We start from the raw sequence: 110,803 nt of genomic DNA, 5'->3' as shown, positions 1-110,803 counted from the left end.
ATTTCCATTAACCGACTTATATCATCTTTACTATATTATGTTGGTCAAAAACTGTAGTCTCTCGCCAAGTTAAATCATCTAAATTAACATGTATAATGAACCAAACAAAAACTTGTTGTAATTAAATTCTTTATTTTGAAAAAATCACACACGTACCCCAAATATCACAATATACAAAATCAAAGTCATTAATCCAGCCAATAAATTAATTTATAAACAGACTAGATTACATATATAGCCACATAAATCTACAACAGAATGAAATCATGATGCAAAAAGACGTTATATCGCCAATCTCCATAAATTAATGATTCATAGCATTGCAAATTACAATACTAGAAATTTAATATATAGTCAGTCTCCATGAATTCATGATTCGTAACAATGTGAATGGTGGTTAGTAATTACATAGCAGAAAAGAGTCTAATTATAAAATCAACAAAACCTCAATATACACGAATATAAGTAATGATTAATCGATAAACTATCTAGCCTTTAGAAATAAGCTATAATTCCGCCAAATATACACGAATCGAAGATAGAGTTTCAAGATAAAACATGTTATTATAACATCCATCATGAATACGTTTTATTATCAAACAAAGAAATTAGTTTTATACCAATTTAATTTTATAAATTGTTGGTGGAAAAGAAAACATACCTTTTTCTATATAATATTATTGTAACTACCGCAAGGATCGATGATAGAAAAATTACCATACGAAACGTAAAAAGGCGTAAGGATCCGATCAGGCGGCAAACCATCCCCTCTTTTTATATTTGCTTAACTATAGATCTACCTTATCGATTTATAAAAATATTAAAGTATATGTGTAGGCAACGAACAATTATGCACCGCCTAAATTAAAATCTTTAAAGATTTATTCTCCTAAATTAAAATATATACATCAGGACATTCAAAAGATCTCATAAATTGAAAGACAAAGGGACAATATGACAATCCATTTTTTTGAGTAAAATCTATTTGCTCAACACTTATTTTCTTAGGTTTTAATAAAAAAAAAATTCTGCCAATCGTATAATGCATCAAAATAAATTTATCAGTATTACTAAACATATTTCCATAATTTTTCTTGTGATTTTAGTTATACATGATAGATACAAGTTAGCCTTTAAATCATATAAACACTTTTATATAATTTAACTGATTTGAGTATGAATCCATATCAAATAATTAGGATCAATAAGAAAAGATTACCTTCTGAGCAATGAATTTTGACTGTGTCGAGTGATACGTATTTTTGCTCAATTCTTGCCCCTACACCCATAAGACAAATCCATATTTTACCGATAATAATAAAGTCTCGTGCTGATAACATGTTATAAAACAAAGACCTAATAACAAAGTATAACAACAACAAAATGAACAATGGAGAGAATAGATGATCATTTCATTGATATGATACTTCAACATACATGATGATGAACATAAATATATGGGGAGTTTTAGAATGTGGATAGCCACATTAATTAATTCATAACACTTCTCTTTTTCCTTAATTTTTCATGTAACTAAAAAATGTAATAAAATAACTCTTCCTTCCCTTCTATTTTCTTTTCAACCCCTCTCATTTCTTTTCTACACATATTTCTAAACTTAACAATTCAGTGTAATGGCTAGCTTCAAAAAATGCTTAGAAGAAATCATTTGAAAATTGTGAAAGACAAAATCATTCTATAAGCATTAGCTATGGTCGCATGACATGCATCGCAAGTTGAGAGAACATTAATGACGGGCAAAAACAACTGAAAGAAAAGGTGAAAATCCGATGTACAAAAATCGGTAGCAAATGGTAGCTAATTATTAATTAACCTAGCTATCGCTTTAATTGGCTACCTGCCGTCTAGTACTGATGGTGACCTGGTTCACACTCATGGATTCATCTTGTTTGCTAGATGACCCTTCTTCCAAATGAGAGTCCCCAGGATATTTCGGTTGTGGCATGGTCGCTTTAGTGTTACTATCCAACATCAACGTCACTTTCGACATATTTGGTCGATCTTGCTTACGTTTTTGAACACATAACAATCCTATCTGTATGCATCTCAATACTTCATCCTTGGAAAATTCATCCCCTATGGACACATCGAGTAATTCTAAAGGGTTGCCTTCGTTCCATAATCTCCAGGTCTGGAAAATATTGTTTAATTTTCAGTACATAAAACAATAGTCTAAAAAAAAAATACGAGTAGCAAACAGGTACTGGTAGTACTTACATGTCCGAGGAGGTTAAGTTGGTGACTTGCGTAGTAGAAGCGTCTATTCTTTTGACCAGTCACCATCTCCAGAACCAAAACCCCAAAACTAAAAACGTCTGATTTTATTGAGAAAAAGGCCATCCATTGCATATTCTGGTGCCATATAACCACTGCAGAGAAATTAATTAATGTTTAGGAAAAAAACCAATTCATGTTGAGGCCGGTACAAATTAAGGTATATATGATACTTACTGTGTTCCGACCACTCTCCTTGTATCTGCTTCGGTTTGATCTCCCAACATTATCCGAGCCATACCAAAATCAGATATCTTCGGGTTCAATTCTTTGTCAAGCAAAATATTACTTGCTTTAAGATCTCTATGAATGATTCTATACCTCGAATCTTGATGAAGATAAAGAAGCCCCCGAGCAATCCCACATATAATATTGAATCGCTTTTGCCAATTAAGTTGTGCGCTTTTTTGTTTATCTATATATATAGTACAGTAAAATTTAGAGAAATTATGTTAAATGCCAACTATGAAACCAATTTGCAAATTCATATATATATAGGAAAAATCCCCAAAACCAACAACTGAACAAACTCACCAAAAGGAATCGCATTCAGACTTTTGTTTTCCATGTACTCATAAACCAACAACTTTTCTTCGTCCTCAATGCAATAACCAAGTAACTGAACGAGGTTTCTATGCTGAAGTTTTGCGATCAACATGACCTCATTTCTAAGCTCTTCCATTCCTTGGCCGGAAGTTTTTGAGAGCTTTTTTACAGCTGCAACTTTGCCTTCCATTAACATACCCTGATTGATATTTGTAAAATTAACAATGTCACTTGTGCTTTCTTGACCCCTATATCTAATAGGAGTATCATGTTTTATATGTCTGTAGCATATGATGATATCTAATTACCTTATAAACGCATCCAAACCCTCCTTGCCCGAGTTTATTTGCATTGGAGAAGTAGTTTGTTGCTTTAGCTAATGTCGTAAAATCAAATTCTTGATCAGTTGTTTCACCAGCATAATCCCTTTTGCTTAGTCCTATATTTCCTTCTTTCATCATCAAGAAATCTTGGCTTCTTTCATGTGGACCTAATAATTTAGATTATAAAGGCATAGTACTTCATAAACATAGCAGTAAGAAGTAATATGGGAGTGATAAATCTACACCATTATTTGCACATCTACAATAATACATGTTTTATACAGTTGTACACCATGTAGTATAATATGTAAATTTGTTGTAGATGGTCAAAATCTGTTGTAGATACATGACTCCCCTAAGTAATAACCACCATCTAATTTATCACCAATAATTGGTTTTACTCGTTTACTTTGTCGATACTACTTATAATTGAGTCAAAGTTAATTACCTCTTTTATCTATCGTGGAGCTCTTCAAACGTTGCGTTTTCTTCCGCTTGCAGTAATAATAGACTAGTAGTAATATTATTAGAGCTGCACAACTACAAAATGTAATGGCCACAATTCTAGCAACATTGTTGCTTGAACCACTTGTAGAAGAACCTGATGTGTCTGCAATGCAAACACATATGGTCAAACTTAAGATAAAAAGAATTCATAATAAGACATTTAAAAATTCATTGATAGATGTAACATTGGTATTCTACGAAAATTTTATAAGATTGAGGTAATTAGCAAAACAGGTTACCAGAATCAGATTTTGCAGGTCTAATATAAAGATCTTGTCCATATCCTTCTCTCATATCCAAAAGATCCACGGCCCAAATCACACAACCCGACCCAGTACCCGTAACATCCATATTAGCATAAGCAGTACACGAACAATTCCTTTTGCACATCTCACGACACTCAATCCAAAACCCGTAATCCAACTTGGAGGTCCGGACACATCCGTCCTTCCCATCTCGTTGATCCCACGCCTTTTGGTCTTTTGGTCGGAATCCTTTCAAGCATTTACAAAGAGGATTGGCGTTTGCATCACAAACGCCAAAAGCACCACATTCTGCATAAGTGTCACATCTGTCATGTGGAGAGTTCCAGAAGACGCTCCACGTGCGAGATATGTCAACCCACAGTAAACAGCTAAGCGTGCCCGAAGGAGCCATAACCATTCGTGAAATCATCGACGGATCATTCAACTCAAACTGATAAGTAATCCCGTCCGAATTATTCTGAAACTGAATAGCACTCATGGTTTTCATCTCGGGTGCTCCATTAAACTTGATTCCATTCCACGGCCCAGTTCTATAGATTATATCCCTTGCCTCTTTATACAAAAAGATCTGCGGGAAACCATGAACTTCCATCTTGAGTGTATACGCACCCCTACCCGGATCAGTATCCGATTTCCATGATTGCAAATCTGGCTCACACCCTCTTCATGCGTCCAACCAAGCTTCATTCCTGGCAATTGCGTATCCGTGAGATGATGAAAGCCTTGCCATATATAACTCTCGGGGTCATCATTATCCTCGGGTCGTAAAACGAAATTACCATTGTCAAGAAGTTGTGCCACGGTGTTTGGACCCGAAACAGATTGGTTGGATGACCAAACACCGGTTACTCCTGTTTCATTATTAGATAGTAGTACTATGTTGCCGTTCTCCTATAGTTAATATTGTACCATTTGATGAGGTAATGGGGTTGTCTCTGTTAGCTATCCAAACGTATACTCTTGGCTCGACATTCTTGTACGAAATAGCTACGTATAAGTTACCTTTATCGGCTGGATTGATGAAGCCCAGCTCAAAAACGTCACCCTTAGACACCAGAGTTTGGTTTATGGTCAGTGGATTAGAAGATGTAACGGTATCATTAACGGCTAACGAGAATGATGGGAAGATCAATACAGAGAGTATAAAAAGGATGATGTACTTCATCTTCAAGAGAGCTAGCTAGCTAGACTTCCATTGCGGTTGGAGAATTTTGTTTTAGATTGTTTTTATTTAATTGGTTTGTCTTATTTTTGGTTTCCATTGATTTACTCATGATCGAATATAATATAATTTCTTGGTAAAAGAATTAAGGAATGATGAAGATTGTAAATCACCTCATAATTCTTTGGTCTTTTGTGGGCAGGTCTTTGATTTTGTTTCTATAGTTAAATACCCAACATAATATGGTAAGATCCAATAGTTTAGCATATTTTAATAGTTTCACATTCGGAAACAACCATGTTCAAAGCGATTTTATGTTTAATCATCTTGAAATCTTTTGGTGATCGGGAAAAATTTGAAATCGGACACGAGTACTTTAATGAGATTGCATCCATTTAAGCAGAAATACTTCTCATATATATTTATTTGAATAAAAAAGCCTCAATCCATATAACATTCGAGAACCATGAAATGATATTATTCAATATTTTCTTTTTCTATATTATGTTCTTGTTTTTGAAGTGTATTAATAGAGGAACTTTTCCTATTAAAATTGGATTTATATTCGTGTCAAATACACGTATTGCCAATGAAGATCAGCTCAACTCAGCTGGTCAGAAGCACTCTCGATTATACCCAAAGTCTTGACTTCGATCTTTAGAGATGACAAACCTTAGGGTTTTTTTTTCTGAATACTTGTAACGGCTCATGGTCAACATCGAGCTCGTTGTCGAGGATACGTGCAAGGTTTTACCATCCTACGGTGAGGTTTCCCAATGTCGCATACCAACCAAATGTTCGGAAAAAATATACACGAAATAAAATGAATTCTAAAATTATGTAATAAAAACCTTGTAAAGTAATATATAAAGATATATGAATAAAGAAATTGGTAAATAATTAAAAAACACAAGTAAAAAAAATGTAATATTTGAATATTGAAATAATACATTTTTTTCATATTTTTTGTAACTAAACATTGTATGATCATATTTATATTTAATAATAAAATACACGAATATTGATTTCGAAAATAATAATAAATTCAATAGTTCATGACATTAATTCCTTTTTTTGGCATTTGCCATCTTGTTATTGTCCAATCTAATAAATGGTAAATCCCAAAACATAATAGCAAAATAAGTATCCATTATGAAAAATCATAGCCCATTAACACTAATACGTACTTCCCCACTTAAACAGTAAATTACCAATTGGTGGTGTATTAATATCAAAATCACACAAAGTATATATACAAGATTATCTGTTTATAAAGACTACAATTTGAAAAATGCTTAGAAGCACACAATTGAATAATTCAATTAATGTGTATGACAAAAATCATGTATAAACATTCACTCTGGTTGTTGAAATTTCCCTTTGTTGAGTGAACAATGATGGACAAAAATAACTCCAAGGAAAGATAAGAATATGATGTACAATCGGTGTTAGATGATAGCGAACCTATGGCTTTGGCTACCTGCCGTCTAGTATAGTGAGGGTGGCCTCGTTCACCGTCAAGGATTCATCTTGTTTGCTGGATGACCCTACTTCCGAATGTCTCCTTCCAAGAGAGAAGCCAGGATACTTCGGTTGTGGCATGGCTTCAGTGTTGCTGCTCAACATTAACATCACTTTTGACATATTTGGTCTGTCTTCTGCATGTTCTTGAACACATAACAATCCTATTTCTATGCATCTCAATACTTCACCCGTCGAAAATTCAGCCCCTATGGATGCATCGAGTAATTCTAAAGGATTGCCTTCGTTCCATAATCTCCATGTCTGGAAAATAATGTTTTCAGTACATAGAACAATAGTGCAAAAGCCTAAAGCAACGCTCACTGGTAGTACTTACATGTCCGAGGAGGTTAAGTTGGTTACTTGCGTAGTAAAAGCCTCTATTCTTTTGACCAGTCACTATCTCCAAAACCAAAACCCCGAAACTGAAAACGTCTGATTTTATTGAGAAATGACCATCCATTGCATATTCTGGTGCCATATAACCACTGCAGAGAAATTGATGTTTAGAAAAAAACCGTACCACATATAAAAATCATGTTGAGGTACAAAGGTATGGTACTTACTGTGTTCCGACCACTTTCTTTGTTTCTGCTTCGGTTTGATCTCCCCCAAAAATTCGGGCCATACCAAAATCAGATATTTTTGGGTTCATATCTTTATCAAGCAAAATATTACTTGCTTTAAGATCTCTATGAATGATTCTAAACCTCGAATCTTCATGAAGATAAAGAAGCCCTCGAGCAATCCCACATATAATACTGAATCGTTTTCTCCAATTAAGTTGTGCACTTTTTTGTTTATCTATAATAAATTTCAAGAATTATGTTGAATGCTAACAATGAAACCAATTTGCTAATTCATAAGAAAAATACCCAAAACCCTGAAGAAACTCACCAAAAAGAAACGCGTTGAGACTTTTGTTTTCCATGTACTCATAAACCAACAACTTTTCTTCCACCTCGATACAACAACCAAGTAATCGAACGAGGTTTCTATGTTGAAGTTTTGCGATTAATATGACCTCGTTTCTTAGTTCTTCAATTCCTTGGCCGGAAGTTCTTGAGAGCCTCTTTACAGCTACAACTTTGCCTTCCGTTAAAATACCCTGATATTATTAAAATTAATAATGTGACTTGTATTTTCTAGACCCCTATGTCTAATATCATCATTTAAATGTTTGTAGAGTACGATATATTACCTTATAAACGCATCCAAATCCTCCTTGCCCGAGTTTATTTGTATCGGAGAAGTAGTTTGTTGCTTTAGCTAATGTCGTAAAATCAAATGAAGGTAATTCGAGTTCTTGAGTTGTTTCACCGGCATAATCTTTTTTGCTTAGTGCTATATTTCCTTCATACATCAAGAAATCTTGGCTTCTTTCATGTGGACCTAGTGTAGATCATAAAGACATACATCATGAACATATCGGTAATAGCCACCATCTGATTTAACATCAACAATTCAAATTACCAGCTATCGTTCTAATCTAAAGTTTTTATCAAAATTTTGAGATTATTAATCGTGGTAAAAATAGTTTTGAGCTATGAGTATATGACAAATACGAATGGTTTTACTCTGTTACTTTAACAATATTTATTAATTAAGAACTAAAGTAATTAAGTCATAATTACCTCTTTTATCTATCTGGGAGCCCTTCAAGCGTTGCATTTTCTTTCTCTTGAAGTAAAAGAGTATTAGTAATATTATTAGAGCTGCACAACTACCGACTGTAATGGCCACGATTTTAGCAACATTGTTGCTTGAACCACTTTTAGAAGAACCTGGTGGCGGGTCTGCAATGCAAAGCATATATTGATTAATGCAAAAGTACCAAACATGTAGGCTAAAATCAGGAATCCGTTCAACTATCAAATAATCTAACGTCTCAAAGAAAAATATCGATCAATGTTTAAGGTTCCAATGTACGCATACTGTTACTGTACTTATTAGTCCATGTCTCACGAAATGATGCCAATTTCGTATAAGAAAAGGTACATGTCGCTAGTCCAAACATGAATGACAATAAACTCATGGTACATAAACTTAACTACTCAAAAATTTAATACTGATCATGAATTGTATGAGTCTAATTAAGTTGACTTTCATAATTAAGTTCTAGTTGCCTATAGTTAAGTCCACAACAACTATCCAACAACCTGAATTTAAGCAAGCATTTTTGGTTAAAAAATGCTCCCACATACGTAGAACGTACAAGCAAGTAGTCGTTATATCTCTACTACATTATAAAGCATTTCCTCCTTCCAAAATTTCAATTTTACACAAGTTATTCTTAAACCAACTCAACACAGCAAAATGTCTTATATATATGGCAACCTAAAGCAGTCACAAATAGATTCTTGGATAAGAAGTGCATAACATGGTTGAAAACCTATAAAAATTCTTTCCTGACTCTGCCTTTAATCATGACAAGTAGCTTCATTTTAATCTTTTTATTGAGAAATGGTTGTTTCTATTAAGTTAAGTCTTGACGATAAATAAGGGAATAACATTTTTCAAACTCTATTTAACCACATGGTTATTCAATTATTGTACTCGTACACAAAGAAAGAATTTTTGAAAGGCGGGTTCATGGATGATGGGGCCCAATGTACACGGGCATTGTTTGAAACTTTAAATGGTTAAGGTACATGGGCCCAACATATATGAAAATGAGTAGTCATTAGTCTTCAAAACATTTTAACATCAAATCATTAGAAATTTAGAATCATTATAGTTTACAAGAAAGATATACTTTATGAAACTTGTGTGGCATGTTTAATATGAAGATAGCAGAAAGATGTGCTTAGTATTTGGATGTGCTTCCAATGTGAATATGATGACTTATCATAAAGTTCATCTAATTATTGTGCGAAATACTTATTCTAATTGTTGATTCTTCTCTTATTGTGATTTCTGTATATCACGATTCACGATTCAGATTAGGTGGAAATCCATCAAGTCAGATGACAATTATAACAATTCTATTCATAGTTCTAGTTTAAGTAATTACGTCTCAATTTAAATGTTTTATTTTGATTTTGAAGTCTTTTTTTCACAATTTTGACCATAAATTGTTTCGAGTGTGTTATACTATAATTGATGTAAAATATATTAATGATTGAGCTTTAAATGTATTTTTCATTGATATAACTTTCATTAGGTATTACATTATACAAACAAAAATAATTATGATCAAATTAGTTAAAGAAGAAAAACTCAATTAATCAAATGTGGACATTTAAATTGAGACGAATGGAATATTAGATTGTTATTATTGTTTACCTACGACCCACGTTACGAGCCGGCTAATTTATGACAACCACCCGATCTCTAAGTAGCCCGGCTAATCGAATGGAATATGATTTTCAAAGGGAAAATGTGATACATACATAAAATGGATGCATCCTATCGTATATTTTTGTTTATAATTAGGCAATATGTGATATATTATGGAAAAAATAATATATTTTTCATATGTATATTATAAGGCAATTAGATGATTGGTTCCCATGGCCATGAGCTACAGTAGACGCTACAGTAACTTATCTCTCACCACCGACATTCATGCTTTGTTGTTATAGAATGTGGAATATGTCCAAAAAATGGTTATTTATTACTAAAAACGGTCAAGATTATTTGTGATATAACTTGATTATAAGTTAATAATACACTTTTGAAAAGTATTTGGAAAAAGTAACAAAAGTTGAAACGTTATGGACCAGATATGTAACTTTTATTTCCATGGCTTATCTTGTTATAGAAATAAAAAAGAATCACGCAACCATTCACGGAGAAAACAGATGAGTTGCTTAAACGCTTTTACATGTAAAATTGGGGGGTCCAAATTTTATCAACACCTAAATATGGTTTACAATCTAGTTGTAACATGCGCACAGTTGATTTTACGGCGGAAATGGTAATAGCGGCGCAGAGTGGTGTTGTCAGCGACGGCGACGACAGGTAGTAGGGGCAGTAATGGTGATAAATGTAAATGCCATTGATGTTAAAAGAGCTAGTGTAGTTATTTTAAAGATCGAAAAGTATATATTGTAAATTATTGCATTAATGTTATTATAGTTATATTAAGTAATATTTTTGGAAGTTTAAAATTATAATTTGAAATTTGAAAAGGATTCCTCTTTTTTATATATATACATATATAGATAAGAATTTTATATATGTCGTTTATAAACATCAAATCAAAATATTATATATGCCCCAAACATGTATTTAATATCAAACATATACAGGATTTGGGTATTGTAAAACAAATATTAAAGTAAAACAAATAAAATAAGGTTTTGACCCTTAGATCATGTTTAAATTGATGCACGAAGATTCATGAAGCAATTGATGTCCGATAATTTTCATGATGCACGATGATTTTCAGTGAAGGGATACCTATTGTTTTATTTGTTTACTTTAATACTTGTTTTATTTTACCTAAAACCAACATATATAATATTTTATAAACCACTGCCTTAAACCCAGTAGCCAGAGGTATCTTCTAAATCCACTATGTGGGCCCCAGAGGTGAGTTTACCCAAAGTCTCAGGTTCGAGTATTGGGGTTCTCATCTCAAAAGAATTTTTCATGATGAAGGGGTTGGAGGTCCAGAAAATCTCTGGTTAAAATTACCTCTAACACGTCAAAATCGAAACTCAATATATATATATATATATAATATTTTAATGTTTAAAGATCCCATGTATGAAAAACTTTTTCATGATGTTTTCATTTGGGTTAAATTTTACCTTGTGATATTTGCAACTCAATAAGCCTAGATATATTTGATAGAAATTTGATGTCACAATCACTCGTAAGAGTTTGGTCAGCGTTCAAACGATGACTCTTTTGAAAGTAATATAGCTTTCAAGAATGGCTTCTTTTTTTAAAAAAAAAAAAAACATAATGAGTATTGTTAATGTATGATAATCGTGAAAGTATAAAATATATATTCTAGAATTCTAAAGTAGAATTTTGCAATCCCTCCTAAGAATGGAAATATAATACAATAAAGAACAGTGTAAACGTAACATCAACGAACAAAAGGTTTGTTTCCTTCTGAAACGTTCATATTTCCTTCTTTTTAAAAAAACAATAAAAAAAATAATAATTAAAATTCCATTATTATTCTCCAAAGTCCAAATTCGTATTTTTAATTTTCCCTAGCCACATGATCTTAGCAGTATCAATGAGCTTATTTGTCTTTTTAGGACTTTTTACTTTGCTGGATTAACTGTTAGTTTGGTTAATTTTTAACCAGATTTGTGTGGTTTAGTCGTTTAGACTCGTCAATTCAAAAGATGAATCTAATTTATATTGGACTTAAAAAGTACAAATGATTTTAAAGTTACAAAAGAAATCCATTAGATATTATCTGAGTATCTAATCTAATTAGGTACAATATTTACTTTTCCATCAACCTTGTTATCTCTTCTATAATATCCGACAAATATAATTACCTTAATACGTTTTCAATTTAATTAATTAATTTAATGATTTTTGTTTTTAACTGATAATTAATACATGAAAATTCTACATTTAAGCTTAAATATATTTCATATCAAAAGCCCCTACCTCTTGAATTTTATGTAAAAACGATATAACTTATAACCTTATAAATAAAACAAATACTTCAATCAGATGAGCCAGTATCATTGGTCAATCCAACGACCCTTCTTAATATTAGCTTTAATGGTTTAATAAAGAGACAATCAAATTATTAATGGCCATTTTGCTATACATATGCTTTAGGCTTTTTCTTTTTCTTTTTTTTTTTTGTTGTTTTTTAACATGTTATTTTCAAATAAAATGAACCCTCTGACCGTGAAATAGTGAAATCCTAACTCAATAATGAATAGTCGACTTTCTAAACCGGTCAACCGGATGCGAAAGACCGGCCTAGATATGTTTAGCTAAGCATATAAAACGCACATTAATGAGAATACAAGTTGCTAATGTGTATTAATTAGTACATTGCCACTGATATATACTTAAAGGCTATGTTTGACACAAGCTTTTCAAAAACGTTTTAGGAGTTTTAGCTTTCCATTTTAAACTAAAAACTCTTAAATTTTAAAAAGCTTTGTTTCATAGGAAAAGCTTTAAGCTTTTAAGCTCGGTGCAAAGCTCTTTTATGAAACGTGGTTGATACTAACGTTTGAACAAAAGCTCCAAACTTTTCATATAATAGTTATATAAATTTAACATGTTCTCACTCAACCAGTTTATAGTTTAATATACCAAAAATTTGTATAGATTGTACATAAACTGATAATGGTTATGGAATGTCGCTGTCATTTATATATATGTCAAAGTTCAGGTATGAAAAATTTTTTACTCTCTTTTATATATGCAAGTTAAGTTGAGTATTTTATCTATATATACATACGGAAAAAAAAAATTTTAATATATTTTTTATATTTATTTTATATTTTATTACAGCTACAGCTAGCGTGTCAAACACCACTAAAAATAATAGCTCATGCTAACAGCTTTGATGAAAAGCTACAACTTACAACTAACAACTACAGTTACTTTTGTCAAACATACCCAAAAGAATGAGATTAGCAAAACATACCAGAATCAGATTTTGCAGCTCTAACGTAAAGATCTTGTCCACTTCCTTCAGATTCAGCGTACTCTCTCATATCCAAAAGATCCACAGCCCAAATCACACAACCCGACCCAGTACCCGAAATATTCATATTAGCATAAGCAGTACACGAACAGTTCCTCTTACAAATCTCACGACAATCATTCAAACCCATTGTCTTATCAACAAACACTCTGCTACTCTCGGGCAATTTCATGTTGTTCAAAGCCAAAAATCCATCCGACCCGCAATCCAGCTTGGAGGTCCGGACACACCCGGCCTTCCCGTCTCGTTGATCCCAAGCTTCTTGGTCTTTTGGTTGGAATCCCTTCATACATTTACAAACCGAATTGGCGTTTGTATCACAAACGCCAAAAGTCCCACATTCTCTATAATCGTCACATCTGTCACGCGGAGCGTACCAGAATTCGCTCCATGTGCGCGATGTTTCAAGCCACGTTAAACGTTTAAGCTTACCCGAAGACTCCATAACCAATCTTGAAAAAGCCGACCTATCCTTCAACTCAAACTGGTATGTAATCTCATCCGAATTATTCTGAAACTCGAACTCAATCGCACTCACGGTTTTCATCTCCGGTACTCCACTAAACCTTTTTCCATTCCACGGTCCACTTCTATACATTACTTCCGTTCCCTCTTTATACAAAAAAATCTCTGGGAAACCATCAATATTCATCTTGAATGTATACGCGCCACTACCCGGGTCATTATCCGATTTCCATGATTGCAAAAACCGGTTCACACCCGCGTCACGGGTCCAACCAAGTTTCATCCCCGGCAAAAGCGTATCCGTGGGATAATGAAAGCTTTGCCAAATATAACTCTCGGGGTCATCATTATTCTCGGGTCGTAAAACGAAATTACCATCGTCAAGAAGTTGTGCCACGGTGTTTGGACCCGAAACAGATTGGTTGGATGACCAAACACCGGTTACTCCTGTTTCATTATTAGATAGTAGTACTATGTTGCCGTTTTCTCCTATAGTTAATATTGTACCATTTGATGAGGTAATGGGGTTGTCTCTGTTAGCTACCCAAACGTATACTCTTGGCTCGACATTCTTGTACCAAATAGCTACGTATAAGTTACCTTTATCGGCTGGATTGATGAAGCCCAGCTCAAAAACGTCACCCTTAGACACCAGAGTTTGGTTTATGGTCAGTGGATTAGAAGATGTAACGGTATCAATGGCTAAAGAGAAAGATGGGAAGATCAATACAGAGAGTATAAAGATGATGATGATATTGAGGTTTTTCATGCTTGAGAGAGCTAGAATTAATTGAATTGGGGTTTTGAGATTTTTGTTTGTTTTATTTGGCCATTTGATTTTGATTTCCATTGATAATTAGATATGGTATAATTTCTTGGTAAAAGAAGGAATAATGAAGATTGTAGTTGACCTCATATTTCTTCGGTCTTTGGTGGGTAGGTCTTGATTTTGCTTCTATTATCATTATTATATACCCAACAGAATAGTAGAGTTTGAAATCTTGGTATGATCCAATGGTTTTAATATGAGAAAAACGACTTTGTAACATATTTTATTAGCATTTACATTCGGGAAACAACCATGTTCAAAATGGTTTTGTGTTTAACATCTTGAAAGCTTTAGGTGGCCAAAGATTTGAAGTCGGTCACAAGAATTTGGGTTAGAATGTATACAACTAAAGAACATTTTATCCAACCTATTGATATTTTGAGTTATCTATAATCTCTTATAAAGCATATTGGATTAAAAAATTAAACATTTTTTCATTATTTCCAAAATACCTTTAATTAATTTTTAACACTTTTCACATTTTTCTTTTTTCCTAATACACATTCTAATGCATGATGTACCATACATCATAGTCACATTACATCAATAACTTCTACTATTTACCGGCGCCGCGGCCACCATCGCCGCTCACCACCACCCGTTCCCGCCGCCGCCATTTCATCACCGTCGCAACGCACGAGTACCTTTTTCTCGTTTGCTTAAAATAATAATGAATACTCCGTGTTACATTAGGTCTCAAATTTAGAAATGAAATATATAAATATTTACTCTCAATAGAAAATAACTATTGAATTTTATCAATTGTAAAAACCTTCTAGGCGTATTAACATTCAAATGACTTTCTATGTTGAATGATTCTTATATACTTGAAATCCAGATTTAAGAAAATTAGAAAGTTGGGTTTTTTTTTATACCTTGATTTTGATTTCTACATTTAAGAGTACATACAAAATTTATTTTCATATAGATTAAACGAATCATGAAACAAATGAGTAAATAATTACAACTATTCATTCTCAAAACTTAAGCTTCGTTTTTCTCCCATTATACGAGTGCAAGCTAGTAAAGGAAAATACACCTATGTTATCATATTTAAAAACCAAAACTTAACAAACCTCAACATTAGATATACGAAATGTTATATCTCAGATTCTCAGAGCATCAGGTATGGGTATTCTATACAGATTCATACAGAACGTCACTTCACTGTCACATCAGCTTTCATCATTTCATTAGTTTTTAACTGTTATAGATGCAGAACCACGCAGAACGCAAAACATTATTTTTTAAAATTTTAATTTACTTCATAAATCAAACAAAATAATTTTTAACTAATTTTATATATTAATAAAACAATATTATTAATATAAAATACATTTTTAATTGAAAGAATACAACAAATCATCCATTCATATTCCGATATATTTGATTGGACTCTTTAATTCTTTGTTATTTATAATTTTTAATTTTATAAATAAACATAAAGCCCCTTTTATGTCAAATAATCAATATACACCTCACTGCCAGTACTCTACTCTTATTACCACTCATCATCTACCTCTCCACATTCAAAGCATAAATTGCTTGATCATCAATAACTTAACAACCAGCTGGCTGCACCACCCTTCTCTTGCAAAAGGGTCATCTTTTTCATCAAAAAAGTCATCAATTTCTATTTAATGTTCCACCCATCATCGTCACCTTTGATTATCAGTCGTTCGAACTCAGCTCTATGATCTTGCAGATCATCGATGATCTTGAAGAAATGGTACCCGTGAGTTATTAAGTTTTTTTTTTATCATTGATCATGATGTTACTGGAAGAACTTTTGAATAGAGTTGGATGTTTAGAAGATATTGTTTCTTATTTTTTTTTAATGAAAAACCCCAAAAGAAACTAGATGCCGACGTCCGGCAAACTGATGCCTCACCACGAATCAAGAACGTCGAACGTATAGAGGGGTATGGGAGATAGGTCGGCACCGAATGCCAACTCGTGTGCCACCTCATGTCCGGGGTCGGCAAAGACTTACCATACCCTATGCTCTCAGGGCCGATGAAAGATGAATTTACTAATTGGGCATTTTCTATGTTTATTCAACAAAAACCCTTGGAAAATAGTTAGAAGGATCAATTAGGAAACTCTATCATTACTCAAGTATTTGAACGATTTTTTATACATGATGTTTTCAGATCCAATTTGTGGAAATAATTGATAGTATGATTGATGTATGAAAATAATCTATGATATAACTAAAAGAGGGAGTTGGGTACACTTGACACCTCTAATTCCTCTCCTTTAGCCTAATACTTTCTCCTTATTAATCCTATATTTTTTTAATAAAAAATGGCCGACGTTTAATAAAAAAAATCTTTATTATTATTATCATTATCTATATATATATCACCTAGAAAAAACCCTCACATATTTTCAACAATAAGAAAAAACATAAGTTGGCTTTTTTTTCAACAACAAAAAATAAGACCACATTTATATACTCTACACTTTTTGTTTTCTCTTTTTATTTAACTAAGAGTTAAATGCAAGAATGGTCCCCGTGGTTTGTCACTTTTTGCAACGACAGTCCCTCTCTTGATTTTTTAGCAACCGTGGTCCATGGAGATATGTTTCAGTTGCAATGGTGGTCCCTCACTAACAGAACCGTTAGTTAGTATCGTTAAGTTTCCCATGTGAGTAGCACATGAGAGGTATTAATGTCATTCCTCCTACATAAACAGATGGGTGTTCAAAAGTATCCGAAACTGAACCATGATCCGAAAATTCAATCATATTTACTACGAAAAGTTGGATACCGAAACTGAACCATGATCCGAAAATTCGATCCTATTTTCTATGAAAAGTTAGATACAATAAATTTTGGATTCAAATTCGGATAGTGATTTTTAAAAAGTTTCAGATATTTTGGATATATAAAAAATCTAGAATTTTGTTTTGGTTAGATTTCAATATCATTTTTTTTAAATTCGAAAATATTCAAAAATATTAAAAGATATCGAAAAATCCTAGTTTCAATATCCGAAAATATCCAAAACGTTAGTCTCAATATCTAATAATATTACAATTTCTATGATATTTATTTTTTTCTAAAATTCAGATACTTGAGATATTTTTTTTCTTGGATACTTATTTTTTTCCTAAAATTCGGCTATCCGAATTACGGATATTCAAAATTTCGGATAGTGGATTTGAATATCCGAATACATATCCAAAGGTTTTGGATATCCGAAATATCTAAAACTTTCAAGATATGATAGGCATAATATCTAAAACACATATCCAAAGTCAAATATCCGAGTTTTGGATAATCGAATATCCGAAGTTTTCAAAAACCTTTACCTAAATCTAAATCCAAACCCGAACCGAAAATTGAATATTCGACATTTCAAATAATATCTAATTAGATTTTTAAATAACGTGTTTGGATACAAATACTTTTGAATACCCCTATGTTTGTGTAGGTGGAAGGACATTAATACCCCACATGTGCTACTCACATGGAAAACTTAACGACACTAATTAACGATTCTGTTAGTGAGGGATCGCCATTGCAATTGAAACATATCTTCAGGGACCACGGTTGCTAAAAAATCAAGAGAGGGACTATCGTTGCAAAAAGTGACAAACCACAGGGACCATTCTTGTATTTAACTCTTTAACTAAAGTTGGGGAAAAAAAGGGTGATCTGAAATGAATATTTATATGAAATTAATTTTCATATGTCTCTGCTTTAGCATATTGATTAAGTTGTGATATTGGTCATACATTTTTTGGATCTCTTTTTATTTAATTAAAGTTGACAAAAAAAGGTAAACTAGAATCAATATTTATATGAAGTTAATTTTCATATGTTTTCTCTTTAGCTTTCATATTGATTAAGTTGTAATATTGGTCATACACTTTTGTTTCTCTTTTTATTTAACTAAAGTTAGGTAAAAAAAAAAAGGTATTCTGAAATCATTATTTATATGAAGTTAACTTTCATATGTTTCTTTAACTTTCGTATTCATTAAGTTGTAATATTGGTCATACACTTTTTGTTTCACAATTATTATAAAATTTATATATCTTCAGACTAACCGTCAATAAACGGACCTGAACACTAGTTATAATGTATATTATAACTCGAGTTATATCGGCCGGAGTAACAATAGAACATAAACTTTAAAATAGGTTCAGAACAATGACATGACAATAATTACCATAAAAGAAAGGAAAACATGGTTACCATGAATTGTAAATCTACTAATAAAAAAACTTTTGATAGTTTTTTTAATTTTTTTTTAACAGTGAGTTAGTAATTAGTGTTCGAGACACCACAAGAACATCTAATTGGACCGTATGCGGAGCTTGAACCACGCATGCCCGGAATAGAACCCAAAACTTTTGAAAAATCACCCATAGTAATCCACTCCTACAAATGTAAAAAGGAGATTCAAACCCACATCGAAAGATGAAAAACCCAAAACTTTAGTACCATAAAAAGATAGAATCTGTGATAGTGTAAGTGCGAAATAAACAAAATCTTTGTGGAGAAAAAATAAATAAATAAAAGTTTTGGTGATGAAGTTGATATATCTAAAACTATAAAAATTAACTAGGTAGTGAGGTAATAACAAAAACCAAATATAATTGGTGGTCCAAATAATAGAGCTGAAAACTAAATTAATATGTTGGTAAAAAAACAAATATTTCTATATCTATACTTCCCTTATAAAACAAACTATTCATTCCCCACTTTTTAGCTTTTAGCTCTTGAAATATCTAAATTACTCCTCGCCTATATTCATTAACTTAAATATTTTTACCTAATATACCCCTAAAACCCTTAATGAAATTATTTATAACAGATTTCTCCCAACTCATAAAATAACTATATTACACATCGCTACTCCACCGTTGTCACAGCCAACGCCGCCACCCTTCTTCGTCGCCATTACTATTCACCCTTCTAGTACTATTAACCTAAACCTTTTAATTAAGATTTAATATATATTTTATCAATGAATATGATAAATTTAGTCATAGCATTTTATTGGATCCAAGATGAATAATGTATACACTTTAACAAATTTAACAAATATATAATTGCTCTGATCCCCAATATATAGTGATAGAACAAAAATTACTAAGCCCCCTACTCAAAACTTCAAGAACAGCTACTGCAAATGTAACAACATAAATTACGTCAACCAATTAAAATTTTTATTTAATATGGGATTCAGGGTGTATTTTTCTTTATCTTGATAACCAATCATACCAATATAAATAAGAATGATTAGATTAGATATTTAAACCATACTTAATATAACCATCCCGTCTAATACTGCTACTCGCATCTATGCGATTTTAACAGTATAAATATCATTAATTGTATTAGTAATGAACCTTTGGTGCCGTCAAAGTCATTCTTTCCATATTGTGGATGACAATGAAGCAGAGAAACTAAAAGCTATTTCAGTGTTATTCTCGGGGTTATTGAAGAAGAGATGCATGCTATCATTATGCTCAAGTTCTTGAAAATTAAATCAGAAAAGTCAACTATTAGACTCGGATACTGTAAGAAAGATAACAGCTTCATGTCAAGGGTACACAACAGAAGATGTCCAAGATGCTTAAACAAATTAGTTGCCTACATATATACTATATTTAGTGTAATGCACCATATGGTATTTTAGCAACACTCTCAAGATTTTGACCTATGCGGTAAATATAAGAGATCAATAAAATTTAATGTTATTAAGATCGACTGAGATACTGACTATGAGCACAAAATTCAGAAGTTCACTCATAATAAACTACCAGCTGACTAATTCTAGTTATTTCAGTCTTGTAAAATGATTTGTGAGTCAAACAATGACTAACCAGTTCCTACTTAGACTTTTCAATAAACCTGTCCCTAATGAAGCCTCACACAGATTTACTTTCATCATGTGACTTCGTGTGGTTCTAAAGTGGCTCTATATATTAAATTGCACTAGTAGCCCTTGGCACAGCCAAAATCACACTTTTTATATTGTGGTAGACATTAAAGAGATAACCTATAGATATCAGGCATTATTCTCCAGTGTTTTTTTTATACATGACATGCTAACAATATTCGTGAGAATATTAAGTCTAGTCAGAGAGATCAAGTGTGAATTTACAAATAGGAAAAAAGCATACAATATTATTAGTTATTCAATCCAAGAACAGAGAAGAAATTCATAGAATGTTACTCCAAATCATAAGGATATAACCTGCAGAAGGATGATGGATATGGCAACTAGAAGAGCTACTGATGTAAACCGCTTCTGCATGACATGCTTGTATACCCTGCTTATTTTTTTACATCACTGCTGGGCGACAGATATATTGACTAAAGATAGTCCCCTCTCCTTAGGACAGACTCTTGTATCTGCCAATCAAGTTTTCGAGCTAGGCTTTTTCAGTCCAGGTAATTCCACTAACCGATATATTGGTATATGGTTCAAAACTGTTTTTGCAAGGGAAGTTATATGGGTTGCAAACAGAGAAAATCCACTTTCAGTTTCTGACACTAACTCTAGTCTAGTTATTGGAAACGATGGGAACATGAGGATTTTAGATGGAGAGAACACCACTCTCTGGTCAACTAACATAAATGTCCAGTCCAATGGAACATATGCAATACTTACAAACACAGGAGATTTTTCTCTTAATGATACCACCTCTGGATCAATTTTGTGGGCGAGTTTTGATTCTCCAGGTAACAGCTTATTACCAGGTATGAAACTTGGGACAAAAGGGAAAACACAAGGGAAACATTTATTGACATCATGGAAAAGTAACGACGACCCAACACCAGGAAATTTTGTAGGGGCACTTTCAGCAGAGCAGCCACCACAAGTTTTCATTTGGGATGGTTCAAAGCCTTACTGGAGAGGTGGGCCGTGGGATGGAGGAAAATTTATAGGTATACCGCAGCAGGAGGCTGGATACTCCAATCTTATTAGTCTCATACCACAGACCTCACAAGAAGGAGCCTATCTCACCCTTGATGTTTATAGCTTATCCAATATCCAGTGGCTTTATTTAAAACCTGATGGAGTGTTGCAGCTGATTTACTGGGATGATGATGATAACATGTGGGAATCTAGTTGGGAAGTACCAGAGAATCCTTGTGATGTTTATGGATTTTGTGGCGCTTTTGCAATTTGTACAAACAAAAAGTCTCCTATTTGTGAATGCTTAAGAGGGTTTGTACCACTGTCGAATGATGAATGGAGCAAAAGCAATTGGACTGGAGGTTGTGTGAGGCGAAGTGAACTTTTGTGTGAGAGGAATAGAAGCAGTTTAGCTTCTGGAAACACGAAACCTGATAAGTTCCGCGCGCTAAAAGGGATCAAGCTCCCGGATCATCATCACTTTTTTCCGTACATGGATGCCAACCAATGCCAGCAATGGTGTTTGGGTAACTGCTCTTGTAAAGGATATTCCTATGTAGAAGGCATTTACTGTATGGTTTGGACTCAAGACCTTATTGATATCCAGCAGTTCTCAACTGGGGGAAAAAATCTTTACTTACGTCTTGCTTATGTGGATTCAGGTAAGTGCAAATTCACATTGAGGTATATACTCACTTATTTAAGTTTCTTAATTATTAAATTTAGCTATATGGCTCATAAAAATTCTATAGGTGAAGAAACAAAAAGAGCAACACTCATCATCACTCTTACAACCATAGGGGGTGTACTCCTCTTAGGTGGTTTCATATTCGGATTATGTAGATGGACAACTTATAAGAAAAGTAAGAAGGTATATCTTAGATATCTCCATTATCCTAAGATGAATAAGTTATCCATATGTGTCTATAACTGTCTCTGTAGGAAGGAGAACCATGTTAAATCACCTCAATTCGCACGATAAAATTGTTTCAAGGGACACACTTCAAAAAGAAGTTCACACACAGGAGTCTTATGAATTGCCTATATATGAGTTCAAAGAAATAACAGCTTCCACTGACAACTTCAGCTTCAGAAACAAACTTGGCGAAGGAGGATTTGGGGCAGTTTATAAGGTAATAACAAACTTCTATTGACAAACAAGTTTTTGTCATGTATGTTCCAACTTCCAAGCAACCGAATTAGAGCGTTGAAACATTAAATTAATATATAGGGAATTCTAGATGATGGACAACAAGTAGCAGTGAAGAGGCTGTCAGGTGACTCTGGGCAAGGAATTGAAGAGTTTAAGAATGAAATCATGTTGATCTCTAAGCTCCAACACAAGAACCTTGTTAGACTTTTAGGTTGCTGCATTGAAGGGAAAGAGAGATTATTGATTTACGAGTACATGACAAACAAAAGCTTGGACACTATTCTCTTTGGTCAGTCTGTTTTTCTTACTTCATGTCTTCATCAGTCACACATCAAATTCAGATATGTGTGTATTTGTGGTTGTGTGTGTGTGTTATACAGTTATACTATTTCTCGGCAGCAGATAATTTAGTGTCTTTTTACTGACCTCGCTCACAACCTAGTTTCTTCTTCTCCAGATCCGAAGAAACGCACACAACTTGATTGGGCAACTCGTTTCAACATTATTCTGGGAATTGGTCGTGGACTGATTTATCTTCACCGTGATTCTTGTTTAAGGATTATACACAGGGACTTGAAGTGTAGCAATGTTCTGCTTGACGAGAGAATGAATCCCAAGATTTCAGACTTTGGATTGGCACGAACTTTCCAAATGACCCAAGAGCTGGCAAATACTCATCGGATCGTGGGAACATAGTAGAAATTTTTCTTTCCTCTCTAATGTCTGACAACTTTTATTCCATCAATATGATGGCAAACTGTTACGTGTCTTGATCAAAAGCTAACTATATCTCCCTTTTTTTAAATCCAGTGGCTATATGTCTCCTGAATATGCCATGGGAGGAGTAATGTCAGAGAAATCAGATGTGTTTAGTTATGGAGTAGTGCTATTAGAGATCATAAGTGGCAAAAGAAATTCCCAACTTATAGACCGTGAACAAGTCTATCCCCTTGCTCATGTAAGTATAACCATACCACATAACTTTATCAATTTCATGAAAAAAGCTTTTGATGGTTTCTTACAAAGTAAGACATATATATCAGGCATGGAAGTCATGGAAGGAAGGCAGAGAAATCGAACTGATGGATCAAACATTAACAAATACATCATGCCTGTCAGAGTGTCTGCGATGTATACATGTGGGACTTCTTTGTGTTCAGGACTTGGCTAAAGATAGGCCAACGATGACGGAAGCCCTTTATATGTTAAGCAGTGAAATTGATCTACCAGAGCCAAATGAACCATTATTTACTTTACAAAGGCTATCCGGAACCAGCATCGGGCAAACACACGAAAACATGTTTTCTATAAATGGAGTCACTATCTCGATGACCGAAGGTCGGTAACGAATATAGGAGGGTACTTTGGAATTTTATTCGTTATGCTTATTTTTTTCTCGGTTCAATACTTCAACCCAAAAGTGGCCTAATAACTTCATGTAGTAATTGAATTTAAGGATTAGTGTTTGGAAATGCATTCAACTAAGTCTCGAGTTTATAATTTGTATGCATACACCTTAAAAACACTTATATATTGTGAGCATACAACTTTTCAAATAATGCTATTGTATCTATTTGATTGTAGCTTTAACAGCCATGTGGCAACTTCAATGTCAGCAAGAGTATATATATACACGATAGCAGATAACAAAATATCTGAAAAGCTATATACATACAATAGAATTCCGGTTATAATTTGTATGCACCCAAACTAAAGGAAAGGAATAGCAGAAGGCAATAAAATACAAACCCTAATAGCAGTGATTATCTGTAAGCAATTAATTAACGCAATCACATAATAATTAGAGTAAAGATTAGTATATGAGATATCGGATCGATAAATAACTATGAAAATTTACCTTAGTGAACAAAAAGATCGCTCCGTTGATGGCGTCCCCGTGCAAATTAGGGAAATAATAGTGGATAGAAGGAAGGAAGGCTTTTATTATTAGGATCTATTTCAAATTTTTGCAGAGCATTCAGAATGTGCAACTTTTTAAAAACTCGAATTTGTCATTAAATAACTTTAAAATAACAAATTTGCCACTTTTCTTTTATAGATTTATTATTAATATACTTTAGATTTTACATATTGTCAATAAAAATTAACGATTGTTTTTGATCGAGTGAAATGAAGTTAAACCTATAATATAGACCATAGTTGTTAGACTCTTACGAGCCAAGTCTCTTTACACCAGAAACGAGACGACTCGCTGGATGACTCGTTTTTCTCTTACTTTTACGAGTCGCGGTAGGATTTTTTAAGTAATTAGTCTTAGTTTTTAGTTTGTTAGACTCATATCGAAGGGTTGTTAGACTCATATTGAAGGATTTTTTAAGTAATTAGCCTTAGCTTTTAGTTTGTGCCGATTAATTTTAAGGATAAACGGGTGTAGGTCTTTTTCTTATTTATTTATTTTTTGCTATCAATCCTCACTAGCATAGTTCAAATAAATTCAAGATGTAAACTTGAGTTGGTCAAACTCGAGTTGACTAGGTCGAAACACAGACTTGAGTTAGTCTGAGTCTGACACTCAACGCGGTCCTGTTCATGTTTAACTGTTTAAGCCTATATGTTGATTTGTTAGGTTTAGGTTTCAATAAAAGGTTTTGTTGCAATTATAGTCGTCGGTATGATATCTTAAGTAGAGATTACCTCATACTCTCAACATGTATACTCATTTGGTATTGTAATCAGAATGATTAATTAATGAGTATTGATTCTTCTATTCTGTTCGTGTTTCTGTACTTCTTTGATTCATAAATGGTTGCAACTATTCTCGAAAAACAGCTAAAAATTGTTACAAGTTAACAGTCATACCTCTTCAACAATCAGGAAGTAAGAATTAATGGCCAGGACAAATGGTAATATAATTCTTGACCCTGGCAAGGGATACTGCCCCTCGATCTCTGTTATATTAACGGATATCAAGCTATTTTTAACGAACATGCACTTTGCAGTCACTGACTCATACTTGAGCTCAACTCTAAAACCCCTTAGTCTCGATCATATATAAACCACTATTACACATAATGGCAGATGACACTAAAATTACTTAAGATAATCGAGTTATCATTACACACGCGTATGAGCTTTTTCCTAATACTTTATAAGAAATTTTGTAACAAAATCTCAACATATATATTAATTTTGAATATAGTTAATTCCAAAGTGCCATCTGTCGTGGCTGGCTGGCTATCGCCCTTCAGCCATGGATGTAGTGACTGCATTTATAGAACATATACTATTGGCATCCTGTCGAATGCTGGTACCGGGCAGCCTTTGTAAAGTAAACAACGGTTCTTTTGGTTCTGGAAGATCAATTTCACCGCTAAGCATAGAAACCGCTTCTGTTATTGTTGGCCTATCTTTAGCCAGGTCCTGAACACAAAGAAGTCCCACGTGTATGCATCGCAGACCCTCTGATAGACATGACGACTCTCTCAATGCTTGATCCATAAATTCTTCTCCTCTTCCTTCCTTCCAAGATTTCCATGCCTGAAAATATATGATTTTGTTTTACATGAAAACATAAAAGTTACTTATTTGGTATGGTTTTATAAGTTAAACATTATACTTACATGTGCAAGAGGATAAGTCTGTTCCCGATTGATCAATTCATTGTTCCTCTTGCCACTTATGATCTCTAATAGCATTACTCCATAACTAAAAACATCTGATTTCTCCGAAATAACTCCTCCCATTGCATATTCAGGTGACATATAGCCGCTGCATTTTATCATAAAAACAAGAATCGCAATCCATTTTCAATATACTATAATCAACATATATATTTGTAGTATCTTAAGTGAGTTTAAAACATTGCATATAAAGAGTCACGGTGTTACAGAGGAAAAAGGATTTCTCACTATGTTCCAATAATGCGGTGAGTATTTGCCAGTTCATGTGTCATTTGAAATGTCCGTGCCAATCCAAAATCTGATATCTTGGGATTCATTTTCTCATCCAGTAGAATATTACTGCACTTCAAATCTCTGTGTATGACCCTTAAACAAGAATCACGATGGAGATAAATAAGCCCACGACCAATCCCTTGAATAATGTTGTACCGTTTTGCCCAATCAAGCTGTGTTCGTTTTATAGGATCTAAGCATAATAAATTTGTGAGCAAGCTAAATAATCAAAAGCTTGAAAATTGTTTAAACAAAAAAACCAAGTTAATTTAAACTAACCAAAGAGAAATGTGTCCAAGCTTTTGTTAGTCATGTACTCGTAAATCAGTAATCTCTCTTTTCCTTTAACGCAGCAACCTAAAAGTTTAACAAGATTCCTGTGTTGGAGATTGGAGATCAATACTATTTCATTCTTGAACTCTCCAATTCCTTGCCCCGAGTCAACTGACAGCCTCTTGACTGCTATTTCCTGTCCATCATCTAGCGTTCCCTGTTTTTTAGTTGTATAATGTGTTGAGTGGTTGGTTCTCGATCTGTATGGATCGTCTGAAAAATGTATAACATAAACTAGTTTGTGAATACAAGTATATTAGTATTACCTTATAAACGGGCCCAAATCCGCCTTCACCAAGTTTGTTTCTGAAGCAGAAGTTGTTAGTGGCAGCTACTATCTGTTTGAACTCATATATCGTCAATTCCAAAGAATCCTGGTTAAGAACTTCTTGTAATATATCCATCGAAATAGTTTCATCCTCTGAGTGTAGGTGATTTAACATGGTTTTCCTTCCTGCATAGTGAGTTTCAATCGACACACATGGATAACACATTCATGTTTAAAATAGTTGCAATATATAGAGTTAATGAAAAATGAGTTAGTTGACACGGAACACCCTTTATAGCCTAATATATAGACAATAAGACAACTAACTGTGTGAGCAATCTTCTTTTTTGCTCACATTAACAAGAATGATCAAATGATATGTTCTTACCTTTTTTGTATGTCATACACCTGTATAAACAAAACACAAAGGCAACTATAACTCCTAAAAGTTCACGCCCTACGATTGCGAGATTGATGGCAAGTGCTACTCCATTCGATTCTTTGCCTATAAAATTGTGTTAGTCTCATGTAGCCATGTAGGCAAATAAAATCCTGCAGAAACATAAAGAACTGCCATTTACCTGATTCGGTATAAGAAAGGCGTAAGAAAAGATCCTCCCCATTAAACGAGAACTGCTCGATATCCATGAGATCTTCTGTCCAAGCCATACAGTAAATGCCGATCACAAAGGCATATGCCTTGCAAGAACAGTTACCCAAGCACCAGCGCTGGCATGCATCAGTATCCATGTTTGGAAAATAATGATAATGATCTGGGAGCTTGACAGATTTTAGAACCTGAAATTGATCAGGCTTAGTCTTTCTAGAAGCTATGCTACTTTCATTCATCTCGCACAAAAGCCCACTTCGCCTCACACAACCCCTTGTCCAATTGCTTTTTCTCCATTCATCATCCGCCTTTGGCACAAATCCTCTTAAGCACTCACAAATAGGAGACTTGTCGTTTCTACAAATTGCAAAAGCACCACAGACACCGTAAACATCACAAGGATAATGTGGTGCTTCCCATCCAAAATCCCACATGTTATCATCATCATTCCAGTATTTCATTTGTAACACGCCACGAGGTTGTAAATAAAGCCATCGGAAATCAGATGAGTCTAAAAGGTTTATCGTGAGATATGCTCCTCGTGAGTTATCTGGGATGAGACTTATTAATTCTGAGTAACCCGGATCCTGCTCTGGTATACCTATGAACTTCCCTCCGTCCCATGGCCCACCTCTCCAGTGTGGCTTTGAACCAACCCAGATAAAAACTTGTGGTGGCTGCTCTGCTGAAAGTCCAACTACATAATTTCCAGACGCTGGATCATCATCATTTTTCCAAGATGTCAATAATTGGTTCCCTCGTGTTTTCCCATTTGTCCCAAGCTTCATGCCTGGTAATAGACTATTACTGGGATGGTCAAAACTTTCCCACAATATTGATCCCGAGACGGTATCATTAAGCCAAAAGTCTCCTGTGTCTGTAAGCTTTGCAATTGTTTCATTGAACTGGAGCCTTACGTTTGTTGACCAGACAGTGTTACGCTCACCATCTAAGATTCTCAAATTCCCATCATTGGCAATTTTTAGGCTACACTTTTCGTCAGAAACCGAGAATGGATTTTCTCTGTTTGCGACCCATATAACTTTCCTTGAAATGATATTTTTGTACCATATGCCAAGATATCTCTTTGTGGAATTACCTGGACTAAAGAAGCCTAACTCAAATAACTGATTAGCAGAGACAAGAGTATTTCCTAAGTAGATTGGACTATCTTTAGTCAATGTATCAGATGCCCTGCCCCTGCTGTCTTGTAACGAAATTATCAGGATAAACAAGCATGCCATATATAAGTGGCCTACTGCAGTAACTCTTCTGGCCATTATCAGGATACCTTTTTAGCTGAAGTATATAGGATTCCGAATCTAATAGATTACGAATACCAAGTCTCTTTCAGTTTGGGATACTATTCACATATTCATATTTCAAATTATGACCAAATCGTTTCTCGGTAGTATAGTAAAAGAAGACTGTTCCTTCAGTACTACCTCAATACTGAGATATTCGCTTTGACGTTTTTATCTAATTCCCACTAGTTACAACTAATGATATAAAATCTTCTTTAAAGAACTCAAATCTAACCTCCTGATAGCTATAGTTTTCCTACCTTGATGGCAACCACGATATAAACAAAATGATATTGGATGAACCAGAGAGTTGGAAAAGTTCCAGGGTCAAAATTACAAAGTCAACATTATCAAAGTTACTCATCAGGGAATTCATCAGGGAATTGTAGATTGGTAATAACATCAGGTTTCGGTTATGCTTTCATTGACTCTAAAATGCAGTCAATCAAGGCTTTGATCAAATGCTCATTTCTTACAGGACTTGAATAGACTTTGGTAGGGCTTGTTGTTTATCTCTAAACTTATAAATGTATTTAATAGACATAACAGAACTTCGATAATGATTCAATATGGGCATAAACAGAGGGACACCAATGAAGATTGGCTCTTAAAAGGAGGTAACTGTCTTGTATTAAAGTTTTGACATTTTCATTTTCGTTACCTAAAACTACATAGCAAGTTAAATACATGTGGATAAACTGTCTAGTAGCTCTTGTTGACAAAGACTTACACCTATTAAGTAAAAGTTAGCATTGCACTGAAGTTGATTATTTGAAATGGAAGTCTATTGAACTAATTTGGGTCCACTTGTAGCTTTAGTGGTAAAGTTAATTTATGTGAAAAATGGCAATAATAAATATGCAATATCTCTGAGGCAATGGGTTTCTGTTAACCATTTTAAGGACTTGAACCACTTGAGTTCCTTATCAGCGTAACCGACTATCAGTTGCTTAGGTGTCAGTAAAGGTCATATACTCGAACTCTTAACATGATAAATTTGGCTTGTTATATATAGATATTGGGTTCTTAGCCTCCATCAAACTACTGGTGGTTGACGAAGGCTCAAAACTTTTTAAGATCAGGGTTAGTTGCTCTGTCTAGGAACTTATGTGAACCTGAACTATAATAAGCTGAATTTTGGTTTTGCTGGAAACCGTGGGAGTAAAGTTTTGAAGATGTTAACTTCTTTTATATAATAATGAACTTAGTTCTCTTTAACTGAACTTTTTAAGACCTTAAGAAATTCTACTTGATTAATAATCGTGAATAGAGTAGGTGAATTGTCGCTTTTCTCTACGTGCAACTATACAAGCAAAAAAGATGTGACACGAATATATAGATATTAACTCTTGTTCTAGATCCTTTTAAGAAGGTCATTTTATCAAACTAAAACTATTGATAATACCTTGAATACAAATCCATATAATGTTTCATTGTTCTTTATCTCCCTACAGCCATGGATATAGTGACTTCATTTACAGAACACATGTTATTGGGTCCCTGTCCAATGCTGGTACCCGATAGCCTTTGCAAAGTAAATAATGGTTCTTTGGGCTCTGGAAGATCAGTTTCACTGCTTAACATAGAAACTGCTTCTGCCATCGTAGGCCTATCCTTCGCCAGATCCTGAACACAAAGAAGTCCGACATGTATGCATCTTAAACCTTCTGATATACAAGTTGACTCTGTCAGCGCGTGGTCCATCAATTCTATTCCCCTGCCTTTACTCCATAACTTCCATGCCTGGTATAGATGTTGTATGTAGTGTCAAACCATAAAAAGCTTATATGGAAAATTCTATATGAGATGATGTTATCTGATACCATTTTATGAGTGGAAATTTTTACTTACATGTGCAAGAGGATAGACTTGTTCCTGATGTATAAATGCAGTGTTCCTTTTGCCACTCATAATCTCTAATAGCATTACTCCATAACTAAATACATCTGATTTCTCTGAAATTACTCCTCCCATGGCATATTCAGGAGACATATAGCCGCTGCATTGCATAAAAAAAAATTAAAAAAGCGTATAGTTAGCTTTTGATCAAGAAACATAACAGTTTGCCATCATATCGATGAAATAACAGTTGTCAGACACTAGAGAGGACAAATTTCTCACTATGTTCCTACAATCCGGCGAGTATTTGCCAGCTCTTGGGTCATTTGGAAAATTCGTGCCAATCCAAAGTCTGATATCTTGGGATTCATTTTATCATCAAGCAGAACATTGCTACACTTCAAGTCCCTGTGTATAATCCTTAAACAAGAATCACGATGGAGATAAATAAGTCCACGACCAATTCCCTGAATAATGTTGAAACGAGTTGCCCAATCAAGTTGTGTGCGTTTCTTTGGATCTGGAGACGAAGAAACTAAGTTTTGAGCAAGTTCGGTGAAATGAACCTAAAGGATGTGGCCTAGGACTATAAACATACATATACACATATAAGGATATGAAGTTTGACAAATGAAACACACAATAGCCAAGTTAAACTGACCGAAGAGAAAAGTGTCCAAGCTTTTGTTGGTCATATACTCGTAAATTAATAATCTCTCTTTCCCTTCAATGCAGCAACCTAAAAGTTTTACAAGGTTCCTGTGTTGGAGCTTGGAGATCAACAATATTTCATTCTTAAACTCTCCAATTCCTTGCCCAGAGTCACCTGACAGCCTCTTCACTGCTACCTGTTGCCCATCATCTAGCATTCCCTATTATAAATCAATGTAAACACTTACTGCTGGCCCTGATTCAATCACTTGAAAAATATATAACATAAAATTAAGTTTGTGAATACAAGTATGTTAGTACCTTGTAAACGGGTCCAAATCCTCCTTCACCAAGTTTGTTTCTGAAGCTAAAGTTATCAGTGGCAGCTATTATTTGTTTAAATTCATATGTAGGCAATTCAAAAGACTCTTGGCTAAGGACATCCTCTTGTAATGTGTCCCTCAAACCAATTTCATCCTTTGAATGATATTTATATATGTTGATTTTCCTTCCTGCAGGTAGATTGGTTATCCATGTTATAGATAATAAAGATATCTACTATAGACTTATTCAGAACAATTTCTTTTTTGTTTCATACCTTTCTTGTATGTTTTCCATCTGTATAAACAAAACATGAAACCACCTAAGAAAAGTACACCACCAATGGTCGTGAGAGTGATAAAGACCGTCGCTCCTCGTGTTTCTTTTCCTATAAAACTATGTTAGACTCATATCCACAAATAAAACTATGTAGGAACACGAAGAAATGGTAACAGACCTCCACAAGAGAATGCACAATTTACCTATTTCTGCAAAAGCGAGACGCAAGAAAAGATTCTGATCCCCGGATAGGAACTGTTTGATATCCACTAGGTCTTCTGTCCAAGCCATACAGTGAATGCCGGTCACAAAAGTATATGCCTTACAAGAACAGTTATCCAAGCACCAGCGCTTGCATGCATCACTATCCATGCTTTGAAAATAGTGATAATGATCTGGGAGCTTGACCCCTCTTAGAATCTGGAACTCGTCAGGCTTATTGTTTCCATTAGCTAAACTACTTTCATTCTTCTCACACAAAAGTTCACTTCGCCGCATACAACCCCTAGTCCAGTTACTTTTGCTCCACTCGTCACTGGACTGTGGCACAAACCCTTTCAAGCACTCACAAATTGGAGACTTATTCGTACAAATTGCAAAAGCACCACAAACTCCATAAAAATCACAAGAATTTGTCGGTTTTGCCCAATGAAAGTCCCACATTTTAGTATCATCCTCCCAGTAATACAGCCGTAACACACCCTCAGGATTTAAATAAAACCATTGACGATCAAGTACGCTTCGAAGGTTAAGAACGAGATAGGCTCCTGATTGTGAGTTATCAGGCATGAGACTCATGAGATTCGAATACCCAGACTCTTGCTCAGGTATACCTATAAATCTCCCTCCATCCCAGGGCCCACCTCTCCAGTACGGCTTTGAACCATTCCATATAAATGCTTGCGGTGGCTGCTCTGCTGAAAGCCCGACTACAAAGTTTCCAGTGGCTGGATCATCATTACTTTTCCATGAAGTCAATATATTATTGCGTTGTGTTCTTCCAATTGTCCCAAGCCTCATGCCTGGTAATAGACTGTTACCAGGATTGTCATAACTTTCCCACAAGCTCGATCCCGAGAGGGTATCATTAAGAGAGAAATCTCCCATATCCGTAAGCTGTGCAATTGTTTCGTTAACCCGTACCATTAGATTTGTCCACCAGACAGTGTTCCTCTCACCATCTAGGATTCTCATGTTCCCATCGCTTCCGATAGTTAGGCTACAATTTGTGTCGGAAACTGTGAGTGGATTCTCTCTGTTTGCAACCCATAAAATATCTCTAGTAGTAACATTTTTGTACCATAAACCAATATATCGGTTAGTGGAGTTACCTGGACTGAAGAATCCGAGCTCAAAAACTTGATTGGTAGAGACAAGAGTTCGTCCCAAGGAGATAGGACTATCTTTAGTCAATATATCTGTCGACAAACAGATTTGTGATGAAATAATCAGGATATATGAGCATGTCATACAGAAGCGGTTTACTGCAGTAGCTCTTCCTAGAGCAATTAACTTAGGTTTCTTTGGATCCTGGTACATAGTACTATTTCTAGAATTTGGACCTCTACCCTTCCCTTGTTTTATGGTAATCAAGTTGTTCTTTTGTAGTATAGGTAAGAAAATCAACTTGGTTTCTGTGGTACTCCTTTCACAATGTGATATATACACAGACTTTACAGATCAAAATCGGTCTACTTGCATATAGTGATACTTTCATTGTGGTGCACACAATTATACATCAGTCAAAGCCACATAAAGTCAATGTGGTGGAAGTAAACAATAGACATATGTGGATCTCATTAGGGAATTGGGATTTGATCATTTCATTTGGTTTCACACAATGTTTTCATTTTTCATTGACCAAAAGATGAGGAAACTTCCTTGGAGTTTTGATTAAAAACAGCTAATCAACGGGTTGACTAATACTTTATAGGGCTCAAACAAATCGAATCAAATGGCTTATAGTTTATCATCATTCTTTCAGTGGTTATAGAAAGCAGTAACTAGTTTTACAGTGCTGAAGATTGATGCTTATTATTCTGGTAAAAACTTTTAGTTGAAGCTTAAAATGACCGTTTTCTTGATCCAAAATATGTCAAGTAGAAAAAATACAAGAAATAGCAAAATGTGCTGGGCAAACAAGTTGGGTAATGGGTCTGGGTAAAGTGACCATATAGTCTTGGAACTTTTGAATACTAATATAACGAATTAGTTTACTATTAACTCCATCTCTATTAACTGTGTTATTCATTGCTGTAATATCATTTCTAAGTTGGCATGTTCACCAACCACTGGCGACCCCACCGACCAACCCTCTAGTATCCCCATATTTGAGCATCAGCCCATTTCTCAGACCACCACTTCCCTCAGTGAAATACATGCTCAAACATATGATCCAGGGGGTTTACAGTGATCAGAAATGGGTCAAGGTTGTATTCTTGTGGACATTACAGTTAAAGAACAACTGTTGGGCCATCTCTCAGACACCACTTCCCTCAGTGAAATACATGCTCTAACATACCCAAGAAGTTACTATTATCAGAAATGGCAAATGGTATTGTGGAAATTTCAACAACTGTTGGACCATCTCTCAGACCACCATTTCCCAAAGGTGATAGACATGCACAAATATATGTGACCTGGGGGGGTTTCAAAGATCAGAGATGCCACAAGGTTGTATGCTTACTGTTGGCAAAGCTTACGTATACTTGTGACAAAAGGTTGATCACCGGCAACCCAGATCGGCCAACAATCAGCTATATATATATCTAACTTATTTTAGGGACCATTAGGGACTGTAACCTACACATGTATAAGTCGTGGTGGCGGTGGTCGCCGTCGCCGGAGGATCATGGTGGTGGTCGGAGATGATGGTGGTTGTATAACTTACACATGTGTAAATACAATGTAAGTTGTACTTACACATGTGTAAGTCGTGGTGGCGGTGGTCTCCATCGCCGGAGGATCATGGTGGTGGTCGGAGATGATGGTGTGGTGGTGGTGATGGTGGTGGTCGGAAATGAAATGATGAAAAATGAATGATTGAGAAGTGTCCCTAATGGTCCCTAAAATAAAGAGTCCCTAATTTAACTTTTCCCTATATATATATATATATTTCAGAGATGCAATCATACAACCAACACACCTCGTCCAAGTTGTATGTAATCTCCCCCCAACCACCGATAATAAGCTACATCAAACAATGATATGTTATACACTATTTCTTATATATTAGTATATAAACAAATATTTATATTATCTTATGAGATATAGCCATTACTAATTTTCCAAAAATGCATCCTCATTCGTATCCAATGCCCATAGTATATTACAAGATGGCATAAAGATAAAAAATAAAAATAAAAAGCATCTCATTCAAAAGCATGCTGATTTTAACACATAAATAACAAGGTTTCCATCCAGATTTAAAGAAACTAAACCATAAAACTGAAAAGCAACAGCGCAGCAACTTGTTTACAAGTCGAAACCAACCTCTCCATCCTCCTCAGATTTCCAAACAGATGTAAAAAACAAAGAAAACACCCAACAATAAGACACTTCCTTCGGTTTCAAAAGGCTTACATGTTCATAATCTTTCCTTTCCGCATCCTAAGCATATCCAAAGCATTCACATTTCCACTTGTTTAAGATGGCCTTTCCATATCTGCATCGGCTTCCACCACATATAGTTATTAGTAATTCCATACAAATTGTGATACTAAATTTCACCTATATTCGGTCCCAAAGAACAATAAAGAGTGTATGCAAAAGGCCCTGAGAGCTGGATACATTCTTATGACCAAAAAAATTGATTACTAGTTAAATAGCTGGATACACCAATGAAGATTGGCTCTTAAAAGGAGGTAATTGTCTTATATTAAAGTTTTGACATTATCATTTTCGTTACCTAAAACTACATAGCAAGTTAAATACATGTGGATAAACTGTCTAGTAGCTCTTGTTGACAAAGACTTACACCTATTAAGTAAAACTTAGTATTGCACTGAAGATGTGACACGACTATATAGATATTAACTCTTGTTCTAGATCCTTTTAAGAAGGTCATTTTATCAAACTAAAACTATTGAATAATACCTTGAATACAAATCCATATAATGTTTCATTGTTCTTTATCTCCCTACAGCCATGGATATAGTGACTTCATTTACAGAACACATGTTATTGGGTCCCTGTCCAATGCTGGTACCCGATAGCCTTTGCAAAGTAAATAATGGTTCTTTGGGCTCTGGAAGATCAGTTTCACTGCTTAACATAGAAACTGCTTCTGCCATCGTAGGCCTATCCTTCGCCAGATCCTGAACACAAAGAAGTCCGACATGTATGCATCTTAAACCTTCTGATATACAAGTTGACTCTGTCAGCACGTGGTCCATCAATTCTATTCCCCTGCCTTCACTCCATGACTTCCATGCCTGGTATATATGTTGTATGTAGTGTCAAACCATAAAAAGCATATTTGGAAAATTCTATATGAGATGATGTTATTTGGTACCATATTATGAGTGAAAATTTTTACTTACATGTGCAAGAAGATAGACTTGTTCCTGGTGTATAAATGCAGTGTTCCTTTTGCCACTCATAATCTCTAATAGCATTACTCCATAACTATATACATCTGATTTCTCTGACATTACTCCTCCCATGGCATATTCAGGAGACATATAGCCGCTGCATTGCATAAAAAAAATTTAAAAAGCGTATAGTTAGCTTTTGATCAAGAAACATAACAGTTTGCCATCATATCGATGAAATAAAAGTTGTCAGACACTAGCCAGGACAAATTTCTCACTAGGTTCCTACAATTCGGCGAGTATTTGCCAGCTCTTGGGTCATTTGGAAAATTCGTGCCAATCCAAAGTCTGATATCTTGGGATTCATTTTATCATCAAGCAGAACATTGCTACACTTCAAGTCCCTGTGTATAATCCTTAAACAAGAATCACGGTGGAGATAAATAAGTCCACGACCAATGCCCTGAATAATGTTGAAACGAGTTGCCCAATCAAGTTGTGTGCGTTTCTTTGGATCTGGAGACGAAGAAACTAAGTTTTGAGCAAGTTCGGTGAAATGAACCTAAAGGATGTGGCCTAGGACTATAAACATACATATACACATATAAGGATATGAAGTTTGACAAATGAAACACACAATAGCCAAGTTAAACTGACCGAAGAGAAAAGTGTCCAAGCTTTTGTTGGTCATATACTCGTAAATTAATAATCTCTCTTTCCCTTCAATGCAGCAACCTAAAAGTTTTACAAGGTTCCTGTGTTGGAGCTTGGAGATCAACAATATTTCATTCTTAAACTCTCCAATTCCTTGCCCAGAGTCACCTGACAGCCTCTTCACTGCTACCTGTTGCCCATCATCTAGCATTCCCTATTATAAATCAATGTAAACACTTACTGCTGGCCCTGATTCAATCACTTGAAAAATATATAACATAAAATTAAGTTTGTGAATACAAGTATGTTAGTACCTTGTAAACGGGTCCAAATCCTCCTTCACCAAGTTTGTTTCTGAAGCTAAAGTTTTCAGTGGCAGCTATTATTTGTTTAAACTCATATGTAGGCAATTCAAAAGACTCTTGGCTAAGGGCATCCTCTTGTAATGTGTCCCTCAAACCAATAGGATCCTCTAAATGAAATCTATATATGTTGATTTTCCTTCCTGCCAGTAGATTGGTTATCCATGTTAAGATAATAAAGATGTCTACTATAGACTAATTAAGAACAATTTCTTTTTTGTTTCATACCTTTCTTGTATGTTTTCCATCTGTATAAACAAAACACGAAACCACCTAAGAAAAGTACACCACCAATGGTCGTGAGAGTGATAAAAACTGTTGCTCCTCGCGTTTCTTTTCCTATAAAACTATGTTAGGCTCATATCCACGAATAAAACTATGTAGGAACACGAAGAAATGGTAATAAACCTACACAAGAGAATGCACAATTTACCTATTTCTGCAAAAGCTAGACGCAAGAAAAGATTCTGATCCCCAGATAGGAACTGTTCGATATCCACTAGGTCTTCTGTCCAAGCCAAACAGTGAATGCCGGTCACAAAGGTATATGCCTTACAAGAACAGTTACGCAAGCACCAGCGCTTGCATGCATCACTATCCATGCTTGGAAAATAGTGATAATGATCTGGGAGCTTGACCCCTCTTAGAATCTGGAACTCGTCAGGCTTATTGTTTCCATTAGCTAAACTACTTTCATTCTTCTCACACAAAAGTTCACTTCGCCGCATACAACCCCTAGTCCAGTTACTTTTGCTCCACTCGTCACTGGACTGTGGCACAAACCCTTTCAAGCACTCACAAATTGGAGACTTATTCGTACAAATTGCAAAAGCACCACAAACTCCATAAAAATCACAAGAATTTGTCGGTTTTGCCCAATGAAAGTCCCACATTTTAGTATCATCCTCCCAGTAATACAGCCGTAACACACCCTCAGGATTTAAATAAAACCATTGACGATCAAGTACGCTTCGAAGGTTAAGAACGAGATAGGCTCCTGATTGTGAGTTATCAGGCATGAGACTCATGAGATTCGAATACCCAGACTCTTGCTCAGGTATACCTATAAATCTCCCTCCATCCCAGGGCCCACCTCTCCAGTACGGCTTTGAACCATTCCATATAAATGCTTGCGGTGGCTGCTCTGCTGAAAGCCCGACTACAAAGTTTCCAGTGGCTGGATCATCATTACTTTTCCATGAAGTCAATATATTATTGCGTTGTGTTCTTCCAATTGTCCCAAGCCTCATGCCTGGTAATAGACTGTTACCAGGATTGTCATAACTTTCCCACAAGCTCGATCCCGAGAGGGTATCATTAAGAGAGAAATCTCCCATATCCGTAAGCTGTGCAATTGTTTCGTTAACCCGTACCGTTAGATTTGTCGACCAGACAGTGTTCCTCTCACCATCTAGGATTCTCATGTTCCCATCGCTTCCGATAGTTAGGCTACAATTTGTGTCGGAAACTATGAGTGGATTCTCTCTGTTTGCAACCCATATAATATCTCTAGTAGTAACATTTTTGTACCATAAACCAATATATCGGTTAGTGGAGTTACCTGGACTGAAGAATCCGAGCTCAAAAACTTGATTGGTAGAGACAAGAGTACGTCCCAAGGAGATAGGACTATCTTTAGTCAATTTATCTGTTGACAAACAGATTTGTGATGAAATAATCAGGATATATGAGCATGTCATACAGAAGCGGTTTACTGCAGTAGCTCTTCCTAGAGCAATTAACTTAGGTTTCTTTGGATCCTGGTACATAGTACTATTTCTAGAATTTGGACCTCTACCCTTCCCTTGTTTTATGGTAATCAAGTTGTTCTTTTGTAGTATAGGTAAGAAAATCAACTTGGTTTCTGTGGTACTCCTTTCACAATGTGATATATACACAGACTTTACAGATCAAAATCGGTCTACTTGCATATAGTGATACTTTCATTGTGGTGCACACAATTATACATCAGTCAAAGCCACATAAAGTCAATGTGGTGGAAGTAAACAATAGACATATGTGGATCTCATTAGGGAATTGGGATTTGATCATTTCATTTGGTTTCACACAATGTTTTCATTTTTCATTGACCAAAAGATGAGGAAACTTCCTTGGAGTTTTGATTAAAAACAGCTAATCAACGGGTTGACTAATACTTATAGGGCTCAAACAAATCGAATCAAATGGCTTATAGTTTATCATCATTCTTTCAGTGGTTATAGAAAGCAGTAACTAGTTTACAGTGCTGAAGATTGATGCTTATTATTCTGGTAAAAACTTTTAGTTGAAGCTTAAAATGACCGTTTTCTTGATCCAAAATATGTCAAGTAGAAAAAATACAAGAAATAGCAAAATGTGCTGGGCAAACAAGTTGGGTAATGGGTCTGGGTAAAGTGACCATATAGTCTTGGAACTTTTGAATACTAATATAACGAATTAGTTTACTATTAACTCCATCTCTATTAACTGTGTTATTCATTGGTGTGAGATCATTTCTAAGTTGGCATGTTCGCCAACCACTGGCGACACCCACTGACCAACCCTCTAGTATCCCCATATTTGAGCATCAGCCCATTTCTCAGACCACCACTTCCCTCAGTGAAATACATGCACAAACATATGACCCAGGGGGTTTACAGTGATCAGAAATGGGTCAAGGTTGTATTCTTGTGGACATTACAGTTAAAGAACAACTGTTGGACCATCTCTCAGGCCACCACTTCCCTCAGTGAAATACATGCTCTAACATATGACCCAAGGGGGGTACTATGATCAGAAATGGCACATGGTTTTATGGAAATTTCAACAACTGTTGGACCATCTGTCAGACCACCATTTCCCTCATTGATAGACATGCACAAATATATGTGACCTGGGGGGTTTCAATGATCAGAGATGCCACAAGGTTGTATGCTTACCGTCGGCAAAGCTTAAGTATACTTGTGACAAAAGGTTGATCACCGGCAACCCAGATCGGCTAACAATCAGCTATATATATCTAACTTATTTGGTAAAATATATATATATATATATATTTCAGAGATGCAATCATGCAACCAGCACACCTCGTCCAAGTTGTATGTAATCTCCCCCCAACCACCGATAAAAAGCTACATCAAACAATGATATGTTATACACTATCTCTTATATATTAGTATATACAATATTTATATTATCTTTTGATATAGCCATTATTAATTTTCCAAAAAAATGCATCCCCGTTCGTATCCAATGCCCATATCATATTACAAGATGGCATAAAGATAAAAAAATATATATATAAAAGCATCTCATTCAAATGCATGCTGATTTTAACACAAATAACAAGGTTTTCATTCAGATTTAAAGAAACTAAACCATAAAATAGGAGAGCAACAGCTGCAGCAACTTGTTTACAAGTCGAAACCAACCTCTCCATCCTCCTCAGACTTCCAAACAGATGTAAAATACAAAGAAAACACCCAACAATAAGACACTTCCTTCGGTTTCAAAAGGCTTACATGTTCATAATCTCGGCCCGTTCAATCATCCTTTCCATATCCTAAGCATATCCAAAGCATTCACATTTCCACTTGTTTAAGATGGCCTTTCCATATCTGCATCGGCTTCCACCACATATAGTTATTAGTAATTCCATACAAATTGTGATACTAAATTTCACCTATATTCGGTCCCAAAGAACAATAAAGAGTGTATGCAAAAGGCCCTGAGAGCTGGATACATTCTTATGACCAAAAAAATTGATTACTAGTTAAATAGCAGAGCAAAGGTTGCTTTTTTCTAGCATGTTGACTTCTTAATTTTAAGAACATAGCGAGTAAGCTCCTAATTAGAGGTTTCTATACATGTAACATGTCCAATCTGTCGAAAGAGGTGGCAGTTTTGACCCATTAATCTATGCAATTTGGGTTAGGCATTTTCATTAACAGGTCAAATGGGCTACATAACTAAAATAAACAATTGTTTTAACTTATCCTTGTTCAGCTCAAATACGTCCATTATGCTTGATTTAGCTATCCAATTTCAATCCACATTTGGTCATACAAAACTTAAAACTATAACTTTCATATACTGTATTTACAGTCAAAATGGCCAAAATTGTTAAAAAACTTAGTTCCATATTAGCATATAATACAGCATCTAAACAACTGACACAAGTGCAAAGCCCTTCATAATAAAGAAAATCAGTCAGTGATAATACAGCAACTAAACAATTGACAAATAGTCCAGATACCTAAAATCATCTAAACATATGGAAAAAAACCAAATGCACATACTAGAATCTTAAAACCAGCAGAGTTATATTCAATGAGAAGTGATTCGTACACCACAAAAAGTACATCTTTTAATTAGCAAGGCACACTGCACAAATGATTTAAAGCGATAAATGTGGTACATGAAGTAAATTGTGGTGTACGAATCACTTCCATCAAACCCAAACCCTAACCTGTTTATTTATCCGAAGCATCATGAAACTCGGGTTCCTCTTCAGGAACCGGAAACAACAGCTCGTCACCAACGCCATTCTTATCGCAAACTTTAAAAGGCGATCCAACGACAACTCCATCCGCATTGTCATCATGATCATCAGGGAACCTAACAACAACAACAGGACAAACACAATGATGCACACAATAATCACTCACACTCCCTAACCCTTTCCCCCTAATCCTTCTCTTCTTTCTATTTCCAAACCCTAAACTTCCCATAATTACAGCACTTAACCCTAATCTTTCAACTTCTAAACACAATCTCTCCTTCATATCATGATCTTTTACAATATGTATCCTAAAATTCAATTTATTCTCGATCAAAGGCCTCGCCAATTCCTTAGCTTTATTGTTGGTAACTATATCGAATTCGTCTTCTTGTTTTCGCTTCGATTCTTCCGTTTCTTCCTCTGGCTCCACGGCGCCCCAATCGGCGCCGTAGAGTACGGAGGTTGGGCGGACGTGAAGGAGGATCACGACGTCGTTTGGTCGGAGGTAGTTTTGCACCGCCCACTTTACGGCGTATGCGCTTTCGTCGCTTAGATCGACGGCGATCGCGACTTTCCGTTGACTTCCGGCGGTTAGATTGTTGCCAGATTTAGGAAACCGTGGGGAAGACGGTGGGATGATAATCGCCGGGGATGTAGGTTTTTCAGGTGACGTCATTGCTGGTGGTGTGGAGCGTAAATAAAATAGATTTGTTGGGGGGTTTTAGAAGGTTGAAGAAGAAAAGATGATGATAATTGAGGGTGTTATGCTGACTAGTATATTCCTTTTATCGTCAACTTTACTACTTACGATAAAAATAAGTTTATATTTAGAAATCTTATCTTTATTTGTATCTACTAGTATCGAGTTTTTAATGGAGGGGATTATTACAAATTTTTTACTATTTTATTTGTATGCTTCGGGTATATTATATTAAACTACATAGTTCAAGTCGGGAATAGTAATGACGTTAAAAAATCTGAGTTTTCGTCTATCGTCGTGAGTCATGGGCTTAAAAAGTAAAACAAGTAGTGGACATTTAGACTTGCTAAAATATCAAATAAACTAAAACTATTAAATTTAACGAGAAAATAAAGGGACTCAACATTTTAAATTGAGTGGCAAATACTAATTGTTACAATATCAATTAATTATCTCCAAAGGTTAGTCAATTATTCAATGTTCATGTTCGAATTTAAACTCGAATTACTCCGTATTAAACACAACTAAGCAATGACAAAGTTGCATGATGAATAAAGACGGTCGCGTTGACTCCACAATATCTATGAAATCTTAGTACTCTTTTTATGTTGAAGTGTACTCTACCCAACAAAACATACATTTGAAATCTCATAAACTCACTCCAGCTCAATATAAAGTTATTTGTCTATTTTATGCACTTGTTATTAAGTTTTTGTAATCTATTTGGCTATCCAAGTCGACTTAAAATCTTGAATTCGTCACTGCAACTAATAATAGGTGTGGAGGCATCCACTACCGTCAATCCGGGGCATTATATTAATGCTAATTCTTTAATTTATCAGTCGAATGCAACACCAATATTCTTTCTTTTATCATGGAATTATGATTAATCTTTGTTCTGTTCCAATAAAGAGAGTACTAAGAGATGAAGAAATTTTCCATTCGCTTTGCATAATCCAACATGTCGGCCCATGTCCAGAAAGGAGGTGTGGGTTTGCTAGACGATGCCGAACACCAAGTCACCCATGGGCCACGACCCATGTCAAGCCCTTCCCGAACACCAAACTACATTTTAAAATATTGGCAACGTAAAAGCCACATGATAAGCTTAAATCAACTTTTTCTTTAAATGAAATATACTAATAAAACTGTATGGCCAAAAAGAAAACTATGTAAAGTGTTACATTTATGTTTGAAGTTCTAACTTTTAATCATTGTTGTGAAGAAACAAGGTGTAGCCACTTGTTTGGGCCAAAGATTAGAGTGGGTATCTTCACTTTTAATATCAACCACAACTCATGATAAACCTATTTCTTGTAAAATAATAAGGCACTAGTTAATGTATATTTGTTATTTTGTTATGCTATCTTAAAATGATTATCTACAACTACTACTGTTTGTGGTTATCTTATTAAATGTTAATGAGAATTGTTTATAGTTACTTTTAATTGCATGCTTAATCTCTTTATAAGTTAACAGATATAATACAAGTCATGACAAATGCATAATTAGAAACGTATATTGTATAAATAAAAAGTATCATAATCAATGCAATCTGTTATAATTTACAATATTCTTGGTAGATGGTATATGAGGGAGGTTGAGATGTAGACAGTCTTACTCTTATCAAAGATAGAGAGGCTGCTTCTATATTCTATCATAAATAGAAAAGACCCTCCAGTCTTGTTGGGCATGAGGATCGAACCCTTGACCTCTGTTTTTAAAGGCAAAGACTCCAATCACTGATCCAACCCATGTAATGTGTTGAATGATAAGAATAACAATAAAATAATATAACTTTCTTAACAGAAGATGCCCTTCCACCTCAACTTGGGTTGGCTTTGAGCCCATTCATATCATCATCAATAATTCAATACCGTCCACAAAATCTTGCCTTTGTTTTTGAAATGGCAACTAAATCTACAGGTTTTGAGTTATTATTTTTAATATGAAAGATTTTCCAATTATAAGGTTGAAACTTTTATTTCATTACATATACAACATTAGTTTACATCCGTAAAGTTGTCAATATTATTTAACTTGTACTAGCACGTTACCCGCGCAATGCGGCGGTGGTCGTGACAATGCCGTTGTAGTGGGGGGCCGAGTGTTGGTGGTGGAGACAGCGTCGAGTGGTGTGGATAATTGATGTAAATGGGTAACGAAAATATATTAAAGAATAAAGGATTGGTAGTGTAAATTAATCATTAATATTATGGGGTAGTGTACGTTGAAATATTTGTTGAAATATTTTAAGGGATGTTAAATGAAAATATTATATATTTTCAACACTTCCATAAATAAAAGGGGCTATTTCTTTTATAATATATTATAGATACCGTATATGATTTATGAAAGGTATTCTTAACTCATGTTCTCAAAACACATGTTAACAAGGACTAAATGAAGTTAAAGTTTTCTAAAGTGTAAAATTGATGGTTTTGCATGGGTTGTCATTAACGCATATAAATTAGTTGTATTATTATCGTGAAATTTAGTAATGAGTTTTTATATGAGAATTACAAGTGTTTACCGTCTTAAAAAATCTTAAAATTAATCATTTTAAAAAGAAAAGAGTTAGACATCAATCATGCATATCTAATATACAGTATCTTTCTTTATTTTTGAAACTTTCGAGTTAACTAAATGTTCTAAAATATGTAGCGGACACACGTTAAGAAAAAGAAAAAGTTGAAAAACCCATCTATTTCTATGACTAGAGAATTCAATTATCTTTAATGGGTAATTCATGAAAAGGGTCAAAATCAAGAAAAGGGGTATCTTATTGTTTTTGTTGGTCAACAATAAAAACACTCTTGCCATTGACAAGATTGGACCCAAGAAGCCTTTAAAAGTACAGAAAAGTTGAACCAAAATTTGGAAGGCAAAATTAAGTTGAGAAAAGCAGAGGATAACCACCATTCTATTTCTTATGTGTCACCAGCTGTAGCCAATCATTTTCATGCAAACCCCAAATCATCTTTCAACAACTTGACCCATTATTATTCATTTTCATTCCAAAAAACAAAAACACAAACAAAGAATCCATTATCTACTCAATCTCTCTCTTCTCTTATCTCTGTCTCTCTCAAAACTATATATAAATGTGTTAAGGGTTTTTGAGATTTTTATACATACACCCAAAGTCTTGAACATTATTTGTATAATATATAAAATAGAGAGAGAGAGAGAGAGAGAGAGGGGGAGAGATTGATGGGGGATTCAGGGATGGTGGTGATGGTTGATGAGAAGGAAGAAAAAGAGAGATTGATTGAGGTGTTGGATTTTGATATGTTATGTTCAAGGGTGGCCATGAAAACAAACCAAGGGAAATGGAATAATAATTTGCAACCACAAGAAGATAGTTACTATTATGAAGAAGCAGAAGAAGAAATGGAAATGGAAATGGAGTTAGGATTAGGAGGTGGTGTTTTTAGGATGTGGGAAGGTGATCTTCTTGAATGTTTTGATGACAAACGTTTGCTTCTTCAATCATCATTGTAAGTACTGTATCTTTTTTGTTTTATGTTGTTCTTAATCTAATGATAGATATAACATGGGTAGATAAGTAATTTACCTAGACTCTTAAAATCCACATTGAGTTTAGATTGGGCTTTGTAATAGTTTGGTTGAATTTTGTGAATTTTAGATTCTTTAATGTTAGTTAATCAGTTTATTTATAAAAATCCATATTGAGACGGAATTGTTGTATCTATAAATTTATAAGTTATTCTTTCAAAAGCCCAAATGCAAAACAGAAGAATAAAATAATGTACTTGCTGTTACCTTAATAACTAAACTCTTTACACTTTCCAACTTTTACCTCTTTGTGGCCGGTTGTCCTCATGGGAGCAGTCTCTCTACGTTTGGGTAGAGGTAAGACTGTCTACAGCTCAGGGATTGGGTCTTGTTGTTGTACTTGATGTTAGCTTAACGTGTTCCAAAAAGAAAGAACATCCTATATTTAGTTGCTTCAAAGATGATACTTAAGATTAATATTCATGATCATTGAGTAAAAGTACTTACGAATGTTTGATTTGCAGCTGCCCATGGTATAGATTCGGTGAGAATATGAAACTGGCTGGTTTCGGTTCTTGTTTCTTTCAGGTATAATATGTTTCATTTCTACTATAAGTAAGCTTGTGTTTCGTTACAAACATACGTGCACCTATGTAATCTAGCGTCAAGTTTCTAACATGTTTATGCAACATTGGGGATCCTACAGGGATTTGTTTACATAATATTAGCTACGATTGCTCTTTGCAACTTTGTTGCATTTGCTGTCACGAAGAAGCATTGTTTCTTGTATCTCGGGGTTGCTTTTGCACTCTTCCTTGGATCATATGTGGGATTTCACCGCACCAAAATGAGAAACAAGTTCAATATCAAGGTAAATACCTGGTGTCCTTGTTTCCTTATCATTTACTTAATTAGCAAATTCATATAGTGTGTTCGTACTGGTTCTTGTGCATATATCTTTATACAATGTGGCGCGCTTTGACTTTTGAGGTCAATCAGGCTACTTTTTTACTCCATCCCTGATATGAATTACTCATTAAATTTTCGAAGTATGACATAGATAAGTGAAGAATTTTACTTTTTGAATAACTAATAATGACATAAACCGTTGTTGGTGTTACATATATGGAGAATTATGTAGGATTTTACAATAGAAACATACCATGATAGCTTCTGAAGTCAAAGTGTATACAGAGTGTATCAAATTTGGGAAGTGATAAAGCTACAACAAGTTTTAGCCATCTACAACAACATCTGCTTTATACAGTTGTACACTGTGCAGTAAAACTTGCACATTTGTTGTAAATGGCAAATAATTGTTGTAGATTTATCACTTCCCATCAAATTTTGCAACGTTGATTCATACAGTTGTTTTCTTTCTCCAGGGAAGCAGTAGTTCTTTGGATGATTGTGTATCCCATCTCATATGCCCTTGTTGCACCTTAGCTCAGGTTAATTTTCTACTCATCGCCATTCCATGGATCCCATTTATCTGCGTAGTTTAATGGGACCTACTATCAATACTTTGGTCTTAACAGACTTATGAAATGAACATCTTATATTAAATACCTTTTCTTCCATATTCTTGATATCTTGAACAGGAATCAAGAACACTAGAAATGAACAATGTTCATGACGGTACTTGGCATGGTCGAGGTGACACAATGTGCATAGGAACATACGTTGAGGGTGTCAAGGCCTTCGAGCTAATTCCACCAACGAGCATTTCAATAGAGTCTCCAAAACCTTAAATCCAGCCCCTCACACAAATTACTGCCGCAAATCTTGATACTGGGCAGGGATCTTTTCCTGACAAGCTCAAAATTTTGGATAGCAACAATTAGAGGCCATTGTTGTTGTATCGATCAAGAACGTCACCATTGCCCGCCCCCTGTTAAAGAAAACGAGTGAAAAAAATGTATGTGATGAGTTTGTATAGTTTGAAAGCCTGAAAGGTCATGCAAAAGTGCAAAACTGTGAAAAAGTAATCTTTGCAAGTTAGTTTGACCAAATGTTTCGACATGGAGTGTGATACTTGATACGTTTGGTTGTGTATCACTCATAACGGTAATACGATACATTCCACTTTTATATAAAAACGTATTACGTACATAATATTCTATAAGGCCTGATGATAAGCAAATGTTTCAAGGGGGTGATGTATTGTTCGTTCTGCAACAAACTGATTCGCCGTTCAACCTAGCCAACTTGTTCAGTTAAGATTTATCCTAATTTGTTCCCTCTATGACATGACATAATGTTACCAAAGGCCCTTTGGCCAAGCGATATTGGGAGTGACCTATCAACCAAAAAGGTTGTGGGTTCAAGTTTCACTTGAGACAATTGGTATGAACAATATAGGTGGTTGTCGGTTTGTTATGCTTCGTATTTATTAAAAATAATAATAATAATAATAATAATAATAATAATAATAATAATAATAATAATAATAATAATAATAATAATAATAATAATAATAATAATAAGATTTTTTGAAGACTAAAGAAGAGATAAAGAATGGATATATCACTTGAGCAGCTTCAAGTTGATTTCTTAATTTGACAAACCCCTGTATTAAGAAAGTATTATGTTGTTGCATCAGATGACACCAATCTCTTTAACATGCGACTAAATATCCTTTTATCGAGTGATATTTAGCACAAAAATACAACCACCAGGTCTTCGATTGCAGCGCTACAACAAAAACAACATGAGCGAGTGCCTATAGCATCATTTTTGAATACCTACAATCCTCCATGTCATGCAAACAAGCCTCAAGAACATCTCAGACTCCCAGCTGTTACAGAATCCTGTCACCGTTTGCACCATTCTTTATATAATGAAGTCGCCCAATCGAATGAATCTCATTGATTTTGCCATTTTGGCGCAGCTCTAAGTTACCTTAAGTCTTTCGTGCCATTCCTGGTCTTGAATTTTTACATTTCTCCCTTATAGAACTACGATAGTTATGAGCTCTAATTATATCAGCAGTAATCATCATTGGTAACAGGTGGGTGCAAGTGGCTTATATACTTGCTACAGCAGGTGATTCATAATCAAAGCTTGTAATCTTGGATGGCCAATTGTGGCTTGATTTAGAGTTCAAAACTTGATTGAGAAGGAGTTCTGGCATAACATTGGCACTGCAACAAAGAGTTATGTAAAGAAACTTAAATTGGAGCAGGAACTAAAAAAATCATATTAGATGAGCAACATTTATCCAGGCAGAGAGCTTCCCTTGTAATTCAGGCATAACAGATAGGTCTCTTTGTAGATAAATCCATCAGTACATACCAAAGATGAATTACAAACATGATCCCAATTTTAAAATAAAAAATAAAAACATCTCAACGTTGCACTAAACTTCAAGGCATAGTATTTTTTACAATTTTCTACCTCTTCAACATCAGTATGTTTAATCTTCATAATTGAAGTGTACTAATTAAGTCGATCAGTCCCCATTTGGACCATTTTTTCGTGCATCTATTTTCTTGGAAAGTTAATGCATCATTTGACTTTATTGGTCAAATAGGCTACTTTTAAACTTCGAGTTGGATATGATCTACCAATATCTATTGAATCGCGACTTACATGTAGTTAAACATCACAACAAGAAACACTAAGTAGCCGACATTTATGCTAAATTTTTAACCATAGCCTTGGGATACTACGTGTACAACGGCCTATGTTTGACCTAAAAAGTCAAAGTGTATACACTGAAATGGTTAAATCTTGCAACTTCGTTTCATATATTTTCTTCCTTTCCTCAAGGTAAGATGTAGCAGTAGCAACCGAATATGATTTTGTATTGCCACTAATAATTTATCATTGAATGATGGTAATAAATTATAAATAGATAACACTAAGTCGGCATTAAAACTCAATTTTTATAAAAACACATAAATATTTAGAAGAAAAAGTCATCCCTATCTATTTTCTAATTAGATCGTTTTAAAAATGATTAATCATTAGACGAAACAAGTTCCATCTTCATTTAACATGTCACTTAATATACTAGCATTAACAATATCTTCTTCTTTTTTCTTTTTTTTTATCGATATTAAACTTGTAACTTATATCACATGTAATCTATAACTATAACATGTAAATTACAAACTTTGGAATTAGTTTTTCATGAAAAAAAAAGTTGTCATCATGTGAATGTGACTTGAAATTTCAATAGATTTGAAAAAAAAAGAAAAAAAAAATTGATGACAAACGATGAGTAGTTAACATTACTAATTACTCTGGAATTTTTTAATCATCATCCATCACCATCTCAAGGACAATCTCGTAAGTTCCTCCTACACAATAATTGTGCAAGTCTTGAATGACAAACGATAAGTATTTGATGTATGATTGCTATCTTGTAATGATATAATGCTAAGAGCAATAAGTTTTCTTTTTCATATATACTATCATTATATATATATTGCCATGTCATATATTATAAACCTATTTAATATATCATACGTTAACTTAACATAGCTTTATAAATTTTAAATTTAATTGAAGTATGAGTATTTTTCATGCGATTTCAATATAATTAAACTTCAATTCATCTTACTATATTTGTCATAAACTTTCCTATAAACCTCTTGTCACATATCTCTTATTAAGTGTGAATCACTTCTAAGTCAACTTTTATATTATCTGTTTTCGTTTTAACTGACTAATTTTGATTATACTATCTGAACCTCAATGAAATGTGGATACATGACAATCCCTATACTATAAACTTATATATTATATATATGTGACTTTTTCGTTAATTGAACATATATATGTGTTACAAACTCTCCAAGAAACATCTATCAACCACCACTTATACATTTCATATGGACAGAACAGAACTTCTGGACTTAATTCTACATATAATTTTTGTATACCGAATAATATAAATAAACACATCTTGCGGTATCTCTTCTATACAATTATAAATGTTTGATCCTTAAATTATACGACACCTTCGTTTCCTGCCAAGCTCATATACTTATCTCTTCTTGTTAAATTTGTACACTCAAACCCTAGAGCTTCAGCGATCTGTTTTTGTACCCGATTGGCCATCTCAATCCCCGATTGCTGATCACGTATATTTGCAGTTGACAACTTTTTAAGAATCTTGACGTGATAAATCCCAACCGGGTTCAAGACAAAGAACAAAGGGTCCAAAAACTTGAAACCACTTGCGGTTGTCCCATAAAACATATTCGTCTTAGCATCAATAGCAACAGGGACAATTTCGTTGCCAATTTCCGCAAACAAGGGGCTAAATCTGAGAACATAGGGCTCCCTACAAGTAGTCCCTTCAGGACAAACTACAAGAGCACCTTGCCGAAGCAACATTTTCATCATTTTCGAGTCCTTTTCTTTGTTTCTACTCAAATGACAAGTATTAATTGGGGACAAGAGCTCTGATAACCAACTCACACTATACGTAACGGCAGTTACTGGTTTCATGATCGCCATCGAAATATAGATTGGATCGAGTAATGTTCTATGATTACACACGTATAACGTGCCTTTGCCCTGGCTGTTGATTGGATCATCTTTTCCTTTCATGTCAACGATATCGTCTTTAGCCAATGAATATGATGAATTAGTAGTAGTATATAGTCTACCTCCCATTCCTGTAAAAGAAAAGACGGGTATGGAGATGGTGTAAGGAAAGGTGATTGCGATTAGGATCCTTAAAAGGCCAAGCCAGAACCCAAATGGAACCCACATGACCATTGCGAATGTTCTCTGAAACGTTGGCACAAACGCGATCCTTCCGTCATGAAAAACCAATGGCTTTGGGTACTTGTCTCTAGGAAGGGCTCTCCATCTTTTTTTCTCGGACTCGCTTACCAAATATATTTCCTGGCAAATTAAGCTAGCTATCTTAGACAAATGATCAAAGCAGAAATTATTTCAGACGATTAAAATTATACGAGTAGGATTTTAGGAGCACTAATTCATTCGTATAATACAACAGAATTTGCTAACAAATTATTTTCGGTTCGATGGACACATAGACTTCAATTTAATGAATGAGATTATAATCTCGATCCGTACATGGATGTACATATCGAACCACCCATCATATATAAACCAGTGGTCTACGTACGTACCACGGATCGCACGGGTGGATGATCAATTGAGAAAACGAATTCAATATCACATTCTTTTTTTGGAAACGAATTAAAGATCACATTCTACTTCTATATGGTTTGTGCGCTATGCATGCATACGTCATGCCTTTGGACCATTTTTTAGGGGGGAGGCCTGGGCCCTGGGAACAAACCCAATCCACGGCTTGGGCCCGTCTTTTAGTGTCACATAATTTTAATGAGTAATAAAAAAAAGTTATATACGAGTAGTTCTGTTTGGTTAAAAAGTTAATTTAGTAAAATGTTGATTGGTTAATAACTTAGGTAGCCAAAAGGTATAATGTGTCACAAATACGTGTATGTATTTCTAATATTATGATTTTGTTATGTTTATAAATAACATATACATGTAAAACAAATGAACTCCAATTAAGCTCATTTGGCCAGTAGTACGAAACATATATATGTATTATGTAATATTACATGAAACCAACATTAAATTAATTTGATCATTCATAGAGTTATCAATATTTGTGGTACATATAAGCATATTAGGTTACAGGATTGTACGTATCCATGTAAAGAACACTTTAAAACCAAAAAAAAAAAACAAAACAAAACTTTGAAGTTTTGAGATTGACCAGCATAAATTGATAATTAAACATAGATTAGACATTAGTATCACAATTAAGTGTTTAATAACATTTTAATGCATTAACACTTATTAATTAAATATTGTGTTCGTTGATGTATTTATGAATTTACTTTTTATGCTTTAAAAAATATGAAGATTTGAATCAATGATGAATCCATGCACCTATATATCAATCTACATGTATTTGACGTGTAAATAAGCTCTTGTGTTATATATACATTATAGCAAAAGAAATGTTACAAACCTTGCAATGAGCGAAAATTTGTTGGTAGTCATATATCTTGCTAGAGCAACCAAAACCAATGAGATGGGAGTCTCTTTGCTCATTCAACATATCATTCATCAAGAGACTTGATCTAATTATCATCGTCACATCCTCCATTAGCCCAACATAATACCCACAAACTACCTTCAACTCCCTTCCTAGAACACAATCAACGCCCAAATAATCCTTCAAAAAAGGTTCCACCATAACCCTAGGAAACTCACTCAAACCCACCTTTTTTCCACAACTCATCACCACCTCAAATCCTTCGAACCCTAAATCCTCCATAAAGAATTTTGGCAAAACAGTCTTTCCAATTATAAAGCTATCTTTTTTCACCCCAAAAAAGCCTATGAATATCATGATCTTCAACCCGATTTCTTTGCTAACCAAACAAATCAAAGGGTAAGATAGGAACAATACTAAACCTCTCAACACGCCACCGCCTTCAAAAGCAACAAGCATGAAGTAAGGAAAGAGTGAAGTTGATCTTAGTAACCCTCCTTCTACCTCAAACACAAGAGTAGTGTTTAGTAAATCTTGTGATGTGTACTTATTCGCCATGGATTCATATTTCATATATTTTAAGCACTTGCTCTTACAATGGTACCCTTGAGGATAACCAAGTAATTTCAATAGAAATTTAGACAAGAAGAAGAGATGTTGTAGCATCTTTCTGTCCATACTTTTATGGTTATCGTTAGTAGTGCATGAATGATTGCATATTAGTATAATACATATATTTATATGACCAACACAAAGTTATGGGATATATGTACGTATATATATAAAGTTATGGTCAGTATTACGTATTAATATGTTAAAAAATCATGATACTTAATGAGGGTCAATATTGATGTTTATTAATTAATATAAGATTTTCTTAATCAATTTGTACATATGTTTAAAGGCAACATAGTCATTTTGATGTATTTAGAAAATTTTAAACTATAAGACCAAACTCCAAATGCTTTATGAGATAGTAGATAAAAGAGATAGATTTTATTATATATTATTATATTATTTATGATATTGATATTGATACTATAATATGAATTGAAAAGTAAATGTATAATTAATACTATAGATAATATATAGATATATCAATATCTAAGCGACTGGTCATGTATGTCCTTATAATTAAACCATTTGTTCATCTTAAGACAGAAATTTATTTAGCGAAGACATGACCATTTCTAGACCTTAGACCAAGTGGAGATTGTAAGAACCACATGAGTTCCTATCCAAAATCATAAATGATCCATATAGTATCACTACCCGAATTGAGACATACGGTATCTTTAACATGTCAAGAAAAAAAAAAGTATATATATAACTCGGGTATATATACAACTCAAAGATTGAAACAAAAATAGTAAGTAACACTCAATATCATTATTTACGATTTACATGTCAAATACTGTTTATAGCGGTGTACACAAAAGGGAGATAGAAATGTAAACAGTTTCCCCGCAACCTAAAAGAAAAATCTGCTTTCATGTTTCAAATAAAATACTATACCTTTGACATTTCAAATAAAGTTAGAAATAGAAAAAGACATAAATTGGGACTTGGTTATCGTGCCCATTGTACTTGCATAGATCTGGATATACGTATTTTTTCAGTTAAAAAGTAAAATAAAATAAAACACTATACAAAATATGGAAGTTATTGTATTTATCATTTAATTTATTGTTAATTGAGAAAAAAAATAGTGAGAACCCTGACCTTCATATTACAATTGGAGAACCATATTCAAAAGTCCCCTCCGGCCCTCCATACTAATGATGAACTTAATTTTGATAATTACGTCAATAAATTAATATCGATAAGCATTGACTTCGAAAAATATATTGAATATATTGGCCACACCATCTTGTTTTAATATAATCCTTTTGTAGCCAATGTGGACTTGTCTAAGTTTGATTGAAATTTCTATCCACAAAAATGAATTTTCATCATATATTCATACATGAAAGAGGAAATATACACATCATTGTTTAATCTTAATAAACGACTATGAACTAGAAGGATCCATACTCTATAATATGATATCAATATTGATATTGATCATTGAGATATACTGATATTACATCAAAAAAATAAAAGACAGCTGAAAGCTAGATAGCTAGAAATGATGCATGATACTTGTCACTTTAAGTACTTTATGTTGTTTTTAGGTGAATACACAAAAGAAATTGTTGATGAATGTCGTTTTCAAGATTTATAATTGTAGTATAATTACTCGTATTATATTCCATGGCAAATTCATATAACTCACTGATCGGCCATAAGATAAATTGATAAGTGTTAGAGCATAATTTTCTCAATCGACTTTCACCTAACAGAATGCTTAAAACATTAAACGTAACTAGACAAATGTCAGCAACTCAGCATGATATGGCGGTGTGGTACAACAGCAACGGGTGGTACTGATAACGATGGTGATAGCAATGGGGTATTGACGTAAAAGTGATTTATGTAAAAGGGAGTGATATAGTAATTTTAAAGGTTGGAGAATGTATGTTGTAAATAAATTTATTGTTATAGCCTTATAGGTATCTTAGACAGAGCCGGCCCTGGTACCAAGCGGGCTGGGCGACAGCCCTGAGCATCAAATCTATAGGGGCAACGGATCAATAATCCCGTCCTATTTTATTTATGAGTGAGATATCTTTAATGGTGAAAAAGTGAAAATTGGAATTGCGGCTGGAGGCTGAAGACAACTAAGCGAGGAGTACATCATAACTTTTTTTAGTTTTTCCCTTTTAAACATTTTAGTTACCAAAAACTTGAAAAATAACCCTTTTAATTTTTTCTATGTTGAACTAGTTTTAAACCTGGTTATTGACTGGGGATAACCAAATGTTTAAAAAAAACAAAAGGAATATACTTAAACCAAAAAATAAAACAAAAGAGAATACAAAAATTAAATGAAAAAATTATTAAAAAAAAAATTACATGTCAAAAAGGTATAAAAACTAAATATTTAAAAATAAAAACGAATATCTAATGCAACAAAAGAAAAGAAATAATATGAAATAAGATATATATATATATATAGCATTTGAATAAAAATATAACATTTTAAAAAGTTATAAAAGAACAAAATGTAAAGTGTAAAAAAAGGTATAAAAAACAAATGTTAAAAAAAAAAATTTTAAAAAACAAATTATATAAGGCTAGAGGGTAAAAATAATAAGGTTTCAAACCCGTGAGCTTTCACCCCACAAATGTAAATACAAACCACTCCACCAAGCATCACTTTTGTTCGTTGTTTGACAAATATAATATTTAACTTAAAACTGCATATAAGTGTTTGGGGTAAAAATTTTACTACCAAGATCTTGAACAGTATTTTGCATTCTGGTCCTTTCGAAAAGAACGCTTGATATTATATGGTGTTAAGGGATCCTTGATTCCAGTTAGTCAATTAATGTGGGCTCTGATATATTATAAGTACTTCATATCCTCAGGATCAATAATTTTACTAACGAATATGTTTCTAGTATAGTCGATATTATATGCAGGACTGAAGTCAAGAACGTGTTATATAAAGAAAACGTGTTTCAACGGATAGTCTATCACTTCATCCACAAGAATCGGGATTGATAACAGACTTACCATGTGAAGAATAAACCTCAACGGTCATCTAAGTTTATTCTTCAGCGAAAGGAGCAAGTCCAGGAAGATCCTAGATATTTCAAAAATATGGTTCAACGTCTAGCTCTATAAATAGAAGAAGTTATCGATCAGAAAAGGACATCACTAAGAATATATACATTACACACACCAGATCATTCAACAACCACAAATATAGAGTGACTTAGCGATTATTAGTTGTATTATTCATTCGTTCGTTCATTCATTCATTTCATTGTAATCATTCTCAAACAAAAGTAATAATAAAAGAACAGCTGGAGGTCGATTGCATCCTCCCGGGGATTTTTACCTAAGATCACTTAACTGGATCAAGGGTTTTTCCTCGTCAACAAAATTCTGGTGTCATTATTCTTTATAGCTTTACTTTAAGATTTTATTGTCAATTTATAATTATTTGCTCTTTCTTCAACAGTTTTTCTTAATTACTCAAAGTATTTCAATTTCGAAGATCTTCTTAAAACACTTTTTAGTCAAAACTCTTAGTTTTTGTTGTTATATTAAAGAAAACTTTCATTTTTATTGAAGATCCTTGAACACCAAACCCCACTTACAAATATTCGGTTCTTGAATTGTCTAAAATTCTTTATAAAATTATCTTAGGTAATTTTTGACCGAAACAATAAGGACAAAAAAAACCACTGTTCACGCGAATTTAATTTAAATAAGTTATAATATAAAGTTTTAATATATAATCCAAATTGAACTAATATAGTTATAAAATACTCCGTGTTTTATTATTATTATTTATTACATAAAATAGTTCTAATGCACTATAAAATTATATAAAAATTATATAGTATTTTAAGGATGTAATATATTGTTTTAGTTTTATATGAATGTTAAGATGGATTACCAATGATCAGTTTTTAACCAAGGTAGTTTAAAATCATAATTAATACTATTAGATATTTATATGGAATACACACGACTTTCCAAATCAACGTAAGTGATCAAATCAGAAATTAGTCAAAATGTTTTAGTTAAGAATTGGTAAATGTATGCCAAGACAGGTTATAGTTTTACCATTATAGTGTGTTGCTTTTCTAACAAAACTTGATTGAGGCATTTTTGAATTGTTTAACCCTGAGCATCAATAATCTCAAGACCGACACTGATTTTAGATGAAAATGTCTAAATTTGTGAACAAGAGAAAAGGTTAATTTGGGTTATCAATTACTGTACTTAATTGAAAAAAATAAAAGTAACAAATATATTTTTATAATGTAATAATTGTAGAGATAGAGATTAGTTCATTGGTTGATCTTGCATCAAGGTAGCTTAGCTAATTTCGAAGTGATTCCATCCGTTTAATCGACATTCCCTAATTTAGCTGACAATTAGTGCCCAAAACTTCTACATTTCATATACCCGTAATTATTTACCATATAATTAATATAGCTTTATACTCTTACATTTCATATACTTTGGTTTTTCTTGAGCAGACTGAAAGAGAGTGTAGATTGTGGGTTAAGAAACCACAAAATGATACCAAAACGGAAATCTAGCTAGCGACAATGCATGTTAAAGCCTAAAAGGATTAAAAAATAACTCATTCAATGAAAGAAGAGAACCAACTTGACGAGCAAATTCAGACATAGAAAGGAATATAATATGAAGACTCGGAAAAAGAAAAACAAATACAGATCGAGTTGGACAGTTAAAAAATGGCTTTGCCAGATTCATCCAAAGAGTGCTAATCCTTAACTCTCCATTTAGCAATTTCTTATTATTCAACAATTTTGTCAGTGTTATTGCTCCCGCCGATAGATCAACTTGTTTAAGTGTTCATGATGCCATTCGCAAATTCTTTCATTCTCAATTAATTAGCTTGCATCATGAACGCAAATATATCTAGCTTTTTGTGTCATATAGCTATTCTAGGGATTAAATCTGTAAATTGGAAAGCCAATTTCGTAAACAGAGGCGGTATCAGAAAACAAAATTCAAAGGAGATAAAATTAAAAAATCCATAAAAGAATAAATTTAAAGGGGAGAAATATGTTAAAAACCTATAAAAAAATTTTAAAAATTGAAGAAAAATTTAAAATAAATGACAAAATCTATAATTATACTTACATATGAACTTCTGATTGTTATTTTAGCCAAATACTGTATGATAATAGTATCATAACACCTATCCACCTCAATTGCATATCTGATTCACACCAATGCGAGACTTTAACAACAAACTATGGTCTATAAAGTCCAAAAGCTATCGTTCCACACAAAAGTTTAGAGAAACATATAAGACAGGGACGATTGATTATTATGTTATATTCTTATGTATTAAATTTAATCCTTGCAAAAGTTTTCTTTTGATTTCTTTTTTATAAAAAAAAAAAAAAGTCGACATAAGTCTTACAACAATTAAATTACTATTTTACATTTCACAATCATCATATATGAAGTTCATGATACAAAATTACAAACAACTTCATGGATATTGACCTATTCAATGTCAACATAGAAAAAAAATAAAAATAAACAAAATAATTAAACCAGAATTATATCAAACTTGGCCATTTGTATTGTAGCCAGCCCATTTAGAAGTACCCATTTATTTATTCAACTTCATTGGGGAGCACGGGCCAGTTTTCCATCGGATGCAGGTTGCTGCTTCATCTCTTCCCCACCCGGCAAAACCATACCCGGATAGCCCTGAACTCCAACATACCTTGGCCCATAATAAATAGGCTGGCCCGGCCCTCCACCTGTTCTACCCGCCATTTCATATGACTCCCCACCCGTAACGGGCCTCATTCCTGAGTACATTTGGCCCATATTTTGCACCTGGGGGTGGTGAATCATTTGACCCGGAGGTGCCATAAACTGTTGACCATATTGACCTCGAATAGGTCCGGGTTGAACCGCAACATTTTCTTGAGGCATCGAACCGGGGGGATGCATATAATAAACAGGCATTTCTTGCATTGGTACCGGTGAGGAAGTACGACGTACATAATAAACGGGCTGACCCGGATACTCCGTTTGCTTCAAAACTATTGGGTCATTAGGCTCGGAAAAATGCTCGGTGACCGTTTCTTTTGGTTCACTAACGACTGGTACCGGGTTATCAAGTTTAGTCCGAACAGGTCGAAGGTTGGGAGCCACCGAAGTCCCCAAGGCCGAAGAAGTCGAGCAATAAGGAGAAGAAATTCTTGGAGCCGGTGACCCAGGATCCGAAGCCGAGACACTATCATTAAGTCGGGTTTTGGGCTTCGGGTCATCCGGATGATCCAGCCCGAATAAATAATCGGGCACTTCAGAAACAATTGACGAGACTTCAGATCGACCACGCTCCAGGCTGGCGCCCCCGTTAAGCGCGTCAAGGAACCAGTGTTCGCGCTTAACGGAGCCGTCTAGGAGCGAGCTGATGCTGCTGGCTCGAGATAGAGAGGCGTCAGTTGGGAAAAGGAAGATACGGAGCCGAGCCGTTTTGTTATTGTGAGCCAGCCGGTCGTACTCATCCATCATGTTTTCCACGTCTTCATCACTAGTGACTGTGATTAAGGCGTCCAAGTCTTCGTTTGGTAATTGGTACTTTATACATATATCGGTTGTACCTATATATATATTCACCTCAAGTTGTTAATTAACATACTATGTATATAACAAGCTGCAGCATTATTGCAATTATTAATTTATATTCAACACACATCATCTTTCTTGCTTTTTATCCCGTCAACGTTAAAACTTAATTTCATTTTGAAAAGCAAGAAGAAGACATGTCCAATTCGGATTTTAAAAACGGGCCAAACCATGGCCAAGAACCAAATATCAAAACATGTAGGAGCTAGGAATTGAGCTATTTAATATTGGTTTAATCACGATTATGATTTCTTCAGTTTAATTAGTAATCTCGGACTAAGCTTTGCTCCAGGCTAAGTCTATATATATGTACGCTTGTTCCTTACTTGGACCATTTTATAATCATTCGAAAATAGTTAGACCAAACCTGCAGCAGCTGGTTCAATTCGATGTTAAAATCACATGCCGGCCTCTATCATCATAAAAATCATATTATTCAGTTTGTGACCTTGTGTCGAATTCGTGTGGTCCTCATCAAGTATACTAAAATTTTAACATGGTTGATTTTAGTGTTAGAGCTATTTTTCATTTCAAAAAATACGTGTATCTAACGATAACATACCGCTCTAAGATATAATGCAATTCTAGTGATCGATTGGAAAAGCTATGTGTTTGAGCATTAATGAAATCTAAAGTAGATGAAAAAAAATGTCCATTTAGCTTTTGATCCACCTAGCATTTATTGTGTTAGATATATAGCTTAACAAACCAATCATTAATAATTACAATAATTTTGTCAATATGTCCCTTTTTAAATTAGTGAGTATATATTATCTAATAATTTTGGCTCTCATAATAAACATCATCTATGATTGAATATATGAAAGATACATATAACTAAAAAATTTAAGCATGTACGTATTTACCAGAAAGCTTGGATAGTTTGTTGCTAAGGGATGCGAAGGTAGTGTTGTGGCGGAGCACGGTGACTATACGAGTGTCGCCACCAACATACCGGAGTTGGTTGTCATGTGGACGTGGTAATATTTTTCCACCAAAACTACACATGAACCGAACACGGGCTTGTGCCGTCGTGTCATCGTAAACACGGCTGTTATCTATCGACGGATGATGATCTGACCGTGGCGACGAGACCACCGAGTCTATGGTAGCAACAGAGACTTGCTCTGGCGTGAAATGGGACTGGGTGGTGGTCATTGCTGTGAGCAAACGCAGAGTTTGGTAATAGATTCCTTGGGTTATATATAAAGATAAAATGCAGGGGTGGTTTGGGCCGGTGTGGGACCATTGTCCCGGGCCTACATCACAAACTTTAAGCTAATTTCTAATACGCCAACTTATTTTAATTGGTATTATTGAGTTTTATACTTTTTATATATGTTTTGTGTGTACATATTTCTGAACTATCTTTGTTCTTATTCTATACGACAAATATACAATGCTTAAAATTGATGAAAATTTAAAATTTTTATTAATTATTCGTTGTAAAACAAATATGATTTGTGTCGTCTAATCTTTAATCTATCTATACTACTCTTTTATAAAAGACAAGACATAACATTTTAATATTCGAAACTTTAAAATCAAAATATTCACAACAATGTCTTAATTGCTAAATGGAATTTTTTCTAAATATATAACTATCAAACTATATACTTTTTTATGTATTCGTGTGTTTGACAATCTAAGTCGGTAGTTGGGGCCTGGTGGAGTCGATCGTTGCCCCTATTACTCATTCCCACATTCACCAATTGAAGTTTACACGGAGAACACCTCCCATAACTTTAGACATATAGTTCTACTTTTCTTTTTTTCTTTTTTTTTTTTTTCTATTTCCAACTTATTGTGTCCATTTATTCTGATGTGTATACTTAAGTTAGTTCTTTTTTCCTTATATATAAAGTTTTTTCTTCTTAATATTTTTGTTAATTTTTTTTTTCTGATTAGAGTTTTACATTTTAATCTAAAGTACAAAACAGTATTATGAAGCTATTTAAGTAAACCAATCTTTTTTATCATTGCTATTATAAATTATATAAGATTTATGTAATATATCAATCAATAGTGAAGCAAGTTTCCAATATATAATACCATCCCCCAGAAGCCAAAAGGCTTTATGATTAATACGTGGTGTTAATCAACATTAAAGCAAGTCTTTATAAAGTACACGCCAATTTATTTGCTACTATTGGGCCTTAAACGGCGTCTTTCGATAGTAACATAATCAAGAGTCTTTAAACACCATAAGCTCACATGACTTTTGGTATAAAGCATTTCCTATCAAGCACAACAAAAAGTTGACATAAAAAATACTAGAGGGTGCCCGCACGATGCGGCAGTTATGGTGGTAGTGACGAAGGTGTGACGACGACGGCTGTGTGGCAGCGATGTGCGGCGATGACGGTGGTGGTAAATGTAAATTAATTGATGTAAGATGGTTAATATGGTATTTTAAGAATTGGAGGATCTATACTTTAATTTATTTTATTAAGGATATTATAGGTAAATAGGTGAAAATGTTTAAATTAGTGAATAAAGAAGATGTGTAATATGGTCATTTCATAATCTTAATTACTTAAAAGGAGAGGGTGTAGTTTGTTTTTAAATTAGTGAATAAAGAAAATGGGTAATATGGTCATTTCAAAATTTTAATTACTTAAAAGGGAAGGTTTAGTTTGCTTTATAAAATGGTATAGATATAGATGGAAAACTACTCTTTAAAATTATTATTGAAATTTGAAATTCAAAAAGAAAAAAAAAACACACACACATACGCACACTCAAACAACCATAATGTATCGAGTATCACACTATATATGGCACCCCATGTAATGATCACACTGAACACGTACGATATAGTATTTACGGCGTTATAAGGTCACCTTGACATGAAAAAGACATCATTCGCGCTACCGTAATGTTACTTCATTCAGAGTAAACCATTTCCCTGAAGCAAATGAAGCTAAATTATTTATTTTATTATTAATTGGTTAATCAAATACTTGACCATGGTACGTATATACCAAACCATGTAATCATATACCTTGTCAAAACATATAGTAAGGCCCACGTTCGTTTACTCATAATATTGTACGACGCATCTGATTTCAAGAGCATGCGACTTGTTTGTCGTAATATTCACCTATACTATTGTTGTTATTGTTTTATAAGTACAAATCAAATATTACAACGAAGTTATGTTACTGATTTGAAAGGATAGTCTCTAAAGTTTATAGTAATTGTGATATTCAGAGTATCATGTACGATATACCATTACAACTGCATGTTTGTTTTTCTTTTCAACAATGAGGAAAAAGGTTAAATGAACCACATGCTCTTTTCAATGTGAGCCAGTTTGCTCATACTATAAAGTTCATTTTAGCCCTGGATTCCTATTCAAGGTAAAAGAGTAACAACAGCTTTTATTTTTCAAATTAACAAATAAATATAAGGAATATATATATACAGAGAAAAGTGAGTATGGTCTGTTATGCACCAAACTTAACTTCTCACATACCAATATTTTAATATTTTAAATAAATGTTTGTCACTATGATTTTTATGGTTTAAAAAAAGATATTTGAGAGGTTTTCACCCAATTTATGTGCCTAACAGCCTCATATTGTATATAAGAGAAAATAACATGAGTACCCAATTTTTAGAAAAACTATACCAATTTAGTCAACTTTTTTTGGGTTTTCACAAAATACCACCAAAATCGCAATAAAAAGTGAAAATCGTAATGAGATTTTGACTTTTTTTTCTTCAACTTTTGACTTAAACCGTGAATTCCCTTTCTCTGATTTCAATTTATCACTCCGCATCGTCCCCTTTTCTGATCAAGACTTTGATTTAGACAAGGAAGATTTATTGAGATTTTGTTTTTGCATTTTGTTTTTTGAATCTCAAAAAAAAGTCGAAATCTCAAAAAAAGAAAGTCATAAAACGTAATGCGGAAGTCAAAATTTTAGAAAAAAGTATTTTCAAAATCTTTATGAGATTTTCAAAATCTTAATGTGATTTTAAAATTTTCATTACGATTATCACTTTTTATTGCGATTTTATTGGGTATTTTGTAAAAATTTAAAAAAATTTGGCTAAATTAATATATTTTTATAAAAAATTGGGTACTTATGTTATTTTCTCAATATATAAATATAGATTCATTTATATATAGACAAAAAAAAGTTCATCTATATTGGTTGTTGGAAGTTAGTGGAAGCCGAGCCGTTGGAAGATGTCGTCAACGCCTTTGACAACCACAAGTTGGCACCGTCCAAACACTCTTTACGGACCCACCTGAGGCCCACTAAAACTTTGTGAACGTAGATCAACGGCTTAATATTGTTATGTTATATAAAAAAAATGAAATGGTATACTCTTTTTGATTATTTTTTTTATAACGGCAATATGTTAAATTAAAAGGTCACTAGCCAAACGCTAGATGCCCAGAGAGTACAAGATCAAAGCAAGATAAAGTTACACCGGAAAAACTCTGAAGAAACTAAAAAGAAGAGGACATTGAAGCCAATTCAACCAAGAGATTCGTTTCCTTTTGTACCTACTTGAATACCACAAATATGACTGAGCAATAATAGAATCCTTAAGAAATTCCTTTCGATGAATTCTATTATAAAAAACCTGCTCGTTACGGTAGCTCCAAATCATCCAAAAACAACAAAAGAATATAGCTTCAATTAATTCTTTTTTATCCCAAACAAATCGCATATTCTCCTGTTGGTTTCTCCAAATAGGATCGCCACAAAATCCACTTCATTTCTTGATGAATCACTATTTCCATAATAGGAAAATAAATCAAGGATAATAAAAATGGTAAGCGAAATTCTTTAAGAGTTTGTGGTTTATGTTGTTTTGGAGGATATAACAAGTTTTGTTTTTTTTTTTTACTAAGTGAATTTTATCTCGGACGCGTATGATGTGTGTTAATCGCACGACGAAAGGGTCCCGCACTAAGCGAATCATAAATAGCATTTCTCACCATACTACCTCCTTTATTAGATATTTCATACTGTAAGAATAATAGTTTATTTTTTTCTTATAAGTTTATTTGACATCCTATTAAATTATATCAGATAAATTCAGAAAATAAGAATGAAAAAAAAGACTTATTGAATTATATTTATCATGTTCTTAAGATATTATGTTATTTTTAAGAAAATCTAACTTTAAAAAAAAAATCATTTCTACCAATGAAAAGATTAGATTTTTGATTTCTTTTTTCTCGAGACATTTATCCTTATATAGATTTTTAAGACTTGTCGATCGTAATTTGAAATCTATGATATATTGATCGTCTAGTGTATGAGAAAAAATTGAAATAGGTGTTTTTTTTTTCTTTCTCAGAGACAATTATCTTTATCTTTATATAAATTATCTTTATATGTTCCTGATCATAGTTGTCAAATTCGTACGAGTCATAAATCGACTCGTACGAGTCGAGTCAAAACAAAGAGGAAACGATGCGACTAGATGGCATGACTCAATTTACTCCATACTCGTAACATGACTCGTGTTTTATGGTGCGAGTCGGTCCGAGTCATGAGTCGAGTCACGAGTCACAAAATAATTTTTTTTTATTTTTTAAATTTGTTTTAAACATAACTCTTTTAAATGCTTTTAAATTTGATTTGATTTTAATTGTATTTTTTTTTTTAGCTGAATTCATTAATACATTACAATATGTCTACAATAAATTCTTGCACATAATTATAAAAATACTATATTTTCAAATATCTTGATTTTTATAATTTGAGTCATGTTTCGAGTCACGAGTCGAAAAATCAGATTTCGTGCCGAATCGAGATTTACGAGTACACAACTATGTTTTTGATAACTATAACTATTTTGACCGCCTTTATGATGTTTATATGGAAACTATGCTCGGTTTTAGCGAATTCTTGAGATCTTTAAGGGCAAGGGTGTAGTCGGCAAAAAGCATCGGCTAAATCGGCAAATTGGCAAACCCTATAGCACATGCTTCGGCTTCTTTTGGCAAGTTTAATCGGCAAGTTTGGCAAGCAACATCAGCTAGTTTTGGCCGATGCAAGTGAATGTTGGGTTTATGGGTTTTGCGTGCATCGAGGTAAACACACACACATATATATAGATACACCCACCTGTATATTTTTCCTGCAACACTTTCGATCTTTTGGCATTTTTCCCGACCACTTTCCTTTATTAACGTCGATAATGGTGTACGGGTCTTGATCACTGTCATCATCATATTCGGAAGTAGCTAAACTCCGGCGTGTCACCATCTTCCTTGTTTTCCTGTTTTCCGGCAAGTTTCCCGGAGAGTTTCTTTTTTTTTCCGTTTTCCCAAAAGTTTTCCGGCAATGATGATGGTGATGATGAAGAAGAACTGTGTGTGTGTATATATATATAAAACGATTGGAATAGATATAGAAGAGATAAATAGATAGATAGATATAGGTATGTGTATAGATAGATAGATATAGATAGATCGAAATAGAAGGGTTGGTCAACAAAAAGGCCGTTGATGAGATTGTGGGAAGAAGAGGGAGGTAGGTGGAGAGATATATTTATAATTAAAAATAATAAAATATATCCTTGTTTTTTTTTTTTTTACGATCGGCTCCCTTTTACATACTATACTCATGTTTTTGCTAAATAAAAAAAGCAAGAATTGGCATATTTTGGCTATGCCACATTGCGTTTTTTTAATGGGTGGAAAAGTTGCCGATTTGCTATAAGATTGATACCATACTCTTGCCCCTTATAACCAATGAATATCCATTCAATTCAGTTTAATTTAAGACATGAATTTTAAAGTTATTATATTCGTTTTCAGACAAATAGAATATGTCAGTGTACATATAGGAATTGCAGGTATATGTAAATACATTAATAGTAATATTACTAACTATACTTTAAATTCGTCACTTGATGTGAAAGTATTATTATTATTATTATTATTATTATTATTATTATTATTATTATTATTAGTTGAAGCTGAATGATTATGTGATACAACTTTATTACATTTTTAATTATAGGGCGGCACTAGTTTAGCAGATAACATCATTGTCAAAGATTAGTTTAATTTAAATGGGTAATAAAACCAATCAGTTTTCAATTCATATTTTATTTATTATAATATTAATATTTTATTTTATAACACATTGCTTGTTATATTTTGTTAAAAATAGAAAACTGCATGATCGTAATACATATTCTGTCCACAAAAGAAATACAAATTTTGAAATTTTCTATAGATCGAAGAAGACAAAATAATTGAATTTAGAGTATTAGTAAAAACTTTTGAAAGATGTATTGAGATATGAAGATGATATTATTTTTGCTCCTATGTTAATACAGACTTTTTCGAGTTATCTAGTCTATCACATATATATAACATGTTACATGTGACAATAAATACCTATATATAGTAAGAATATGAATATGAATATATGATTGATATACAAAAATCAATTTAAGTCGACATGGTATATTTTTAAATTGTATTTCGAAAGAGGTATCAAACAAAACAATAAGTGAATAAGGTATTACTCAAAAAGAAAAATTGACTAGTGGGGTCAATAATGTCATTTCAGGCTTTCCTACCCGGTAAGCAAAGGCACTGTTTCAAACATAAGATGACGTGGTTGGTACAAAGGGCACACAATAATTCGAGAGGACCACTCGACTAAATTCCTAAAGGTAACATTATTTTGATTGATTATCAGTATGATACGATGTCAATTGACAATTAATACTGTTTTGTGAATTTGAAGACATGTTATCAAAATAGTTATTACGGCTGCTTAGATAACAAAATTATAAACCGAGATGAGTATGGAGATAGGGCATTTCGAAAATATGTCTAGGTTTGAGGCTTTGAGCTAAGGTTGATATAGTTTTCAAAAAGCATACTGGTGAGGCCAAATGTATCAGTTATGCCTCCTCTTAGCGTGTTGCTAGACGGGATTGATTTACCAACCACGTGATGCCTTTTGAGAAACAACTCTTATGTGACTGGTTAATAATGATTTAACATATTGGGCCGATCGGGGTTGCTTCTAAGAGCATACGAAATGATGTTTGGTTTGCAAAGTCGTCGAGTACTACTCTAAATGTAGAGCCAAATGTTTGTTATGTTCAACAGGATATGTCATTACAATATACTTGATCGATCAAATCTTTTTAATAAAAATCACTCTAATTATCAACTATCATTCTCCGTATTCACTACTACACGACGATACATGACAGGAACATCTCTTCGATCCTTAACTTTCTAGTCACTAAGCACGAATATATATTCACTAGCTTTTACAAACTAGCTCATTAATTAGCTCCGATTTCGTAAGTGCGTTTCAGATGACATGAAAGTTTTTGGGTTTTAGAATGAAGCGGGCTTCATTTATTATATCTATTGGGTTTAAATAGAGACATGAATGGGCTTTAATTAGAGACAACAATGGGCTTTTAGTAAACACACTGCTAGTAAATACACTAATACTAATACTCCGTACTGTATTTTCAACTTCTATCTACCAATAAACTAAAACATGATTGAGATATTCTTAAAACGACATGTGCCATAATTCTTCATTGACACGTGTCTTTTTAATTTATTTGTTTTATTGAATTAGCTTTTTAATTATATATATATACATATATTCAATTTCTTTTTTATACTTATATTTAAATTTTAACTTTTGACTTATTCATACTAGATGGAGTGGTATCTGTCACCAATTAAACAGAAGGCACACAGGGGAAGAATTAAATGGCAAGCGATCGACTCTTAGTAGTGCCCTAATCATATGGAAATTAACTAAGGGAATTCCACGACATCAAAAATCTTACGAGAAATCCTGATGCTTATTCAATGTAGTGTCGGTTATATAATTCCCTCAAACACTTTTTTTTCTTAAAAATCATACTTGATGGTATTACAATATATGTTTTATGAAAAGTTATTATATATAAAAATAAATTTGTATCTACCGTGCATCGTGCACGGGTATTAAAAACTAGTACCCCCTTCTAAAGGGAACTAAGTTTAAGTAATTAAGAACCTAATAGGTCTAAAATGCCCCTCAACTTAATATATCTTTATATACTCTCGTCTACAGTTGGACTAAATTACCCTTACGAACACTTTACACCCTCAATTCTATCTCGCAAATCTATCTCTATCACACACACAAAAAAAACCTAGCTTTCTCAGGCGATCGTTTTCCCCTAAGCCGCAGCAACGCGCGGGCACAAGGCTAGTAATCTAAAAGCAAATTAGCCACACTCTTTTAAGTAATCAAGATTTTGAAATGACCATATTATCCTTATTATTTATTCACTAATTTAAACATTTTCATCTATTTACCTATAATACCTTTATGAAAATAAATTAGAACATAAATCATCTAACCCTTAAAGAACCATAGTAAGCCCTCTTACATCAATTAATTTACATTCATCACCACGCCACCACCACCGTCACCGTTGCATATCACGATCACCACATCCGCCGTTGCTACACCTTCGTTGCTACCACTATCACCGTCGCATCGTACGGGCATCCATATAGTTCATTAAAATACCAACACCACAACTTCCTTAAGAAGTGTAATGGTGATTAATTGGTAAGTTTCAAAACATGTCTATATATCTGATTAATTATTGTTCTGTTATGTGCCAACCGGATGAGGATTCTCTCAAGTTTCTCCAACTTGACTAGTCAAGTTGGGAGGATCTTAACCCTTGGATGAAAATCAAGAGCCAAGATTCAATGATACTTATTTAATCTTAGCCCTTGATTTTCAATCAATGGTCAAGATCCTCCCAACTTAACTAGTCAAGTTAGGAAAACTTGAGGAAATCTTATTCCGTGCCAACAGTAGATTTGAAGGCCTTCTAGATTAGTCACATTTATAAAAACAAATAAATAATGTCTAAATATCTGGTTAATTCTTGTTATGTCAAGTGTTTTTAATTAATGTTTAAGTGAAGTTGAAAACTGGGGTCTTGATTTGTTTTTCAGGGTCTAGAGGTGAATGTGGTAGGAAATTTGTTTGTGTTGTTTCTTTCATGTGCTATATTTTAAGGTGCTGCTTTTGGTTGAATTTAGATGATAAGCAATGGAAGCTTTTGATCGTATATTCTCCTACTCGTAAATTAGTTATGAAAAACACATATACAAGCTGTTAAAAAAAAACATATATACAACATTTTGAATGTAAATTCAAAAATTCTTTAAGTTTCAGCCTACGTAAAAGATTGTCAATAACTCCGATAAGACCATCTCTAATGGGTTCCACAAAATACTCAAACATACGGATCAAAATATGTCAGCAAACTATTCCAACATAATAATTTAATACGCTGAACTCATTTTGCCTTCAATCAAACATACTGAAACTCAGTTTGCCCATATCATATAATCCTTTATATTAATTTAAAAACACAATATATTAACAACAACAATAGGTAAAGAAATTTCTTTACCTTTAGTTTAGCGGTTAAAAGATTAGAATAAAATAAAAGATTGATCCCATTTTATTGGTTTGTTCTCAAAATGTATGCATCTAATTTAAGGATGTCATTTTGATAGCATTTTGTATCTTCGATGTTGGCATGTTGAATACTTCAGTTTGCACACGGTTTTTACTATTGAGTTTGGCCTATGTTTGGAGGTGAAGAAAAAGTTGTAGATGTTGCTTATATGCTAGGAGGTCCAAAATTAATTTTAAAAGAACCACTAATATATATATATATATATATATATAAATAAAATATTCATTTGAAAACTAAAATTTTTGTGAAAACTAGAAAACTGTCAAAACACATTGTGATTTAAATTTAATACAATGTGTTTTAATTGTGTTTTTATAAAACACAATGTGTTTTTATTGTATAATCTAAAATACGTCGTGTTAAGTTTTAAATCACGGTGTGTTTTTGATAGCGTTGTAAATCAGAAAATTGTTCAAACACAATGTGATATGAACTTAACATAATGTGTTTTCGAAAAACATATTAAAAACACATTGTGTTAAATTCAGAACACAATATGTTTTGACAGTTTTCTAGTTTTCATGAAAAATTTAGTTTTCAAATGATCAAAACCCATATATATATAAAAATACCTCTAAGAAAAACATATATATTAAACTAAGAATTTTAACTTTTGGCAGGGCACATCTCTTTGTACTCGTAAAGATTCCACCCTTGATCATTTCTCATCTTCAAATATAAAAATTTAAGCTTTTTACGCACTTCTATTATTTCTTGCTTTTGTAATTATTAAAATCTCATAAGTCAAAATATAACTCATGTCTCGTATATAATTACTTAAGTCAACTCATCTTTGGCCTTTTATGTTAAACCACTAAAGTTTGGCCTTGTTTTACGGGACTTCAAATGTTTTGTTAAAATAGTTATATTATTCTAATACAATTAGTTAATAAAAAATCATTATCTCATTAATATATTTGTTTTAGATATATATTTATTTAAGGGCAAAACCATTAACTCCTTTTTACGCATTGTAGAGTTTTGTTTATTGTGATTAGGTTTTTTTATGATGTATCGTTATAAATGTTAGCTAAAAACATTGACATATGAAATAAATATTTGTCTAAAATTAATACCATAAATGCTTTCAAAAGTTTATAATAAAAAATACATATATTTTACATGTATAATAAACAAAACAATAAAGATGGAAGAAAAAAAATACATGAAATTTTACAATATAGTAGTTATAAACTATAAGAGAGAAAGTATACAGTAATAAAATAAATAGTGGTACATAATGATAGAATGACCACAAATAAAATACAATATATTGGTGGAAAACCTAAAAAAAAATAAAAAAATTACACAAAATCAATTAGTATCTCGTGTTTTAAAATCCCATACGATGAGATACGACAAAATCTAGTTAGTGCTTCGAGAAGAGTTTGTACACTAATACTAACACACGAGGTAGAAAGTTACTATTCATGATTAATTCCACAAATGGTAACACACTAATCACAACATAGAATTACTATTTATGATTCATACCCCATTGATAGAATAAACAAGTAATTTTTAATGGGATTCTGTTATATAAACTATGACGGGTTTATGAATGCATGGCTTATCCACAATTGCCAAGCTACTCTATCCACAAATTAATCAATGATTCAATGATGTTTTATTATCTAACTATTTGTTTGGACTTTGGATGAAGGCTTTAGCCCTTTGCCTCGTTAAAAGATCCCATAATACACTAAACATTGGATTTCTAAACATGTTTTGGAGTAGTGGAGTTACTATATATCCTTTGAAAGACTATGATCCATGATTTGTTCTACATCATTTACAAGTTACAAATCAAATGAGATGTTGGGTCCGGTATCTAAATATTGGAAGGTTGAAGTTGTGTCTTGAACTATTCACCAAAAACAAAATCGTGACCATTCTTGAGTTTATAGTCGAAAGAAAAGAATTGATAAGATTGGATAGGAGAGAAGAGGAAAAGAAAGTGTTAATTACATTCTTGAGTTTTATTGGAAAGAAAGGAAAAGAAATATTAGATGTGAAGTGAAGGGTGAAGTGGTAATTACATATATATATCCTTTCCTTTCGAGCCAAATCATGCCAAATTGGCAAGAAAACTTTTACACTATATTGTTAAGTTTTTTTCAAAAAAGGGAGGAAAAGATTGGGAAGGAAAAAAATAATAAAGGCATTGTTAAGTTTTAAAATTGCATGGAAAAGAAATGAGAGGAGGTGAACTGGTGAAGTGGGGGAAGTTATAGTTATTTTGGTTTAAAAAACTTTTCTCTCGTTTTTGAGGTGATTCGGAAGGAAAACTTTCGATCCCTCTCCTTCCCTTTTCATTCTTTAAATATCTAAACAATACATTGTTAGTCTTAAAACACATATTTTTTCCTATCATCTCTTATCCTTTCTTTTATAATATAAACTTAAGAATAAAGATTTGAAAGAGTTTCTTATCATTTATTTTCTTAACCCATAAAAAAAACTCAAGAATGGAGTGTAAGTCATCAAATCATATAATATGTCTTTGCAAAAAAAACGTGATTTGTACTCAATTTTGTATCGATTAATTTATAATGGGGACAATCTATTGTTTACAATCAAATTCATATCACACTGGTTTTAGATGAAATCAACCTGTTCTCTCAAATCTCAATAAAAGTACTTTCCTAATTTATTTGAAGTATATAACATTATTATTATTATATACGAGTAATATAAGTACAACATAGTATATCTATCTAATATATCTATATGCACAGAATCTTGTGACACACTTCAGAGTTGGACTTTTTGTCAGTCTTGACTCAATCTTTTCTCGTTATCTCCTCTATGCATTCATTCATTTATCCACCGATTACACGATTACATCATAACCTCTTTTTCCCCCGTTGTTCGCACCCCTCTAATTGTTTCCCTTTTTCACTCAAAACCCTAAAAAAAACCCCACAATATTCTTGATTTTCCCTCAATTTCCATCATAAAGTTTCTATCTTTTTGATATAATTTCGATTATTATTAACTTTTAAGCAAAACCCATAAAGGAAATTGTAAAAAAATGGCAAAAGTTCATGGTGGTGGTGATTTACCGGATGCTTTAAGGTGTAATAGGAACGACGGACGGCAATGGCGGTGCCGGCGACCGGCAATGGAAGGAAGGACACTATGTGAAGCACATTTTCTTCAAGGCCGTCTCCGGCAAAACAAAGAACCAGTGCCGGAAAATTTAAAGCTTGAAAGAACAAATGCTAGAAAGAACCCTAATGGGAAAAGGGCTAAAAACCCGAGTGACAATGGCTCGAATTCGGCTCGAAAAAAGGGAAGACGGAACGAAAAAGAATCGAAATTCAAGTCATGTGTTGATTTATCTGAGGATCTTGATGATGCTTTAAGAAAGATGAATTTGAAAAAGGGGGATTTGCAGTTGGATTTAATTAGAGGTTATTTGAATAGACAAATCGAAAAGAAAAAAGGGAATCAGTTACCAAAAGAAGATATTGTTAAAGAATTGAAGTATGGAAGATTGGAGATTTCGCAATGTGCACCATCAACACCACCTATCACTCTCAATAATATCAAAGTTGGTGTTCCTGCTTCTAGTCCTGTACCTACTAGGTTTTTCAGATCGAAAAACATAGAACGAATCCCTATCAGTACAATGCAGGTTGTTACTCTATGACATAATGTGCTTAATGTTATTTTGCTTTCATACGTTTCGATAGTTTTTATATCCATAGTGCTACAATAGTACAGTGTTGCTGTCTTTTGCTACATAATTTGTTAATGTTTGAATTACTGTTATGGGGATTTTAATGGGTTGCTGTTGTCTTATCTATAGCTTTTGCCAAATATAAAAGCTAATGTTAAAGCTTCAACCAAGAAGTGCCATTGGTGTCGTATGTGTAGCTATCGTGTACTTGTCAAGTGTTTGGATTGCAAAAAACACTTCTTTTGTGAAGATTGTATCCAGCAGAGGTTTGTTTTTTGCTTTCGTACTGTTTTTAATGCAATATTCACATTTAAATATCATGCTCTTGGTCAAATAGCATATTATGATTATGGTTATCAGTAAGGCAATTCGTGCTAACTATTCTTAATCTCTCAAGTCAATATCTTAAGTATGTAAATAAACTTCAAGAACCAGTATTCGGAGTACCCCTTTAAGTGTATAACTTTTGTGTTTTCTCTTGCATTATGTTGATGAATAAAATAAAGATAGAGCTTTAAGTTTGATTATTATAATGGATTTAGGCATCAAGATAAGGCAGATGTCAAGAAACAATGCCCTGTTTGCAGTGAAACTTGCAGCTGCAGAGTCTGCATAAAGGGAAAATCTAAAGAAGTCAAAAATAAGGTTTGGATGTGACCCGTCTACTCTACACTAGCATTGTTTTTACATAATATAATGATTTTCTACTTTTGTTCTATTTCAGGAGCTTGTTGTTTTTAGTGGAGATGGGAACTTCAACAGAAGTCAACAACTTCTTTACATGATCGATTTGCTTCTTCCATTGCTTGAACAAATAAATCAAGAAAAAGATACGGAGCTGGTTCTCGAAGCTAAAATAAAAGGTAGAGGATACTCTTCTTTGTTGTCATGAAAAAATCTTAATTGAAAACGAAATTTATATTTCATGTCATGGAAACTTCAGGAAAAGATCTCAATGAGCTACAAATACATGATGCTATAGTCTCACCGAAACAAAAATACTGGTATGTTTTCAAGCAACCTTTTTGGCACTTTGATAATAATTACTAAACAGTAAAAGGTGTTGATTTTGATGGGTAAATCTCTTCTATTTTGCCAATCTTGTACATGTGGCAAAATGGGCAGGTTGGGTACACAAAACGGGTCAGCTTTTGGAAGGGATGAGCTACAATGCTTTTTATTCATTTTATTTCATCTCATAAACATTTAATATATTAAGTACCACTACATGATATATTAGATAAATGATGCAAGTGATTTTAATAGAAGAAAGTTCAGAGGTTGTGAATACTTGGATATACTTTTGGTGATGCTTAAATTGTTTGACCCATTTCCATTATAGGTAAACTTTCTAAGATAACCATTTGACTCGTTTTCAAGAAAGTATAGTCCCAGAATCTTTTTTCTAGGGCATTTTAAATCAATGACTGATATTCAAGATTTCCTTTAATTTAGCTTGCATATTTATCTACTGCAGCTATTTTTGCAAAGCTTGCATTGTGGATGTTCACCGAAGCTGTGGAAATTGTTTTTATATTCTCTGTTTACCTTGTTGCCGTGATTTCCGTGAGGGATACCTACATGGGGGTCTTCGAGATCTTAAATATGCAACAAACGAAAGACGGAAATCTTTATGCACGATTTTATGGAATTGGAAAACTGATGAAGACGGAAATATAGAATGCCCACCAAAGAATTTAGGCGGCTGTGGCAATGGCGTTCTTTGTTTAATTTCCCATACCCCCTTTAATTCGACTAAAGATCTTGAAAAAGTGGCAAAACAAATAGTTAGCAACTCCAAGTTTACACAATTTACTGACTTTTATTCTTCATATTGTGCATTATGTGAGGGAAGTGAGAAAACTGAAGGTGAAAACGACAGTTTGTACTTCACAATTAGGCAAGATCTCGGGGACAAAAATCTTGAACATTTTACAAAACATTGGGTCAAAGGTCAACCTTTTATTATTCGAGATGTGATTAAGAGTGATTTAGAGTTGAGGTGGGATCCATATTTCATGTTCTGTATGTATCTTGAAAGAAGTGCCAAATCTCAAAACAAGAAAGATGTGAAACAGAAAAGTTCGGATTGGTGCGAAGTAGAATTGGGTCGGCAGCAGATTTTTATGGGTGGTAAAACACATGCAAATGTGTGGCATGAGAAGTTGAAATTCAAAGTTTGGTTATCTTCGGGAATCTTCCTAGAACATTTTTCAAGTCATTTTGCTGCTGTAATGCATGCTCTGCCTCTTCAACAATATATTAACCCAATAACGGGCATTCTTAATTTGGCAGCTAACGTTCCGCTGGAGAGTCAAAATGTTGACTTGGGTCCTTTTGTTTATATCTCATATGGTAGACCTGAAGATCTTATGGGGGGAGAATTTTTAACGAAGTTGTGTTATCATGCTTATGATATGGTACATATCAAAGTTTCTAACATAAATTCTTTAACTAATGATTGTTTACTTAACTGAAGCACCTCTGTTAACTATCACTCATGGCTTGTGCATTTTTTTTGGTTCAGGTTAACATTCTTGTGCATGCTACAGAAGTTCCCATTTCTGAGAAAAAACTAAATAAAGTAAAGATTTTGCTGGAGAAGTACAATTCACAAGATCTAAATGAACCCTCGGGGAAGAGTAAAATTAAGAATAATATTGATGAAGCATGTGGGAAATCATCATTTAGTAGTGAAGTAACTCAACAATCAGAGTTGGAAGATAACACAAATGAAGAACTTACTCAAATAACTAATGGTCACCCATGTGTATTTTCGGATGACTCAAGGATTGGTGACTCGGATGATGAAGATTTGTGTCAAGATGAGGATGGAAGTTCAAATTATAACGAAGGGAAAGTGATTGACACCCGTGGGGCCCAATGGGATGTTTTTCGTAGAGAGGATGTTTCCAAGCTTGTAGAGTTTCTTAGGAAGTATTCCAATGAGCTTAACTCATCCTATTGTTCTCCAAAAAAGGTATCCTTTATGTCTCCATAATAATAAAAAAAAAGCTTACGGGGTATTTGGATGTGCATTTTTAAATGATCATTCATGAAGAATTAGAATCAGTTACATACGTGCTTAGAGTTAGGGATAGCTAGGTAATATCACATTTATTTCCATATCTTACAGCAATTCTTCATAAATTGTTTTTTTGTCAAACACTCTAGACTGATAAGTGCGGCTTGAAGTTTTAGTAGCTGGTGTTTGAATTTACATTCAAAACCGATTATCTGATTATTGTGACCTATAGCCGTAATAATTTGGTTTTAATGTTTGGGTGAAAAGAGTTTGCTACTAATTATCTGATTATCAGATAATCAGTTATGTTAAGGGGTAAATTCAACTTACCTTGGTACCTATTCTCTTCACTTATTTTGAGATCTTCTGCTCCCATAACATAAGCCACATCTTGTTTCTCAAGAACATTCATTTGGTCCGTTGATGTATTAATCTTCTAAATGTTTAAAAATATCTGAACACTAAAACAACTCTTTTTCTATAGGTTATTCATCCGATTCTTGATGAGAGTTTTTATTTGGATTCTTTCCATAAAAAGTATCTTAAGGAAGAATTTGGTATGTATTTTCCTTGCAACTTCTTGTAAGTTAGTTTCTGTAAGACTTATGAAATAGGGTCTTACATTATTTTTTGTTTATACTATCATATCCAGATGTTGAACCGTGGACATTTGTGCAAAATATTGGCGAAGCCGTTATCATTCCAGCTGGATATCCCTATCAAGTAAAGAAAATCAAGGTAAAATGTTGAACTGTTGAAAATCTCATTTTTGTTTGTCACCTATGTATTGGAACACCAAAATGTTTAACGAGTTGTTTTGCAAATCAAGGTAAAATTTTGAACTGTTGAAAATATAATTTTTGTTTGTCACCTATGTATTGTAACACCAAAATGTTTAACGAGTTGTTTTGCCAATTGTGTATTTGCAATATTCACCACTAACATTATACGAAGATAATGAAGAACCTTGTAATATTTGTAGATGGTGGCAAATTGTTTAGTCATGTAAATCTTGTGTTCATTTCATGTAGTTATTCTGGTGTGTGTGCTTACTTCTTGTTTCTGACTCTACCTTGTGCAGTCATGTGTTAACGTGGTTTTCGAAACCATTTCACCCGAAAGTGCATCCATAGCCTTTAAGTTGGGTGATGACATCCGTCAACTTCCTGTAAATCATAAAGCAAAAGGAAAAATGCTAGATGTAATTTTTCTATCAATCTACTACTCTAGTTTCAAATTCTTTTTACATACTGGTCTCAAGTGTCTTTTTAATTCCTGAATTGTTTTTCAGGTCAAGAAAATGACTATTCATAGTGTCAATGCCGCGATTGTAGAAATAAACAAAGTTCCACCAGCAGGGTAAGAGTCTCTTCGATTTATATTACACACATATATAAATTAGTTATGTACATTGTACGGACTTTTTTCGTATTTTATTGTTAGAATCATTACAAGGCATTGAGGTCACCCTGTTAATGCACATGGAAAATTGAAAATATATCTCTTTTTGATTATAATTGTTGTTTCATTTTTGGGCTTTTTTTGTAATTCCAGAATCTGCACCAAAATTGGGGAGTAGAGACTGAGAGTTACAAGTGAGTTTGGCATCTGACCAATTTTCGCCACATGATGTAAGTAGCAAAAAGCATGTTTCTTCTCTCAAGGAAATCCCATTTTAAAAAATTCACTTTAAAATCAACAATGTAAAATTTACAGATATCAGAATGGAAGGATGATATTTTATTATTATATGTTCGGGATTCAGTGTTAAATCAAGCTTATTCTCCCGAGGGTAGAAACATGGTATTCAGAACAAAATTGCGGCATTTAATGCGTCATAGGAAATTATGATTCTTTTTTTAATTATCTAGAACGGTCTTGTAGCTTAGGGCCGCGAATGAATGCTCATGTCTATATGAAATTTGCTCCTTTTTATGGAAGTTCATAAAATAGTTACTTGCTCTCTTTTTTATCTATACATCATTATAGTTTCTTGCTACTTTTCATAATCGGTGCCCACTTTTATTTTCATTTATCCTGAGAAAATTCCAGTTGTTTCCATATTAGATGTTCCTTAATAGTTTCAATCTATGTTTTCTAGCTAAAATTTTCCCCCATTGTCATAAGAATTGTTGCTATTGATTATTGAATGTGGTCTACACTCTTATAAAATGTGTTAAGTCAAGTCCTTACAGTTGTTTATGTGACCAAGGGAGCAAGAGCGTAAAACTTCTTGATAATGTTTCAAGCATTTTTTTTGCTTCTTGAACAGTGTAATTTAATATGGGCACTCCTGTATGAGATATTAATTAATATAAACTTTTACCGAGAATGCTTTTCTTTGAACACCTGTTAGTATTGTTATATAGATGTAGTTAAAATAACTTAGAGATTCATGAAGTTTCATTTTGAGGTGATATCTTGTCGGTCTGTGACTGGTACGCTAATTCATCTCGTTACTTAACTAAAGCAAGTTCAACCTTCTTCTTCACCTCTAGAACAAGGAACCGTATAACCGTATTATGTGCGTCATGCCCAATTTTATAAGAAAACAGAAGCTTAATCATTAGTGTGAAACATGTTGAAAGCAGAACATTAACTTTATAATTATCTGCTTGCATTCAAAACACTTGTCATCTTGACTGCATATATTGTTGAGTTTTATTCTATTTCATTTGCTATTCTTGGACTAAGTTATCTACATACATATGTTGAACTTAAATACATTGGGCCGTTGGATGTGAGATTAAACCTTGCAGCAATTTGGAGTCATAATTAGTTTGGGGTCAAAATAATAATATTTTATGTTTCTTTGGTCCAAGTCAAATTACCTTCTTTTTCTGTAGCAGGTGCATTTCGTCCTCCTTAATTTCCCATTATGGAACCATTTCAACAAGCAATTACGGAAGTGCGTTGCTGGCTGAAAAATTGCTCTTGAAAAGGAAGTTTGAGTCAAAGATGTTCTTGAATACTTTGGATCGGGATGATAGACGAAGTTGGTGATCGGCAAATGAAGCTGAAATTTGCAATGAATAGTCGAAAGGTACTTTCTTTCTTTTACTTTAAATGGCAAACTTGTATTTCTGAACCTATATCTATTGAACGCACCCTTTTACGTTTGTAGCATCAATTCCGGTTTTGCGAAGTTTGAAAAAGTTTTTAGAATATTGCCATAATCCACAAAATTCTAAGGATTTCTGTTCTAGGGTGTCTCATAAATTTGAAGTAAGATTTCTCTATAAATCCTAACCAGTATTACAATTTGCGTTTGTCTTCTTTTCATTTTGATTTTCATGTATTGATCGAACCATCAGGCTATTTATATATTTATTTCATAAAAGTCACCTCTTACAAATCATAGAAATAATTGAAAATTGTTATTGCAGGCAAGGAAGACTATATATTATTGCCTATTCGGCATACTCATTTGCAACTTCGACTATGATCAAAGATGACACTGGTGATATCATTACATGAAAAAGCATCTCGTTTGCCTCTTGATTCTTGGACAGGTTGAACCAAAAGGTTCTTCGTCATTGACGCCATTTTTGTCTTTCCTTGTTGCTGTGAAGTTTTGATTCAAAATCTTTAGACGTAGCATTCTTCCTCCAATTATATTCAAGTATATATATACAAGTTTATTCTTTGCTAGTGTTAGTTTTTGGCTTTGATTTGTTTATTATATATTGCTTTTAGTTTTCAGATATATTCAGCTGTGTTGTATTTGTTTTTTTGTAAATATTGAATCGGCATGCTTTAATATCAAGTTATCAACAAACAAGCAATGATCCCTTATCTCTCTCTCACTCTCTCAAACACACACACACACACATGATACTGATTGATCAAATTAGTTAATTACATCTTGGAAATCTCCAAATTATAGTTTTTTGATTGTTTGTAAGCACTATTGCTTGAAGCGTAGCAATTCTCTTTATAGTAAAAAAAAACGAGGGTCTAAATGCATTAAATACATTTGTATCAATGAGAAACCAAAAAAGCCTTTTTTGAACTCCACGGTTCAACCTATTAAACCGAATAGACTTTCAGTTTCTAACTAATGCGCAAGCAGATCAAAAAAACACCTAATGTTAGCAATTTTCCCTAATTAAGATTGACAAAATTTCTCATTCAATTGTCTTTATCCACACAATTGCTGCGGCAACAATCCAACGAATCAAAATATTGTAGGGACTATAAACACTCACGGTCATAGAAAACTTCCTTATCCGTGGGAGCCTGATTATACTGTTTATGGAGCCATCAGGCTTTCAATTGTGTAAGTTAGGGACTTTGCCCAGTCCTCCTTGAGTAATAACCTTTGTAGTGTATGCATAATATCGTAATCTGGATCAAGCTTCCTTTGCCAACCCTGCAAGTATATAACAGCAATTAAATTCCATCTTTTCAAACTAACCCATTTCACATCTGAGCCAAGTTTCTAACTTTGACCCTTCAACACAATGAAGATTAAATATAACCAACATTGGCCCTCTTCAAGTTCTAGGATCAAAATTGTCATATTTTCTCAGTGTGTTACCCAGTAGGAATATTAACGTCTCACTAATAGGCAAGTAGTGTAGTCGTGGAGCACAACGTACTTTCTTGTCCAAATAACTTATCTTTCTTCTAAAAAAGTCTTATATTATATATAATTTATATTCTTATTTATTTAAATAGCTGCAAGACCACAAAACAGGTTGAAAAAACCCGAAAGCCGTTCTTTTAAGTTCCTCCCAGATACATGGCTTACATACCCAGCTCAACATTCTTGGAAAACAATCGAATCGAGGGTTCATTCTCTTACATAAGATATACCAAAAGTATTTACACTTCTGCCAGCTTTCAATCAGTGTGAACCACTTTATTTTAGCAAATATTAGTTTACTCGTTTAATCCATTAAGATATAAACATAACCCATATCGCCTATTTTCATATATATATATATATATATATAAGGGTTGAAACTTCCAACTCATTACCATGACAGCGCTTTTTGTAATTGATAATTTGCATAAGACAATAAATACCTCGAGAACCAAAGTCGTAACCATGACAGTGCAGACATTTCCATCCACATTGACTCGATGACGTCTCACTTGTTCTAGTAATTGATGCATGCAATCAGCAGGGTGAACAAGATCACCTTCTGGAGTACCCCAATAGTCAAACGACTCTGTCACCTCCTTAATGAAGGCTTGAGGATTAGGACAGTTTTGTTGCTTTGAGAGCCTCAAAGTGGCTTTTGCTGCAGTGTCGCCATCTCGACGAGCAACAGCCTTGAAAAACTCCAATAAATTAACTCTGTCACTCTTTGAAAGTTCAGCAGTCATCCCTACGTCAAGGAATACAACATGAGGCTTTGATTTGAAGATTCTTTTACGAGAAGACTTCGTCCGTACGAGAATATTTCCAGGATGCATGTCAGCATGTATGAAGTTGTCAACCTGTAACAAATTTTTTTATTACTTTAGGATTTTTAGAATAAACAGAGAGAGAGAAACACTGAATATGCACATTCAAACACCCTCTGATATATAATCGTATCAACCAATAATTGATAGGCAAATGCAAGACTCTGTTTTATCTAACAATTCATTAGATGATCAGAATTGCCGAACACTCAAAAATATACCATTATCCGTTTAAATCACCTTCAAGCAGCACACTACCATTCGATAATCAGTTTCGCTGCAACTATCTGGATTTGTGATTTAGATTGATCATCAAATGGTAGTGTTAAAAATCATTTAGATAAATTTATCTGTTACTTAAATAATCAGAGCCAAACTCTTAATACAGACAGTGATCATTTCAAGCAGCAAAAGCATCCAGACACTACCTAATGCACCACATTTTATAACAACTGATTATCTAGTTTTAGTTATTACAAAACCTATCCAGACACTATGTACTGCACCATGTTTTAATATCATATATTTATAAACAGGTCCATAAATTGCATTTCCATGCAACAATATCACTATATTAGTAGTTATCCAACCAAGTAAATTAAAAGGGAAAAAGAAGTATAGATATCGAAAATCTTACCAAGAGCATCTTTAAAAGTGCGTGAGTCCCAATATGAGCAAGCGAACTCTTGAGTCGTTCATGTCCTTCAAGTTCATCAACATAATGTGCAACGCTTTCTCCTTGCTCAAATGTTTCTACCAAAACTGCAGGATGAACAAGTGGATACAGAGGTTTCGGAAAAGAAACATCCTTCCATCTCCTAAAATTGTAGATAAAGCGGCTTAAATTAGCAGCTTCCCGAGCAAGATCAACTTGAGACATCATAAAGACCGCAAACTGTTGTACACTTTCATCCAATCTTAACCATTTCAAGGTGGGAATAAATCCTGACATCTTTGCCACTACATTAATTATCTCAAAATCTCTTTTAATTGATTCACCTACTCCCGGGTGCCTAACTTTCACAGCAACTGTTAACGGCTTAATCGGCTTACCACGATACTTACATTTCAAAACAGCTCGATGAATTTGAGCAATACTACCCGACGCAACAGGCAGCTCCTCAAAATCATCGAAGATTTCAGAAAGTTCACGTCCAAAAGCCTTTTCAACAGTCTTTTTGGTGTAAGAAAAGCTATGTTCAGGTGCTTTTGAGTGAAGTTTGGAAAGTTCAGTGCATAAGTCTCGAGGGAAAAGATCAGGTCTTGTTGCTGCCCATTGACCCCATTTTATAAAAGCAGGACCTGCTACTTCCAATGTACGACGTACAAGGTGAAGCCACTTTTCTCTTGACGAGTTACCAATATACTCTGCGAATGGGGCCATTGCTATACTGGGTGAGAATAAAATTGCTAAATAAATAGCTCTGATTAATAATATCAAACCCTCATATACCGAAAGGATGGACGATATCAAGAAAGCATGTCCATCTTCCGCGTGCATATAAAGATTGTTTCTTGGTTGGAAATATTCAAGATCTTGCCCTGTTTGTGCCAATGCCATACGCCCACATGCAATCGCAAATATACCCGGAATAACCACATACGATCGACCCATTGCCAAACAAAATGCTTGAGAAGCCCTGCTTATGGAAGGAAACACTTTCCCGTTGTGAAATGAATTATGGGAAAGCCTTTTCCAAGCAGCTTGAGCATGATGTTTCATTCTATCATTGGCAGGAATAACGGAATAGTTTCTACTAGAAATGCTACGTTGGGAGGGACATAGACCAATTCTATCAACCAACGCATGCTTCGTGTCTACTGATTGAACTCTCCCTTTGTTTGCTTTAACTGATTGTACTATTCTTTTAATGTTTCGAACCGTCAGTAACCTAATTTATGTAAACAAAACAGTTTCACCAAGCTAAAGCATTACTGAATAACTAATACATATAAATTCCTATAAAAATTGCTCACTCTTTTGAAAGAATAAGGCAGAAGGCTGCAATAAAGGTAATGAGTCTATATTATAAGCAACTACTGTAAATTGTAAGTTCTGCGAGAAAGATAACAATGGGTATTCGGGTGTATGTTTTCAAAGTGATATTTACAGCTTTAAGAATCATAAACACCCAAATAAGCTTACTTTTTTCCGGCCTATCAGCTTATAAAATTAATCTTTAATTGCAGGGGGGAGATAAAGCTCTTTACTTTTTGAAATATCAATAAGCCCCGGGACATAAGCTTATCCAAACACCCAAATGCCAAAAAAAAAAAAAAACTTATTCTGCATATAATACTAAAAACCCTACAAAAGATATCATTGCAAAATTTATACATATGCTCATAATCTACAATGAAGAAACCCTAAGCATTTAAATCTATATATATATATATATATCATAAAAGGTGTTTGGCCTATGATTGATTATCTTTGGACTAACTACAAAATACGCTCACAAGTCTAGAAATAAACGAAGCTTATCAAACATATATGCCGAACTCAAAAAACTTAAAAATAAGCTGAGCTAAACACCCAGTCTATATCTATACATCTATATATTTAAGAAAACAAATAGTATTTGACAAAAAAAAAAAAAAGTACCTTGACATAGTGAGAATATATATAAGAAATTGGGGCAAACTTATCAATTGCCAGCATTATTTTTTCTACAAGTAGAAACAATCTTTTTGATCATCTGATGAACATATATTTTGAATATTTTAAGTTTGATTTGTGATTTTTTAAGACGACAGAAACCCTTGCAGAACAATTACAAGAAAACCCTTGCTTTGGTTGACAATAGGATATTATTTCCTACATCCCTATAAAAATATCTTTATATTATGGTTTAGACTTTAGAAACAAGAAAGGGTTTACAAAGGAATTTGGTATTTGAAAAATGCGAAAATATCTTTCCATAATTTATTTGATTGATATCTTCTTTTTTTTATTCATAGTAAAATATTGTATATAAAATGATTGTTGGTACTTATATTTACTGTGTTATATATAAGGAGTATCTTTTTAGAAGCCCGGGGTCCTTTCGTTTTTCGATCGATCGATAGTATTGTTCTATCCAATTTGTTTGAAAAATTATTTTTCTTATGTTATTTTTGTGTTCTCGTGACTTTCGATCCCTTTTGATTATTTTTCTTAGAGTTATATCTTGGTTACGTAACTTTTAGCCCCTTTTACTAAATGGGTCAAGATCTGCCTATGGTTATATATAACGTAATAGCCACTAATTAGCAAAACTGTTTCTTAGAAATAAATTGAAACAAATAACTCATTTGTTATGTTTTATTGTCGAATGATCTTTGTTATAATTTTTAAAATATATATTTGTATTATTTTGTATGTTATTAGAATAAATATTATTTTTAGTTATGATGACAAGGCTTGTGTCAACATAAGATGACTACTTTATTTGTCGGCTCGTCGCTCGTCAAGAGAGAAAGAGGTTGAATGCTTTGTGACCTTTGTTTTGGAGGTTGTCGTGGCGAGAACAAGTGAAGACGAAAGGGGGTGAGGTCGGGTGAATTCAATCATGTTTTCAACCAATAAAGAAAGTTGGTTTGTTGATTATAACATATTTGGAGAAGATGTGAGAATTAAGTATAATTGACGTGGTCGAGTGGTCGTAACGATGTATCTTACAAAGAAGAAAAGAAGAAAATGAAAGATGACGTGATATTAATGTGATAGTGGATAAGAGATGGTTAAACATATCCAATGAGAAAGGCCTAATTTATTAATTGATAAAGCTTGAGTGTTACTTGGATCTAAAACAAGACAAAAAAATATTTTGTAACAAGAAACACTTAGATGAGTTAGATGAGGTATGCTAAACAATTACTCGTATCATTTTTCCATATATGGTGCTTCGTATAAATAAAAAAGTACGTAGAATTTAGTAAAATATATCACTGCTTCTTTCTCCAAACAATGAATGGCCTGAAACTGTTTCCGTATTTCAACTTTCAGAACATAAAATGTTTGTAAAAATTCAAAAGCGCCGCTGCCGGGGATCGAACCCGGGTCACCCGCGTGACAGGCGGGAATACTTACCACTATACTACAACGACATTTTTGTTAAAACGTATTCTGTAACGTTTATAGATGATTTACCTGACAATGTCAATGTATAGTTTAGACTTTAAAGATTCCGAAAAAAAAAAGGGTGGGCTTTGTTTCTTGATTTTCATTACAATATGGGCTTGTTTCGAAAACAACCTTTCATGGCGCCTTCATGTATCTTTAGACTGATAATTTGTGATAAGTCGTTCCTTGCAAATGCTCCTCTACGATAATTACTTGAAATATGGAAGTTCAAACATGAACGGCGCAAATGGCCCAGATTGAAGGTCCATATTTTACTAATTGTTTCCCAATTTCCGGATTTCGATTTGTGCTCCACTGGTTAACTCGTATTTAGTTATTCTCCAAGCCCACCTAATTTGATGAGGTATAGTATAACATACTTGAAATTAGCCTCTTTAGGCCCACACCTTTTCCAATGTCCCGCATCTAAAGTATTTCTGTCATAGGCCCAACCAAGAATTGTAAAGTTTTTGAAAACTAGGATAATGACTATCATTATGATCAACTTATTACGTAAACATATGAGTTAATATTTTTTTTTATATATATTTAGGTTATCCAGAAGTGACAACCTTATTAGAATCAGGTGTACACGGCTTAATCGAGATAGTCTCTGACCATTCCATTTCTGACCATTTTCAATTTTTCATAGTCAATTAGTCTCCCATAAAATGTTTACCTAAACAACATCATCAACAAATTGTTTTGGTAATAATATAAAAGCTTCCACATTATATTTCAAGTGGTGATTCTAAATAACATTGTTGTATTTCCTTATTGATCACATGTGTAGAGTTTTCATAGAACTACTTTCTTTTACAAGGATGTTTTAGAGCAATTACTTTCTGACCAAGAAAATTGTGATTTGAAAAGTTAACATATTATATGCATTTCTTGCTTACTTTTCTCTCAACAACCCAAAAGCACCAATTAAAGATTTTTAAAATGAAGTTGCTCTAGGATATATATATGTGAAGACTTTTGCATAATTGTATGTGCTAAAAGCCTAAAAGTCATCAATATTATAAAAGGTATATCTTATTGCGTCTGAAAGATCAATGTCGTAAAGTTCACTTTAGTAAGACATGCTCTTTGTTTCTTTGTGAGCAACCTTAATATTATTTATGTCTTAATATGCGTAAATATTCTTTTATTGAGGTGTCCAAATGTTATTTATCCAAAAAAAAGAAGACATATTCAACATTAATCATTATTCTGTTTTCCATTTTCTTCAAGGTTTAACTTTAAAACAATAGAGATAAAGCCTCCTTAGCTATAGTCCCACGGTTATATGGAGCGTAAAGTGTAAGATTTCTTTAAAACAAATTTTGTGGTTAAGAATCAAAATAAGATAAATGGTAGTCAACATGGAATCATCAGAAAAGTTTAAAAGTGAATTTGAAAAATAAAGAGAAAAAAACGGTGAAGGTATAAGAAACCCATTCAAGACAAATGTCGTAAATATGATATGTTTAGGATTATAGTAAACCCGAAACATATTTACAATTTTATTAATATATTTTGAAAGTTGAACTTTGCTAAAAATTTCGTGTCGTGGTTCGATAACGAAAGATCTAGCATTTATTGTCTTATAAAGTTAAATATAGTTATATATATATAAATATAGTTTTATCTAAATAAATGTGTCTCATAAAGTTTTTTATTTATTTATTTTAGAACAATAATGATACTTCGTAGTCTTTAATGTACATAACTTATAAATAAACAAAATCATTTATACAGTATATTATGATTTCATGTATACAAAGTTTATATATTTTGTATTTCTAATATGGTGTAAATGATATGAATATTGGACAAAATTTTCACTTAGAATGAATTGATACAAATATTACATTATTACATGATTTTTTTATATGATGTGATTGCATAAATTAAAATAACACTTTTGGTACTCCTAATTTATATAAGTAAAAGTTATGTAGTTATTAATGTTAATAATGATATGTATTTAATATCTCATAACTAACACAATGGTGAACTTGAGGTCTCACCTAAGACAACGTCGTAGGGTCGCTAGCTTGAGAAAAAAATTCCTCTACGACACTAAGGAGTTTCTGCATTTACCTTTTTTGTTACACACTTATTGGAATATACAAGTTCCATGCATACTTTTTAATTTTATGGCTGACGGCATTATTTGTTAAAAATTTTCTATGATAAAGAACATGATAATATTATTGTGGTTCAAAAGTTCGTAAATATTTATTTAGATTTTAATTGTCTTCATATACTAATTTTTTTTTAATGTAAAAACAATATACAAATCTTGCATATTACGCGGGTAATAAACAATTACAATAATAACAATAGATTAAGATAGGAGTGGTAGATTTATCTTTAATAGATGTCTATTTGACATGAGAGTAAAATTTGGTTTCTTTTTTACCTAATAAATTAAATGATTAAAACTTAATTATTCAGTTAAATTTTATGTCTTTACTTAACAAACAAAAATAACCGTCAATTACATATATTTTACTTAATACATACAAACATTATTTATGCATACAACCACTTAATATATTCAGAACTTAATGACTGAAAGAAGGAACAGACACTAAATCTAATAAGAAATTATGAATAAAAGTTAATTACGAATAATGAATTAAGTTTATCAATTTCATACTCTACATTTAACTCAATAAAAGACGTATTAACAAAAATTTTAAAATTTATAAATAAACTTATAAAGCTAGTCTTTTAAGTATGAAAATGAACAAAACGAATTTTATTGGTATGCGATGGGTTAAGGGAAAGAAAACCAAATACTGTAATTTGGTTTCCTTTTTGTGAAATCAACGGAAAAAAGAATATAAGTTAAATATACAAGGTTTAATACTTTTTTTGGTATATGACGGGCGAAGGAGAAAAAACCAAAACGTTTCTTTTTGCAAAGTCGACGACACAAAAGGAAAAATTAATATACAAGGTTTATATTATATAAAGTATAAGGACTAATGTTGTGTTTATTCAATAATAAATTTGGTAATGATATAATTATTTTGATCTAAGGGTTGTAAAAAAAAGTTTGAGCTCATCTAACAGTCCTTATTTTTTTATAAAAGAATTTAGGACCTTGTTATATATATATTGGTAGATGTTTATTATTGATACGAAATGATCTCAACTTAACTTACTATATATAGATCCGCATTGGATAATATGGGGTTAATAGCTGCAGTTTACGTAATTCAGTTTGTCCAAAGATTGAAGTTAAAGTTAATTGTTGTATATATAGATAGAGAAGTGATAAACGTACCACAAGAATTGATGGATATACCACAATGTACAAGCTTCACATTGTACCGTATAAGTATGTGATGCACAATTGTAGTAGATTTATTGATTACTCTAATATACGAATATCAACTCCCATATTGATACCATCAATGGTAATCTATTTACATAAGTTACCATTCTTTTCAAGTATTTAAAAATATGAGGACGCGAATGGTAAAGTTTTAAACCTTAAAGGTAAACGAAAAAAAAAATCATGAAAATTGTATGACAGTAACATAAGAATTCGGAAGATTGTTGGTGAAATATAAAAACAAACATTTTAGTAGAGGATAAAGTTAAGAAGTTAAAAATATTTGATAGTAAGGCCAAAAGTTAAAATAAGAAAAAAGGAAGTACTATCTTTTAAAGGACAAAACTGAAAAGTTAAGGGGGCGTTTGGTTGAGGAAAACACCAATGGTTTTCATTTTTGTTTTCTAAAAAAAACATGAAAACCAGAAAACGCGTATTAATCATAGTTTCTAAGAATGTTTCAAAGAAAAAAAAAATAATGTTTTTTCATTTTTTCATAGAAACTTGAAAACATTTTTTTCTTGTTTTTCATTTTCCATTTTCATTTTCTATTTCATTTATCCGGCCCTGTCCCCTCACATCTCTAACATATTTTCTAGTTTTCTAATTAGAATGCATTTTTAAAATTTTTATTTGTTTCTAGAAAAAAAATTCATTTCATTTTGTAGAAAATTAAAAATGAAAAAAAAAAAACATTTTTTACAACCAAGACAAAAATTGACTAAAATATAGGAATTGAAGTTAAAAACTTTGATGTTGAAAGCGAAAAAACCAAAAATTAAAATAAAAATATCAAACATGAAGTATTTGTTGAGAGACAAAAGTAGAAAGTTAACTTTTTTTTGTTCGTAAGGTGTTGTCAGCAAGCTTGTAAAAATAACTTTATTTTTAATCTCAAGTGTAATTTAATGTAAACTTTTAATGAATTAATATTTAAACTCTTTGATTTTGTTCATGAAATATCATTCAAAAAGTATTTTGGGCTACGAGCAGATGTAAGAAGCTTGTTATTACTCGGGATGAATGGTTTAAAAACCCGATCCACCATTTGTAGCATGTTTTATTTGCTTCGTTCTTTTGAGTTTGTTTTTTCCTTGAGACTTATTTGGACTTGCACCAAAAACACCACAGAGTGAAAACCGGTGGCTCGACCTCTTTTGGTGAGGGTTTTTCTCGTGTCTAGTTGACGCGAGTTTTTTCCATCCTTTTTGCAATCCTCGCAGTTTAAGTCTCAAGATGCGTCTAGGATATTGTTGTATTGTTTCGGTTATCCTAGATACGGATAAGTAATTGTAATTGTACTTTGTATTTTGGCATTTAGTATTTTACTAGATGACTTTTAATTAATTATTCTTTGCCGTTCAAAAAAAAAAAAAAATTGACTTTGAAATTAATATATTATATTACCTGAATAGTAGTAGTAGCAAGACGGCGAAAACAAATGATTCGAAACAAGAAAAGAAAAAAAAAAAGAAGAAAAAGTAGAAAAGTATAGAACAATGTTTAGGATGATTTTTGAAGACTAGTTATGTCCGCGTGATGCGACGGCATAGTAGTGACGGCGAAGGTGATGACGGCAGCGGTGATAATAGTGGTGCGGTAATTAACGTAGATATTTTAAGAGTTGAATAAAAATAGATGTTGTAAACAATTTTATTAAGGACAATATTCATATATTAGGTTGAAATATTTTAATTTAGTTAATAAAAGAGAGTGATAATGAATAGATATAAATTTGTTCTTGAGAAAATACATAAAACAATTTTTATAATATAAATATAGATATAGTTAGAGATAATCCATTTTCATAATGAATATAAATAAAACGTCTAATAAATCATTGGCTTAAACTCATGTGGTTAGGGTTATCTTATAAATCTACTATGTGGGCCCCGGAGATGAGTATACTCAAGGTCTCATGTTTGAGTCTTGAGGTTCTCATCCCAAAAGTATTTTCCATGAGGAGGGGGTTGTAGGTCTAGAAAATCTCTCATTAAAATTGTTTCTAACATGTCTGAATTGAAAATCACTTTGAAAAAAATAAAAAATATAAAAATAAAACGTCTAATAAATATACAAACATCGAACTATATGCAAGCGAAATAATCACAAACACATGAGAAAGCTAGTCATAACCTTTTTCAATTAAAACGTAAAAGGACAGATACCTTTAATGAATACAGGTGTAGGGAACACGTGTCCGTCCGTACGCCGGCGGGAAGGGGGCACGGTGCCAAGTTGCCGGAAGTTTGACTGTTGGGAAATAAGAAACCAAAATGTTGATTAATTTGTGCATATTTTAATAAAAGGTGTGTGAATTCCCAATTGGGTAAAGTTTATAAAAGAAGAGTTGGAGTGTCGTGATTGTTCACTTTACCACTTTCTTCTTTGGCCTTCTAAATTATTATATAAAGTCTTTGTGATATAAGATGATTTGGTTTTCATGTTGTTGACTCAATTTCATTAGTTTATTCTTCACTAAAAAACGGAAATCATATTTATGATCTTAAATATTCGTGTTTATATGTACGTACGTTGAATCGTTGATCGATCAATGACACTATAAGTTCAATTTTTACTCACTAACTTAATTACCTATATATATGGTAATTGGTTTGTAGTTAAAATAGTTTTAAAATCATGATGATATGTATCATAAACAACACGTTAGTTATATCAAGAACTTTATTTCCAATTATTAACCTAATTAATGCAAGAACTTCACTTCCAATAACATTCATCTTTTGCACATAAACGCAGTCTTATTTTTAGATAGAAACATTAATAAGATGGTGAAAGGCGTCAAATGATAAATTGGTGGGAATAATAATTTAAGTCATCGTTAAATTAGAAATATTTAATAGTGATTTCGAACCTTATCATTTTGCCCTAAGATGATACAAAAGGACTTCGAAATGATTTATATACAGAATGTTATGTGTCGTACATAAGGACGTACACGTCTTGTATTTACCATACTTTTACTTTCAATCAATGTTGAAATGACCATATATATAAACACATATATTATAGGAAAGTACTTTTTTCGTCCATATAGTTTTTCAAATAAGCATTTTATATCCTCGCTGTTAACTTTTGGCTAAAATCGTCCCTGTGGTTTGCATTTCGTCCTTGGATCCGTTAACCCCCTCACGTGCCTTGCACTAGAGTCCAAGATCTCTTGATATTCATATTTAAACAAGTTGCTGCAGTAGCTGATTTCTCTTTCATCTTCGGTGCTGCTTCCGTTGATGTAATTAGTCGAATTTGAGTAGGAGTTTAGAGGAGTTGGACTTGATGATGAAGGTGTCGACAAATTCGATAATTGTGAGTTGAAGTCGAAGTCGCTCGAAGTCAAATTTGAGTGATGATGAGGTTCAATGATGTATTGTTGCTGCAGGTAACCACCATAGTTGTCCATGCTAATAAAGTTATCAATATTATTTTGCCAATCATTTAATTGGCAGGTTGTTTGTGGGTCAAAATGGGAAAAACTTGATGAAAGTTGGTCTACATTTGGTTCCATATGTTGGGTAGATTCACTTGTATATGGAACACAATTAGGGTTACTCAATGGAGCACAACTAGGGATTTCTTGTAATAGGGAGTTTTGGTGATCATCATCTTGGTTTTGAAGTTGGACTAGATGATTTTGATGTTGAACTTGATGATGAAGGTTACCAATTTGATTTTTGCATATGATTTTGGTGATCATCTCGTAATCATTTTTGCATGCATTGCTATGTTTTCAATTCTCTCGAAATATATTTAGTTTTACAGTTACCTAATAATCATCAATATTTCATCACCATTTTAACTTACAAAAATCCATAAACACATTAAAACCTTTTCAAACACCAAATTATCGAAGGCATATTGAATTTCAGAATTTCTAGGCCAAAAAATCGAAGCTTTAGTGTTTCACGCTGTTTTTAGTTCAATTTATCAACTTTTGCATTTAATATTTGTGGGTAATTTATCTCTACTTTTTATTTTACTTCCAAATAAATGCTATTCATAAAGTTTTTATATTTGTGATTACGAGTTGTGATCTATGTTTATGTAAGTTGGCTTGTTTGTTGCATTAAATTGGTGTAATATATTAATATCTATTAAAAATTTAATATATATATAATATCGAAATTGTTCCTAAAAGCGTGTAAAACTGTTCCATAAACTATATATATACCAATCAAAAAGCATTATAAAAATTTATAAGAAGTGATCCATAAAACAAATTAAGCAGGTTTAAAACATTCTCAAAACGTTCTAGAAAATGACTTAAAAACTGATCTGAAAAATCATCTAATTGTTCCAAAAAAATGGTTGAAAAATTGATCCGAAAAACAAATATAAACCGTTCCATAAACTTTTGAAAGTGCTCTAAAAAATCATTTATTTTTTGGATCACAAGCTTTTAGATCACTTATAAAATCATGGATTTCAACTATTTAGGATGTTCCAAAAAATCAGTTTGTGTAGTAGTGTCGTAAAGTTCACATTAGTAAGACATACTCTTTGTTTCTTTGTGAGCAACCTTAATATTATTATATATGTCTTAAATATGTGTAAATATTCTTTATTGAGGTGTCTAAATGTTATTTATAAAAAAAAAGAAGACATTTTCAACATTAATCATTATTCTGTTTTCCATTTTCTTCAAGGTTTAACTTTAAAACAATAAACAAAAAGCCTCCTTAGCTATAGTCCCACGTTTTTATGGAGCGTAAAGTGTAAGATTTCTTTGAAACAAATTTTGTGGTTAAGAATCAAAATAAGATAAATGGTAGTCAACATGGAATCATCAGAAAAGTTTAAAAGTGAATTTGGAAAATAAAGAGGAAAAAACGGTGAAGATATAACAGAGGCGGTATCAGAAAAAAATCTTATAGAGGGCAAAATTAAAAAACTAATATAAAGTAAATCTAAAAGGGAGCAAAATGTTAAAAACCTATAGAAAAATTTAAAAAATCTACAAAAATTTTAAAAATACATTACAAAATTTAAATTTTGAGGGGGACATTGGACCCCCTTGTCCCCACTTTAATACCGCCTCTAAGATATAAGAAACCCATTCAAGAGAAATGTCGTTAATATGATATGTTTAGGATTATAGTAAATCCGAAACATATTTACAATTTTATTAATATTTTTTAAAGTTGAATTTCGTTAGAAATTTCGTGTCGTAGTTCGACAACGAGGAGTCTAGCATACATTGTCTTAGACAGGATTCGTGCTAAAGAGTTCCCTCAAAATAAAATGTCTATTTCAAATATCTAAAGGGAGGAAAACCCCCTATTAATCCCCCGAAGGCACAACGGTTAATAAGGGTAAACATTTGCCTCCTCCAAGCTTCGAACTTGGGTTACCAAACCCAAACTCGATGGACTACCTTTGTTATTGATTTTATTAAATGAAAATTTAAAAATTGGTACGTATTTCTTTCTTTTATACTTTTAATTACAAAAACATATATTATTTATTCAAGTTCAATCTAAATAATCCAAAAAAACCAAATTGGTTATTAATGAAACAAACTATTTACATATCCATATTCTACAATGTGTTAATCCATCGACTACACAATATGGAGACATCACACGTTTAAGGTAACGAGATATTATTTTTTTTATAAGAGATCTTATGTTTAAATCTCATTAGGTAATATTTTGGGTTTTTCGGAAAATGTTCAAAAAGAGTCACAAAAATAACTGAATTCTTCTATATCTGAGGAAAAAAAAACTCGTTACTCAAAATAATCTAAACAATGTGACAGTCCACGAATGCACAACTTATGTTATTTTTAAGCTAAACAAGAAAGTAAATAACAAGAACAATGACAAGTTCAATTGTAATAAATCAATGCAAGTATAATCATATGTATCATTGATTAAACGATGAATACATGGTCGATCTTACAAACTTGACTTACAAGAATACAAATGAACAGGGTAATTGCTAAGTCTAGACACACTATAAACTTGAAGAATTACAAGTGACACACTTTCAAGATGACTAACACACTTGATACAATGCGTCTGTGTTGCTTTATATAGAGGAAGAATTAGGGCAACACAACCTTCCTTTGATGGTGATAGATGGTGGTTGTCGACATCCCATTGACTCCTTGTACTTTCATGCAGGAGCACTTGTCTTCTTTACCAAATCGGGTATGAGAGAGAACCCTTGAATTGGTCCCAACTGTACCTTAGTAATATGAGGTATGTTCCAGTTGGAAGAACCACCATGTGACTCTTGTCTTCATATGATTTGAAAAATTCCCGCCATGACAAACATTTGGGCAACATCCAACCCGCTGAAGAGCGTCACTGGAATCGCTGAACACTTGTTGACGACATACGTTAGCGAGCGAGTCTTGTCAGCGAATCCAAGACTTAACACAATGTAAACCTCGTCCGTTTATATTGACATTCAAACACAAGAATTTCAAACTTGTGTATAGATAAAGATATATTCATTTGAACAAGTACAATGGGACAAAATCCACTAGTGTTATATGATGATCAAAAGATAGAACAAAAATCACAGTCAACAAGGAATCATCAAAATATGAGAGAAGAAAAAGAAAAATCGGATAATAATGATATAAAAAGACAGCAAAAAAAAAAAAAGATGAAGAAAATTTCAAAAAGTGACTTTTTGAAAACCTTTTATGAAAAATGATATACATGAAGACATAAGCAAACTTTTGGCGAGCCACCTTTTTCCTTGGGCGGCCGAAATGGATAGTGATTTTTGTGTGTGTGTTGTATGCTGTAGAGGTCGCATTCTTCCCGCTAAGCTAGTGGTCGGCCGATGGTCAAAGCTACTCGCTGTATATTATCTTTAGAATTGTCTTTCAATATATCGACATGTTAATCATTGAATCTCGTCCGAGTTTACATGTAATTCATTCATGTTGAATTATTCAATTTTTTAACATCTTTCTTTATTTTTCTTTCTTTATCTATTATTTAAAGTTTACTTATAATATAACTTGTAATCTAATTAGAAAAAAAGCCAAAGTACTTTTTTCGTCCTTGTGGTTTTTTGAATAAGCATTTTTCATCCTCGCCGTTAACTTTTGGCTAAAATCGTCCCTTTGTTTTGCATTTCGTCCCTGCCGTTATAACTTTGCCGTTAAACCCCTCACTTGCAAGTCACGTGAGGGGCATTTTCGTCTTTTCATAGAGTTAAGTGCAAAAAACGTCCCTGTGGTTTATCGTTTTTGCATTTTTCGTCCTCGCCGTTAACAATTCCAGGAAAAAATTTCAAAAAACAAAAAAAAAAACAAAAATTACCGTACCAATTTAATTCAAACAAAACAAAAACCTATATACCTATATTTGAGGATATGCTCAATCACTTTCAAATGCAACCACGTACATACAATATTTTAAATACCGGTAGTATACCCGTAATACCGGTATTGGAAGATAACCCGCTACAACTATTTCTGATATTTTCGGTATTACCGTTCCGGTACTTCCGGTATTCACATTTTTTATTTTTTGAATTTTTTAAAAATTATTTTTACAATACTTTAATGTTATTTTTTGTAATTTGTTATAAAGTACCTATTTGTTTTTTTTTTGAGTGAATTCTAATTATATTTTGACTATTTTCGTTATATTGTAGTAACTTTTATAATATTTAAAAAAAAAAAATTAAATTAAATTAGTTGTACCGGCCGGTATTAAATTAGATCCTCATATGTAGGTATATATATAGGTTTTTGATTTGAGTTTGTTTTGATTTTTGATTAAATTTTTGTTTGAAAGTTTGTTAAATTTAATGATGAAAAATGCAAAAATGACAAACCATAAGGATGAATTTTGTACTTAACCATAGGAACAAATGGGTAAGAAGACATATATGCCCTCACGGGCAAAGGCACGTGAGGGGGTTAACGGACCCAAGGACGAAATGCAAACCACAGGGACGATTTTAGCCAAAAATTAATGGCGAGGATGTAAAGTGCTTATTCGAAAAACCACAGGGACGAAAAAAGTGCTTTGGCCTAGAAAAAAAAATTAGCCTTTAGCAATGCTATACTTATCCAAACCCCATGTGAGTACACCAAAGTCGGAGATGATAACTAATTATCGCTTTTTCAAAAAAAAAAAAAAAAATTGTTTCATTGTTTTGAATTTATCAATTAATAACTTTGTTGTTGGTCTATATATATTTTTAATCATTTGTGGGATTTTAATCATTTCACTTATTATCTATATTTTTATATTTGTACCATTATATAAAAATTATAAAAAAGAAGGGTAAAAAAAAAGTAAAAAAAATATTGTTTCATTGTTTAGAAATTATCAATTAATAACTTTATTGTTGGTCTATATATTTTTTTGAGTTAATTTCATATATATCCATCCTAAAGCATGAAATATCATATTTACCCAAACATTACTTTACGACCATTGTACATCATGTATTGAAAACTTGTAATTTAGGTATATATAATATTTAAGGGGTTTAGGAAGGGGATATTTGATATTTGCCCTACTTTTTTGATCATTTATGGGATTATAATCATTTCATTTATTATCTATATTTTTATATCTATACTTTTATATAAAGGTTATAAAAAAAATTATAAACTAACATGTTAAAAGTTATCTATTTTGAATTTGCGAAATGACTAATATATCCTTCCTAACTATTTACGTCATTTATATATTAACTTTTAGATTATACACATCATCTCATTTAAATTAAATATTTTACATTAATTACATACACTATAGATCGTCGCCACTACCACCACCAGTAGCCTCCATGACCACACGGCACGCATTACACAAGTGCCATTCTTGTTAACTAAGAAAATTACATATGAGTGTGATACGAATCACATATTCCAGCCTACTAAAAAAGTCCTAGCCCCATTATCTATTCCGACCAGGTCCATATTATAGAACATCAACCAAATTTGTTTAATCAAACACGACCCAATTAAAACACTCATTTATATTATATTGTAAAGAATATAATATCCTTTCATTTTCTTAAAAGAAAAACTTGATCTACCAAAACTACACTCTATTTTATTCACTAATTTTAATATATATATACCTAATACACTTATAATACTTTTAATGAACATTTTTTACAACACATATTTTCCAACCCTTAAAATAATTACACTGTCACAATTTTATCAATTATTTTTATATTAATATACATAGGGGGAAGAGAATACGGAGCTGTTAAGCACCTAAGTTAAGTATGTGAGAGGTTTTTCACCCAAGTTAGGTGCATAACGACCCTATACTCACTTTTCCCATATACATATCTTTTTATATATATTGTATGATTTTTTATAGTGAAAATTAATTTTAGAACAAAATTAAAATGGAAAATAAGGTTAAATTATACAGCAAATTTTGTTTTTATCGTATTATGCTCAAAAATAGAAGGTGAGAATATGGTCAAATTTTGTTTCTTACGGAGTAATTTTTTATCAACCGAAGTCGTCGTGACGTGGAAGTGACGGTTGGCGTACGTTTGTTTAAGAAGATTGGCAAAGATGGACATATAGTTCCTACTGTAGGTCTGTAACTGTTAAAAATAATTTTTTTTAAAGGTGTGGATTATTTGCTCACAACAGGAGATCTAGTTTACGTTGTCTTAAACGGGTTCATGCTTTTGAGCCCCCTCACTCTCAATACCTAGTAGGAGGAGAAACTCCCAACTAAACTGCCTGAAGGCATGACATTTAATTGGAATATAACCTTGCCCCTTTTGCAGGACTCAAACCTGCTTCACTAAAAAACTTTATTTGTAAAATACCTTGAAATGTTCTTCCCACATCTCGAACTCGAGACTTCTAACATGAAAAGCTGATGTTTAACCATTGAGTTATTAGAGGAAGTACAACTTTTACAATTAGTTCTTACTGTATTTTTTGCTTCTTCCTTTCATATATGTTATACGAGAGTATCACAATTTTTAACCAGTTCAAAAATTCAAACCCTTGTACAAAATTTGATTAATATAGACTAATGTATTCGTACAAATATTAAATAAATGTTTTAATATGTAAATGTGAATTCCTTCTTTAGCAATTATATATATAATCTGACTAGACTATCCCCGCGCGATACGACGATGATAGTGGTAGCGACGACGGTGTAGTGACGGCGGCAGTGGTGGTAGTGTGGTGGTAAATGTAAAATTAGTTGATGTAAGAGGAGTTAATATGTTTATTTAAGAGTTAGAGTATCTATGTTGTAAATTATTTTATTAAAGGTAATATAGGTATATAAATGAAGATGTTTAAATTGTTTTATGACAATGGACAAAATTTATAGCATAATTTACAAATTAATGACACCCTACATAATGGATGATACTAAAATGGATATATTACATTAAAAAAATACTTTATTTATAGTATACTTTATAAGAAAATATATGAGTAGCAAAAGTATTATCATGTATAATAAATTTTTTGCAATATATGGTTTAGTGTATTTGGTTGGAGCTGAGATCACTTTTTATAAGAAGAATTATTGTAAAGTAGATGTTATTGTTAATTTCATATAATTTAATATAGAAAAATAATGATAGTCCTAAAATTAACAAATATATTAGTAAAATTATTAAATCTTTCTAAGTTTTTTTAGCAGTATATTAATTCTGCACTATTCATGTATATTAATTAATTCTACACTATTCATGCTACACGTACTTTAATACATAAAAAAACGTCATTATTAACAAAGTAACAAGCATATTAGAGACAAAGGTTTTTGTACGTCGACACATCGATTCCATTACACCCTAGTTTTTGGCAAATATCAGTAAGGGGCATCATAAGGATAATCGGCCTAGTAGAACCAATGCATATGAATGTTGAGTGCAATTGAAGGGAACGTTGGTCGTTGGGGGTATTTGATTAGATATGGTTGTCGGCACTTTTGGTAAATATTGTTTCCACCACCCTTGAATTCGATAGTTTTAGGCAAAGTTCGGATTGTTTTTTGGGAGCCTATGACCATATGGGTGTAGCTTGTGGTAAAATCTGACACATGAGTATAGGTGCCTTTTACAATATATACCCGGCGAATAGGTATAAGCCTATAAATATTGGCCAAATGAGCCAAGAAGAGCAATTATTAGAACAATTATTATTCACTCTTTAAATTCAACTCATTTAGTTGTCATTGTCGTTCTCATTAATAGGGTCTTGTATCAAGTGCTATTTTTCCAAATTGATATGTCAAAACCCCATCAAGTTAAGTCAGCATAACAAACTTATATAAAATGTCAAATTTTGTCGATTTGTACTCATTTACTCGTTTTTTTTTCTAATCTAAAAGGTTTATCTATACTAATACAAGTATATAAAGTTCAATATATTCTCTTTTCTCAAGCTAAAAAAAATTTCACCATTCAATATAACTGCCACCTAATGTACATGTTTTACCAAAAATACTCATGATGAAATAATTTATAAAATTTATCTCTCTTTTTTTTAACATTCAATAAAATTTATCTCTCAACTTAAAAAATAACAAAACTACACCTTTTAAATCAATGATCCTTACATCAATAACCTACATTACTCGTATTATCGGTCGTCATGCCATCACCACTAGCCGTCGCTACCACTATCGTCGTTGTATCGTGCATGCATGCAGTGGCGGATCCAGACATTTATAAAGTCGGGGGCGTCATTTTGTTTCTCGTTTATCATCAAATTCTTTCAAAATTTATATATTCTACAAATTTTATATAACACTATCACTAGTTTGAAGGGGTTATAATATAGTCAAAGTAGCCAATACATCCTTACGATGATTATATTAAAATTTCTTTTTTCTTTTTATAAACTTACACTTTGAGAAGATAATGCTAAAATATATTGTAACTAGCAAAAATATGACGCATGAAGTTTAGGGATTAAAATGAATCATAACTTCGAAAGGTAATACTCTGCGTTTTGTTCTAATAAAAAAACAACTTTGAAAGTTTAGGGATAAAAATGAAACTTTAACATAATAAAAGGACTTAACTGAACAAGTAATAGGATAATGTTGTCATCTTCTACAACATAAAAACCTGCAAATCACATGTTACACCGCACTACCATTTCAGGCTTCGATTCACACATTTCAACATGTTTGTTTCGTTTATCTTTGATTGTTTTCTTCAAATCCATTGCTATTATCTTGTTTTTATATAAATTTGGGGGTTTAATAGACATAAAAAATAAAAATAAAAATACTAGCAAAACTAGGTTGAGGGTGGGGTGGTGACCACCCTCATTCTACACTGGATCCGCCCCTGCATGCATGAGTCTAATATTTAATCAAAACTGCCGCTCTTAAAGTGTAAAGGTAGTTAGGCAGTAAAATAACTAACCTTTTAAAGAATTATTCATAAATAACTATTAAATGAACGAACATGAGCATATAACTTTCACTGTTCATTATTTATGTTCTTCGACGGTTGATTGTTATGTTTGTACACTTTCGTTCTTATATGCTCATGAATATATTCTATAAAATTTAGTTAATTTGAGGTTTGTTAGTTTTTGTTTACTTTCGTTTGTGTATAAAACGAACGAACATTACCCAGTTTTTTGTTTGGATGTTCGTGAACCATTCGCAAAATTAAACGACAGATAATGAGCAATTTAATTCTCATAATTCGTATTAATTTAACCATTTTCATATATCTATACATCATCCACATCATGTCTTTATGTTAATGAAACACATCAACTCGTTTACATTCAAAATATTTAGTACATGCATGTATTTTGGCATCTAAATAAACGTATGAAAACTAACTTAGCTTGTACCTATAATCAAAACGTATTTCTTACCATGCTTTTAACTAGAGGCGGTACCAGGAAAAATCTCAAAAGGGGGCAAAATTAGAAGTCCAAAAAAACAAAATTCTAAAAGGGGACAAAATGTTAGAAACCTATAGGAAAATTTAAAAATTTCATAAAAATTTCAAAAATATATGACAAAATCTAAATTTTGGAGGGGGCATTTTCCCCTCTTGCCCCCCATGTAGGCACGTCACTGCTTATAACCATCTTAAGCTTCCATTAGCTAAAAATTGGTTAACATAACCATCTCCATACCCACTCGCATACCGAAAGCTCCCCAAAATGAAAGCCCCTGCTCCCAATTAAAAAAAAGAGAATAAATATAGTATTGTGATAGATCGATATTATCATGGGCGGAGCCAGTTAGGGGATTGGTGGGTGCTCAGTCCCTGCCAACCAGTCCCGTTTAATCCAGACAGGTATACCCCCCCCCCCCCCTCCCAAAAAAAATCACCTAGAAAAAGTAAGTTTTACCTCTGATATGTCTTCAATTAGTGTTACAAATCGGATTTGTTTTGGAAAGTTATATATAAATCGAGTAAAAGTATAGTTATAAACAGTGACTCAATTTACACTGAGGAGAATATTTGTCATCATACTTTCTAATATAATAGAGTTATGGATCTTTCTACATAAAAACTTTTACATTATATATTAAAAGTTTACCTTTTAAAGCTTATGATAAATATATAACTAATTTAAGTCAGGTTAATAACAGTCCATAGCAAAAACATCGAGTTACTAATTTGTAGTGTACAAACGAGGTTGGATTATTAGACAAAACTTTTAGATTATTTTTCCTAAAACGAAAAAACGTAGTCGTTTAAAACCTAAAACCAAGTATTCATTTAATATGATAAAAAGAAAAGTAGTTATTCGTTTTATTCAATCCATTAATTATTTATAGCATGGAAGATAATTTAATATTAAAAAAAGAGTGTAATTTGATATAAACTGGCTTAACACAAACTCAATGCATGTTGTTGGCCATGTCGTTCGCTTGGGCGTGTTCGGGGTCACTACTCACATAGTGAATGGCTAAAAATCTTAAACGTTTGATTAACATGAGATGAAATGCCAGGTCTCTTAAAACGATTTGAAATGTTAAGATTGGTCTTTCAAAATTTAAATTTAGAATTGGACTTAAATGAAATATTATTCAATAATAATATATCATTTTTATTCTAATTGTACTTACAAGAAACATTCTTCAAGAATATAGGTGTTAAAGAAAATCGAGATTAGATTGTTTTGAAGAAAATAATAAGTTATTTGAATCATAACAAACATTACATTCTATTCTATTTTATTTTATCTATGCTCATTTATAAAAAAAAATAACACCTTTTAATCGTAAATGTTGAAAGTTAAACATAGAAAAATTACACTTATAGCCTTTTAATTCTCGATCTCTTAAACACACTCAACTCACCTTTGAACAAACACAACTCACCTTTTGTTAGTATATTTATAACATTGAGATTTAAACATGTTTTATTCGGCAAAAAATTAAATGTATACCAAATGATTTTGTGATGTAAGTTATAAACGTGTGGATATACAATATTAGTCATTTAATTTATACTCGAAAAAGCCAGCTAATGTTTTAGTCACATCCGTATATTTTTCGGACGCCAATCGCGAAACCCGTATCAACACATAATATATGGGTCCACTAACATCAGTGGTTAATACACGTGTCAATGTTAAAAAAACCACGTGTCACCTTTGCTGACGTGGGTATAACAAAACCAACAATCTAGCTGGCCACGTGACCGTTGTGACATTTAAGGAAAAGCTTTAAACCTCACATGTTAGAAAACGCACACAACCGCGTTCACCGCTGAGTACTTGACACGTATATATTGTATCGTATTATTAGATTTTTCACCATAGGGATTAAATTGCATTAATCCGTGAAACGTTCTCCGTGCACACTTTTCTCTACAATCCTTACCTTTATTGGTCATACGAGTCGACAATCAAAAAACACTAGGTCATGTTCAGTCGGGTTTCTTCCCTTTATTATAAAATTATGTTTATTATTGATACGAAATGTTCTCAACTTAACTTACTATATATAGATCCGCATGGAATAATATTGGGTTAATAACTGCAGTTTACATAATTCAGTTTGTCCAAATATTGAAGTTAAAGTTGATTGTTGTATATATAGATAGAGGAGTGATAAACGTACCACAAGAATTGATGGATATACCATAATGTACAAGCTTTACATTATACTGTATAAGTATGTGATGTACAATTGCAGTAAATTTATTGATTACTCTTATATACGAATATCAACTCCCATATTTATACCATCAATGGTAATCTATTTACATAAGTTACCATTCGTTTCAAGTATTTAAAAATATGAGGACGCAAATGGTAAAGTTTTAAACTTTAAAGGTAAAACGGAAAAAAAAATCAAATGAAAATACTCACAAGTGAAATTATAAAATCGTGAAAGTTGTATGACAGTAAGATAAGAATTCGGAAGATTGTTGGTGAAATACAAAAACGAACATTTTAGTAGAGGATAAAAATAAGAAGTTAAAAATATTTGATAGTAAGGCCAAAAGTTAAAATAAGAAAAAAGAAAGTACCATCTCTTAAAGGACAAAACTAAAAAGTTAAGGAAAAAGAATAATAATGAATAGATATAAATTTGTTCTTTGAGAAAATACATAAAACAATTTTTATACTATAAATATGGATATAGTTAGAGATAATCTATTTTCATAATGAATATAAATAAAACGTCTAATAAACCATTGGCTTAAACCCTTGTGGTTAGAGTTATCTTATAAATCCATTATGTGGGCTTTGAGGGTGAGCATACCCAAGGTCTCAGGTTCGAGTCTTGGGGTTCTCATCTCAAAAGTATTTTCCATGAGGAGGGGGGTACGTTAGAGGTCCAGAAAACCTCTGGTTAAAATTACCTCAAACACGTCTGAATCGAAAATGGGACCATTAAAACCCCTCTAGAGCTTGCTTTGCTGCAACTATAGACTTTGCAAAAAATAAAAAAAAATAAAAATAAAACGTCTAATAAATATACAAACATGGAACTATATGCAAGCTAAATAATCACAAACACATGACAAAGCTAGTCATAACCTTTTTCAATTAAAACGTAAAAGGACAGATAACTTTAATGAATACAGGTGTAGGGAACACGTGTCCGTCCGTACGCCGGCGGGAAGGGGGCACGGTACCAAGTAGCCGGAAGTTTGACTGTTGGGAAATAAGAAACCAAAATGTTGATTAATTTGTGAATATTTTAATAAAAGGTGTGTGAATTCCCAATTGGGTAAAGTTTATAAAAGAAGAGTTGGAGTGTCGTGGTTGTTCACTTTACCACTTTCTTCTTTGGCCTTCTAAATTATTATATAAAGTCTTTGTGATATAAGATGATTTGGTTTTCATGTTGTTGACTCAATTTCATTAGTTTATTCTTCACTAAAAAACGGAAAACATATTTATATGATCTTAAATATTCATGTTTATATGTACGTACATTGATCGATCAATATCACTATAAGTCAATTTTTACTCACTAATTTAATTACCTATATATGTGGTAATTGGTTTGTAGTTAAAATAATTTTAAAATCATGATGATATGTATCATAAACAACACGTTAGTTATATCAAGAACTTTATTTCCAATTATTAACCTAATTAATGCAAGAACTTTACTTCCAATAACATTTCATCTTTTGCACATAAACGCAGTGTTATTTTTAGATAGAACCATTAATAAGATGGTGAAAGGCGTCAAATGATAAATTGGGGTGAATAATAATTAGGTTTTTCTAAACAAAGCCCTAATGGCTTTCGTTAAGGTGCATTAATTAGTTGTATACTTATCATAAAATTCAGGGGCTGACATTTAATATGAAAATATACAACCTTTTTATGCACGTTAAGTGAAGCCCTAAAGGCTTTTTTTTTTTTTTTTTTTTTATCATTTTCCATAATAATTTAAGTCATCGTTAAATTAGAAATATTTAATAGTGATTTTGAACCTTACCATTTTGCCCTAAGAAGATACAAAAGGACTTCGAAATGATTTATATACAGAATGTTATGTGTCGTACACAAGGACGTACATGTCTTGTATTTACCATACTTTTACTTTCATCAATGTTGAAATGACCATATATATATATATATATATATTATACATATAACATTTTTGTTCGACATCAACGGGTCACAAATGGAAATTTTAAATGATAAAAGAAAATAGTTTGAAAGACACAAAATGAGTATTTTAATGGTAATGGACGCTAAATTTTTGTCTTATATTGGTATAGATAAAAAACTATCTTTGTGTCTAGTTTGTCTATATAAATAAAAATTATAATTAGTTAAAGATTTATGAACTTCATTTTTGTGTGAAAAGTTCTTGAGAGTTAGAGAGTTAATAGTAAAGATTGAAATTTGATGAGAGAATATAGATGGTCGAGAATGAGCGTCTCTATTTGTGGTGGTGATTAAACTCATTGAGTCGATCTAAACAAGTAAATAATTGTATCGTGTGTTTTTATTGTTTACTTAATTATTAATTATTGTCGTGTTAATTTTTTTTATGTGTGGTGATCAATCCCAACATGTATATAAGTTTATTCTTTCGTAAACACAGTTGAATACAATATGAAAATTGTTAATATTTCATATTTATTTGAAAGGTAAATAATTTAGTTAATATGATGATCACATGCATGATCTTTTCTACATCCAATTCTATTCAAAAAAATAATAAATTAAATTGACAACTTTGCTTCTAGATCATATTTTCTGTTCTATCAAAATCAAGTACGTTGTTTATATCTTTTAAAACAATATACGACAATTGATAAATTGTAACAAAATAAATGCAAGCAAAAATAATCGTAACCAATTTGAACGTACACCTGTGAAGATCGCCACGCATGGTCAACTCTCAAGATACAAACATTGGTCGAATTATACTATATCTTTTATTACTCGTTGTTTTTTTTTTCTCATCAAAATCCATTCTTTATTAGGGACTTCTAATAATTTCATGTTAAATATACTTGTGATCTTACTATATATTTGACAAAGCATATCAATCAGAAACAGTTTAAACTTAATAACATCAATAATGGAAACTATGAATTATAGACTTATATATATATATATTATTAAAATATGGTCAGAGTATGATGAGGATGATATTAGTACCACACAATTTAATACATCTACAATGTTTATGCATAATCCATTTGTACAATCTGCTGTTTTACTTGTACAGTGTGGTAAATTAATCAAAAACAATTGTACGAATATCAATTCACATAATTTAAGTGCGAAACAATGAATTAGAAAAACTCTAATATAAGGAGAAAAATAATATGAAAGGGATAATTAGAAAGGATAAGAACTATATGATTATGTAGTTGGACTCAGATTACAATACGTTCGATCGATCGTAAAATTACATGAAAACACTAGAGTCCAAGATCTCTTGATATTCATATTTCAACAAGTTGCTGCAGTAGCTGATTTCTCTTTCATCTTCGGTGCTGCTTCCGTTGATGTAATTAGTCGAATTTGAGTTGGAGTTTAGAGGAGTTGGACTTGATGATGAAGGTGTCGACAAATTCGATAATTGTGAGTTGAAGTCGAAGTCGCTCGAAGTCAAATTTGAGTGATGATGAGGTTCAATGATGTATTGTTGCTGCAGGTAACCACCATAGTTGTCCATGCTAATAAAATTATCAATATTATTTTGCCAGTCATTTAATTGGCAGGTTGTTTTTGGGTCAAAATGGGAAAAACTTGATGAAAGTTGGTCTACATTTGGTTCCATATGTTGGGTAGATTCACTTGTATATGGAACACAATTATGGTTACTCAATGGAACACAACTAGGGATTTCTGTTAATAGGGAGTTTTGGTGATCGTCTTGGTTTTGAAGTTGGACTAGATGATTTTGATGTTGAACTTGATGATGAAGGTTACCAATTTGATTTTCTTGACCATTTTGGTGAGCAAACTCGAGGTTTTGATTTCTTTGTGACGAGAGGAGTGAAGCTGCTAACCTCAACAGTTCAGGGTTCACTATTGGCTGAACCCCGAACATGCTTTGGCGAGAGGAGTTATAAAAAGACGAGCTCAAAATGGACGAGATATCTAGAAGATCAAGTCTAGGATTGTGAGTGACTGGATCAATTCCCATCCTAAGAAGTCTTTTCCTAATATGCGTGTTCCAATAATTCTTGATTTCGTTATCAGTTCTTCCTGGTAAGCGAGCCGCAATAGCAGACCACCTGTCAAACAACAACCAATTAGACACTTTGAAATTCAAAAAAACGTTTTTGAAAAATAATATTTTGAACATAGACATCTTTCTAAAGTCCATCTAAAATAGTTAAACAAATTAATAGTACTCCATTATTAATCAAAAAGTTGACTTACTTGTTTCCCAAAACACTATGTAGTTGAATTATTGTTTCCTCTTCTTCAAAAGTGAACCTTCCTCTTTTAATATCAGGCCTTAGATAATTAGTCCATCTTAGCCTGCAACTCTTTCCACACCTTTGTAATCCTGTACACACCATACAACCTTTGATGATCAGTAATCTAATTAAGAGGCATAATTAATTAAGATACACGAAAAAGTTGTCGCGTTGTATGCCATATGCATGTATTCAACAAAATAACTAATTACCAGCATTCTTTGGGAGAGTTCTCCAGTTTCCGTACCCATTCTTTTGAATGTAATCAATAAGTTTTTGATCTTCTTCTGCAGTCCACGGACCTTTCTTTAAACCATTCTTTTCACAACATGGTGATCTTCCCATGGTACCGGTTCAAGTTATGCTATATGTATATATGTTTCTTTTCTAAATTGAGTTGTTGAGAGAGAGAGAGAGGGAGAGTGTGTATGTGTATATAAGTGTATTTGTGTTAATTAGAGCTGTAGGTCCATCAAAATGGGAGTACCCGGTATTTATATATATATACAAACATAAAAAAGAGAAACAATTAATTAAAGAAAAACAAGAAACAAAAGGAAGTCAAAGGGATTGGGTGGCCGTCCTGTGTTAATCTTCATGGCAACGTGTCCCCTTCTTTAAAAGCTATATGCACAAAATTACACGTACAACACACCCTTTGTGTGTGTATTCACAATTAATGTTTTACAAAGTCAAACTTGTGTTGAGCTTCTAGTAACTTTACCAATATATGTTGCCACTT

The 110,803-nt window shown here is 32.8% G+C and overlaps 11 protein-coding genes, 1 long non-coding RNA gene, 1 other non-coding gene and 1 pseudogene across 15 annotated transcripts; 3 read left to right on the top strand and 11 right to left on the bottom strand.

The window, feature by feature from the left end:
• Positions 1 to 1,846: 1,846 nt before the first annotated feature.
• On the bottom strand, positions 1,847 to 5,102 carry LOC122592257 (annotated as a pseudogene).
• Positions 5,103 to 6,294: 1,192 nt separating this feature from the next.
• LOC122591257 (receptor-like serine/threonine-protein kinase SD1-8) lies at positions 6,295 to 14,793 on the bottom strand. The gene is made up of 7 exons (XM_043763495.1): positions 13,207 to 14,793; positions 8,255 to 8,416; positions 7,822 to 8,012; positions 7,518 to 7,728; positions 7,187 to 7,424; positions 6,958 to 7,108; positions 6,295 to 6,884 (listed from the first exon to the last, which is right to left on the bottom strand). The coding sequence occupies exons 1-7, from the start codon at positions 14,579 to 14,581 to the stop codon at positions 6,576 to 6,578; spliced, it is 2,637 nt and encodes an 878-aa protein (XP_043619430.1). The 5' UTR covers positions 14,582 to 14,793; the 3' UTR covers positions 6,295 to 6,575.
• Positions 14,794 to 18,674: 3,881 nt separating this feature from the next.
• On the bottom strand, positions 18,675 to 24,646 carry LOC122591259. The gene is made up of 2 exons (XR_006322686.1): positions 24,456 to 24,646; positions 18,675 to 18,953 (listed from the first exon to the last, which is right to left on the bottom strand). It is a non-coding gene; the product is annotated as an uncharacterized LOC122591259 (long non-coding RNA).
• Positions 21,301 to 24,097, top strand: LOC122591258 (G-type lectin S-receptor-like serine/threonine-protein kinase At1g61370). The gene is made up of 7 exons (XM_043763496.1): positions 21,301 to 22,106; positions 22,197 to 22,307; positions 22,387 to 22,577; positions 22,676 to 22,886; positions 23,055 to 23,292; positions 23,408 to 23,555; positions 23,641 to 24,097. The coding sequence occupies exons 1-7, from the start codon at positions 21,644 to 21,646 to the stop codon at positions 23,941 to 23,943; spliced, it is 1,665 nt and encodes a 554-aa protein (XP_043619431.1). The 5' UTR covers positions 21,301 to 21,643; the 3' UTR covers positions 23,944 to 24,097.
• Positions 24,647 to 25,774: 1,128 nt separating the features above from the next.
• On the bottom strand, positions 25,775 to 29,002 carry LOC122592256 (G-type lectin S-receptor-like serine/threonine-protein kinase At1g61370). Its single transcript, XM_043764447.1, has 7 exons — positions 27,694 to 29,002; positions 27,501 to 27,617; positions 27,111 to 27,298; positions 26,791 to 27,001; positions 26,467 to 26,704; positions 26,179 to 26,326; positions 25,775 to 26,095 (listed from the first exon to the last, which is right to left on the bottom strand). Exons 1-7 carry the CDS (start codon positions 29,000 to 29,002, stop codon positions 25,793 to 25,795), a joined length of 2,514 nt encoding a protein of 837 aa, XP_043620382.1. The 3' UTR covers positions 25,775 to 25,792.
• A 1,334-nt stretch (positions 29,003 to 30,336) lies between these two features.
• On the bottom strand, positions 30,337 to 39,668 carry LOC122592255. The gene is made up of 14 exons (XM_043764446.1): positions 38,098 to 39,668; positions 37,893 to 38,003; positions 37,617 to 37,807; positions 37,306 to 37,516; positions 36,927 to 37,164; positions 36,658 to 36,805; positions 36,249 to 36,549; positions 32,320 to 33,534; positions 32,115 to 32,225; positions 31,838 to 32,028; positions 31,527 to 31,737; positions 31,148 to 31,385; positions 30,878 to 31,025; positions 30,337 to 30,769 (listed from the first exon to the last, which is right to left on the bottom strand). Exons 1-14 carry the CDS (start codon positions 39,431 to 39,433, stop codon positions 30,467 to 30,469), a joined length of 4,953 nt encoding a protein of 1,650 aa, XP_043620381.1. The 5' UTR covers positions 39,434 to 39,668; the 3' UTR covers positions 30,337 to 30,466.
• Positions 39,669 to 40,922: 1,254 nt separating this feature from the next.
• LOC122592781 (universal stress protein PHOS32-like) lies at positions 40,923 to 42,911 on the bottom strand. Its single transcript, XM_043765093.1, has 2 exons — positions 42,112 to 42,911; positions 40,923 to 41,260 (listed from the first exon to the last, which is right to left on the bottom strand). The coding sequence occupies exon 1, from the start codon at positions 42,818 to 42,820 to the stop codon at positions 42,116 to 42,118; it is 705 nt and encodes a 234-aa protein (XP_043621028.1). The 5' UTR covers positions 42,821 to 42,911; the 3' UTR covers positions 40,923 to 41,260; positions 42,112 to 42,115.
• Positions 42,912 to 45,858: 2,947 nt separating this feature from the next.
• On the top strand, positions 45,859 to 48,480 carry LOC122593746. The gene is made up of 5 exons (XM_043766191.1): positions 45,859 to 46,344; positions 46,888 to 46,951; positions 47,070 to 47,234; positions 47,749 to 47,814; positions 47,965 to 48,480. Exons 1-5 carry the CDS (start codon positions 46,058 to 46,060, stop codon positions 48,112 to 48,114), a joined length of 732 nt encoding a protein of 243 aa, XP_043622126.1. The 5' UTR covers positions 45,859 to 46,057; the 3' UTR covers positions 48,115 to 48,480.
• Positions 48,481 to 51,125: 2,645 nt separating this feature from the next.
• Positions 51,126 to 54,094, bottom strand: LOC122593745 (probable glycerol-3-phosphate acyltransferase 3). Its single transcript, XM_043766190.1, has 2 exons — positions 53,355 to 54,094; positions 51,126 to 52,225 (listed from the first exon to the last, which is right to left on the bottom strand). Exons 1-2 carry the CDS (start codon positions 54,057 to 54,059, stop codon positions 51,320 to 51,322), a joined length of 1,611 nt encoding a protein of 536 aa, XP_043622125.1. The 5' UTR covers positions 54,060 to 54,094; the 3' UTR covers positions 51,126 to 51,319.
• A 5,302-nt stretch (positions 54,095 to 59,396) lies between these two features.
• Positions 59,397 to 61,794, bottom strand: LOC122593237. Its single transcript, XM_043765619.1, has 2 exons — positions 61,493 to 61,794; positions 59,397 to 60,601 (listed from the first exon to the last, which is right to left on the bottom strand). The coding sequence occupies exons 1-2, from the start codon at positions 61,782 to 61,784 to the stop codon at positions 59,610 to 59,612; spliced, it is 1,284 nt and encodes a 427-aa protein (XP_043621554.1). The 5' UTR covers positions 61,785 to 61,794; the 3' UTR covers positions 59,397 to 59,609.
• A 12,094-nt stretch (positions 61,795 to 73,888) lies between these two features.
• Positions 73,889 to 81,508, top strand: LOC122594611 (lysine-specific demethylase JMJ25). Of its 3 annotated transcripts, none has more exons than XM_043767046.1 (14): positions 73,889 to 74,787; positions 74,962 to 75,098; positions 75,375 to 75,477; positions 75,557 to 75,695; positions 75,776 to 75,836; positions 76,310 to 77,252; positions 77,360 to 77,812; positions 78,342 to 78,414; positions 78,510 to 78,595; positions 78,939 to 79,058; positions 79,149 to 79,216; positions 79,412 to 79,488; positions 80,707 to 80,900; positions 81,244 to 81,508. In XM_043767046.1, the coding sequence occupies exons 1-12, from the start codon at positions 74,182 to 74,184 to the stop codon at positions 79,434 to 79,436; spliced, it is 2,814 nt and encodes a 937-aa protein (XP_043622981.1). In that variant the 5' UTR covers positions 73,889 to 74,181; the 3' UTR covers positions 79,437 to 79,488; positions 80,707 to 80,900; positions 81,244 to 81,508. The 3 variants fall into 3 exon arrangements, with proteins under 3 accessions (XP_043622981.1, XP_043622982.1, XP_043622983.1); XM_043767047.1 differs by having other exon boundaries at positions 80,704 to 80,900; XM_043767048.1 differs by lacking the exon at positions 81,244 to 81,508 and adding an exon at positions 80,982 to 81,081.
• A 422-nt stretch (positions 81,509 to 81,930) lies between these two features.
• On the bottom strand, positions 81,931 to 86,078 carry LOC122590470 (probable serine/threonine-protein kinase abkC). The gene is made up of 4 exons (XM_043762674.1): positions 85,878 to 86,078; positions 83,910 to 85,164; positions 82,889 to 83,305; positions 81,931 to 82,229 (listed from the first exon to the last, which is right to left on the bottom strand). Exons 1-4 carry the CDS (start codon positions 85,883 to 85,885, stop codon positions 82,110 to 82,112), a joined length of 1,800 nt encoding a protein of 599 aa, XP_043618609.1. The 5' UTR covers positions 85,886 to 86,078; the 3' UTR covers positions 81,931 to 82,109.
• Positions 86,079 to 87,289: 1,211 nt separating this feature from the next.
• On the bottom strand, positions 87,290 to 87,361 carry TRNAD-GUC. The gene has a single exon. It is a non-coding gene; the product is annotated as a tRNA-Asp (tRNA).
• A 21,606-nt stretch (positions 87,362 to 108,967) lies between these two features.
• Positions 108,968 to 110,517, bottom strand: LOC122592607 (transcription factor MYB102). The gene is made up of 3 exons (XM_043764882.1): positions 110,274 to 110,517; positions 110,021 to 110,150; positions 108,968 to 109,872 (listed from the first exon to the last, which is right to left on the bottom strand). Exons 1-3 carry the CDS (start codon positions 110,404 to 110,406, stop codon positions 109,038 to 109,040), a joined length of 1,098 nt encoding a protein of 365 aa, XP_043620817.1. The 5' UTR covers positions 110,407 to 110,517; the 3' UTR covers positions 108,968 to 109,037.
• Between the last annotated feature and the right edge of the window lie 286 nt (positions 110,518 to 110,803).

Source organism: Erigeron canadensis, chromosome 3 (genome assembly GCF_010389155.1).
Source record: "Erigeron canadensis isolate Cc75 chromosome 3, C_canadensis_v1, whole genome shotgun sequence".
In the NCBI taxonomy this organism is placed as follows: domain Eukaryota; kingdom Viridiplantae; phylum Streptophyta; class Magnoliopsida; order Asterales; family Asteraceae; genus Erigeron; species Erigeron canadensis.
The sequence above is the reverse complement of the archived record's forward strand: the minus strand, read 5'-3'. Positions and strand labels throughout refer to the sequence as shown.

What these genes read in the sequence shown, in the direction of transcription:
- LOC122591257 (XM_043763495.1), bottom strand. Translation starts at nt 14,581, where the DNA reads ATGGAAATCAAAATCAAATGGCCAAATAAAACAAACAAAAATCTCAAA. An exon ending in GATTTGGATGCGTTTATAAG is followed by an intron (nt 7,729 to 7,821) that starts GTAATATATCGT and finishes TAATAATATCAG; the next exon opens with GGTATTTTAACGGAAGGCAA. An exon ending in TCTCAACGCGTTTCTTTTTG is followed by an intron (nt 7,425 to 7,517) that starts GTGAGTTTCTTC and finishes AATTTATTATAG; the next exon opens with ATAAACAAAAAAGTGCACAA.
- LOC122591258 (XM_043763496.1), top strand. Translation starts at nt 21,644, where the DNA reads ATGTGGGAATCTAGTTGGGAAGTACCAGAGAATCCTTGTGATGTTTAT. An exon ending in GATTTGGGGCAGTTTATAAG is followed by an intron (nt 22,578 to 22,675) that starts GTAATAACAAAC and finishes ATTAATATATAG; the next exon opens with GGAATTCTAGATGATGGACA. An exon ending in CATCGGATCGTGGGAACATA is followed by an intron (nt 23,293 to 23,407) that starts GTAGAAATTTTT and finishes TTTTAAATCCAG; the next exon opens with TGGCTATATGTCTCCTGAAT.
- LOC122592256 (XM_043764447.1), bottom strand. Translation starts at nt 29,002, where the DNA reads ATGGCCAGAAGAGTTACTGCAGTAGGCCACTTATATATGGCATGCTTG. An exon ending in GTGTATGACATACAAAAAAG is followed by an intron (nt 27,299 to 27,500) that starts GTAAGAACATAT and finishes CTCACTATGCAG; the next exon opens with GAAGGAAAACCATGTTAAAT. An exon ending in GATTTGGGCCCGTTTATAAG is followed by an intron (nt 27,002 to 27,110) that starts GTAATACTAATA and finishes ACTAAAAAACAG; the next exon opens with GGAACGCTAGATGATGGACA.
- LOC122592255 (XM_043764446.1), bottom strand. Translation starts at nt 39,433, where the DNA reads ATGTACCAGGATCCAAAGAAACCTAAGTTAATTGCTCTAGGAAGAGCT. An exon ending in ATGGAAAACATACAAGAAAG is followed by an intron (nt 37,808 to 37,892) that starts GTATGAAACAAA and finishes ATCTACTGGCAG; the next exon opens with GAAGGAAAATCAACATATAT. An exon ending in CGCCGAATTGTAGGAACCTA is followed by an intron (nt 36,806 to 36,926) that starts GTGAGAAATTTG and finishes TATGCAATGCAG; the next exon opens with CGGCTATATGTCTCCTGAAT.
- LOC122592781 (XM_043765093.1), bottom strand. Translation starts at nt 42,820, where the DNA reads ATGACGTCACCTGAAAAACCTACATCCCCGGCGATTATCATCCCACCG.
- LOC122593746 (XM_043766191.1), top strand. Translation starts at nt 46,058, where the DNA reads ATGGGGGATTCAGGGATGGTGGTGATGGTTGATGAGAAGGAAGAAAAA. An exon ending in TTGCTTCTTCAATCATCATT is followed by an intron (nt 46,345 to 46,887) that starts GTAAGTACTGTA and finishes TTTGATTTGCAG; the next exon opens with CTGCCCATGGTATAGATTCG. An exon ending in TCGGTTCTTGTTTCTTTCAG is followed by an intron (nt 46,952 to 47,069) that starts GTATAATATGTT and finishes GGGATCCTACAG; the next exon opens with GGATTTGTTTACATAATATT.
- LOC122593745 (XM_043766190.1), bottom strand. Translation starts at nt 54,059, where the DNA reads ATGGACAGAAAGATGCTACAACATCTCTTCTTCTTGTCTAAATTTCTA. An exon ending in AAATTTTCGCTCATTGCAAG is followed by an intron (nt 52,226 to 53,354) that starts GTTTGTAACATT and finishes TTAATTTGCCAG; the next exon opens with GAAATATATTTGGTAAGCGA.
- LOC122593237 (XM_043765619.1), bottom strand. Translation starts at nt 61,784, where the DNA reads ATGACCACCACCCAGTCCCATTTCACGCCAGAGCAAGTCTCTGTTGCT. An exon ending in CAAACTATCCAAGCTTTCTG is followed by an intron (nt 60,602 to 61,492) that starts GTAAATACGTAC and finishes ATATATATATAG; the next exon opens with GTACAACCGATATATGTATA.
- LOC122594611 (XM_043767046.1), top strand. Translation starts at nt 74,182, where the DNA reads ATGGCAAAAGTTCATGGTGGTGGTGATTTACCGGATGCTTTAAGGTGT. An exon ending in GTTATCATGCTTATGATATG is followed by an intron (nt 77,253 to 77,359) that starts GTACATATCAAA and finishes TTTTTGGTTCAG; the next exon opens with GTTAACATTCTTGTGCATGC. An exon ending in AACAAAGTTCCACCAGCAGG is followed by an intron (nt 79,217 to 79,411) that starts GTAAGAGTCTCT and finishes TTGTAATTCCAG; the next exon opens with AATCTGCACCAAAATTGGGG.
- LOC122590470 (XM_043762674.1), bottom strand. An exon ending in CACTTTTAAAGATGCTCTTG is followed by an intron (nt 83,306 to 83,909) that starts GTAAGATTTTCG and finishes AATTTGTTACAG; the next exon opens with GTTGACAACTTCATACATGC. An exon ending in TTACGACTTTGGTTCTCGAG is followed by an intron (nt 82,230 to 82,888) that starts GTATTTATTGTC and finishes ATATACTTGCAG; the next exon opens with GGTTGGCAAAGGAAGCTTGA.
- LOC122592607 (XM_043764882.1), bottom strand. Translation starts at nt 110,406, where the DNA reads ATGGGAAGATCACCATGTTGTGAAAAGAATGGTTTAAAGAAAGGTCCG. An exon ending in AACTCTCCCAAAGAATGCTG is followed by an intron (nt 110,151 to 110,273) that starts GTAATTAGTTAT and finishes TGGTGTGTACAG; the next exon opens with GATTACAAAGGTGTGGAAAG. An exon ending in CATAGTGTTTTGGGAAACAA is followed by an intron (nt 109,873 to 110,020) that starts GTAAGTCAACTT and finishes GTTGTTTGACAG; the next exon opens with GTGGTCTGCTATTGCGGCTC.